The 124,461-nt window shown below is 47.2% G+C and overlaps 1 protein-coding gene and 5 non-coding genes across 8 annotated transcripts; all 6 read right to left on the bottom strand.

Moving 5' to 3' along the window:
* Positions 1–62,087: 62,087 nt before the first annotated feature.
* On the bottom strand, positions 62,088–97,549 carry LOC136456059 (nicotinamide adenine dinucleotide transporter 2, mitochondrial-like). Of its 3 annotated transcripts, none has more exons than XM_066455816.1 (9): positions 97,212–97,549; positions 97,014–97,112; positions 88,926–89,032; positions 85,711–85,759; positions 80,394–80,506; positions 65,430–65,524; positions 65,232–65,320; positions 65,058–65,152; positions 62,088–62,547 (listed from the first exon to the last, which is right to left on the bottom strand). In XM_066455816.1, exons 1-9 carry the CDS (start codon positions 97,288–97,290, stop codon positions 62,326–62,328), a joined length of 948 nt encoding a protein of 315 aa, XP_066311913.1. In that variant the 5' UTR covers positions 97,291–97,549; the 3' UTR covers positions 62,088–62,325. The 3 variants fall into 3 exon arrangements, with proteins under 3 accessions (XP_066311913.1, XP_066311914.1, XP_066311915.1); XM_066455817.1 differs by having other exon boundaries at positions 88,926–89,003; XM_066455818.1 differs by lacking the exons at positions 85,711–85,759; positions 88,926–89,032; positions 97,014–97,112; positions 97,212–97,549 and adding an exon at positions 83,738–85,231.
* Positions 97,550–98,401: 852 nt separating this feature from the next.
* LOC136462115 (small nucleolar RNA snoR60) lies at positions 98,402–98,475 on the bottom strand. Its single transcript, XR_010760634.1, has one exon. It is a non-coding gene; the product is annotated as a small nucleolar RNA snoR60 (small nucleolar RNA).
* A 5,719-nt stretch (positions 98,476–104,194) lies between these two features.
* LOC136462133 (small nucleolar RNA snoR97) lies at positions 104,195–104,296 on the bottom strand. The gene has a single exon (XR_010760652.1). It is a non-coding gene; the product is annotated as a small nucleolar RNA snoR97 (small nucleolar RNA).
* A 117-nt stretch (positions 104,297–104,413) lies between these two features.
* LOC136462072 (small nucleolar RNA Z278) lies at positions 104,414–104,531 on the bottom strand. The gene has a single exon (XR_010760594.1). It is a non-coding gene; the product is annotated as a small nucleolar RNA Z278 (small nucleolar RNA).
* An 80-nt stretch (positions 104,532–104,611) lies between these two features.
* LOC136462071 (small nucleolar RNA Z223) lies at positions 104,612–104,705 on the bottom strand. The gene has a single exon (XR_010760593.1). It is a non-coding gene; the product is annotated as a small nucleolar RNA Z223 (small nucleolar RNA).
* Positions 104,706–104,768: 63 nt separating this feature from the next.
* Positions 104,769–104,853, bottom strand: LOC136462140 (small nucleolar RNA U36a). The gene has a single exon (XR_010760659.1). It is a non-coding gene; the product is annotated as a small nucleolar RNA U36a (small nucleolar RNA).
* Between the last annotated feature and the right edge of the window lie 19,608 nt (positions 104,854–124,461).

Genomic DNA, 124,461 nt, shown 5'->3' with positions numbered 1-124,461 from the left:
CTCCAACCACTACACCAGCACCCATGACCAAGCTCAAAGCCTTCACTGCACCAACCAAAGCATCCAGCTTCACCTCCATTGAGTTCTTCTGCACACGCACCAGTCCCTTGAATCAACTTCTTTCTCTACTATGCCATGTTGTTCTAGATTCATCACAATCTTCCCCTAGTCCACCAATATGGCTAGGTACTCTCGCTGCCACTCAAAAAACCTACAAAATCCTGGAACCTAAACACATGGAAACATATTTGATGTGACAATCGATTCAAAACCCTAACAAATCGGAACCCAAAGAATGTGGCTTACCCCTTGTATGTTCCTGGGACATTTGAAGAAGACATGGCCCTTGTTGCCTTTCTCATCTGTCTAGGCCACGAGCTCGAGCACCCTCTGTAGCCCACACTCCTCGCACATGATGAGGGGGAGCCCTGTCAACCTCCCGAGTGGGTACTCCCCTATCCTATCCGGTAGCTGCGGACGCCTATTGTGCATTGATGAGCTCGCTCGATGGGACATGGTGGCTAGGGTTGGGGAGGGCAATGGAGGGGCGACGGCGACCAAGGACGGGGAGATGAAGGAAGAAGAAGTGCAGAGAGAACCATTGGGACTGAGCAGATGGGAGGAGACATCGCTTGTTAAGCAATACACGGCAGGGGCAGAATGGTCTTTTGCCTTCGGTCTTCGAGCGTCAACGGCCCGTTCCCAAGCTGGCTGACTGATCTGGCATGCCACGTCAGCAAAAATAGCAAAATATTAGACGAGTTACTATTTTTGGGACATTTTTGTAGTTGCCACCACAAAGTTGGCAATCAGAGAGGCGGCCTCCATAAGAGTGCAAATAATTAGATGTCCCGCCGATTTAAGGCGTGAACTGAACCTAGTGAAGCAAGTTGTGGACAGTTTTGCCACTGAAGTTTGGAACCAGAAAATGCGACAAGGTCAGATAATGCAAGATGGGGAACTAGGCAAGAGGAAGTGGCAGATTGTGATTGATTTTTCAGTTGTAGCATCAGTGTCTGTTGGTGTCTTGATTGGTGTCTTTGCTGCCCTAATGTGAAGTGATACTAGGTACTATGTAATGGTTGTAGCAGCAATGTAATGCAGGAACCTATAATGGGTAGTGTGTTCAGCTTGTATGACCAATTTCAGCAGCACTGAAATTATCTTATGAAAGAAACCTATAATGGGTAGTATGTTCAACTTGTATGACCAACTTTCATGTTTTTTGTTGTTATTGTAATATAAAAATAGGAGGCAGAAACTATCTTATAAAATTGTGACTCATATATACATAAATAGGTGATCATTCGGAAATTAGGATGAAAGAAATCTGGTGTTTGTTACTGGCATGCCTCGGATTCGATATCTTGATTTTAAAAAGGAGATGGATTGATAAAGTTCCTATCTGATGCAATAAGATCTGGACTTGACCAACAGCCCACACAAGTCCTTACTCGACATGCCAATCTGGAGCATGTTCTGCATGCCAATTTCACACACCTAGCTTCACAGTTCAGTTCAGAAAAAAAGAGCAAAGGCAAATCTGAAGTATGTTCACGGTTCAGAAAAAAAAGCACAAGCCAATCTGGAGCATGTTCAGCATGCCAATTTCTAACAGACAGAGATGACATTAACTTGGTTCTCACACAGCTGACAGAAGCATAGTTTTCACAAATGACATTACATAGTTCACACACCTAGCTTCAACATAGTTCACACACCTGGCTTCAACATAGTTCACACACCTAACTTAAGCAAAAGACATAAATTCATTTCACACAGCTAACTTAAACAAAAGACACCAATATAGGTGACATAGCTGCCATCAGCTTATTTCACATAGCTAGTCACATATTGGAATGACACAAGTTCATAGGCTGGCAATGAAGTCTTTGCTTCAGACAACACTAGGTTGTGTAACAGCAGCTGCCTTCATAAGCTTCTTTTTAATTGGAGTCTTCTTTTTCTTCGGCGTCTTCTTTTTCTTTGCTACAGTCTTCTTTTTCTTCACCTGAGATGGTCCAGCAATGTCTTCTTCTATTTGCTGCCTCTTCCTATGATGGTACAGGAACAATTTCAAGTTAGTGCACATAGCAATAATTTTAGAAAACTGAAAACAAGAAGAGGGTGAGAAGGAACCTCTTGTTTTGTCACTGATTGAAGACTATAATTACAACTATAGAAAGCATGTACTATAATTACAACTACAGAAAGTTGTTTAATTAATATAAGCTCTTGTTTTTCCTCAAAAAAAGCATGTACTCCCATACCTCTATTGTTTTGCCATAAAAAATTCTAGAAGCATGTATCCTCCATGGACAACCCTCTGTTCTACACTTAGCAAAGAATCTTGTCTTGTCAATCTTGATGTCAGCTAACTCAAAACCCCTTGTCACAGCATAATGCCTCACAGCCTTACTGAATGAAACTATCTTAGGAAATAAGGCTCCCTTCACTATGTTGGGATTTTCTGGATCATGCACGTCATGTATCTCCTGGGGATCTGCATCATTGACTTGTGCCTCTAGAGGAACTCCTCCTTTGGCATTAACATCATCAGCAACATCATCATCAACAGCTGCTACATTATCAACAAAGTTTGTTTGTGCACATGGGACTGAAGTGTAAATATGCTTGTCATCAACACCAACATATTCCTCCTCATTGTCAAATATATCTAGCTCCCTTTCACCCTCAATGTTTGCATCATTTTCTATGGGCTAGGTACTAGCACCATTGGGTGCTGTGCTTTGGTTGGCTGCAGTGGAGTTTTCATTACTAACATGATGACTAATCATAGGATCATCAGGTGGGATCACACACAGAGCCTCTAAATCATCAAATTCATGCTCATTACACACCTCTTTGTCAAACACTCCAACGACAAAATTGCAACACATCTCTTGCTCATACATGGCAAAGAGTTCTACCATCATGGAGTAGTCTGACATCTTGATGCAGATTTTTGTCAAAAAAACCACACGCACGTAGATTGGTTAGATGACCATTTCACTTCATTGCACAAGCTGGTCTCTAGTGTAAAAGAGCCTATCTCCACATCCCACTTAATAATTGCACCCTTTTTGCAAGATTTTCTACCAAAGGCATCTGTTGTACAGAAACCTTCCACTTTTAGCTCTAGCGCGAAGAAATTAGGCCTATCACCATACAAATGGAAAGGTAAAATCACAAGAGTAATATGGCACACCTACTGCATTCTAGGGTGGATGTACTCGTTCTTAGAGGTCTCCTCATGTTGGGCCAACTCGAGAGATATTCAGATGCATACCTACCGTTGTCGCCTTCCATCGTCGCCACGGCGCACCCTAGGGACCAGCGCCATGGAGCTCATCCAGCCACCATTGTCGCAGAGACAGAGCTAGGCCATGTCAAGCCTCCTCCACCAGTAGCTCTCCCTAGAACAGCTTCAGTTCTCCGCCGCCGCCACCGAATCGCCTATGCCGCTGCTGCCAAATCGTTGGTCTAGGGTTCATGGAGAAGGGGCGGGGAAGGAGATGGCATCCACATGCTAGGTCGCGGCCGCGTGAAAAGCCATCGATATGGCACTCCTGTACGTGAGTACAGCCTACAGATGGGCCCAGGCTGACGCCATACATAGAAACTAGCGAGAATTGGTAAGAGGTAGAATTACAATGGAAAAATCCAAAATAGTCGAATTGTAATGATAAATCTCAGAATCACCGTTTTTGTAATGGCATGAATCCAATTAACCCAAAAAAAGGGGAGGGGTGGCATTTCGTTCTCCAACCTCACTTTGCTTTGCTCTACCAAACAAATAGATTTTGCTCTCCTGTTGTGGCATGGTGAATCCTTGCCAGCACAGACCATAATCCAAACGAATTGTCATTGAAACTAAAAAGTGTCTCAACATGGTCATGGGTATCGCCAACAAGTTATAAACATCATAGGTGTGTTGGAAACCAAATGGCACAAGAAAACAACGAGCGAAACACATGAGGAAGACGACAAGTTGTGTGAGCCACCTCCAGCCAACTTAGGCGACCATGCCTGCCCAAGTTAGTTTAGCCCTCCTGGCTAGATGAAGCACCTACCCAGGCCCGCAAAAGTCGGCTTAGCCGATTTCCCCTATAGTACCAAACCAATTCATTTCTAGATCATTTTTTGGCATGTGTTTTGACATGAAAAACTTGGAGAACATATTTTGGACTTGATTCCTACTGAGATAAGACCACCTCCCTCTATATACAAGAATTATGGTCAATTGAGGATCCTAATTTTCAATCGTCAAAAAACCAATCTACTACACTCTTTACTTCTTGTCCAACCCTTCCTGCTATCCATCGTGTCTCCCAACAAGATTTGCACAGCATTCTAGGCGGCCTTGCTGGTCCTAGGACACCCTCCACGTGCTCCTCCCTGACAGGTATTCCTAGGAGAAGTTTGGGAGTCTATCAAGCAAAAAACGAGCTCAACATTGGCCTAACCGGTCTCTAGATTGGTTTTGTCGATCCTGCTGCATTCTTGCTACGTTGAGTGTTGATTGCAACCCACCGGGTGTGCTAGCCCTTGCTAGTGTGTGATCCGAACACTCTCCGGCATCAACCTCACTTTTTGGCGACAATGCTAGGGAAGAAGAAGCGAAGCAAGATCCAATCTACTAGCGACATGGGGAGCAACGGTTACAAGACCAATCCACACAATCAAGACAACATCATTCACCCTAACTTTGTTGATGAGCTTCCCAAAGAGCTGAAGCAACAAGTGGAAACCAAGTTCAACGCTGTTCTGAAGGCTTTTCTTGAAAGTTGCACTAAAGATTGATGGGACAAGGTTACTCAACACAAGGAGCCCGATTTTAGCGAGTTGATTGCTCTACATCATCGCGCCCACTAGACCCGAGGTAGAAGCTACAAAAAGGCAAATCACTAGTACAGAATGAGCGATCACCATCACCAGTTTCACTGCCATAGAAGATAGAAGCGATGGTGGGATACTTCCACCGTCGGTTGGATCAATAGCGAGGCCTGAAAAGGAATCAAACCGATAGATGAAACTTCTAGCACTGACGGTTCAACCATCGATGCGGCGGTGCTAGTGGGGTTGCATTCCTCTGTTGCATGGAATGCCGAGCCGACTGAGATACGTGTTATGGCCACCGGCCCTACATGATTGTTTGGTCTACCAGCGGTAAATTCAGTGCGAGTGTTGAATGTCCCAACATCCAACACCGTCTCACCACTTCCGCCAAGAACCGTCTTCTTCCCTGATGCCTATGCGTAGATCACGGATCTTAACTACTCGTTTCCGCTCCTCCATGTTCAATGTTGGCCTATTTAAGTCAGGTCTGGATGCAAGGGCAATCCACACACTCTTCCTCCTTCAACCCTTTAGAATACATACAGACAAAGCTCTTGAGCCAACCATCTTTATTCTTCATCGCCATGGCGCTCCTTATAGAATTCCTTCGGCGATAGTAGTGGCATTGAGAGAAGGCCTTCAAGATTGGGTACAACTAGCATCTAGGTGTAGCAGGGGTTGCTCGATTTAGGTGCTAGTGGAAGTTTTGTGATTAAGGGGGTCGCTGTTGGTACCAGTTCATCAATGTTCTAGTGCCCTAGCGTTCCTCGCTCCTTGCTCTAGAGCAGCAGTGATGACGGCGGCGATTCTCTTCCACTTTTCCTTTACTTGCCACTCGACACTGAGGGAGAGTCACCCTAGGTTGTGTCCCCCACTAGGGATAGTCCTAGTCTTTGTGCACCCAGAAAAATACACCCAACAAATTGTCTTCATTGAAATCAAGGGCTAAAACATCTCTCCTAGGCTTCAAACCAAACTTGTGGCCATGATCTATTCTAGGCTTCAATGCATGACACCACGCTTGAACACTCGTCCAACCATGATCAAAGCATGCAATCAAGGAATCATCGATCCAGCAATCAACGATTCACCAAATAAAAAAGGAACTCCCATGGAAAACCGTAGCGCCCATCGCGCCGCCACCACGACAATCGCACGCCACAGGAGCCTGAGGAACCTCGACATGCTAAGGAACCCTATGGATGCAGAAGCTTCGTGCAGCAGCGCAATCATAGCCCAAGAACCCTGGCATCACGAGCTACTGCCTGAACGGCCGGCCACAACCCCGGCGCCGCAGGCCACAGCATTAGCGTGTAACACTGGTTCCAACATCCTTCCTCTTCGGCGGCCGTGGAAGCTTTGTGCAGTAGCTGAAAGGTCCTAAATGGCTAGAGGGGGTGAATAGCCTATAAAAAATTTTACAACAACACTTAAGCAAAGTGGTTAGATAACTAAATGGCGTAAAGCGAGTTTTGGTACCTACTAAAAATGCAAGCCACCTATCCACAATTCTAGTTGTTATGATCTCTATGTATCACACAAAGGCTATGTCACTAATTGCTAAGTTAGTGAGCTCTCAAAGACTAGACTAAAGAGCCTCACTAACCAAACTACTCAACAAACAAGCTAGCTCTCAAAACTAATTATACTAAAGAGCTTAGCTACACTAGAATATAAATACACAAGAGACTGAGTGAGATATTTATACTGCCGTGGCAAGAGTGAAAGGTCCTAATATGGCTAAAGGGGGTGAATAGCCTATTTAAAAATCTACAAATGAACTAGAGCAATTTGATTAGTATGACAAATAGCGAAATGCAAACTTGCTCTAGCTCTACAAGGGTTGCAAGCCACCTATCCAACAATTCTAGTTGCAATGATAGCTAGACACACAACTTGCTATGATACTACTCACTAAGAGCTCTCAAACTTTCTACTCTAAAGAGCTCCACTAAGCAAACTTAAAAAGCAAAGCAAGCTCTCAAATCTAATTACACTAAAGAGCTTGCTACAACTAGTTTGCAAGAATATAAATGAGTGAGTAGGATGGTTATACCGCCGTGTAGAGGAATGAACCAATCACAAGATGAATATGAAACCAATCACCGGGAGAATATCAAATGGCAAGAGACAACTAATTTTTTCTCTGAGGTTCACGTGCTTGCCAACACGCTAATCCCCATTGTGTCGACCAACACTTGGTGGTTCGGCGGCTAAGAGGTGTTTCACAAACCTCGTCCACACGATTGGACACCGCAAGAACCTACCCACAAGTGAGGTAACTCAATGACATGAGCAATTTACTAGAGTTACCTTTTCGGCACTCCACCGGGGAAGGTACAACTCCCTTCACAATCACCGGAGACGGTCACGAACAATCACCGACTCATGCCGATCCTCCACCGCTGCACCGAGCCATCTAGGTGGTGGCAACCACCAAGAGTAACAAGCGAAATCCACAGCGCAACACGAATACCAAGTGCCTCTAGATGCAATCACTCAAGCAATGCACTTGGATTCTCTCCCAATCTCACAAAGATGATGGATCAATGATGGAGATGAGTGGGAGGACTTTGGCTAAGCTCATAAGGTTGCTATGTCAATGAAAATGTGCAAGAGAGTGAGCTTGAGCCGGCCATGAGGCTTAAATAGAAGCCTCCCACAAAATAGAGCCTGTTTTACCCCATTCACTGGGCATAATGTGGGGTGACCGGACGCTCCGGTCTAGTTGACCAGGATGCTGGATCTAGCATTCGGTTGCCCGATGTAAGCCACGTGTCATTCTGAGTTAAACCTGAGCCGCCAGATCTCAATGGCTATTAACTGACCGGACGCTCTGGCACAAGTGACCGAACGCTCAGACCCTAGTGTCCGGTCATTTCCAGTAAGCTCCCAAAACCGTCTTTTGCCGACCAGACGCGTCCGGTCATGCTTGACCAGGACATAGACCAACGTCCGGTGCTTAACCCTAGTCACTATGCCATCCGACAACTCGACCGGAACGCAGCCCTTCAGCGTCCGGTCAGTTGATCGACGCCAACAACCTTGTGACCAACTTCATTTCACTTCAAACTTCTTCACCCTTGCTCATGTGTGCCAACCACCGAGTGTATCACCTTGTGCACATGTGTTAGCACATTTTCACAGATATTTTCAAGGGTGTTAGCACTCCACTAGATCCTAAATGCATATACAATGAATTAGAGCATCTAGTGGCACTTTGATAACCACATTTCGATATGAGTTTCACTCCTCTTAATAGTACTGGATATCTATCCTAAATGTGATCACACTCACTAAGTGTCTTGATCACTAAAACAAAATGGCTCCTATAATTTTACCTTTGCCTTGAGCCTTTTGTTTTTCTCTTTCTTCTTTTCCAAGTTTAAGCATTTGATCATCACCATGCCATCACCATTGTCATGATCTTTGCCATTGCTTCATCACTTGGAGTAGTGCTACCTATCTCATAATTACTTTGATAAACTAGGTTAGCACTTAGGGTTTCATCAATTAACCAAAACTCAAACTAGAGCTTTCAATCTCCCCCTTTTTGGTAATTGATGACAACCCTTTTTCAAAGATATGAATTGAGATTTAATTGAGTTCACGTTGCTTGCCCAAGCATATCTACCATGTGTAAAAGAATATGGACAAGTTTCATGAACTCCAAATAGTAGTAATTGCTCCCCCTACATATGTGCTAAGAGTTTGGATTGTAGCTTGCACATATGCTTAGATAGGAAATATAGGAGTCAATTTCTACCTAAATGATGCTAAGGTATAAGAGATGGACCTTTGAAGCGTGATACCAACCAGGAGTGCACCAATATACCATCCTTAGCACCATTAGTAACTAGACATACACAAGAACTAGAATACCCCATGAGATCAACATTAAAAGTAAGAGTCTAGTTTTCATAATGTGAGCATGAGTCTAGTTACTTAGCCTATGCATGCTAGTTTGTCATTTTATCACTCAAACCTATAACTAGCATACACCACACAAGCATGGGTATTGAATTTAAAACTTGTGCTATGCAAGCAAACATATGAAATGCACATCAAAATGCAACATACAAGTTTATAAGCTTGCTCCCCCTACTTGTGTGCTCAAAATTTTAATTGATCTCTTTCCTTTATCATATCTCCTTCCCTTATGTCAAATACTCTCCTATCACTCATATCTTTGTTTCTCTCCCCCTTTGTCAACAATTAGCACAAAAGGTGAGCTCAAATTATAGATAGGTTGGAGTGAAATCATGTGAAATGAGGATCATTTTCCTAATTTGGTTCAATCTAGATTACTTGCAAAAGATATTTAACTCGGTTTGATCCAAGGACAAGCTTCTTCACACCTCCAAATAAGGGTTATCTTCTACCATGTTGAGTTAAACACTTATAGCTCATTTTCTAGATCAAATGCTAGGTTTACAAGCCCACAAATATGTCATATGCTACCACTAGATCATTTCAAGCATACAAGCAATAGTGGTACCATACAAGCATCAAATTCATTTGATTTTCATGAATGAGCCTATTCAAATGGGAAATATGTCTAGATGCACTAAACAAGTCCTTAGCAATGGATGTATGACATGTCAATCAACTTTACCTTGCTTGGCTCGAAGGATAGGCATGTCATATAGTGGGGGTGCATCAATACATATTGGAGAAGTCAAGTATGTTCAATTCATTCCTTAGCTTGCAAAACCTCTTCTCATCAAGTGGCTTGGTGAATATAGTCGACAAGTTGATCTTCGGTGCCCACACTCTCTGTGCAAATGTCCCCTTTTTGTTGGTGATCTCTTATGAAGTAATGACGGACATCTATATGCTTTGTTCTTGAGTAGTTGAACCGAGGTTGTTGGTGAGCTTTATGGCACTTTCATTGTCACATAGCAATGGCACTTGCTTGAACTTGATTCCAAAGTCACTCAAGGTAGCCTTCATCCAAAGTAATTGAGCACAACAACTACCAGCTGAAATGTACTCTGCTTCGGCGGTTGAAAGTGCTACACTATTTTGCTTCTTTGATGACCAAGATACAAGTGATCTTCCCAATAGTTGACATGTGCCTGATGTGCTCTTTCTCTCAACTTTGCATCCCGCATAATTAGGAATCCAAATATCCAATCAACTCAAATCTTGCTCCTTTGGGATACCATAATCCAACATATTGTGTATGCTTCAAGTACCTCAATATTCTCTTAGTTGCCTTCAAATGACTTTCTCTTGGTGAGGCTTGAAATCTAGCACACATGCATACACTAAACATCACATCCGGCCTTGATGCGGGCACATAGAGTAGACTTCTAATCATAGACCGATACATCTTTTGATCCACCATGTTGCCACTAGCATCACTATCCAAGCTTCCACTTGTCCCCATTGGTGTACTAATAGCTTTACTCTCCTCCATTTCAAACTTCTTGAGCATGTCCTTGATATACTTGCCTTGACTCACAAATGTGCCATTCTTCATTTGCTTGATTTGAAGATCAAGGAAGTAACTAAGTTCTCCAATCATGGACATTTCAAACTCATTAGCCATCATTTTCCCGAACTCCTCACAAAATTCTTGATTTGTTGATCCAAAGATGATATCATCAACATAGATTTGCATCATAAACAAGTCATTTCCAAGCTTCTTGGTGAAGAGAGTGGTGTCAACCTTTCCCATCTTGAATCCCTTAGAGAGTAGGAAATCCCTCAATCTCTCATACCATGCTCTTGGTGCTTGTTTCAATCCATACAAAGCCTTTCTCAACTTGTAAACATGGTTGGGTTTCTTCTCATCTTCAAAACTGGGAGGTTGCTCAACATACACAAGCTCATTGATGTACCCATTGAGAAATGCACTCTTCACATCCATTTGGTACAACTTGATGTTGTGGGCACAAGCATAGGCTAACAAGATCCTAATTGCTTCCAATCTTGCAACCGGGGCATATATTTCTCTAAAGTCAAGACCTTCAACTTGAGTGTAACCTTGAGCCACTAATCTTGCTTTGTTCCTTATTACTATCCCATCTTGATCTTGCTTGTTCCGAAAGACCCACTTGGTTCCAATCACATTATGATCCTTAGGCCCCTCAACTAAATCTCATACTTGGTTTCTTGTAAAGTTGTTTAGCTCTTCATGCATATCATTGATCCAATCAACATCCCTCAAAGCTTCATCTATCTTCTTAGGTTCAATGGATGACACAAAAGAGAAATGCTCACAAAATGAAGCCAATCTTGATCTTGTTTACACACCTCTTGAAATATCACCAATGATAGTGTCCAATGGATGATCTCTTGCAACATTGGTTGATTGAAGCACTTGCACTTGATTGTTAGCATTTGATTGATCACATGGTTGAGATGATGAACTAGCCATTTGTTGATCTTGCACATTGTCATCACTAGTGCTTGCTTGGATTTGATCATGAGAACCACTAGCTTGCACATTTGAGTTAGAGAGCACTTGATTCTTGTCATCTTCAACATCAATCACCTCTCTAGGCCTTATATCACCAATGTCCATGTTCTTCATTGCATTGACCAATTGAGTGCCTCTTACATCATCTAGATTCTCATCTTCCTTTTGGGAACCATTTGTTTCATCAAACTCCACATCATGAACCTCTTCAAGAGTACCACTAGTCAAATTCCAAACTCTATAAGCCTTGCTAGTAGTGGAGTAACCAAGCAAGAAACCTTCATCACATTTCTTTTCAAACTTGCTCAATCTAGTGCCTTTCTTCAATATGTAGCATTTACAACCAAAAACTCAGAAGTATGCTATGTTGGGTTTTCTTCCATTCAAAAGCTTATAAGGTGTCTTCTCCATCATGGGATGACAATAGAGTCGGTTGCTATAGTAGCAAGCCGTGTTGATTGCTTCGGCCCAAAAAGAATGACTCACATTGTACTGACTCAACATTGATCTTGCCATATCAATCAAGGTTCTATTCTTTCTTTCAACTAGCCCATTTGATTAAGGAGTATACTTGGCCGAGAATTGATGTCTAATTTCAAATTCATCACATAGCTCATCAATTCTAGTGTTCTTGAACTTACTTCCATTGTCACTTCTGACTTTCTTGATTGTTGTTTCAAACTCATTGTGAATCCCTTTGACAAATGATTTGAATGTTGCAAACACATCACTCTTGTCAACAAGAAAGAACACCCATGTATATCTAGTGAAATCATCAACAATCACAAATCCATATTTGTTTCCACCAATGCTAGTGTATGTGGTTGGTCCAAATAAGTCCATGTGCATTAACTCAAATGCCTTAGATGTGCTCATCATACTCTTCTTAGGATGTGTGTTACCAACTTGCTTTCCGGCTTGGCATGCACTACATATCTTATCCTTCTCAAATGTGACATCTTTTAAACCTCTAACCAAGTCATGCTTAATCAATTTGTTCAATTGTTTCATTCCAACATGACCAAGCCTTCTATGCCATAACCAACCCATGCTAGACTTAGTGATCAAACATGTTGACAATTGAGCTTCTCTAGCATTGAAATCAACCAAGTATAGATTCTCATATCTAAATCCTTTGAATATCAAGTTAGAGCCATCTACACTTATGATCTCTACATCATCCATACCAAATATGCACTTGAAACCAAGATCACATAATTGAGCTACCGACAATAGGTTGAAGTTCAAGCTCTCTACTAATAGCACATTGGAAATGCTCAAGTCATTGGATATTGCAATCTTACCAAGCCCTTTGACCTTGCCTTTGCCATTATCACCAAATGTGATACTATCAATCTCATTGCTCTTGTTTTCATTGATTGAATTGAATATTCTTGGATCACCGGTCATGTGTTGTGTGCACCCACTATCAAGCACCCAATACCTTTCTCTAGCTTTATAATTTACCTACAAAAGAAGATCAATTCTTTTTAGATATCCAAACTTGCTTGGGTCCTTGTAGGTTAGTTACTAAGGTCTTTGGTACCCTAAATGACCTTCTTCTTTGGGCCTACAATTGGTGTACCAATGAACTTAGCCTTCACACCATTGGCACCCTTAAAAAGCATGTAACAAGAATTCAAATTTGATTGAGGATATATTAGGTAGCTTGTTCTTGTTAGTCTTCCAATTTTGCTCTATATGCCCAACTTGCTTGCATCTATTGCAAAACCGACCATTGCCCTTCACAAAGCTAGCTTTGGGAGTGACAAAGGCCGCCTTGCCTTTCTTAGGGGTATAGCCTAATCTCTCTTTATTGAGAGAAAACCTTTGGCTATCTAAGCACTTTAGCAAGTGGGCATCTCCATCATAGGCATTGCCTAAGGCACGAGTGAGCTCATTCACCTCTTCTTGAGGGTCTCATTTTCCACTTTTAGTGAATTTTCACAAGTGAGACCATCACTCAAGGGTGAAGTGGAAGTGGTAGTGCTATAAGAAGTGTTAGTGGGAGCAACAAAAATAGATTCATCAATAAGATCACATGTTAGTCCCACATCACATGTTATGATCACTTGCTCCTTCTTGGCTTTCTCCACTTTGACTTGCTCAATAAAGAGGAGTGAGCCTTTTCAAGCTTAGAGTGAGCTTTGCCAAGCTTCTCATGGGCTTCCATTAGCCTCTCATGAGTGGCATTAAGCTCATCAAGGGATTGCTCAAGAAATTTGACTTTCTTGTTCAATTCCTTGCACTCCTTTCTCTTCATCTCAAAGCAAGTATGCACTTGCTCACACATGTCCATGAGCTCCTCCTTGGAGTACTTCTCCTCATCATTATCATCACTCCTACAAGCATCACTTTCACATTCATCATCATCACTCACATCATATTTTACCTTGGTAGGTTTTGCCATGAGGCACGTCGATGGAGTGTCAAAGATGGAGGGCTTGTTGTTGATGGCGAATGCTTGCTAGTGCTCTCTTGATAGATTTCTTGTCATCATCACTAGAGCTATCACTATCTGAAGAGCCATCACTATCCCATGTGACCACATAACCTCCACCCTTCTTCTTCTTTTGGAAGGTCATCCTCTTCTCCTTCTTTTCTTTCTTATTCTCCTTGTGCTTCTTCTTCTCATCCTCATCATTGTCACTATTATATGGACAATTTGCTACTACATGATCGGGGCTCTTGCAATTATAGCATCTTCTCACATACTCTTTCTTCTTGGTGTGATCTCTTCTCTTTCTTGCACCATAGCCCTTCTTCTTCATGAATTTTCCCATCTTGCGCACAAAGAGGGCCATAGCTTCATCATTAATATCACTAAGATCATCATCATCACTTGATTCTTTCTTGGACTTGCCCTTGTTCTTGGATGATGATGAGCTAGCCTTGAATGCTATACTCTTCTTCTTCTTGTCTTCTTCTTCCTTCTTTTCATCCCCCTCCCTTTCCACATGGTATGTCTCTTGGGTTATGACATCACCTAGTACTTGGTTGGGGGTAATCTCCTTTAATCCTCCTCTTATGATGAGCAATCTCAACATTTCAAATCTTGGAGGTAGGCACATCAAGAACCGATGAGAGACATCATCATCCTTGATCTTCTCTCCCAATGCCTTCAGATCATTGATAATTACTTACAAATGATGGAACATCTCTGTAATGCTCTCATCATCCTTCATCTTGAAACTTGTCAACTTGTCCTTGAGGATGTACAACTTGGCACTCTTCACCGCCGGTGTGCCCTCATATGTTTCCTCCAATCTTATCCACACCTCATTTGCTCTTTCACAATCCTTGATTTGCTCAAACACATTGGAATCAATGGCATTGTATATGGTGTTGAGGGCCATTGTGTTGCATTGCTTGTTGGTCTTATCTTGGTTGGTGGGATTGTCAGGATCAATGATAGCATAATCATTTTCGGTCACTTCTCATACTTGATCATTGATTGAACCAAGATACATCCTCATCTTTCTCTTCCAATAATCATAGCATGTGCCATCAAAGAACAGGTGGTTTGCCCCCCACATGGTTGAACACAACTTGAGCCATAATTTGACACCAAGGTTGTTAAGCCTTCAATCAAACTGGTGACCATGGCTCTAATACCACTTGAAAGGTCCTAATATGGCTAGAGGGGGGTGAATAGCCTATTTAAAAATCTATAAATGAACTAGAGCAATTTGATTAGTATGACAAATAGCGAAATGCAAACTTGCTCTAGCTCTACAAGGGTTGCAAGCCACCTATCCAACAATTCTAGTTGCAATGATAGCTAGACACACAACTTGCTATGATACTACTCACTAAGAGCTCTCAAACTTTCTACTCTAAAGAGCTCCACTAAGCAAACTTAAAAAGCAAAGCAAGCTCTCAAATCTAATTACACTAAAGAGCTTGCTACAACTAGTTTGCAAGAATATAAATGAGTGAGTAGGATGGTTATACCGCCGTGTAGAGGAATGAACCAATCATAAGATGAATATGAAACCAATCACCGAGGAGAATATCAAATGGCAAGAGACAACCTGATTTTTCTCACTGAGGTTCACAGTGCTTGCCAACACGCTAGTCCCCATTGTGTCGACCAACACTTGGTGGTTCGGTGCAGCTAAGAGGTGTTTCACAAACCTCGTCCACATGATTGGACACCAGCAAGAACCTACCCACAAGTGAGGTAACTCAATGACATGAGCAATTTACTAGAGTTACCTTTCGGCACTCCACCGAGGAAGGTACAACTCCCTTCACAATCACTAGAGACGGCCATGAACAATCACCGACTTGTGCTGATCCTCCACCGCTGCACCGAGCCATCTAGGTGGTGGCAACCACCAAGAGTAACAAGCGAAATCTACAGTGCAATACGAATACCAAGTGCCTCTAGATGCAATCACTCAAGTAATGCACTTGGATTCTCTCCCAATCTCACAAAGATGATGGATCAATGATGGAGATGAGTGGGAGGACTTTGGCTAAGCTCACAAGGTTGCTATGTTAATGAAAATGTGCAAGAGAGTGAGCTTGAGCCGGCCATGGGGCTTAAATAGAAGCCTCCCACAAAATAGAGTCATTTTACCCCTTCACTAGGCATAATGTGGGGTGACCGGATGCTCCGGTCTAGTTGACCGGATGCTGGATCCAGCATCCGGTTTCCCGATGTAAGCCACATGTCATTCTGAGTTAAACCTGAGTCGCCAGATCTCAATGGCTATTAACTAATCGGACGCTCCAGCACAAGTGACCAGACGCTCAGACCCTAGTGTCCGGTCATTTCCAGTAAGGTCCCAAAACCGTCTTTTGCTGACTAGACGCGTTCGGTCATGCTTGACCGGACACAGACCAGCGTCTGGTGCTTAACCCTAGTCACTATGCCATCCGATAACTCGACCGGACAATGAACCAATCACAATATATCAATGAAATCCAATGAATTCCTCAGAGACAAGGTGACATAATATTTTTCTTCCGAGGTTCACTTGCTTGCTAGCAAGCTAGCACCTGTTGTAGCGATTCACTCCACTTGGAGATTTATGCGCTAATAGGCATCACACGTTCTAACACCCCAAGTGTTAGCCACTTGCTAAGCAGTGGGTTTGAACTCAAACATGACATGTTAAATGGTAATCAGGAGCTTTAGTTCCTTATCTCGGAAGTGGTGATGAAGGTGTTAAGTCAAATCTATCAAAATGAGCCCCACTTGAACTTTTGGGAATGAACACAACACCTTTGTGTTTAATGGTAAACCCTTTTTCAGATATATACCTGAGTAATGTTGAAGGTGCCCCTTTTCATGTGCCTCACATCAATTTCCACCCACATTGATGATTGGAAAAGTTTCGTGAAGTTTAGAATCAAGAAGTCACATGAAATGACAAGTTATGCCCTTGATGGAGCGATTGCGTGGCAGCCATGCACGAGCTAGCACCCCCACCTTCACTACCACGTGCCTCTCTCCTAGCTCCACACCCCTGCCTCCTCCAAAGCACCCTCACTCGCTCTCCCTCTACCGCTCTCCCTCACTCGGTCCTCCTTCCTCGCCCTCTACACCGCACGCGTGCGCTAGAGCGCGCCAGCCATGGCCGACTCTTCGAGCTAAGCTCATGGTCCATTGCTGCACACCGCCTTTACACCTAGCCAGCCTCGCCATCCCCTTCCTTAGTGTCACGCTGCCTCCATTATGCTGCTTCGTAGGCTGTGCCATCGCCTACAAGCCCAGAGCTATTTCTATCGCCGCCATCTACTATCATGGTCCCACTGCCACGAGCTATCACCGGCTGCACTGAGACCTTCTACGGGTGTGCCCTGCAACTGCACTACCATAGCGCCCCTTTTGCTAGCCGCATTTGTCATCGTGGTCACCACCAACAGAGCCGCCTCTGCCGTGGGCTCCTGTGCTCGTGGCCAGGACACCAACACCCGCCTCACGACCATCCTTGGCCACCCACCGATGCACACAGGCCCCTAAGGCTTCTCCACCACTCCACCGTCATCGACGAGCCTCCTCTGGCCGGCATTGGCGAGCTCTCGCGCCTCCTCTACTCTGATTCACGGCAGGGACCTCACGCTCAAATAAGGAGAAAGGGAAGGGCCTATCTACGAAACATGTGACTCATGTGAATAGTGCCTAGAAGGCCCTTTTTGCTAGAATATGTTTAGAGGAAAGCTTAGGGGCCTCAGTGCAAAGGTGTTTTTCCTTTATAGCTAAAACTTTGGAAAATCATAATAAATCGTAGAAAAATCATAAAATAGCAAATGAAGATGTTTTGGAATCCTTGTGAGTAGATCTATGCAGTATAGTCATAATATGATATGTGTTATAGAAAGTTTCTGCTATTTTTATTTATTCTTATAAAGTGCTTTTAGAAATCCTTTTAAGTTTGTCAGATGCATATCTCGAGGTAGGAATGTACTAAAAATGTGATTCTAGTTTTGGGAGTCTTGTTTTAGGCATGTGTTGGCTAAGAAAAATATTAAACATCTTGTTTGATCACTGTTTTTATGATGTTTTGATTTAATTATGATTAATGATTAATTCTAGCTTGCTTTGCTTGCTATCATCATATCTACTATTGTACTACTCTAAATGACCGTAAAACTTTTATGCTAGTATACTTATGGCATGTGTGATCTCTGGTTAAAATTCCAAAATTTTTGGTGCTTTTATGGCTATGTTATGAATTTAACTTGATTAATGCTTGATAAATAGTTTTAAATAGTTTATAAATAATTTATATATGCAAAAATGTGAAGTGTGGTTCCTTTACCCTTGCATGGTGATATTGTGACCTAAAAACCCTAATATGGCTATACGTTTATAGAAAATGATGATCTCTAGATTTATCTTGCTTTTACATGTTTTCTTGCAATAGTAATTAAATTATAAAACCAGAGCATGTGAACTTTGTGCAGTAGCCATGTTTTGATAACATCTACCACTCATAAAAGTCTTAGCCCAAACTAGTTCTTCTCATATATCACTAAAATAATATATATGTTTATTAGGAGAAAGGATTAATAAAAGCATAACTGTAGATAAAGCTTGTAATTATATTTGGTGATGCTTTGAGTACTTGGTGTTCAATAAAGTGTTGCTAAGTTTGTTAGTGGTAGTTGAAGTTCTTGAATGACTCATGTGTGTATGCTCTTTGTTAGCAAAACAAGTGAAACATCAAATTGTTATATTCTAAAATGGCTGCATGTGCATTTTCTATTGTGATGATAACTTCGTGGATCAAATAATGTTTTCTATAAATATGGTGAATACCAAAGTTGTAGATAATTTCCTTATCTTTCTTGTCCTACAATTTAATGATTTTAGGCTTGCTAGTTTAGGGGTTATAGATTTTAGAAGTTTGCTAGTCAGGTTTTGCTGGTCCTCTAAACAGATCTAAATGATTATATTGTTTGGCTTATTTAGACATGGGATTATGTATTGGTGATAATAGAAGATTTGTAATGCTTTTGTTAAGCTTTCCAAAATATCTAAGAACACCATTTTTTGTCGTCTAGAACTCAAATTATAGCTGTTCAAAGTTGGAATGGCAGATTGTGTCCAAATCTGAACATAGATGCCTTCATTAGATTAAGTTGACCTTGTTGACTATTAAATCACCTTAATATGATCATAAGAAAGTTGTATATCACTTAATAAGCTTTCTAGAAAGTTAAGAATCATGTTTGTTGGATGATTAGAACTCCAGTTATGCATTTCTGAAGTTCATGTCAGTTTTCTATCCTAGTTGGTGTAGATCTGCTTGTTAGTGTTTTTCAACCATGTTAACCTTTGAATCAGCTCTAGGTGTAAATAACAAAGTTGTAGACAATTTCCTAAGTTTTCTAGAAAGTCTAGGATCACCTTTGTTTGATACCTATAACTCCAGTTATGATTGAGACAAGTAACTATTATGCTTGGTTGATGTTTAGTTAAATAACTCTAGGTGCCTATGTCTTGTATAATCTTGTGCTTGTCTTGAATGCTCTTATGTGATGCATCTCATATTACCATTCTTAGCATTCATGCACTTGCATTTTTCATCTCATCTAGGTACGCTAGATGCACCACATGAAGGACATGATGTTGGAGCCGAACCCGAAGATGGTGTTCGGTGGACCTATCCCGAATATGGAAGGACTACGTAAGTGCTAAGACTAGAGATGTCACCAAGGCGGTGCAAGCTAACTGAACTGACTTGTGTCGAATCTCAGGCAAGCCCCAAAGCATTCTAAGCCTCCTATGTTTTATAAATATCACCCGAGTTCTTTTATGTTTGATACATTTGGTTCTAAGAGTTGATTGGAAACACTTGATGCATAGAACTAGTCCTGATATATATCTTGAACCCTATATAGGTCTAGGATTGAATATATGCTTAGCAACGCTTAGATAGGTAGAAGTCGAGTGATTTTCTATCACCTGCGAGATATAGGTGGATACCGGAGTACGGTTGGCTATATTTGTTATCGTGGAAAATAACCATGGGATGTTACCAAGTGGAGACCGAGTGGGATCTTATATGCAATGGTGTTGGGTTGGCTATGTTGGTCCCGTCCGTGTTGATTAAGGATCGTACCATTGTTGGCACTTCTATCGAGATTGAACGCATGTCTCTCACTTAGCTGGCCGGATAACTCATTCCGACTGAGAAGCTGAGTAGCTCAACTCAGGTCCGGGCCTTGTTCTATAAGAGTGCGCATACTAGAGGTAGTAAGGATATGCGGAGAGCTAGACATGAGTCCAAGAGTAGGCTGGGCCTGAACGTCCTGGCAGCTGGTTGTCCCTGATTGTGCGGCATTGATTGAACCTACGAAATGTGGACCTGAGTTGTACCTAAAGGTGACCTAAGCCTACCGTGGCTGGTAGATCTGGGTTTGTGTTAGGAATACTGCCCAGCTGGTTGCAACTAATTTGAATCAGTCGTCTCTCCCGGATAGTGAGAAACTTGACTAGCTCCAATATCGTAGTAACTGGATTATGGAATATGATGGTTATGATGAACATAGAATTATTACACCGTCTATTGTTACTATTGTTCTACTACATAATGATAGATCACATGTTTGGCACAGATTGGTTGCTAATCTGGAGATAAATAGCTATAATTAACTTGGTGACCGAATTATAAAATGTATAGCTCAACTAGTGGCTTTTTATGCAAAATGTTGTCATGTACAGCTCCAATTATGAAGCCTTGCATGATCCTTGGTGTCACTTTATTTCTGGTTTATGACATGTAAGTCTAGCTAAGTATATTCGAGTACTCAGGGTTTATCCCACCATGTTGCAGGTGAAATTCTCGGCCCTGAGGAAGATGGTGGCTAACCGCCGATGGGCTCGGCGACTCTATATAGTGTTCTCATCTATATGCTTTTGTTAGAGGATGTCATTTATGCTAGCAATATATTTGGAACTTATATTATTGTAATCATATGAAAGTTATGTTGTTTTTACTAATCGGTTTTAAAAACCCAAACTTGTACTATCATTTGTGAACCTAGTTGTAATATTATTTCCGCTGCAACTCTGTGTATGTGATATGTGTTTGCTTAATCATGCGATGTTGGTTGTGATGTGGATTTACTGAGGTCCTTCGTGACACTCAGTGGACTACCTGGGTTTATATAAGTGAAAGTATGCGAGTGTCAATGTGTTAGCGGGGACAACCATACTTGATCTTATATAAATTGGGCGGTTCTGTCACACACGCCTAACCAGCAATCGGGTGCCGCACAACCAACACAAGATGGGGATCACATAAGTCATGCATAATCCACTAGAGTTGCCTTTTGTGATCTCCCATAGAGAAGGCACAAGAAACCCTCACAAGTACCTTGATTAGGGGCGGACACAATCACCAAATCCCCTCATCAATCAACAAATCACCAACCATCTAGGTGACGACAATCACCAAGAGTAATAAGAAATCCACAATCACAATCACCACCTAGTGCTACCAAATATGCAATCACAAATGCACACACTAGGGTTTCCCTCAATTCCTCTCAAGAATGAGCACCACGCTTGACGAAGGAGAGGAGAGGGAGGAGATGCTCTTTAAGCTCTCAAGATTGTAACACCCTAAAATTTACCTCTTTTAAAATAGAGCTAAAATGATTTATTTATGAATTTTTGTGCACACTGAAATATAGCAAAATAAAAATTTGCATTAAATTAAAATACATTATAAGGTAGCAATATGTTTGATGTATACATGCTATTGCATTTAATTTTATTGGTTGAGTGGTTTTAGTTTAAAAGTCAAAATGGTTAAAATGCTTTTGAAAAGAGTTTGAAAATGGCTTTGAAATAAAAGAAAAGAAAGAAAAGAAAATTAGAAAATAAAAGTATTTTTAAAGTTGTAAAGTTTATCTTGGAAAGCCTAATAGAATTGTCCATTTTTATTGAATGGGAAAGTATATTTGAAACCATACTCGAATTGGATTTGAATTTAGCTTAGAAATGGGAAGATTAGAAAAAGAAAAGGAATTGGAAAATGTAAGAACTTAAAAAGTTATTTTTGGAAACTTCCCAAGAATTGGTTCATCTATGTTGGAATTAGAAAGTATATTGAAATCATATTTATGCTTGATTTGGTTCATAATTGAAATGGTTTTAAATTAAGAAAAGAAATAGAATTTAGAAATAGAAAAGGATTTTTATTTGAAAAATATTCTATTCTTCATTTTTAAGCCCAGCCTAGGAATTGGCCGGCCCTCTTTCTCCCTCCTCTTCCCGGCCTCGGCCTAGCCGCACTCCCTCTTCCCTCCCTCACAGCGCCCGGCCTGCTTTTCCCGGCCTCAGCCCGCTGCTCGGCAGCCCAGCCGCTCCTCCCTTCCCCTCTTTCCCGTTTCCTACGCGCGGCCCATTCTGGCCTGCTCGGCGGCCCACTGCTCCGCGCGCACCTGTTGCGTCCCGCGCTGGCCCGCTCAGCTCGGTGCTGCAACCACTAGACCTGCCCTGCGCGCCCACGCTAGCCATCCGCAAACAAGCCGTCTTTCCCTCTCACAGCGCTGCTGGCTCTGGCCTGCTGTTTTCTTTCCCTGCTTCCTCCCTCGCACGCAAGTCACCGGCCCACCGCTTGGTGGCCCGCTCTGCTCAGCTTGCTCGGTGCCCTTCCTCCGCACCGCTCGCGCAAGGCTGTGGCCCGCTTGGCCTTCACCCGCACGCGCTCGGCCTTCAGCGCCCACGGCCGCATGCGTCCGCTCCCTCCCTTTCTCTGGCAACCTGGCCCTGCGTGTTAGCGCCTCCTCTTCCTTTCCTTTCTTCCCCGACGCATTCCTTCCTTCCTCACCGTCGATGGCGCGCCTCGAATGGCAAGCCGCCGCGCCCGTTCGGCAAGCGGCCAATCAACCCCGCTTCCTTTCCATCCACACAGCGCCTCTCCCCGCCTATAAAACCCAAGCTTGACCCCCCCTTCTTCACTCTTTTCTCCAACCGCCGCCCGCTCGCCACTGCGCGCCCCGTAGCCTGCTGTTCTGGTGCCTCACACCTCGTCACTGACGCACCTCAGAGCTCCACCACGACCCAACGCATCCATAGGTACCGACATCTCTCGATTTTGGCCTTATTTTGCCCGAATTTCCTTTCACCCGCACCCTTTTCTCTCTCTCCAGTCACCATCGCCGTCGACCAGCCCCTTCAGAGCCTTCCTGATCACTGCAACCGTCTCCGTTGGATTCGCGGTGAGCTTCTACACCTCCCTATGCTCTCCGTTCCTCAAATGGTGGCCTAGAATGTCGTATCCGCAAGCACCGGTTGCCACCGGCCATGGCGCCGCCGCCATGTGCATCTTCCCTAGCGACCCATGCCCCCATCGTGCCAGCACCGTCGGATCTGCTTTGATCGGTCGAGATTAGATCTACCGGTGGGATGTGTAACTGATCCACCGTGGGCCATGGACCCGACCCACCCCACCATATCAGCAGTGTCCACCGCCATGTGGTGCACCGCGCCAACCTAGCAGCCACCACGTGTTCGGATGAGTCAGCAGCCCTGGTCAACACGCGGTCAGCCGCAGCCTGTTTTACAAAACAGCCCCTCGGTTTTTAGTGAAATCAACCCGCAGTCCGATTTAGTTCAAAATAAATATAAATCAGCCCCTGTTTTTATTCGGTTAGGCCCCTATATTTGCCTAGAATTAGTGTGCCTAGTCCAAAATCCGATTAAATTCAGATTTTCAATTGTTTTAATTCAAAAATAAGTTCAAGTATTGACAGAAATGCCACTAAACCTTATTTCATGCGTAACTTTTACGTTTTAAGTCCGATTTGATCCGTTCGAATTGCGTTAGGACCGTATTTACGTTATCTACATGTTTATACAACTATTAGACATGTTTTCAACACTTGAAATTCATGAGTAGATTTAATCTATTATTTAACTTAAGTAAAACTTGTTTAAATCATAACTTATTATTTTAACTCCGAAATAGTCCGTTCAAGTTGCGTTAGATTCGTGGTGATGAGATCTATGCATTAGTAATAGTGTTTACTATATAGTTATTTCTGAAATATCATAGTTTAATCATATCTTGATTAATGATTATGCAACTAGATTTTATGAATGAAATATGAATTGTTTTACTTTTGCTTTATAAATCAAATCTAAGAATTGACTTAATTTAATCTACATTATTTATAAAATATCTTTTATATATATGAATTCATATGGGTAACATAAATGAAGCCTATAGTTTTCTTTTCCACGTATTAGGCAAATCTCTCAGTAGTTGTAACTTTTCAGCTGTATCTCTGATTAGCGTGCCTCTCGCGACTGCGTGTTCGTAGCGATGCGTAGAATCGTATTTCAATCTCTTTTACTTATTTTTCTATGATTGATGTACTGTTCTCATATATTCTTATTTGTATGCCATGTATAGATGTTTATGTGGTGATATATTGTTCAATCAACCAGTGAGGTTTATGTGGTGATTAAGAAGCAGTTCTCTGAAGACTAGAAGCTGAGAGTTGAAAGCAGAAGATTGGAAGTGGAATACTAAAGGCTTTTGAGCGTATTGCTTTGGGGGAAAAGCAAGTTAAGGCAAGTATAGCATGGGACTATCCTTGTTACCTATTCATATTTAATCACTTAATTCATATTGCATGTGTCTCCCTTGTTGCCAAATAGGATATCCCAGATATTTGATATCTTGTACCTTGAAAACCTTTGGGTTATTGCATGGGATAGTTTTTGCTAGTGCTTAATCAAAACCATGATCTTGTAACTTGACTAATGATATATGCAATAAACATTAAAACATGACTTTTTAGTAACATAGGAAATAGGGGGTTGAAGTGTTTATATGCTTCAGATTCCTCTCCCTAAGGACTTATTTGTAAGCGATTATCCGGGACTTACAGTACAACTATGAGGGCCATATGGCTCTGGCTTTAGCTCAGTATGAGGATCTTTTCTAGCTTGTTAGTGGTTACCTTTGAGGTGTAGGGTATGTTTCCTTTGCTGCTGGGAAGTGTGTACCGTGCTACGATGCCCACGCGTGCCACTCCTAGAGATGGGCCACATACGCCTGGCGGCCCTAACTTGTTAGACGAATCTTTTGAAAGGCTTCATAGTGAACCCTGCTGACCTTCCTTGGTAGTGGGTCAAGAGGCTGATCACCTCGGGTGAAAGGGTAAATCACGACTCGCAGTGAACGTGTACAACCTCTACAGAGTGTAAAACTATTATAACAGCCATGCTCGCGGACACGAGCGGCCTTAGACCCTTATGGAATAGAGATAATCACTAATGGATGATGGTATGAATGATCAACTGTTTATGCTATACATTATTCATGTTTACCTGATCATGTGTTTATGGGAATGATAAATTCTTTGCCACCCAACTGCTTAAAAAGATGAACTATTAAAGCTAATCGCAGTAAACCAGTGTCAGCCCTTTTGAGCCTCATGAACCCCATGATATAATTGTTAAGTACGACATGTACTTACGCTTGCTTTATTTTTCTATACATTAGATAAAAATCCCGGATGGGTACCAGATTGTTGGTTTGGAGAAGTTAGGCTTGTGGTCAACCTAGTCAGTCGTCCCTATGGATTTGGAGTCTTCGCCAGAAGATCAGACTCAGTCTTTCCGCTGTCTATACTCTGAGGTTATATTCTTTTTACTAATATGTTATGTAATAAGTATTGTCTCTTGATATTACCCCTATTTGTGGCTATATGTGAGATTTGACTTCCTAGACTCACATATAGTGTGTATCTGGTTTTGTCTTTAAAACCAGGGTGCTACAAAGATCAATCACTAGAGCTCAATCTCTCACTTAAATGGAGCACAAATGCTTGGGAGTGAGAGAGAAGGAAGAGAGAGCCGGTTCTTCTCTGTTTTTTGTTCTTAGATGTAGATGAAAGCCAGAGAGAAGAAAGGAAGGGGAGGACTCAGCCTTATCCTCCTAGCCAGCCAGACACCCCATGGCCAGACCCAGCGCACGGCGTGTGCCTAGCCCAGCCGAGCCCACAACTGGCTCTCTCTCTATCCAACGGTCGAGCGTCAAGTCTTCCATGTAAAGGAACTGGAGCAGCAGCACACGATGCCTCCCTCGCTTTCTCACGCCGACCAAAGGCGCGGGTCCCTAGGAACGGCCTCCACTCACTGAACCATGCGCTCCTTCAGACGATCAAAGCACACGGCGCTGCTCCTCCCAGACGCAGGCCCCATGCGGAACAGATGGCGACCCGCTCGCTCCCACACATAGTTACGTGGTGCCCCGGGCTCACTTCACCAGTGTGGCCACAGCGCCACTACGTGAGCGCATGCACGCACAGGCTACGCGTCCTAGCGGGCCTACCACCACCTTGGCCTAACCCATGACGGCTCCACCTCCCTTGGTGATGGGCCAGCCCAAAAGCAAGGCAGCCAGAGCAGTAGGCCACACTGCTCCCAGCACCCAGCAGCAGGCCGGCAGCGGCCCTAGCAGGGCATGGCCCACAAGCTACTCACCATATATAGCAGGCCAGCAGGCCGAACAGCTACACACCATCTTCCCTAGTCGACGGGCCAGCCTAGGGAACCATGCAGCCTAGCGGCGCCACAGCATGCTAGCAACAGCCCAAGCGCCAACAGCAGCTCAAGTGCCAACAACAGCACCTCCATTCCTTTCTTTTTCACCCTTCTCAAGTACTATCTCATCCCAAATATGCCAACCAAAATTAACACAAGAGATAGCTTTTCACAAATAATTTTTTGGGCTTTCTCATGCATCTCACCACGTCACTAAGCACAAAGAATATGCAAATGAGACTCACACTTAGTGGCACTAGATAACCATTGCAATTAAAGATTTCCTCTCTCTATAGTATGATTATCTATCCTAAACCCACTCACACCCTCTGTGGTGTCTTGAGTGGTAAAACAAAATGGCCCTTTCAAATATACGTTTGCCTTGAGCCCATTTTGTTTTTCTCTTTCTTCTTTTTCCAAGTTGAAGCACATATCATCATCTTTTGGTCACCTCCATCACTATGACTGTGGGGGGTATGACCCCGGATACCCATGACAAACCATATGGGCTGTGCCCCTAGGGGTGGCCCAGCCCACAAGACGAAGCCTTGTAGGGCACGACTCTGCTCGGCGCCTCCTGCAAGACACCGGGAAGATATCCTGAAGATACTATGAGATTTGTTAGGATACGTATGATCCCAAGATTCCTATAATCTATTATTACTTTCCAGTTATCTCTCAGATCTAACTGACTTGTAACCCTACCCCCGGACTATATAAGGCAGGTAGGGACCCCCTCTAAACTCACGCAATATCATACGATAGCCAATACAATCCAACAGAATATAGGAGTAGGGTATTACATCATACTGATAGCCTGAACCTGTCTAACTCGTGTGTCTCTGTTGCCTTCTTACTCTTGATTACACGCCTCTCTACCAATCAATCTACCTTCGTAGGATATCCCTCGGAGGACTGCCGATGATATTCTGTCGACAGTTGGCGCGCTAGGTAGGGGTGTGCGTGCTGTTTCCTTATTGAACAAGATGACTTTTTCCGTAGGCTCTTCATCCCACTCGCAGCCTGACCTAGATCTTCATGGTCGGATCCATCTCATGGGTCATCAACGCTGATGGAGTCGGAGAGCTCATCGAGCCAGTGCAGATCGATTCTACACCGATCACCTCAACACCTATGACTACAGATCCAATCTCGGAACCACCTCCGAGGTCACCTTCTTCAACAACTCACCACCTGCTTCCTCGCTACCAGAGGAGGTAGAACAACAATGATGATATGATCATATCCATCGATCAGGTTGGTCTAAGCTCGCCGATTGCCTCTCCATCGCCGAATTAGCTCTAGGACACTCTAGTTTAGTGCCGACCACCCTCCGATCTGGATCTATCCGAGGTTGCTCAGGAGACTCCAAGGGTTATGGCCCTACCCTTTGGGTTCTCCAATGCCGCCGCTGCTTTACCAAGATGCCCTAAGGGGCAGATTCACCAACCAAGTTGGAGATGTCCATCCTCCCACCGACCAGATCACCGACAAACCTACATCGGCCGTCAACATGCTGCACGTCGGCCGATGCCCCAGAGCATCCCTCCAAACCATCCTAGAGGAAAATCCGGACTCCGAGTACTAGGGCTCTATGGAGACCGCCGCCGAAACCACCACCAAGCTACTTCCTCTTCCTCCTTTCCACGGTGGCGCAATCTTCAATGTCAGCATTGATAGCTCCCCTTGGAACAGCGAAACCAAGGAGGAACACGCCGCTCGTGAGAACCAAAACATCAACTGTGCGCAGCATCGAGCAAACGAGGCTGCCCTTGTGAGGGCCGAGCAGCAGCTTGACTCGCAAGGAAGGCCACTCTAGCACAACCTCAATGACGAGTTTATCTAAGTTAACGGCCACAACGTCTACAAGACTCCAAGCGCCAATCTAGTAGTGGCCGCCAACGAGCTCGCCTGGCTCCCGTAGACACCAGAGGTCACCAATGTCGCCGCCATGCTTAAAGCGGCGCACTGTTAGGTCAATGAGATTTGCCAGGATTAGAGAACTTCATGCTCCACAACCTTGATTCACCGATCAGGCATGCAAAGATCCAATCGCCGCCCAAGTTGTTTCACCAACCAACACTGCGATGATTGGCAACCCCTCTAGGGTAGAGCCAGAGGCAATTGCATTGAACATCACTGCCAGCATGACTAGGAGGTCGACCAGGATGTTTGAGTGCACCTCAACAATCTCTGAGATGCACGACGACATATCGACAAATGCCGCTTTGGTCGCCATGAAGAAGAAGTATGTCGCCGTTAGGAGTACGAGCAAGAGTACGGTAACCCAGACTCAGCTCTCGAGCCGCTCAATGCCGCCAACCCCGAAGGGCCCCTAGCATTCAGAAGGGTGCTTCGAACACTTTAGTGGCCCCGTGGTTTTAAAATCACCAGGGTCAAGCCCTACGAAGGAAGGATGAACCCAACATAGTGGCTATAGGCTTATGCCACTGCTGTCCGCACCACCAGAGGAGACACCAGTGTCATGGCGAACTATCTTCCCATCATGCTCATGCCAACCACCATGAACTGGTTCACAAGCCTTGCCCCGAACTTCATTGGATCCTAGGAAGAGCTAAAAAAAGTCTTCACCAACAATTATATGGCTACTGTGTACTCGGTCGGACACCAATGCATGATCTCAACTTCATCAACCTAGAAGCCATCCGAGCTCCTCCGTAGCTACATCAGATGCTTGTCCTGAGATGAGGAATTCTATTCCTAACATCACGGAAGCAGAGGTCATCACCGCCTTCATCAGAGGACTCCATCACCACGAGCTTCGCTCCAAGTTCAACCACAAGCCAGCCCATAGGAATTGGTGAGATGATCACGACCGCCAACCAGTACGCCGATGCCGAGGAAGCCTGAGGTGCGCTTCAACGAGGATGCGGGCCCTCATCGCCCAGCATGCCGCATACGATGACCGCCTCGACGACTGATGCCACAACGACCGCCGCTACGATGACCGCAGTTACCATCGTGACAGCGGCCATGATTGGCTAGAAGGACCCAAGTATGGTTAAAATCACCGCTACCGGCCAGATCACATCGTCACAGCCATTAATGAACCTTGTGCCAAGCACAATGACGACGAGCAATTCAAGAAGATCCTCAATGGCCCATGCCCTCTCCACAAGAACGCTAGACATAAGATGAAGGACTACCTCAGCTTAGCCAAGGAGTTCCAGGACAAAAAGCTAGATGACAACACCAACGACGGAGACGGAGGCCGCCGACCACCTAGGGGCAATAACAATACCTTCTAGGATCACAACAAGGTGGTCGCCACCATCTTTGGGGGCCTCGCCTCCACTGAGAGCAAAAGAGAATGGAAGCTCGCTGCCCGGTGGGTGCTCGTTGTCACTACGAAAGACATCGCCGCCAACCCCAGCTATCGCCCATGGTCCGAGGTTCCCATCACCTTCAGTAGGGCTGACCAGTGGGTGGATATCCCCTACACTGGGCATTTCCCCCTCATCCTCGATGTGACCATCCAGAAAGTGCTTTTTAGAAAAGTGCTCGTCGACGGTGGGAGCGCTCTGAATCTCCTCTTCGCCAGAGCCCTAAAGGAGTTGGGCCTCAGGATAACAGATCTCACACCCTCAGATTCCTCCTTCTAGGTGTGGTACCTAGGCAAGGACATCCAAACCACTTGGAGAGATCACCCTACCAATACAGTTTGGCACGGCAAGCAACTACCGCATCGAGCACACTAACTTCTACGTTGTTGACTTCAACACCACCTTACCATGGCATACTTGGTCGGCCAACTCTGGCCAAGTTTATGGCCGTACCACACTATGCTTATCTAGTGCTAAAGATGCCTTTGCCTATAGGAGTCTTAGCCTTGCAGGCCAACCTCTCCATCGCCTATGCCTACAAGACAGAGAGTCTCGCTCTCATCGAAGCCATCGACCTCTCCATCCAGATGGCTAGTGTGGTCACCGACGCCAAGACGGTGCCTACCGACGACCTAGAGATCCCATCGCTGGAGCCTCCTCGCGCCTCCTGCCAAGTCCTAGGAAACCAAGGAGGTCGGCCTCGGCCTCGACGACCCCTCCAAGACCATGAAGATTGGGGCTCACCTCGACCCCAAATAGGAAAGCGCGCTCGTCTCCTTTCCATGTGCCAACACTGATGTGTTTGCTTGGAAACCTACAGACATGCCAGGGGTACTGTAGGAGAAGATCGAGCACTCCTTCAATGTCTCGCCGATCGCCAAACCGATCAAGCAGAAACTCCGCCGATTTACACCAAACAAGAAGGAGGCTATTAGGGTAGAAATAAAATGGCTCCTAGCTACTAGATTCATAAAAGAAGTGTATCACCCTGAGTGGTTAGCAAACCTTGTTCTCATTCGAAAAAAGAATAAAGAATGGAGAATGTGTGTTGATTACACTGATCTTAACAAACACTACCCTAAAGACCCCTTCGGTCTGCCTCGGATAGATGAGGTTGTAGACTCCACTACCGGCTGTGAAGTGCTCTCCTTCCTCAATTGTTACTCCAGCTATCACCAGATCTCCCTCAAGGAAGAAGACTAGATCAAGATGTCATTCATCACGTCCTTCAGTGCGTACTGCTACACCACCATGTCCTTCGGAGTCAAGAATGCCGAGGCGACTTATCAAAGGGCTATCTAGATGTGCCTTTATCAACAGATCGGCCTGTAACATCGAAGCTTACATCGACGATGTGGTCTTCAAGTCTAAGACCGCCGATGATCTTATCGTCGACCTTGAAGAAACGTTCGCCAGCCTAAAAAGGTACCGATGGAAGCTGAACCCTTCAAATTGCATCTTTGGAGTTCCATCCGGTATACTCCTAGGCTACATCATCAACGCACGTGGCATCAAACCCAACCCCAACAAGGTCTCCGCCATCACCAACATGAAATGACCAACATGCGTCAAGGATATACAGAAGCTTACAGGCTGCATGTCTGCTTTAAGCTGCTTCATATCGCGCCTCAGCGAAAAAGGGCTACCGTTCTTCAAACTCCTCAAGGCCTCCGAGCACTTTTCCTAGTCGGAGGAGGCAGACATAGCTTTTGAGCAGCTCAAGTTGTTCCTAACAAAGCCTCCGATCATGACGGTGCCATGGCCAGATGAAACTCTCTTGATCTACATCGCCGCTACTTCTCACGTCATTAGCATAGCCATTGTGGTCAAACGCGAGGAGGCCGAGCACGCCTATAAGGTGCAACATCTGGTATACTTCATCAGTGAGGTTCTTAATGAGCCCAAGACTCATTATCCTCAGGTTCAAAAGCTGCTATACGCCATCCTGATTATGTCGTGCAAGCTCCGCCACTACTTCGAGTATTACAAGATCGTCGTGGTCACCAAGTTCCCTCTAGGGGACATTCTTCACAACAAAGAGGCCAATGGCCGCATCATCAAGTGGGCCGTTGAGCTTGGCACTTACTCCATCGAATTTAGAAGTAGGCCTACCATCAAGTCCTAGGCGCTTGCTGATTTTGTCGCTGAGTGGATCGAGATTCAAGAGCCCATCGCTCCTACTTGCCCCAAGCACTGGGTGATGTACTTCGATGGTGCTCTCAACATCAACGGTGCTGGTGTAGGCATTCTGTTCATCACGCCAACCAAGGATAAGCTTTGATACTGTTCTCCAGATACATTTTCTGACCTCCAACAACACCGCCGAATAGGAAGCATGTCTCCACGGACTCTGTATAGCTGTTGAGCTCGGCGTTAAACACAACATGGTATACGGGGACTCCACGCTGGTCATCAACCAGCTCAACAAAGATTGGTCTTGCTCCAGTGAGAAGATGGATGCATATTGTGCTAAAATCAGGAAGCTTGAAGGGAAGTTCTATGGTATCGAGTACCACCACGTGGTATGTGATCAAAATCAGCTCGCCGATCACCTATCCAAGTTAGGCTCCTCTCGTGCCATGATTCCACTGGGGGTCTATGTTCAAGTTCTTCTAGCGCCATCCATTAAAGAAGATAAGGAAATTCAGTAAGTTCCCCCCGCTGAGCAGCTGGTACTTATGGTACCTTCGCCGGCCACCGATTGGAGGGAACAGTTCATCAAGTATCTCACCAGTGCCGAAGTACCTGCCGACAAGACTGAAACCAAACACCTAATTCATCGAAGCAAGCATTACGTGCTAGTGGACGGCAACTTGATGAGAAAAAGTGCCAAGGAAGGGATACTGCAGAAATGCATCACCCAAGAAGAGGGAGTGAAGCTACTTCTCAAAATTCACTCTGGTTCTTGCGACAACCACGCGGCCTTGAGAAACCTAGTCAACAAAGCTTTTCGAGCTAGTTTTTACTAGCCCACGGCCATCTCCGATGCAGAAGACCTCGTCCGACATTGTGAAGGATGCCAATTTTTCGCCAAGCAAATACATATGCCAGCACAAGAGCTACAGACCATCCTAGCTTCCTAGCCCATGGCATGCTGGGGACTAGATATGATTGGGCCTTTCAAGCCAGTGCCTAGGAGGTTTCTGGTACGTATACGTCACCATCGACAAGTTCTCCAAGTGGATCGAGTATAAACTGCTCGTCTCGGCTACTTCAAAGAAAGCAGTCGAGCTCTTCGAAGATATCATCCACAGATTTGGTCTCCCGAACAGCATTATCACCGACCTCGGCACTACGTTTACTGGCCATCACTTTTGGGAATTCTGCGAAGACCGATGCATCTTCATCAAATACGTCTCCGTTGCCCATCCTAGAGCCAACGGCCAGGTCAAACGGGCGAATGGCATGATCCTTGATGCCCTCAAAAAGAGGCTATATCAGAAAGAAGAAAAGCATCCGGGCAGATGGCTCAAAGAGCTACCAGCTAGTGGTCTAGGGACTGCGCACTCAAGTTAGTCGTAGCACCAGTGTGTCTCTATATTTCTTGGTCTATGGGTCAGAAGCCATACTACCAGTGGATATTGCCTTTCGAGCACATAGGGTGGAAAATTACGATGAAGTGCAAGCCACTAGCTGTTCGGATAGAGGACGTCGACAGGGCCGAGGAAGAATGCCTAATCACCTACGTCCACACAGCCAAATATCTAGAAGGCTTGCGGAGGTACTACAACCGCAACATCAAAGGTCGTTCATTTGCTTGTCGGTGACCTCGTTCTCCGCAGAAAACAAAAAACCAAAGGGATGCATAAGCTCTCCTCCCCTGGGAAGGGCCTTATGTCAGTCAAAGAGGTTACCCGACTAGGGTCTTATCGCCTATGTGACTTGGACTGGAATCAATGTCCCCTAATGCATGGCACTCGAGCACCTTATACAGTTTCTATCCTTGAAACGTTCCAGATATATAATCTCTGCTCCATGATGAATAAAGTTTTTGTCACCATAATTTGTCTCCATTATTTCTCCATTATGGTTTAATCTCCACTTACGGTCATCGAGCTCTAAGCTACTCCATAACGAACTCCAATATGAAATCGCCATAACTGCGCCGACCATGTTTCTCCAAATCTCCAACGTTTTCGCCGAACAAGTTTCTCCAAATTACCGACCACATTTTCTCCAAATCTCCAGCGTATTTTGCCTGATCGCCGACCATGTTTCTCTAAATCTCCAACATATTTTGCCGAACAGGTTTCTCCAAATCACCGAACACTTTTCTCCAAATCTCCAAGATATTTCACCGATCAACGAGCCGCATACATTCTGTTCTGTTCTCTATGGAGAAGACCTAGTCTCTGATCTCTCCCTACATGTGCCATGGGCTCCACGCTCTGCAGTTATGGGTTGTTGGCTGTGGTTCCTTGGTGATGCCTATTCCTCCTACATGTGCATGGGCTCCGCGCTCGATGTTATGGACTATGGGCTAGCCAAGGCCGAGAGCTTAGTAAAGAACTAACTGCTCAGACACCACTTATACTATGTTTATCTCCAAGTTATTTTGCCAACCACCGAGTAGCACACGTTCTGCTCTATGCTCTATGGAGAAGACCCAGTCTCTGATCTCTCCCTACACGTGCCACGGGCTTCGCGCTCTACGTTATGGGTGGTCGGTTGTGGTTCCTTGGTGATGCCTGTTCCTCCTACACGTGCATGGGCTCCGCGCTCGACGTTATGGACTATGGGCTAGCTAAGGCCAAAGAGTTCAGTAACAAACTAACTGCTCGGACGCTACTTATACTACGTATAATTGCATTAGGGTTATTACTACAACAATTTTTCACCACAAATATCAGCAAGCTGCATAAATATGCACTTTATAACATTTATACAAATACATAAATGTTTTCTGCGCTCTCGCGTGCTTTAACTACCCTCTCTAGATGTTACAGATAATACTCTCCGAGCAATCATCGAGCTCTGCCATCGCTGTCTGTCTCGCCGAACAGGTCTATGTCACCAGCCAGCTTCTTGCCATGTCCTCCACCCCATCCTCCCGCTGCTAGGGTCTCTGCCTTACCCATCCCTTCGGTGAATCCGGCCCCTATCGCCTGAAGGTCAATGGATTGATAGTGGGACCGAACCACCGCAAGGGCATGAGTAATGGTGGTGACAATGGCATCGCGGTTGAAGTTCTTGAAGTTCTCCCACGCCGCCTTGCACCTCTCGATGATGGTGTTCGAACATGGTGGCCTACCGTCGGGCTGGGGAGCCACCTCTAGGTCGACACAGTCGAGCACTAGTTTGACTTCGGCAACTACGACGTCGAGCTTCTCACTTTGGGTCCTGGTTTCCTGCACCAGCACATCAAATTGTGCCTTGACCCTCTGACGGTAGTCTGCAAGCATTACAAGGTTCCATCAAGTAAGGAAACTACTTCAGTAGTAACTCTAACCAGGAAGTACTCACCGTTCAGCTCCTTGACCAGTTTGTCTGCTCACCCTATCTCCTTCGCCTTCTCCTCTCAGAGTTGTTCGACGGCTTGGCGTAGCTGGCCGAGCTCCGCATCTTGCTCTACAAGCATAATAGTCATCACAAAAAATATAGCCATTCAGCAATACAAAGCACATTCGCCAATATACCATACTTGCTTTCTGCTCGGATACACTTTGTAGCTGCTCATACTTCTGCTCCAGTTGCATGGAAGCACTCGCTAGCCGCTCGAACTTGCCCCATACCTACTCAGACACAGCCGCTAGCTGCTCAGATAGGATGCCCTTCTGGTACTCCAGGTCCCACGCGTTGGACTCAGCAATGTCTCGCTCGTGCTGGGCCCTCTAGATGTTTTTCTCCATAAGGTTCGTTGCCTCCTTGAGTTTGTCATTATCATCGATGAGGGGCTCCATCCTTTTGATCAGCTGGTGGCGCTGCTCAAAAGTCCGAGTTATCCCCTGCAAATGCACAATGACAATGACGAACTCCGATCTCCAATGTCAAATACAAGGATTCCAGATGCAGTGCTGACCTTGATTTGTTTCATCACTCTGGCAAGGGCGGACTTCAGTCTCCTCATCTCCCTTGTGGTGTCCTCCTCCTCGACAACCACTACCTCGTCGCCATGTCTGTGGAGGATTCAGACGGCCAAGGGTCGAGACTCCTCACGTTCGATCTCTTCCACCTCGTCCTCCTCCTCCATGGCTGGAGGCACCACCGGGGGGTTTCATGGCCGGACAACGGGTCCGACCATGCCCTGTGATGCCTTGGGGGCGCCATTTGCTCCTCAGGCACAACCAGCTTCGCCGTCCCAGACTCAGGTGCGGCACCGGCATCTCCCGCATTTGCCGTTGAAGACCCAGCAGTTTCCACCGTTGCCCTAGGCACCGTCGCTGACCCATCCACTATTGGTGCCAACTGTTCACCATTGCCAAGTTCAATAGCAGCGGCGGCTGACTCCTCCACCGACTACCGAGAACTCGGGGACTCTGGGATTGGGTCCACCGGCATCTCCTCTACCCTGGGGCCAGCCTTCGGCTGCTCGTCATCTACCTAGGGCTAGCCTTTGGCTGTTCGTTAGTCTGGAAGGGCAAGGCTAGATCCTCCATACGCCTCGCTCTGCATTAGACCAGCTCATTAATCACCAAAAAAGGATAAGGAAATGACAACCAAATAAATCCAAGACAAGGGTACTTACGCAGCGGTCTTCCGATAGATCTTTCTGAACCGGTGCTGCCTACCCGAGCCCCCAACCATGGCCTTGGGGTCGACACACCTATGTCTTGTAGTGGAGGTCCCACGGTCTCCGCTGTTGGCCTCTTCTCCGCCCATCGCTCTGGGGATCCCCTCGCTTGCTGCTCGAGGACTCCCTCTGTCCGTCGCTCTAGGGATACCCTCGCCTGCTGCTCGGGGACTTCCTTCGCCTACTACTCAAGGGCTCCCATCACCCACTGTTGGGGAACTTGCTCCCCTCCCATCAACTATTCCTCCATGCGCGTGCTGCATAGAGGCGCCTTCGTGCTCGGTGGAGGAGCAACCAGAACTTTGTCGTCATCCGACCACTCGAACACCGTGGTCCTTTGTGTCTGAGTGGTCTGGTCACCGCCAAGAGAGATGTCGCTCGGCTTGAGGGGAGCGATGCCTGCCATCTTTCTCTTCTTTCGGTCTGGCTCGTCTGTCGCTGCCCTCTTCCCCCAAATTTTCTCCGACACCAGAGATGGACTCTCCGACGAGATGCTGATGGTTTCCTCCTTAGGCTACGTCGGTGGCTGGGCATCTACTCCCCGCGGCCAATCGCCCCTCGGTATGCCCAAGAAGTACACCGCTCTTTCATGTGAATGGATCTTTGCATAAGTGAATCAGCCCACTGCTTGGCAACGACAGAGGATAAAAAGCATCAGGAACACACAACTGAGATATTTACCTGAGGAGGCAGATTATTACAGTTAAAGGGCTTCGTATACCCTGACATGCTGAATGAGGCAAATGAAGCGAATAGCTTTGCAGCCCGCTCTTGCACTACGTCCCTCAACAGCATCTTCGACCTCTCTCGGGTACCGTCGGTCTCCCCCTTAAACTCAAAGGCTAGGTGGGCCCTCTCCTTATAGGGCTAGATGCAGCGAACTATGAAGCTCACCACCACCAGTCCACCATTGGTCTTCACGCCCTTTATTAAGCCAAGGAGCTCCCTTACTTGCTCCATATCAGCGCTGCTTGACATCTCCGACCAGCTCTTCTGGCTCTCCGAGATGTGGTCGACATCGCAGTAGACACCCGGGTGGATCTGCTTCATATAGAACCACCTGGCATTCCACCCCTTCAGCGACGTGCTTAGAGGCACAGTAAGGTACTCACCCACCATTCCATCGCACAGCTGAAGATACACTCTGCCGACCACCTTGGAACCACCACTGCCTCTCTTCTTCAGCCAGAACAGGTGGCAGAAGAGGTTGAAGTGGGGAAGGATTCCAAGAAATGCCCCACAGAGATGGATCAAGATAGATATGTGTAATATTGTGTTTGGGTGGAGGTTGCACAGACTGACTCTCTAGAATTCCAACAAATCGGTCAAGAATGGGTGTACAGGAAATCCCAACCCGCGCCAGAAATAATCTTCAAACACTACAACTTCGTCGATATGAGGCATAGGGAAGGGCTCACCAAGGGCCGGCCACCATTCGGTGGCGACGCGGTTAGGCAGAACACCCGCCTCCACCAATCTGTTTAGCTCCGCCTCTCCTGTTCACGATGGCACCCACTCTTCGTCACGCTGGATTTCGGTGCTCGCCTTCTAGGGGCTCGTCTTCTTTGGTTTCGCACCCTTCTTCGGCGCCATGTCTCATATCTGGTTAGGGTTTGGCGGCGGAAGCAAGTGTAGATGTGAATCTAGAAATGCAACGGCTGAGGAGGAAGATGAAATGGCAAAGGGGCAAAGGTATGAGCGCGGGGTGCGGCGATGCAGTTATAAAGCACTCCCCCACCTTTTTGCATTCAATGGTTTTTGGGAAACCATTCCTGTGAATTGCGCTTCTCTGCATTCTCCGCAACTGAAGGTGGGCCGTTACCTGGGCCTTAGTGCAACCCCAGCCCGTATCATTGATTTAACTCCACAATTTGTTACGGCTCGCCAAATATTCGCCAACATCTCTGCCAACCGCTATGGCTCAGTAATTACTACTATACAGCCATTACTCCAGTGTTTTCTCCGCGATTATGTTTTCTCCAAGTTGACTACTATTTCTGACCCTGGCACCACGTGACCATGTCACCTACTGTCAGGCTCGGGGACTAAGTGGGCACACTTCACCTTGTGGTGAATGTGCTTTTTGGGGCTATGCCCGGGGACTGGCTGCTTGCTCGGCTGGTCTCCTACTTTGGACCCTAGCACCACATGACTATGTCATCTACTCTCAGGCTCAAGGACTAAGTGGGCACACTTCACCTCGCGGTGAATGTGTTTGCTTTATTCTAGAATACTCCACGCCTCTTGAAGCTGAAGAAGACTATCTCCTTTTCTCGTGGTTGGACTCTAAGTGGGCATACTTGGTCCACTGTGAAGAAATTTTTGATTCTGAACTTGAGCTCCTTACACCCTTATGGTAAGCCGTACTTGGGTTATACTGCTCAACTATGATTCAAGCTGCTCGGCGATGGTTCACGCTGCTCGGCAACTGCTCACAACTGCTCGGCAACTCATCACGGTGGTCGGACCATGAGTTTGACTGCTCGGCTTTGTTTGCACCTACTCAGACAAGCTCAAGACAGCGTTGCACAACGGGTACAAGGTGCTCGGGGACTAGCTATGGGGGGTACGACCCTGGATACCCATGGCAGACCACATGGGCTGCGCCCCCAGGGGTGGCCCAGCCCACAAGACGAAGCCTTGTAGGGCACGACTCTGCTCAGCGCCTCCCGCAAGACACCGAAAAGATATCCTAGAGATACTATGAGATCTTATAGGATACGTATGATCCCAAGATTCCTGTAATCTGTTATTACTTTCCGGTTATGTCGGTACAGAAAGTGACCAACCCAAAGGCTACTGGTGTCTAAAGTGAGTGCTCTAGTCGGAGAGGTGGGCTGAAGAAGTTGATGAGCGGGTGACTGTTCTTTTGGGTAGTCCTTCCGGTCGGCGATCGGACTATCCTTTCGGCCCATTGTGTTTTAGACTCTCGGGCCAACCCATGAACTACATGCTGTTTTCTTGGGCCGAGCCCTGGTGTTGAAGCCAGTCCCTGAGGGACCCTGGGTTTATGAACCCAACAGGAGCCCCCGAGCCCCCAGGTGATTTTGAGTGAAATCATCCAGGGGATTTTTGTCTTGCTGGTGGGTGCGCGCGAGTGCACCCGTGGGTGTAGCTCCCAAGCCCCCTGGTGGTTCGGGCAGAACCGACTGGGGGGTTTTCTGTGTTGTCAGCGAGGGAGGTTTTTCTGTTGTGTCAGCGGGTGCACGCGAGCGCACCCATGGGTGTTGCCCCTAAGCCCCCAGGTGGTTTGGGCAAAACCATCTGGGGGTGTTGTTTCAGCAGGCGTGCGTGTTTTTAGTTTGAGATGGAATTTTGTTTAACCACGGCGTCGTTGTGCAGCCGAGGAGATTTTTAGGCGTAGAGATGAGACAGAACTTACTAATCCCGGTGTCGGTGCGAGCCGTGGACCGGGTGAGAAGGTTAGTTCGGGACAAACCCTAGCGTCGGTGCGCGCCACGGATGGAGATAGCTCAGTTTGGACGTGACAGAGCTCACTGATCTTTAGCATCGATGCGCGCCATGGGATCAGTCAAGGCGGAGTCGCGAGCAGACCCAGGCGTCGGTGCACGCCGTGGATCAAAAGTTAGTTTAGTTAGTTTAGGAATCGGTCGAGCCAGAGCTCCATAGCCGTATGACGCAGCCGTTACGCGAGTTCGGAGTCGCGGTCCTAGGATTATTGGAGCGTAGTCAGAAGTGAAGCCATTGCATGAGTTCGGAGTCATGGTCCCAGGATTTATTAGAGCGTAGTCAGAAGTGAAGCTGTTATGTGAGTTTGGAGTCACGGTCCCAAGCCATAGCCGGATGTCATAGATCATGTCGACGTGAGTTTGGAGTCGCGGTCCCAAGCCATAGCTGGATGTCATAGATCCTGTCGATGTGAGTTTGGAGTCGTGGTCCCAAGGCTTTTGGCTTGTGACCCCAAGCCCTGTCGGGCCTTTGTGGGGGTTGATGTGAGTTTGTGTGCATTACCCCATCCGATTCCTCACAACCGGAAGGGCTGAGTTTCATCGCTTGTCCCAATTGCTTGGGCTCAAAGACTAGCTTGGTGAGTTCGCTAACGGGTGTGATCGAGCGGAATCTGGGTCCGTTGTTCATGACGGGGTCGACATAGCCCTCTTATGACATTACACTACTCCTTTACCTGCAACCCAGTAGATGCCTAGGTCATTCCTGGAGACTGACCTAGGTGGCCTAACGACCTCCCCTCGATTGAGATTTATGGGCCTGGCGGAGAGGTTCAGGATCGAACGAGAAGGTTGAGATGACCCGGTTTGTTAGATCGGCGAAGGCCACACGGTGCTCATCTATGGTTTTCTCCCCTAGCTTTGCTGTTTGCTCATGTCGAATGAGGCAACCATTCCTCTTCCTCCTTTCCACGGTGGCGCAATCTTCAATGTCAGCATTGATAGCTCCCCTTGGAACAGCGAAACCAAGGAGGAACACGCCGCTCGTGAGAACCAAAACATCAACTGTGCGCAGCATCGAGCAAACGAGGCTGCCCTTGTGAGGGCCGAGCAGCAGCTTGACTCGCAAGGAAGGCCACTCTAGCACAACCTCAATGACGAGTTTATCTAAGTTAATGACCACAATGTCTACAAGACTCCAAGCGCCAATCTAGCAGTGGCCGCCAACGAGCTCGCCTGGCTCCCGTAGACACCAGAGGTCACCAATGTCGCCGCCATGCTTAAAGCGGCGCACTGTTAGGTCAATGAGATTTGCCAGGATTAGAGAACTTCATGCTCCACAACCTTGATTCACCGATCAGGCATGCAAAGATCCAATCGCCGCCCAAGTTGTTTCACCGACCAACACCGCGATGATTGGCAACCCCTCTAGGGTAGAGCCAGAGGCAATTGCATTGAACATCACTGCCAGCATGACTAGGAGGTCGACCAGGATGTTTGAGTGCACCTCAACAATCTCTGAGATGCACGACGACATATCGACGAATGCCGCTTTGGTCGCCATGAAGAAGAAGTATGTCGCCGTTAGGAGTACGAGCAAGAGTACGGTAACCCAGACTCAGCTCTCGAGCCGCTCAATGCCGCCAACCCCGAAGGGCCCCTAGCATTCAGAAGGGTGCTTCGAACTACTTTAGTGGCCCCGTGGTTTTAAAATCACCAGGGTCAAGCCCTACGAAGGAAGGATGAACCCAACATAGTGGCTATAGGCTTATGCCACTGCTGTCCGCACCACCAGAGGAGACACCAGTGTCATGGCGAACTATCTTCCCATCATGCTCATGCCAACCACCATGAACTGGTTCACAAGCCTTGCCCCGAACTTCATTGGATCCTAGGAAGAGCTGAAAAAAGTCTTCACCAACAATTATATGGCTATGTGTACTCAGTCGGACACCATGCATGATCTCAACTTCATCAACTAGAAGCCATCTGAGCTCCTCCGTAGCTACATCAGATGCTTGTCCGAGATGAGGAATTCTATTCCTAACATCACGGAAGCAGAGGTCATCACCGCCTTCATCAGAGGACTCCATCACCACGAGCTTCGCTCCAAGTTCAACCACAAGCCGCCCATAGGAATTGGTGAGATGATCACGACCGCCAACCAGTACGCCGAATGCCGAGGAAGCCTGAGGTGCGCTTCAACGAGGATGCGGGCCCTCATCGCCCAGCATGCCGCATACGATGACCGCCTCGACGACCTGATGCCACAACTGACCACCGCTACGATGACCGCAGTTACCATCGTGACAGTGGCCATGATTGGCTAGAAGGACCCAAGTATGGTCAAAATCACCGCTACCGGCCAGATCACATCATCATAGCCATTAATGAACCTTGTGCCAAGCATAATGACGACGAGCAATTCAAGAAGATCCTCGATGGCCCATGCCCTCTCCACAAGAACGCTAGACATAAGATGAAGGACTACCTCAGCTTAGCCAAGGAGTTCCTAGGACAAAAAGCTAGATGACGACACCAACGACGGAGACGGAGGCCGCCGACCACCTAGGGGGCAATAACAATACCTTCTAGGATCACAACAAGGTGGTCGCCACCATCTTTGGGGGCCTCGCCTCCACTGAGAGCAAAAGAGAATGGAAGCTCGCTACCCGGTGGGTGCTCGTTGTCACTACTGAAAGACATCGCCGCCAACCCCAGCTATCGCCCATGGTCCGAGGTTCCCATCACCTTCAGTAGGGCTGACCTAGTGGGTGGATATCCCCTACACTGGGCATTTCCCCCTCATCCTCGATGTGACCATCCAGAAAGTGCCTTTTAGAAAAGTGCTCGTCGACGATGGGAGCGCTCTGAATCTCCTCTTCGCCAGAGCCCTAAAGGAGTTGGGCCTCAGGATAACAGATCTCACACCCTCAGATTCCTCCTTCTAGGTGTGGTACCTAGGCAGGACATCCAAACCACTTGGAGAGATCACCCTACCAATACAGTTTGGCATGGCAAGCAACTACCGCATCGAGCACACTAACTTCTACGTCGTTGACTTCAACACCACCTTACCATGGCATACTTGGTCGGTCAAGCTCTAGCCAAGTTTATGGCCGTACCACACTATGCTTATCTAGTGCTAAAGATGCCTTCGCCTATAGGAGTCTTAGCCTTGCTAGGCCAACCTCTCCATCGCCTATGCCTACGAGACAGAGAGTCTCGCTCTCATCGAAGCCATCGACCTCTCCATCCAGATGGCTAGTGTGGTCACCGACGCCAAGACTGGTGCCTACCGACGACCTAGAGATCCCATCGCTGGAGCCTCCTCGCGCCTCCTGCCAAGTCCTAGGAAACCAAGGAGGTCGGCCTCGGCCTCGACGACCCCTCCAAGACCATGAAGATTGGGGCTCACCTCGACCCCAAATAGGAAAGCGCGCTCGTCTCCTTTCCATGTGCCAACACTGATGTGTTTGCTTGGAAACCTACAGACATGCTAGGGGTACTGTAGGAGAAGATCGAGCACTCCTTCAATGTCTCGCCGATCGCCAAACCGATCAAGCAGAAACTCCAGCCGATTTACACCAAACAAGAAGGAGGCTATTAGGGTAGAAATAAAATGGCTCCTAGCTACTAGATTCATAAAAGAAGTGTATCACCCTGAGTGGTTAGCAAACCTTGTTCTCATTCGAAAAAAGAATAAAGAATGGAGAATGTGTGTTGATTACACTGATCTTAACAAACACTACCCTAAAGACCCCTTCGGTCTGCCTCGGATAGATGAGGTTGTAGACTCCACTACCGGCTGTGAAGTGCTCTCCTTCCTCAATTGTTACTCCAGCTATCACCTAGATCTCCCTCAAGGAAGAAGACTAGATCAAGATGTCATTCATCACGTCCTTCAGTGCGTACTGCTACACCACCATGTCCTTCGGAGTCAAGAACACCGAGGCGAACTTATCAAAGGGCTATCTAGATGTGCCTTTATCAATAGATCGGCTGTAACATCGAAGCTTACATCGACGATGTGGTCGTCAAGTCTAAGACCGCCGATGATCTTATCGTCGACCTTGAAGAAACGTTCGCCAGCCTAAAAAGGTACCGATGGAAGCTGAACCCTTCAAATTGCATCTTTGGAGTTCCATCCGGTATACTCCTAGGCTACATCATCAACGCACGTGGCATCAAACCCAACCCCAACAAGGTCTCCACCATCACCAACATGAAATGACCAACATGCGTCAAGGATATACAGAAGCTTACAGGCTACATGGCTGCTTTAAGCTGCTTCATATCGCACCTCAGCGAAAAAGGGCTACCGTTCTTCAAACTCCTCAAGGCCTCCGAGCACTTTTCCTGGTCGGAGGAGGCAGACATAGCTTTTGAGCAGCTCAAGTTGTTCCTAACAAAGTTCCAATCATGACGGTGCCATGGCCAGATGAAACTCTCTTGATCTACATCGCCGCTACTTCTCACGTCGTTAGCATAGCCATTGTGGTCAAACGCGAGGAGGCCGGGCATGCCTATAAGGTGCAACGTCTGGTATACTTCATCAGCAAGGTTCTTAACGAGCCCAAGACTCATTATCCTCAGGTTCAAAAGCTGCTATATGCCATCCTAATTATGTCGTGCAAGCTCTGCCACTACTTCGAGTATTACAAGATCGCCGTGGTCACCAAGTTCCCTCTAGGGGACATTCTTTGCAACAAAGAGGCCAATGGCTGCATCATCAAGTGGGCCGTTGAGCTTGGCACTTACTCCATCGAATTTAGAAGTAGGCCTACCATCAAGTCCTAGGCGCTTGCTGATTTTGTCGCTGAGTGGATCGAGATTCAAGAGCCCATCGCTCCTACTTGCCCCAAGCACTGGGTGATGTACTTCGATGGTGCTCTCAACATCAACGGTGCTGGTGTAGGCATTCTATTCATCACGTGCAACCAAGGATAAGCTTTGATACGTTCTCCAGATACATTTTCTGACCTCCAACAACGCCGCCGAATAGGAAGCATGTCTCCACGGACTCTGTATAGCTGTTGAGCTCGGTGTTAAACACAACATGGTATACGGGGACTCCACGCTGGTCATCAACCAGCTCAACAAAGATTGGTCTTGCTCTAGTGAGAAGATGGATGCATATTGTGCTAAAATCAGGAAGCTTGAAGGGAAGTTCTATGGTATCGAGTACCACCACGTGGTATGTGATCAAAATCAGCTCGCCGATCACCTATCCAAGTTAGGCTCCTCTTGTGCCATGATTCCGCTGGGGGTCTATGTTCAAGTTCTTCTGGCGCCATCCATTAAAGAAGATAAGGAAATTCAGTAAGTTCCCCCCGCTGAGCAGCTGGTACTTATGGTACCTTCGCCGGCCACCGATTGGAGGGAACAGTTCATCAAGTATCTCACCAGTGCCGAAGTACCTGCCGACAAGACTGAAACCAAACACCTAATTCATCGAAGCAAGCATTACGTGCTAGTGGACGGCAACTTGATGAGGAAAAGTGCCAAGGAAGGGATACTGCAGAAATGCATCACCCAAGAAGAGGGAGTGAAGCTACTTCTCAAAATTCACTTTGGTTCCTGCGACAACCACGCGGCCTCGAGAAACCTAGTCGACAAAGCTTTTCGAGCTAGTTTTTACTGGTCCACGGCCATCTCTGATGCAGAAGACCTCGTCCGACATTGTGAAGGATGCCAATTTTTCGCCAAGCAAATACATATGCCAGCACAAGAGCTACAGACCATCCTAGCTTCCTAGCCCATGGCATGCTGGGGACTAGATATGATTGGGCCTTTCAAGCCAGTGCCAGGAGGTTTCCGGTATGTATACGTCGCCATCGACAAGTTCTCCAAGTGGATCGAGTATAAACCGCTCATCTTGGCTACTTCAAAGAAAGCAGTCGAGCTCTTCGAAGATATCATCCACAGATTTGGTCTCCCGAATAGCATTATCACCGACCTCGGCACTACGTTTACTGACCATCACTTTTGGGAATTCTGCGAAGACCGATGCATCTTCATCAAATACGTCTCCGTTGCCCATCCTAGAGCCAACGGCCAGGTCAAACGGGCGAATGGCATGATCCTTGATGCCCTCAAAAAGAGGCTATATCAGAAAGAAGAAAAGCATCCGGGCAGATGGCTCAAAGAGCTACTAGCTATGGTCTAGGGACTGCGCACTCAAGTTAGTCGTAGCACTAGTGTGTCTCTATATTTCTTGGTCTATGGGTCAGAAGCCATACTACCAGTGGATATTGCCTTTCGAGCACATAGGGTGGAAAATTACGATGAAGTGCAAGCCACTAGCTATTCGGACTAGAGGACGTCGACAGGGCCGAGGAAGAATGCCTAATCACCTACGTCCACACAGCCAAATATCTAGAAGGCTTGCGGAGGTACTACAACCGCAACATCAAAGGTCGTTCATTTGTTGTCTGTGACCTCGTTCTCCGCAGAAAACAAAAAACCAAAGGGATGCATAAGCTCTCCTCCCTCTGGGAAGGGCCTTATGTCGTCAAAGAGGTTACCCGACTAGGGTCTTATCGCCTATGTGACTTGGATGGAATCAATGTCCCCTAATGCATGGCACTCGAGCACCTTATACAGTTTCTATCCTTGAAACGTTCCAGATATATAATCTCTGCTCCATGATGAATAAAGTTTTTGTCACCATAATTTGTCTCCATTATTTCTCCATTATGGTTTAATCTCCACTTACGGTCATCGAGCTCTAAGCTACTCCATAACGAACTCCAATATGAAATTGCCATAACTGCGCCGACCATGTTTCTCCAAATCTCCAACGTTTTCGCCGAACAAGTTTCTCCAAATTACCGACCACATTTCTCCAAATCTCCAGCGTATTTTGCCTGATCGCCGACCATGTTTCTCTAAATCTCCAACATATTTTGCCGAACAGGTTTCTCCAAATCACCGAACACTTTTCTCCAAATCTCCAAGATATTTCACCGATCAACGAGCCGCATACATTCTGTTCTGTTCTCTATGGAGAAGACCTAGTCTCTGATCTCTCCCTACATGTGCCATGGGCTCCACGCTCTGCGTTATGGGTTGTTGGCTGTGGTTCCTTGGTGATGCCTATTCCTCCTACATGTGCATGGGCTCCGCGCTCGATGTTATGGACTATGGGCTAGCCAAAGGCCGAGAGCTTAGTAAAGAACTAACTGCTCAGACACCACTTATACTATGTTTATCTCCAAGTTATTTTGCCAACCACCGAGTAGCACACGTTCTGCTCTATGCTCTATGGAGAAGACCCAGTCTCTGATCTCTCCCTACACGTGCCACAGGGCTTCCGCGCTCTACGTTATGGGTGGTCGGTTGTGGTTCCTTGGTGATGCCTATTCCTCCTACACGTGCATGGGCTCCGCGCTCGACGTTATGGACTATGGGCTAGCTAAGGCCAAAGAGTTCAGTAACGAACTAACTGCTCAGACGCTACTTATACTACGTATAATTGCATTAGGGTTATTACTACAACAATTTTTCACCACAAATATCAGCAAGCTGCATAAATATGCACTTTATAACATTTATACGAATACATAAATGTTTTCTGCGCTCTCGCATGCTTTAACTACCCTCTCTAGATGTTACAGATAATACTCTCCGAGCAATCATCGAGCTCCGCCATCGCCGTCTGTCTTGCCGAACAGGTCTATGTCACCAGCCAGCTTCTTCGCCATGTCCTCCACCCCATCCTCCCGCTGCTGGGTCTCCGCCTTGCCCATCCCTTCAGCGAATCTGGCCCCTATCGCCTGAAGGTCAATGGATTGATAGTGGGACCGAACCACCGCAAGGGCATGAGTAATGGTGGTGACAATGGCATCGCGGTTGAAGTTCTTGAAGTTCTCCCACGCCGCCTTGCACCTCTCGATGATGGTGTTCGAACATGGTGGCCTACCGTCGGGCTGGGGAGCCACCTCTAGGTCGACACAGTCGAGCACTAGTTTGACTTCGGCAACTACGACGTCGAGCTTCTCACTTTGGGTCCTGGTTTCCTGCACCAGCACATCAAATTGTGCCTTGACCCTCTGACGGTAGTCTGCAAGCATTACAAGGTTCCATCAAGTAAGGAAACTACTTCAGTAGTAACTCTAACCAGGAAGTACTCACCAGTTCAGCTCCTTGACCAGTTTGTCTGCTCACCCTATCTCCTTCGCCTTCTCCTCTTAGAGTTGTTCGACGGCTTGGCAGTAGCTGGCCGAGCTCCGCATCTTGCTCTACAAGCACTAATAGTCATCACAAAAAATATAGCCATTCAGTAATACAAAGCACATTCGCCAATATACCATACTTGCTTTCTGCTCGGATACACTTTGTAGCTGCTCATACTTCTGCTCCAGTTGCATGGAAGCACTCGCTAGCTGCTCGGACTTGCCCCATACCTACTCAGACACAGCCGCTAGCTGCTCAGATAGGATGCCCTTCTGGTACTCCAGGTCCCACGCGTTGGACTCAGCAATGTCTCGCTCGTGCTGGGCCCTCTAGATGTTTTTCTCCATAAGGTTCATCGCCTCCTTGAGTTTGTCATTATCATCGATGAGGGGCTCCATCCTTTTGATCAGCTGGTGGCGCTGCTCAAAAGTCCGAGTTATCCCCTGCAAATGCACAATGACAATGACGAACTCCGATCTCCAATGTCAAATACAAGGATTCCAGATGCAGTGCTGACCTTGATTTGTTTCATCACTTGGCAAGGGCGGACTTCAGTCTCCTCATCTCCCTTGTGGTGTCCTCCTCCTCGACAACCACTACCTCGTCGCCATGTCTGTGGAGGATTCAGACGGCCAAGGGTCGAGACTCCTCACGTTCGATCTCTTCCACCTCGTCCTCCTCCTCCATGGCTGGAGGCACCACCGGGGGGTTTCATGGCCGGACAACGGGTCCGACCATGCCCTGTGATGCCTTGGGGGCGCCATTTGTTCCTCAGGCACAATCGGCTTCGCCGTCCCAGACTCAGGTGCGGCACCGGCATCTCCCGCATTCGCCGTTGAAGACCCAACAGTTTCCGCCATTGCCCTAGGCACCATCGCCAACCCATCCACTATTGGTGCCAACTGTTCACCATTGCCAAGTTCAATAGCAGCGGTGGCTGACTCCTCCACCGACTACCGAGAACCCGGGGACTCCGGGATTGGGTCCACCGGCATCTCCTCTACCCCAGGGCCAGCCTTCGGCTGCTCGTCATCTACCTAGGGCTAGCCTTTGGCTGTTCGTTATTCTGGAAGGGCGAGGCTAGATCCTCCATACACCTCGCTCTGCATCAGACCAGCTCGTTAATCACCAAAAAAGGATAAGGAAATGACAACCAAATAAATCCAAGACAAGGGTACTTACGCAGCGGTCTTCCGATAGATCTTTCTGAACCGGTGCTGCCTACCCGAGCCCCCAACCATGGCCTTGGGGTCGACACACCTATGTCTTGTAGTGGAGGTCCCACGGTCTCCGCTGTTGGCCTCTTCTCCGCCCATCGCTCTGGGGATCCCCTCGCTTGCTGCTCGAGGACTCCCTCTGTCCGTCGCTCTAGGGATACCCTCGCCTGCTGCTCGGGGACTTCCTTCGCCTACTACTCAAGGGCTCCCATCACCCACTGTTGGGGAACTTGCTCCCCTCCCATCAACTATTCCTCCATGCGCGTGCTGCATAGAGGCGCCTTCGTGCTCGGTGGAGGAGCAACCAGAACTTTGTCGTCATCCGACCACTCGAACACCGTGGTCCTTTGTGTCTGAGTGGTCTGGTCACCGCCAAGAGAGATGTCGCTCGGCTTGAGGGGAGCGATGCCTGCCATCTTTCTCTTCTTTCGGTCTGGCTCGTCTGTCGCTGCCCTCTTCCCCCAAATTTTCTCCGACACCAGAGATGGACTCTCCGACGAGATGCTGATGGTTTCCTCCTTAGGCTACGTCGGTGGCTGGGCATCTACTCCCCAGCGGCCAATCGCCCCTCGGTATGCCCAAGAAGTACACCGCTCTTTCATGTGAATGGATCTTTGCATAAGTGAATCAGCCCACTGCTTGGCAACGACAGAGGATAAAAAGCATCAGGAACACACAACTGAGATATTTACCTGAGGAGGCAGATTATTACAGTTAAAGGGCTTCGTATACCCTGACATGCTGAATGAGGCAAATGAAGCGAATAGCTTTGCAGCCCGCTCTTGCACTACGTCCCTCAACAGCATCTTCGACCTCTCTCGGGTACCGTCGGTCTCCCCCTTAAACTCAAAGGCTAGGTGGGCCCTCTCCTTATAGGGCTAGATGCAGCGAACTATGAAGCTCACCACCACCAGTCCACCATTGGTCTTCACGCCCTTTATTAAGCCAAGGAGCTCCCTTACTTGCTCCATATCAGCGCTGCTTGACATCTCCGACCAGCTCTTCTGGCTCTCCGAGATGTGGTCGACATCGCAGTAGACACCCGGGTGGATCTGCTTCATATAGAACCACCTGGCATTCCACCCCTTCAGCGACGTGCTTAGAGGCACAGTAAGGTACTCACCCACCATTCCATCGCACAGCTGAAGATACACTCTGCCGACCACCTTGGAACCACCACTGCCTCTCTTCTTCAGCCAGAACAGGTGGCAGAAGAGGTTGAAGTGGGGAAGGATTCCAAGAAATGCCCCACAGAGATGGATCAAGATAGATATGTGTAATATTGTGTTTGGGTGGAGGTTGCACAGACTGACTCTCTAGAATTCCAACAAATCGGTCAAGAATGGGTGTACAGGAAATCCCAACCCGCGCCAGAAATAATCTTCAAACACTACAACTTCGTCGATATGAGGCATAGGGAAGGGCTCACCAAGGGCCGGCCACCATTCGGTGGCGACGCGGTTAGGCAGAACACCCGCCTCCACCAATCTGTTTAGCTCCGCCTCTCCTGTTCACGATGGCACCCACTCTTCGTCACGCTGGATTTCGGTGCTCGCCTTCTAGGGGCTCGTCTTCTTTGGTTTCGCACCCTTCTTCGGCGCCATGTCTCATATCTGGTTAGGGTTTGGCGGCGGAAGCAAGTGTAGATGTGAATCTAGAAATGCAACGGCTGAGGAGGAAGATGAAATGGCAAAGGGGCAAAGGTATGAGCGCGGGGTGCGGCGATGCAGTTATAAAGCACTCCCCCACCTTTTTGCATTCAATGGTTTTTGGGAAACCATTCCTGTGAATTGCGCTTCTCTGCATTCTCCGCAACTGAAGGTGGGCCGTTACCTGGGCCTTAGTGCAACCCCAGCCCGTATCATTGATTTAACTCCACAATTTGTTACGGCTCGCCAAATATTCGCCAACATCTCTGCCAACCGCTATGGCTCAGTAATTACTACTATACAGCCATTACTCCAGTGTTTTCTCCGCGATTATGTTTTCTCCAAGTTGACTACTATTTCTGACCCTGGCACCACGTGACCATGTCACCTACTGTCAGGCTCGGGGACTAAGTGGGCACACTTCACCTTGTGGTGAATGTGCTTTTTGGGGCTATGCCCGGGGACTGGCTGCTTGCTCGGCTGGTCTCCTACTTTGGACCCTAGCACCACATGACTATGTCATCTACTCTCAGGCTCAAGGACTAAGTGGGCACACTTCACCTCGCGGTGAATGTGTTTGCTTTATTCTAGAATACTCCACGCCTCTTGAAGCTGAAGAAGACTATCTCCTTTTCTCGTGGTTGGACTCTAAGTGGGCATACTTGGTCCACTGTGAAGAAATTTTTGATTCTGAACTTGAGCTCCTTACACCCTTATGGTAAGCCGTACTTGGGTTATACTGCTCAACTATGATTCAAGCTGCTCGGCGATGGTTCACGCTGCTCGGCAACTGCTCACAACTGCTCGGCAACTCATCACGGTGGTCGGACCATGAGTTTGACTGCTCGGCTTTGTTTGCACCTACTCAGACAAGCTCAAGACAGCGTTGCACAACGGGTACAAGGTGCTCGGGGACTAGCTATGGGGGGTACGACCCTGGATACCCATGGCAGACCACATGGGCTGCGCCCCCAGGGGTGGCCCAGCCCACAAGACGAAGCCTTGTAGGGCACGACTCTGCTCAGCGCCTCCCGCAAGATACCGAAAAGATATCCTAGAGATACTATGAGATCTTATAGGATACGTATGATCCCAAGATTCCTGTAATCTGTTATTACTTTCCGGTTATGTCGGTACAGAAAGTGACCAACCCAAAGGCTACTGGTGTCTAAAGTGAGTGCTCTAGTCGGAGAGGTGGGCTGAAGAAGTTGATGAGCGGGTGACTGTTCTTTTGGGTAGTCCTTCCGGTCGGCGATCAGGACTATCCTTTCGGCCCATTGTGTTTTAGACTCTCGGGCCAACCCATGAACTACATGCTGTTTTCTTGGGCCGAGCCCTGGTGTTGAAGCCAGTCCCTGAGGGACCCTGGGTTTATGAACCCAACAGGAGCCCCCGAGCCCCCAGGTGATTTTGAGTGAAATCATCCAGGGGATTTTTGTCTTGCTGGTGGGTAGCGCGCGAGTGCACCCGTGGGTGTAGCTCCCAAGCCCCCTGGTGGTTCGGGCAGAACCGACTGGGGGGTTTTCTGTGTTGTCAGCGAGGGAGGTTTTTCTGTTGTGTCAGCGGGTGCACGCGAGCGCACCCATGGGTGTTGCCCCTAAGCCCCCAGGTGGTTTGGGCAAAACCATCTGGGGGTGTTGTTTCAGCAGGCGTGCGTGTTTTTAGTTTGAGATGGAATTTTGTTTAACCACGGCGTCGTTGTGCAGCCGAGGAGATTTTTAGGCGTAGAGATGAGACAGAACTTACTAATCCCGGTGTCGGTGCGAGCCGTGGACCGGGTGAGAAGGTTAGTTCGGGACAAACCCTAGCGTCGGTGCGCGCCACGGATGGAGATAGCTCAGTTTGGACGTGACAGAGCTCACTGATCTTTAGCATCGATGCGCGCCATGGGATCAGTCAAGGCGGAGTCGCGAGCAGACCCAGGCGTCGGTGCACGCCGTGGATCAAAAGTTAGTTTAGTTAGTTTAGGAATCGGTCGAGCCAGAGCTCCATAGCCGTATGACGCAGCCGTTACGCGAGTTCGGAGTCGCGGTCCTAGGATTATTGGAGCGTAGTCAGAAGTGAAGCCATTGCATGAGTTCGGAGTCATGGTCCCTAGGATTTATTAGAGCGTAGTCAGAAGTGAAGCTGTTATGTGAGTTTGGAGTCACGGTCCCAAGCCATAGCCGGATGTCATAGATCATGTCGACGTGAGTTTGGAGTCGCGGTCCCAAGCCATAGCTGGATGTCATAGATCCTGTCGATGTGAGTTTGGAGTCGTGGTCCCAAGGCTTTTGGCTTGTGACCCCAAGCCCTATCGGGCCTTTGTGGGGGTTGATGTGAGTTTGTGTGCATTACCCCATCCGATTCCTCACAACCGGAAGGGCTGAGTTTCATCGCTTGTCCCAATTGCTTGGGCTCAAAGACTAGCTTGGTGAGTTCGCTAACGGGTGTGATCGAGCGGAATCTGGGTCCGTTGTTCATGACGGGGTCGACATAGCCCTCTTATGACATTACACTACTCCTTTACCTGCAACCCAGTAGATGCCTAGGTCATTCCTGGAGACTGACCTAGGTGGCCTAACGACCTCCCCTCGATTGAGATTTTATGGGCCTGGCGAGAGGTTCAGGATCGAACTGAGAAGGTTGAGATGACCCGGTTTGTTAGATCGGGCGAAGGCCACACGGTGCTCATCTATGGTTTTGCTCCCCTAGCTCTGCTGTTTGCTCATGTCGAATGAGGCAACCACCGCTTCATGATGCAACACGGAGCGTTCTGGTGCATTTCGCTGCACGTGCGATGCTTAGTTCCTAAGCCCCCGGGCGATTCAGGGCCCGAATCATCTGGGAGGCGTGGGCGTATGGAATGAATGCGCATATGGATGTATGAAATGATCGTAATGAAATAGAGGGGATTTGATAGTGTTTACCTTGATGACTAGAGTGACGGGGCTTGGAGAACTTCAGTCAAAAATGTCCGACCGGGACCCGTGCTCATCGTTCGTGATGGAGTTGGCATGGCCCACATGGGGCATCCCTTTGCTTCCTACCTGGGTAGCTGCCTCGACTGCATGAGAAGGTCAGGAGCTCCATGTTCCTCTACTGAGCATCTATGGGTGCAACGCCCTTGAGGTACCCGTTGCGCTTGCCGAAGCTGAGGGAGCGGAACCGAGCGGATCCTTGGCGGTCGCAGTGGTATTTGCAGTAGTAGAAAATGTAAAAGTTTTGTGGGTGAGTCCCCATGTGAATAGTTTTTTGTATTAAGGAATACATCAGTATTGTCCTTGTGACAGAACCACGATATCGTTTCTCTTTTTATATCCTAGCATAATCTTCATTCTTATCCTTTCTCCCTCTTGCACCTACCCGTTTGTCCCATAGGGTGCGACCTTGGGAGTCCGTGGCGTGGCCCATGGGGCTCGACTGCTCGTATCCATAGGGAAAGGCGGGGTGCGTTTGGTTGGGAGCAAGAACATAGTTACGTAGGGTAATCAAAGACATGGAATGTGTTTCCGCTTGGGGACAAAGTTGTTTATTATGTGATGGTAAAAAGAAAAGGTGGTTAGACCAAATTTAGGAGAAAAACGACGTAGCTGTTTAATGTTCCAAGTGTTGGTGAGAGTATTGCCGTTGTTGTCCTCTAGTCAGGTAGGTGCCCGGTCGGATTACTTTGATCATCGTATAGGGCCCTTCCCATGGTGGAGAGAGCTTGTGTTTTCGTCGGTCGTGCCACCAGCTGATGCGGCTAGGCCGGTTCAATAGCTTGTAGGATATAAGTAGTTTAGTGAATGTAAAAAAAAGTTTAAGTTTGTGAGGGAGCCCCCGTGTAAGTGTTTCTGTGCGCTTAATGGTTATAATGGTATTTTTGTTTTCTGTGATGGAGTCACTCCAGTTCAGGGACGCTCGTACCCTTTCATTCCTTTGCTTTTCCTTAGCATAACTTTGTTTTTTATTTCTTTCTTTCTCGTACCTGCTTGTTTGTCCCATAGGCTGCAACCTAGGGAGCCCGAGGCATGGCCCGCAAGGCCTAGCTACCTGTAACCGTAGAAAAAGGCAGGGTGCGATCGGTTGGAATTTTTAAAGCAAAGCTATGTAAGGTAAATTAAAGGAATGAACCACCCCTTTGCTAGGGTAGGAAGGAGTTTCTCCACACGATAGTAAACAAAACAGAGAGGTAGTAGTTAAGAATAATGATAGTAGTGTACTCTAGTGGAGCCCCCGAGCGCCCCGGGCCGAAAAGTGTTCGGGTCGGGGTGCTTTTGTAGGAGCATATACTAAGTAAGTAATGGTAAGACTGAAACTTAGGGGAAGAAAAAATGACATAGCTGTTCCAAGGTGTTCGGAGAGAGCATCATTGTTGTTGTCCTTCAGTCGGTAGGCGTCCGATCGGATCACTTCATCCTTCAGTCATCTAGATCCTTGCCCGCTGCTGCCCCCTTCTTTGGTTGTTGCCACTTCGCCTATGGCCCTGTGCCTCTCATCATCGAAACTGACGCAGGCATTGCTTGGCGGGCTTTGAGCCCTAGGATAAGGCGTAGTGCGTGCTCGGCGACCTCCCATGGTATCCTCGGCATGTCAGAAGGCTGCCATGCGAAGACATCACGATTGTCGCACAGGAAGTCAATGAGCTCGCATTCCTATTTGGCCGGGAGCTGGGTCCTGATTCGCACCGTTTTGGCTGGGTTGGTGGGGTCGACACCCACCGCCATGGTTTCCTCAAGCAGGCGGAAGGCCATCAAGGAGGTCGGTTTGTTGCAGTCTAGGACTACTGGGGTTGATGACTCCCCATGCTATAGGAGCTCGAATGAGTTGACGACCGCGGTGGTGAGCTCGTAGTGCTCGCGGTCGCACGTGAAGGCGTGCGAGAAGGTGCTACTCACGGTGATGACACCGTTTGGTCCTGGCATCTTTAGCTTGAGGTAGGTGTAGTTGGGGATTGCCATGAATCTTGCGTAGCATGGCCATCCCAAGATGGCGTGGTAGGACCCTGGAAAGTCCACCACTTCGAAGGTGAGGACCTCCGAGCGGAAGTTGGCCCGGCTGCCAAACATGATAGGCAGATCAATCTGTCCGAGCGGGTATGCATGTGCTCTCGGGATTACCCCATGGAAGGGGGAGCTCGCTAGGCGGAGCTTCGATCAGGGGATGCACATGGCTTCGAAGGTGTCGATGTATAGGATGTTGAGGGCGTTGCCCCCATCCATCAGCACCTTGGTGAGGTGCTTCTTGCGGACGATGGGGTCGACGATGAGCGGGTAGCATCCTGGTCTCATGACGTGGGAGGGATGGTCCCTTTGATCAAAGGTGATCGGCGATTCCGACCAGCTGAGGAAGGAGGGGACGACCGTCTTGGCGACGCATGCCTCTCGATAGCAGATTTTGTGCTGGCGCTTGGACTAGACGGCGTTAGATCCACCGAAGATCATGATGCACTCCTCGGGCTCAGGGAAGCCATCTCCGTCCTTACCTGCCGTGCCCCCCTTCTTGGTGGCCGCCTCTTTGCCATCTCCCTCCTTTGGCCCGCTGGCCTGTCAGAGGAAGCGCTTGAGGAGCTCGCATTCCTTGTAGAGGTGCTTGACCAGGTAGGCGTGGTTGGTACATGGACCATCCATGAGTTTGTTGAAGTGGTCAGGCAGTCCCTGTTGGGGCTGTTTGGCCATGCGATCGGTTACGGTGACCAGCGCGCAGCTGTCCGACCGGCGTTGATCTTTTTTGTTTTTCTTGCCCCTCTGCGTGGAGGGGCCTTCGTTGGGTCCGTGCACTTGGCTTTGACCTCATGTCGACCCCTGCTGAAGACCGCTCCTGACCGCCTCCTTGCCAGAGGCATGGTTGGTGGTGACGTCGAGTAGGTTGCGAGTGGTACGGGGTTTTAAGCAGCCAAGCTTATGGATCAGGGACTCATAGTTCATCCCGGAGAGGAACGCGCTGATGACGTCTGCATCGACGACATCGGGGAGGGAGTTGCATCGCTGGGAGAACCTATGGATGTAATCCCGCAGGGACTCATTGGGCTCTTGTTGACAGCTCTTGAGGTCCTAGGAGTTTCCCGGGCGGACGTACGTCTCCTAGAAATTCCCGATGAAGACCCTCTTGAGGTCCGCCTAGTTGTGGATGCTGTCATGCGAAAGGAATTCAAGCCATGCCCGAACATATTCCCCCACGCAAATGGGAAGGTATTGAATGATGAAATAGTCATCATCCACTCCTCCGGCCCGACAGACGAGCCAAAAGTCTTCAAGCCAAATACCTAGGTTGGTCTCCCTAGTGTATTTGGTGATGTTGGTGGGCGGCCAGAAATGCTGCAGGAACGGTGCTCTTCGGATACGCCGGCTGAAGGCTCGTGGCCCCGGGCCCTCAGGGCTAGGGCTCTGGTCGTCTGGCCGGTGACCGTGCCTGGGGCGCGTTTCACCAGTTCCCTTGATGGTTTGGCCGGGGTCCATGTCACCTGCTGCCGTACGGTGGACATCATTATCGTGTCGAGCCTGACGCCGGTTGCCGATGATGCTACGAGCGTCCTGGTGCGGATCAGTCCGCTCGTGTACCGGCGGTTGGTGTGGAGCAGGCACCAGGTTGGACCGTGGCGCGACTGCCACACCCCGAGCCGGGCCTGATGGCTGTGGCGGCGAGCAAATGGAGCGATCCGTCTGGTATGTCCTCGTCCCCCCCGATGGGGAGAGAGGGCGTGGGTCGGAGTCACGACGTGGAGCTTTCCGCCTGTTGGACGGTGGCGGCTTCTACTAGAACCCAGAGGTTCTGGTAGACTGCCTGCTCCTAGGGGGTCGGCGAGCTCGGGAACGCCGCGCAGAAGCATTGTCGTAGCGGCGATGTTTTGGCCAGCCCAGGCGAATTGAGGGAGATCGTTCCCCTCGTTCATGATATCGTGTTGGACCTGATGGGCGCGACCCCGGGCGCCGCCTATCAGGCCAGGCGCATGGGACGCAACGGGCTGTACTGACGGCGCCGGCGCAGGCGATGGCTGGTTCTGCTATCATTGTCGTAATTCCTTAGCATGTGCTTGCGTAGACGCGAGGGCCCCCGCATGCGGGTCCAGAGGGGTATGAGTTTGAGTAGACTCCGCAACCACCAGCAGCTATCCCAGAGCGTCTGCCATAGCGCACTCCTGGGATGGACGGTGGTGGGGCGCCATGTCACCGATGCTGGAACCGTCGCTCTCGCCCTCACCATCTAGGAGTTCATGGGAAATGGCAGGAACACAGCCTGCCATTCCCATAAACTTAGACGTGAGGGGGGATGGTGCCAGCATCCTTCGGAGCCCCCGAGCGTATGCGTCCGCGGAGGACGCGAGGCCGTAGGGGAACCAATCGTACGGTGTTTGTGGCGTGGGCGGTACATTCCCTCTGGGTGATTGGTGGGAGATAGTAAATAAAGAGCGAATAGTAGTACACATATTACTTACAGTGAGGTTTGAGCAGAGAGTTTGCTCGGAATGAAGTGCAGATGCCGTGTCGTCGAAGTCGTGTGTCCCGGAGTCGATGGAGGACGTCCCTCTGACGGGTGCCGGGTTGCGCGCCTCATCGTGGAGGTGTAGTACGCCGAGCCGGTCGGCGATGAAGTCCAGGCTTCCGAAGAGGAAGGCCTGGGATGGCTCGAAGACTGGGGGAGCCTGCATCCCAGCAGGTGAGAGTGCGGGAAACTCCAGCGAGCCAAAGCGAATCGTATCGCCCGAGCCCGCCACGGTGGGGGTGGCGGAAAAATGGGCCATCCGATGACCAAAAAGTGTTGAACGTACAGCGTCTTCCTCACGAACGGCGCCAACTGTCGGTACAAAAAGTGACCAACTAGTGAATATTTGTAGTTTTGCTGTACGTTGTGATCGGAGGTGGCCTAGCACTCAATGACACAAGATTTATACTAGTTCAGGCAACGTGCCCTACGTCCAGTTTGGGTCGGTTGGTGACTTTATTTCTGAGCCCAGGTGCTCGAAGTCTGTAGTGGGGTTACAAACGGGAAGGAGAAAGATGGGGTGTACGAGAGGCCCGGTCGGGTCCGACCGGAAGGGCCGAGGGCGACCGGAACTCCGCTATGAGCTAGGTGTTTAAGCGTGTGCTTGAAGGGTTGTGAGCTATCGATCTAGTTAATCTCAACTTGAAGAAGTCGACCTCCTTCGTTGGAGGGAGCGCATCCCCTTTTATAGATGAAGGGGATGGCTTTACAGGCGAGAGGAAGAGAGTACGGATGTTACTAAGCCTTGTTGCCCACGCCGATGAGGACAGTGATGATGGTAGGCGCCCACAATGCTGTTGATGTCACTGTAGAATGTCAGGTGCACATGGAAGGTTGCGTTGACTTCTTCAGGAAGGGTGGATGTCGGTACCTACAAAATACTGTTGGTGTATGTGAGGAGCCCTACCATGTGTACCTGGTATGGTGGATCCTGGTGCCCACAGTGCTATCGATGCCCAGAGGCATGTGGGGGGCTTTTTGCCGTACGGGAGTCCAACGACGCCTACAATACTGTAGACACAAATGTCGGTACCTACAATACTGTTTGTGTTAGGGCGGTTGTGGAGCACGGTTCCCGCAGGCATACAGGGTATGGTCCCGGTATCGTGGTTTGACTTTGTGCGCTGCCTTCTCCGTTTGCCCCTGGTCCCTTCCGAGCGGGCGTCCCCGGTCGGCCCTGGCCGCGACAGTCGGAGAAGAGCGGTAAGCAGGCTTCCTACGGGGTCCCTGGTCGGAGACGCGGGGTCGGAGTAGGAAGCAGCATTTTGGGCCAGGCCTTTCCGATCGGAGAGACCGCCCGGAGGCGGCTGGTGTCTGAAGCGAGTGCTCCGGTCGGAGAGGTGGGCCGAAGAAGTTGACGAGCGGGTGCCTGTTCTTTTGGGTAGTCCTTCCGGTCGGCGACCGGACTGTCCTTCCGGACCGTTGTGTTTTAGACTCTTGGGCCGGCCCATGAACTACATGCTGTTTTCTTGGGCCGAGCCCTAGTGTTGAAGTCGGTCCCTGAGGGACCCCTGGGTTTATGAACCCGACAAGTTATCTCTCAGATCTAACCGACTTGTAACCCTGCCCTCCGGACTATATAAGGTGGGCAGGGACCCCCTCCAAACTCACGCAATATCATACGATAGTCAATACAATCCAACAGAACACAGGAGTAAGGTATTATGTCATACTGACGGCCTGAACCTGTCTAACTCATGTGTCTTTGTTGCCTTCTTGTTCTTGATTACACGCCTCTTTGCCGATCAATCTACCTTCGTGAGATACCCCTCGGAGGACTGTCGACGATATTCTGTCGACAATGACCATCTTCTAACTCCATCACTTGGTATGTACTAACCTATCTTTGTATTTCACTCATGATAAAGATTAGTATACTTAGGTTTCATCAATTATCCAAAACGCTTTCAGCAGCGTGACTGCAGCCCAAGAACCCTAGCGGCCACGATCTGCTCCAGCTCGGTGCCCACGGGCGACGCCATCCATACTAGGATCGGAGGCCATGCCGCCGTCCTCTTGGTACGTCTCACGATTGTGCTCCTGCAGATCGCACCGTGCCGCCGCCGCTGGACGGCTCCTTGTGCACTCAAGCTTCCAGATCGTGCAGCACGCCGCCGGCAGCCAGGGCTGTGACATCCTCCAATGTAGGACGGCGAGAGTCAAGCGTCCACTGGAGACAACGACACTAGCACTCCTGCACCGAAGCTACCGATGTTGGTCCACCTCCACACAGTGGCTGCATCGTTTGAACTCTGAAGAAGCAAATGGGGTTTGTTGAACTGGAAGAGCATGATGTTTGACTTTGTTTTGTTTGCATCTATTATTTATAGCTTTCAAGAGCATCTAGCAGCACAAAGGAAGGAGAGAGAGATGGCAACTGCAGAACTGGGATTTAAAAAGCAATTAACTAAGGAGGAGAAGTTTGAAAAGAAGAAGCAGAGACCTGCTTCAATGGGTAACGTTGTGTAACCTACCAACAAACTTGATTGATGGAAATATATGTCATGGTTTATTCTGTTGACTCGAATTAAATTTTGTAGGAGAGGATCTTTTGGAGATTGCTGCTGACCAACAATTTCGCTTCCCTGCCACCTGTTGCAGCTGGTGGTAGCCAGGAGGGGAATAGTTTTTGGTCCAAGCTGTGGAAGCTGGATTGCCCTCCGAAAATCAAACACTTTCTGTGGAGATTAAGCCATAATACCCTGGCAGTTAAGCACGTTCTTCAAAGGAGGGGGATGGATATTGATACTCGATGCTATATGTGCAATCGCCTTGATGAGGATGGTGCCCATCATCTACTGAAGTGTAAAGAGGCACGCAAGGTTTGGCAAGAACTGAATCTAGAAACAGTCAAATGTAAACTGACAGAAGGGACCTCCACTAGACACATGATGGAGATGATTCTTGAGCTTGAGTCAAGAGCAAAGCTGAAGGTGATCACTCTGCTATGGTTGTGGTGGAGTGAGAGAAATACGCAAAGGGAAGAAGGGCACAGGCGCTCGGCTATTGAAGTAGCGTATGTTGCAGCTTCGTTGTCTGATCATTTTCCGACAACAGAGAAAACGCTGAGTGCAACTGCTGTTGTTCAGAGAAGGAGATGGCGAAAACCACCTGAGGGGATACTTAAACTGAACTCTGATGGTGCGTTCTTCAATCAGAAGTCAGGAGGATGGGGCTTTGTCATCAGAAACGACAGCGGCCATGTTGTGCTAGCGGGTGCAGGCAGTGAGGATTTCATCCAAGATGCTTTCCATGCAGAGATTTTGGGCGTGCTAGCAGGAGTCAGAGCAGCGGCTAATCTGGGCACCTCTCGCCTGCAGGTTGAAACGGACACTACCATGGTCAGAGATGCACTGGAAACTGAGTATCGACTGTCCACGATGGGGGGCATCATCACGGAAGTAAAGCTTTTGCTCTACTCAGAGTTCAGTTCTTTTCCATTTGTCTGTCCTCGAGTCTGTAATCAAGTAGCGCATGCGCTTGCTGCTTTGGGTTGTAAAAATCCTAGTGAGTCTGTAATCACTTGGGAAGTGGTGCCTCAGGATGTTGGGGTCCTGGTGACCAGCGATTTAGCTGGCGTTGATGAGTAATGAAAACCCTATGATTAAAAAAAAACATTCCTTTCCTCCCAGCTCGGTTCCATGTGCTAATGATTAAAGTATGGCAAGATCCCCTTAGTCGAAACAAGTGACAAGTGTGGCAAAGAATTTGGTAAACTATCTTTACCCAAGTTTGGCAATTTTTTGTGGCTACATGAACCAAACAAAATAGGTACAAACTCGCAATCGCAGTCAGCATTTTTTGTATACTTCGATTGGCTCGGAGCAATAGTTTAACAAACAGATCAGAGAAAAAGTTTGTATATCATGACAAAACAAGATTTTCGGTTAGTCTCTTTTCACCAAAATCTTTGTTCAAAAACCTCCACTTCGACAGTAATTGGAAAGCGGCAATGCAACCACGATAACCAACTATTACACCTGCAGCTAGGTTGGAGTTGATCTCATGCCAGAACTTCAATCTCATAAAAAAAAACTTTGCTAGCTTCAAGCGTCTGATTAGGGATTTAGGGAGCCAGAAGCTGGTGCATGAGCCGACTGATCATTTCATAGCTGGTAAAAGTAATGACAGCATTTGGGGTAGTTCTCAGCAAGTTGGTTGCACAGCCTCGGTAAAAGCCAGGAAAACCCTCCTTCTGGTACACTTGCTTTATACAGTCAGCGACACCACTATACCGTGTAGCACCATGATGATCACGGCCTTGTTCTTGCAGTTTGGATCGTACAACCTGCCAATGCAAGTCAACATATCATCAGTGTTTAAAACTGGAGAGAAAAACAGAGTGCCAAGTGCCTATTGCATATCACGGAAGCTACAACAAAAGTCAACCGGCAGGAAGAGAACCAGCAGTAAAACCAAGCCAACCTAACAAAGGCACCATTTCACGGTTTGGTTTGAATGGTTTCCACAGGTTAAACAAATAGTGGCAGGTGGTAGAGTTCTGGACCATCACAGCTGGCTGAAGATGTTGATTCGGTCCACAAACTGTGTGGCAGGCTCAGAGATGCCTCCAAACCAAATGGCTGGCAGATCCGACCAAGCTATTGGTGGCCTTGAGTACCGCTGTGTAGATGTAGAGCACGCACGTGGGCACTGTGTAATCTAGCAATGCACAAAAACCCTCTCCTGGCTGTCCCACCAGAGCATGAGGACAACTGTCACGGTAGCCACCTATTGTGGCGTTGGCGCAACCTGCAGCTGCAACATCTTGACAACTTCAGCCGAGGCACCACGAAGGCATGCCCTAGTAGGAGGCCAGGAGGGCACTGTGTCAAGGATGGAGAACCATAACATGTCAGAGCACCACTCTCCTCCATGGTTCATGTCCACAACACTAAATCATCGATTCCTCCATTGCTTCCTAGGCAAGCCTAGCACAGTGACGCAGGTTAGTAGCAAGTGCCCTAGGCCAATGACATCGCTTCTACATCCACCAGCGAGGGACAGTTAGCTGGGGCAGCAACCTTCTTGATCCAACCCGACGCAGGTTAGTAGCAATGCCGTGTTCGTTTCGCTGAAATTTGGCTTATGCTGACGTTTATGCTGATTTGTTGTGAGAGGAAAACACTGTTCGTTCGCTGAAAAGTACTGCTGAAGTAGTGCCGAAGAGCTGGGTATCACGGTTGAGGAACTCAAATCACTCTTATGGCAGCATTTCCTTCAAATCGCCCTCGTCACATGCTCCCCACACTGGCATCATATCTGCTGCCTACCCACGTGTGTTTGCTACCTAGATTACAGAGATTTAGCTTGTTTAAACTGTTGACCAGCCCACCCCGTTTATAAACTGTATATGGAGTTATACAGGGCTGGTTTCGCGGGTTCCCTGGGTCATAGTGTTGACAGCCAGAATCGGACCACCGCGGTGGCAGGGTCGGTTTGATGCCTTCAACACAATAGTGAGCTGACGAACAATGGACTGGCTGAACGAAGGATGAAGATGCCGGTGGGATAAGTGGATTGTGGGTGGGTTAAAAAATTCAATTTTAGCGCTAACCCTAGCCCTAAACCATGGTTGTGATACCGTCTTTCTAATAACCTCAAAGATTTCAGAAGGCAATGACTCCATTAGTGGAGATGACATTATATAGAGACCTAAATAGCCCCTAAGTTCATCCAGGAAATTTAGGGCTGCATTTGGTTTGGAGACGGGGGGGATGGGACGGGTGTAGCATCCAGCCCATTAGTAGCTTGTAGTAGTTGGCTCATGTGTGGTTGTAGTTGGTAGTTGGCCCATGTATAGCCGTAGTTGGTGTGTTTAGTACCAACTTGGAACTTTAGGAGGATGGAGGCCAGCTTATAATGCTTTGGTTTATCCCTTTTACATGAAACGAGAACAAAAGTGTAAGAGAGGTGCTACGCGTACGCAGGCCCGTTCCACACGAGGAGTAGGGTCGTGAATAGATTTTGGACGCGGGGTGTTACAACAGCTCCATTCCAATTTTCTGTCTCTATTTGATTAGGGGGACAGGGACATGGTAGGAGGGAAAAGACTCTCTACGTTAGCCTAGACCTCCAACGCCACCTGCCTCCCTTATCTCCTCTCCTCCACCACAGCATCCATCTCGTCAATCGCCATCTCCTCCTCAATTGTTGCCAGCTGGGCCTTGCTAAACCTCCCCCACGCACACGCCATGCCCACACAACCCGCACTCCAAGCACGCCCGCCCGCTTGCCTCCATCCTCCTCAATCGCCGGGGCTAGGGCTATAGGAGCGTGCAGTGGAGGTGGCCTGCACAGCCGTGTTAGGACCGAGGCGCGCGTGAGACGATGGGGCGAAGCAGAGTTGGCAACGCAAACATAGATTTTTCGGGGACAGGGTGAACCCACATTTAGGAGGGAACATTCCCTAGTGGGGATGAATCTGTTCCACTCACACCCCAACCAAACACCAGTAGATTTGGGATCGCCCCAGCCTGTCCCCTCTCGTCCCCCCCCCCCCCCCCCCCCCCAACCAAACAGAACCTAGTGGAATGACTCTATTCTTAATGCTCAAACTATTAGCTTCGTGGGGGATGAGGTGGTGGTAGATCGACCAATTCCATCCCACAAACAAAAGAAAAGTAAGAAAATGATGAACTACCTTTCCAAACAAACACCCCTTAAACCACCTCACCAGAATTATAATGCACACAGAGCAGCTTGAGAAGAGGATAGTATGGTATTCAGGTACTCCAAATAGAGGAAAACTATGTTCATAGAAAGGTAATATGAGATGCATTGTATCAATAAACATACCTCATGTGGGTAAGTTATTATCGAGGCTGCTACTTTGGATCCAGACGAACAAATAGCAACTTGTGTAGGGCTGAGATTATAAACGGTAGTATTGTCTGGAAAAAGAACTGCTCAGTCAATCTTTTTACATTTAGATCAAGTTTCATCCATATTTTTTGTAGTAAATATTGTTACCTCTTCTAGCGAAGTATAGCTTCACCTTTTCATAGACTGGGAGCTGGATAGCTACATGAGCAACGCCAACTAGAGAAGGCAGGAGACCACTATCATCAGGGAGAAAAGAATCAGGGGCACTCTGGGTCAACAGATGATTAAATGGAAACTGAACAGAACCAATCAGCACAACACGCATTGCAGTTAGGTGCAATCTACCTGTACAATCCACGGATTCCTTCTTCTTTTGCAATCCGTTGCAAAGCAGATAAGATGCTTTGGTAAGGCACTACTCCAGGTCTCATCCCTTGTGTCTTCAACAGAAAATACAGAATACTAAAATGGTTAGATATCATCTAAAGTGGCCTCAAAATGCAAGTGCCAGAGGTAACAGTCCCTCAAATAAGTAACACTACCTCCATCCCACAAAGAGTGACCCTCAAGGAAAAGTAAGAGAGATTAGCTGAGCTGAAATGACATTCTGTGCCCCTATTTATTAGATGCAGTTGCCATCTCCAAGGGCCATAATTTTGATGGGATTAATTGTCACAAGCAACCTGTGTCTTTGCTAGACAATTTTGGCATAGGTTGTTCAATGCACTTAACTTGCAGCAGTTGGTGCCTAGCATTACTAAACGTAATTTCGCCACTTGGTGGCGGAGAGCTAGCAAAAGAGTTAGGCCCTCTTTGGCAGGGCTCCGGTTCCGGCTTCTTGCGGCTCCTCGCAAGGAGCCCTGCCAAACGGGCACCTAAAAAACGGCTCCTTGCAAGGAGTCCGGAGGAGCCAGAGCCGTTTTTGTATAGAGGAGCTGGAGCCGAAAAAAGTGGCTTCTCGTGGCTCCTCCTCACAAACCTAATACAAATTATTACAAAACTGCCACTGGAGCTGTTTTCGCCAAATGTTTTCTAAAACGGCTCTAGCTCCTCTAGAGAAGCTGCTCCACATGAGGAGCTGAAGCCCTTTTAGGAGGAGCCAGAGCCCTACCAAACGGGCCTTGGCAATGATCAAAGAAAAGGGGTTAACACCCTCACCATCTTGGGTGCCTGGATGCTCTCGAAGCAGCAGAATGCATGTGTTTTTGAGGTAGATTCTCCAAGTGTACTACTACACTAAGGAACCCGAAGTTAGAGGCTCATCTCTGGACGCTTGCTAGGGATCCAAGCTACAGGGTATTGGGCTAAGCCTGTTGGAAATCTAGGCTACTTTTGTGGTTTAGTCGGATCGTTTTTTTTGCTTCCTTCCAAAAAAAAAGCTTGTCATTGCTGTAACCCACCACCTTACCTTGGTCCTAGTAAAAGGGTGCTTGTATGGACCATTTCTTTCCCTTATAATACAAAGATACGCAACTCTCCTGTGTGTTCAAGAAAAAAACAAGCAAGCATGCCGATAATTGGCACTATGCAATTTGGATGGTCCACAAGCTGGAATGACACTTCTTTGTGGGACATTTTTCTAATGCTAGAGTTCAGTCTTTGTGGGATGGAAGTAGTAGCTACTAACTACTAACCCATGACAAGAGCATCAGATTTAAATGATCAATTATAAATTTACTGCAAACCGTACTCTCAATCATTGCTAAAGAAAGAATTCAACTTCAGTTGGACTAGTACAATCATTGCTAAAAAGCATTCAACTTCAGTTGGACTATTAATATGGATGGTATGCCGTGTTTCTGTTACGCAGATAACTTATGAACATTTTCAGCCAGTCACTACCTGTAGCATCATCCTCAACAAGGCTGAGATTACCTCAACTAAATGTTTTGTTCATTCAATGAAAAATCCTTCACTCAAATAAAGTGACTCATAATATCCTAAGCAAACCATTGGTTCAATCAAGAAAAGCACAATTCAAGCCAGGTGTCATGTGGGGGAAGACCTACACCAGGAGACGACGAGCCAGATACGTGCGCCGGGCAGCAGAACGTGCGGGCGCGCGCATGGACGCAGAACGCGCGGTGGTCGCGGGCACGGTGCATGCAACCGAGGAGGAAGCGATCAGCGCAAGTGGCTGAAGTTGGAAAGCTATTTTTAGTTGTTAAGATATTATTTGCTATCTTTGATTAGTTCCTTGAATTGAGGAGTTTGTTTCCTCCGTTGGTTAGGGCCGATGGCTATATATTCCCTGTAAACCGAAAGATTGGATTAAGCAAGATCAATTACCTGCTCTCCTACCTCTCGCTCTCAAGCCCGATCGGCAGTGAGGGGAATAACCTCCGCATCGGAAGATCACGGCCGGAGATTACGAACTTCGTAGTCGAGGGCCGCCTACCCTAGATCATAAGGCCCTTGACAACCTGGTATCGCGATCCACTCGATCCTCAGCCCCAGCAGCCGCCGCACCTTCATCTTCCACACCAGCCGCCGCCCCTAGCCCACCACCAGCGCCGTCATCCCCAGCCCCATCACCCGCCTCCGCAGCCAACCCAGCCGCCGACATGGCCGAGCCCACCATCGCCGACCTCTTGCAGGCGATCAAGCACATGTCCGCCAAACTCACCTCCCTGAAGGCCGATATGGCGACCATGAAGGACAAGGCCTCGATGGCCGACAGCAGCGAGACTCGCCACCCTGATGGGCCGCGCGACCTCGACCTGCCCCCTCGGCCCAAGAAGTGGGATTTTCCCCGCTACGACGGCACCACGGATCCGCTGCTCTTCCTCAACAAATTCGAGGCGTACTTCCGTCACCACCGTACCATGGCCGAAGAGCGCGTCGGCATGGCGTCCTACCACCTGGACGACGTCGCGCAGACTTGGTACACCCAGCTGCTCGAGGATGAGGGAGCCCCGACGTGGGGGCGCTTCAAGGAACTCGTGAACCTGCGTTTCGGGCCACCCCTGCGTTCGGCCCCGCTCTTCGAACTCTCCGAGTGCCGGCGCACGGGAACAGTGGAGGAATACTCCAACCGCTTCCAGGCGTTCCTGCCGCGCGCGGGTCGGCTCGACGAGTCCCAGCGCGTCCAGCTCTTCACCGGCGGTCTTCTGCCGCCTCTCAGCCACGCCGTCCGCATCCACCATCCGGAGACGCTCGCCGCCGCCATGAGCCTGGCACGCCAGGTGGAGTTGATGGAGCACGATCGGCCGGCGCCACCTCCACCACGAGCCCCGCCGCGTGGGCTGCTACCTGCGCCTGCGCCACGGTTCGCGCTACTCGCGCCCGCGCAGCAGTTGGCGCTGCCTGCCCCACCAGCGGCCGCCCCACAGGGTCGCGACGCGGCCAACCCACGGCGCCTGACGCCAGAAGCGATGGCCGAACGCCGCCGCCAAGGTCTGTGCTTCAATTGCGACGAGAAATTCACCCGTGGCCACAACAGGTTCTGCCGTCGCCTCTTCTTCGTCGACGGGGTGGAGATCGACGACGTCACGGTTGAGGGTGACGCGGCCGCCGCCGCCGGGGATACGGAGGCGCCTGTGTTCTCCCTGCATGCCGTCGCCGGCGTGCCCATCGCGGACACGATCCAGCTCCAGGTGACCGTCGGTGACGCCTCCCTCCTCGCCTTGCTGGATGGAGGCTCGACGCACAGCTTCATCGGTGAGGAGGCGGCGAGGCGCGCCGGCCTCCCGATCCAGTCCAGCCCGCGCATGACGGCCATCGTCGCCAACGGCGAACGCGTGGCCTGCCCTGGTGTCATCCGGGACGCGGCGTTCACCATCAACGGCTCCACATTCCACACCGATCTCTTTGTGATGCCCCTCGCAGGTTTCGACGTGGTGCTTGGCACTCGGTGGCTCGGCACGTTGGGTCCCATCGTGTGGGATTTCGCCTCCCGGTCGATGGCGTTCCAGCGAGACGGGCAACGCTTCGCCTGGAAGGGCGTGGCCTCAACCGCGACAGCGCAACTGCGCACCCTCGCCGCGGCCAGTGGGACGCTCCTGGATGAGCTCCTGGTCGCATATGAGGACGTCTTCGGCGAACCGACGGGCCTCCCACCTCCACGTGGCCGCGACCACGCCATCGTCCTCAAGCCTGGCTCCACTCCCGTGGCGGTCCGTCCGTACCGCTACCCAGCGGCGCACAAGGACGAGCTGGAACGCCAGTGCGCCGCAATGATCGAGCAGGGCGTCGTCCGCCGCAGCGACTCGCCTTTTTCCTCGCCGGTCCTACTCGTCAAGAAGGCCGACGGCTCGTGGCGTTTCTGCGTCGATTACCGCGCCCTCAACGCCCTCACCGTCAAGGACGCGTTCCCGATTCCCGTCGTCGACGAGCTCCTCGACGAGCTCCACGGCGCCCGCTTCTTCACCAAACTCGATCTGCGGTCGGGGTATCACCAAGTGCGGATGCGGCCCGAGGACGTCCACAAGACCGCCTTCCGTACACACGACGGCCTCTACGAGTTCCTCGTCATGCCGTTCGGGCTGTGCAACGCCCCGGCAACGTTCCAGGCGCTGATGAACGACGTGCTCCGACCGTTTCTGCGACGCTTCGTGCTTGTCTTCTTTGATGACATTTTGATTTACAGTGCGACTTGGACCGACCACCTGCGGCACCTGCGTACCGTCCTCTCCGTGCTCCGTCAGCACCGGCTCTTCGTCAAGCGCAGCAAGTGCACCTTCGGCTCCCCCTCGGTGTCCTACCTCGGCCACGTCATATCCGAGGCGGGCGTCGCCATGGATCCGGCCAAGGTTCAGGCTATCCACGAGTGGCCGGTTCCCCGTTCGGCACAGGCGGTGCGCAGCTTCCTCGGCCTCGCCGGTTACTACCGGAAGTTCGTCCACAACTACGGCATCATTGCCGCCCCGCTGACGGCCCTCACCAAGAAAGACGGGTTCTCCTGGACAGAGGACACCGCCGCTGCCTTCGACGCCCTTAAGGCAGCAGTGACATCGGCGCCCGTCCTCGCCATGCCGGACTTCACCAAGCCGTTCACCGTCGAGTGCGACGCGTCCACCCACGGGTTCGGCGCTGTGCTGGTCCAGGATGGCCACCCCGTGGCGTTCTTCAGCCGGCCCGTCGCGCCGCGTCATCGTGCCCTCGCTGCCTACGAAAGAGAGCTGATCGGCCTGGTGCACGCCGTCCGTCACTGGCGGCCGTACCTCTGGGACCGGCGCTTCGTCGTCAAGACCGACCACTACTCCCTCAAATACCTGCTGGACCAGCGCCTCGCCACCATCCCTCAGCATCATTGGGTGGGCAAGCTGTTGGGGTTCGACTTCGCCGTGGAATACAAGCCGAGCGCTGCGAACGCTGTTGCGGACGCCCTGTCACGGCGCGACACGGAGGAGGCCGCCATCTTGGCACTGTCTGCGCCTCGCTTTGACTTCATCGGCAAGCTGCTTGACGCGCAGCGCCAGGACCCGGCGCTCACTGCCCTCCGCGCCGAGGTCACCGCCGGCACGCGCACGGGCCCCTGGGCGCTCGTCGATGACCTGCTGCAGTACAACAGCCGGCTGTACATTCCCCCGACATCGCCCTTAGCTCGGGAGATCATCGAGGCTACACATGGGGACGGCCACGAGGGTGTCCAGCGTACCCTGCACCGCCTCCGGCGCGACTTCCACATCCCCAACATGAAGCAGCTCGTCCAGGATTGGGTACGCTCCTGCGTAGTGTGCCAACGTTACAAGTCCGAGCACTTGAGCCCGGCCGGCCTCCTGCTGCCCCTGCCAGTGCCCCAGGGCGTCTGGACCGACATCGCTCTAGATTTCGTCGAGGCGCTGCCACGTGTGAGCGGCAAGTCCGTCATCCTGACGGTGGTGGACAGGTTCAGCAAATACTGCCACTTCATCCCGCTGGCGCACCCGTACTCCGCCGAGTCCGTCGCGCAAGCCTTCTTCGCCGAGATCGTTCGTCTCCATGGCGTTCCGCAGTCCATGGTGTCGGACCGCGACCCCATCTTCACCTCGACATTTTGGCGCGAACTCATGCGGCTGATGGGCACCAAGCTGCACATGACGACGGCATTCCACCCGCAGTCGGATGGGCAGTCCGAGGCGGTTAACCGGGTGATTATTATGTACTTGCGTTGCTTGACAGGGGACCGTCCACGGCAATGGCTGCGCTGGCTCCCATGGGCGGAGTTCATCTTCAACACGGCGTACCAGTCCTCACTTCGGGACACCCCGTTCCGGGTCGTCTATGGCAGGGATCCACCCTCCATCCGCTCCTACGAACCGGGGGATACGCGGGTCGCCGCCGTCGCCAAGAGCATGGAGGAGCGGGCTGAGTTCCTCTCCGACATCCGCTACCGGCTCGAGCAAGCTCAGGCGGTCCAGAAGCTGCACTATGACAGGCACCACCGCCACGTTGCATACCAGGTGGGCGATTGGGCGCTCCTCCGTCTGCGCCAGCGGCCCGCCGCGTCGCTCCCTCAGTCCGGCGGGCCGTACCGCGTCACCGAGCTCATCAACGACGTGGCCGTCCGCCTGGAGCTACCGGCCGGTGCTCGTCTCCATGACGTGTTCCACATTGGCCTGCTCAAGATGTTCCACGGGCCGCCACCAGGTGCACCACCGGCGCTGCCTCCTCTCCATCACGGCGCCATCGCCCCGGAACCGGAACGTGCTGTTCGGTTTCGTTTGGCACGAGGCGTGCGCCAGGCCCTTGTTCAGTGGAAGGGCGAGTCTCCAGCTTCGGCAACTTGGGAGGACATCGACGTTCTCCGTGCCATGTACCCTGCCCTTCAGCTCGAGGACGAGCTGAGTCTCGAGGGGGGGGGGGGAGATGTCATATGGGGGAAGACCTACACCAGGAGACGACGAGCCAGAGACGTGCGCCGGGCAGCAGAACGTGCGGGCGCACGCATGGACGCAGAACGCGCGGTGGTCGCGGGCACGGTGCATGCAACCGAGGAAGCGATCAGCGCAAGTGGCTGAAGTTGGAAAGCTATTTTTAGTTGTTAAGATATTATTTGCTATCTTTGATTAGTTCCTTGAATTGAGGAGTTTGTTTCCTCCGTTGGTTAGGGCCGATGGCTATATATTCCCTGTAAACCGAAAGATTGGATTAAGCAAGATCAATTACCTGCTCTCCTACCTCTCGCTCTCAAGCCCGATCGGCAGTGAGGGGAATAACCTCCGCATCGGAAGATCACGGCCGGAGATTACGAACTTCGTAGTCGAGGGCCGCCTACCCTAGATCATAAGGCCCTTGACACCAGGTCTGGTTTGATCTTGCTAAAGGATCCCTACTTGTACAAACAATAAAGAGGCATGATGCTATTCCAATCCCATGTAGTACGCAGGTTTCAAACTGCAAATCTACTAGCTTTGCCCCCATATACACTAACTCAAGATGTCCAAACGTCAAAGCTGAGTTTCCATTGAGTGAATGCAGACTATAGGTTGTAGATGTAAAGGGAAAACTAGTACATGTAGATCAATGCAAATTAAACATTACTCAAAAGTAAGAGAACACCAGCTTTTTATTCATTTAAACAGATAAACCAGTGAGGCGTCAAAACTGATCAGTTCAGATTATCTCAATAATCACGGGCTGAGTGACAGCATGAATTGGAATGCAAGCAGCCAAGCATACTAATGAGCTGATGCATTTTTATGTATGATATGCTGCATGTTAGTCGCTGAATTCTCACTTTTGGTAGTAGGAGAATTCTTACTCTCATCGAGAGAGGATGACACTAGGAGTTGGGGCAATTTTCTTGTCTATTTCTCACACAAGCTCACACAAATGTCATACCAACCTGAGGGGTTGGGGTTACATATTTATAGGCTGCTAGCCAGCCAAGGTGACCGGAGGAAGGGGGAGCCTTCTTCCGCGACAGGCGGCCGCAAGCGTGGCAAGCCACGCAAGGCGCGCAGAGACGCCCAGGCCGGGGCGCGAGGACGTGCCGAGGGTGATGCCCGCGGAGGCGCCCAGGGCGGCGCCGCCGGCAGGCACAAGCCGGCACGAGACGACGCCTGCCGCAACTGCGGCCAGCTTGGCCATTGGGCCAAGGACTGTCGACAGCCACGACGCGGCCAGGCCCACGTCGCACAGGCGGAGGAGGAGGAGCCGGCTCTGTTCATGGCACATGCCAGCATCGAGCTACCTCCAGCGGCACCGGCCGCAGCGGCTCTCCTCCACCTTGACGAGCCAAAAGCACACGCCCTCCTCGGCGACAGCTCCGGCAACGACAAGACTGACGGGTGGTGCCTCGACACCGGCGCCACCCATCACATGACCGGTCGACGGGAGTTCTTCACCGAGCTTGACTCTAGCGTCCGAGGCTCCGTCAAGTTTGGGGATGCCTCCGGCGTGGAGATCAAGGGCGTCGGCTCCATCATCTTCACCGCCGTGTCTGGTGAGCACAGGCTGCTCACCGGAGTCTACTACATCCCCGCGTTGAGGAACTCCATCATCAGCTTGGGACAGCTGGATGAGAACGGTTCGCGCGTGGTGGTTGAGGACGGAGTCATGAGGATTTGGGATCGTCGTCATCGCCTTCTTGCCAAGGTATCCAGAAGCGCAAATCGATTCTACGTCCTTAACGTGCAGGTGGCACAACCCCTCTGTCTCGTTGCTCGTCGGGACGACGAGGCGTGGCAGTGGCACGAGCGTTTCGGGCACCTTCACTTTGAGGCCCTGAAGCGGCTCAGTGCCACGGAGATGGTGCGAGGCCTGCCGTGCCTCGACCATGTGGAGCAGCTCTGCGACGTCTGCGTGTTGACGAAGCAGAGGCGACTCCCTTTTCCCCAGCGGGCGAGCTTTCGAGCCAAGGAGAGGCTCGAGCTCGTGCACGGGGACTTGTGTGGCCCGGTGACACCGGCCACACCGGGAGGACGACGCTACTTCCTGCTGCTCGTCGACGACCTCTCCCGTTACATGTGGGTGATGGTCCTCGGCAGCAAGGGAGAGGCTGCGGACGCCATCAGACGCGCGCAGGCTGCTGCGGAGGCGGAGTGCGGCCGCAAGCTGCGCGTGCTGCGCACCGACAACGGCGGCGAATTCACGGCGGCTGAATTCGCGTCGTACTGCGCTGACGAGGGCATTCAGCGCCACTACTCCGCGCCGTACAGCCCGCAGCAGAACGGCGTCGTCGAGCGGCGCAACCAGACGGTTGTGGGGATGGCTCGGGCCCTCCTCAAGCAGAGGGGGATGCCGGCTGTCTTCTGGGGAGAGGCGATGGTGACGGCCGTCTACATCCTCAACCGCTCGCCTACCAAGGCGCTCGACGGCAGGACGCCGTACGAAGCTTGGCATGGGCGCAAGCCGGCGGTCTCCCACTTGCGGGTCTTCGGCTGCCTCGCGTTCGCCAAGGAGCTTGGCCACATCAGCAAGCTCGACAACAGGAGCACTCCGGGAGTGTTCATCGGCTACGCGGAGGGCTCGAAGGCCTACCGCATCCTCGACCCGAAGACACAGCGTGTGCGCACGGCGCGCGACGTTGTGTTCGACGAAGGGCGAGGATGGGCGTGGGACAAGGCAGTGGACGACGGCTCGGCTCCGACGTACGACAACTTCACTGTCGAGTACGTCCACTTCGAGGAAGCTGGGGGAGTAGGCAGTTCTTCTTCGGCGAGCGCGTCTACCCCAGTCTCCGAGCCTCCACCGACCCCGGCACCTACTACTCCGACAGCACCACGCTCTCCAGCCAGGACCTCGGCTGCGATGAGCTCCTCGTCGGCTCCACCACAGCCGGCAACGCCACGCACTCCAGCACCGACAGGCACCACTCCGGGCACGTCTACTCCACCACTAGCTCGTGTCGAGCACGGCCCGGTTGAGCTCGCTACTCCGCTCTCTCACGACGAGGAGCGCGTCGACGCGTACCACGACGGCGAGCCGTTGCGGTACCGTACGGTGGAGAACCTTCTCGGCGACCAGCCGGTGCCGGGACCGGTGCCTCACGACCTGGAGGCGCAGTTGCACCTTGCGTGTGACGACGGCGAGCCTCGGTCGTTTGCAGAGGCCGAGAGACACGCGGCATGGCGCGCCGCGATGCAGTTGGAGATGGATGCGGTTGAGAAGAACCACACCTGGGAGCTTGCTGACCTTCCTCGTGGTCACCGCGCGATCACCCTTAAGTGGGTGTACAAGTTGAAGAGGGATGAAGCCGGCGCCATCGTCAAGCACAAGGCTCGCTTGGTGGCACGAGGTTTCGTGCAGCAGGAGGGGGTCGACTTCGACGACGCCTTTGCTCCCGTGGCACGGATGGAGTCTGTGCGACTCCTCCTTGCGCTAGCTGCCCAGGAGGGCTGGCGTGTTCATCACATGGACGTCAAGTCGGCGTTCCTTAACGGCGACTTGAAGGAGGAGGTCTACGTGCACCAGCCGCCGGGATTTGCGATCCCCGGCAAGGAGGGCAAGGTGCTCCGCCTGCGCAAGGCCCTCTATGGCTTGCGGCAGGCACCGAGGGCGTGGAATGCCAAGCTGGATTCCACGCTAAAGGGGATGGGCTTCGAGCAAAGCCCGCACGAGGCGGCCATCTACCGACGGGGCAATGGAGGTAATGCCCTGCTGGTGGGTGTCTACGTCGACGACTTGGTGATCACCGGCACCAAGGATGCGGAGGTGGCGGCATTCAAGGAAGAGATGAAGGCCACCTTCCAGATGAGTGACCTGGGGCCTCTCTCCTTCTACCTGGGAATCGAGGTACACCAGGATGACTCTGGGATCACGCTTCGACAGACCGCCTATGCCAAGCGCGTCGTTGAGCTAGCTGGGCTCACCGACTGCAACCCAGCTCTCACTCCGATGGAGGAGAGGCTGAAGCTGAGCCGCGACAGCACGACGGAGGAGGTGGACGCTACGCAGTACCGGCGTCTTGTGGGGAGCCTTCGCTACCTCGCCCACACACGGCCGGACTTGGCATTCTCCGTCGGCTACGTTAGTCGGTTCATGCAGCGACCGACGACGGAGCACCAGCAGGCTGTGAAGAGGATCATCCGCTACGTTGCGGGGACTCTCGACCACGGCCTCTACTACCCGAGGTGCCCTGGGGCGGCACACTTCGTCGGGTACAGCGACAGCGACCACGCCGGCGACATCGACACCAGCAAGAGCACGAGCGGGATCCTCTTCTTCCTCGGCAAGTGCCTCGTTAGCTGGCAGTCGGTCAAGCAGCAGGTGGTGGCCCTGTCCAGCTGCGAGGCCGAGTACATAGCGGCCTCCACCGCTTCGACTCAGGCGCTCTGGCTCGCTCGACTACTTGGTGATCTCCTCGGCAGAGACACCAGAGCGGTGGAGCTCAGGGTGGACTGCAAGTCCGCTCTGGCCCTGGCAAAGAACCCCGTGTTCCACGAACGCAGCAAGCACATCCGGGTGAGGTACCACTTCATCCGAGGCTGTTTGGAGGAAGGGAGCATCAAGGCGAGCTACATCAACACCAAGGACCAGCTTGCGGACCTGCTCACCAAGCCCCTTGGGAGGATCAAGTTCCTTGAGCTCTGCTCCAGGACCGGGATGGTTCAACTCTCCCACAAGACGACGCACAAGACTTAGGGGGAGAATGATGGATAAGTCTCATGTGTGACTGGTCTTTGTGGGGCTATGATGCTCACATGGTCATGGTCCTTGTGGCTGTTTTTCTGTTTTTAGGACAGCATCTTAGACTAGAGGACAGCATCTTAGAGGACAGCATCTTAGCTAGGACCGCATATTAGCATCTTAGACTAGCATCTTAGCATATGCTTGGCTGGCTAGCAGCCTATAAATATGTAACTCCAACCCCTCAGGTTGGTATGGCATTTGTGTGAGCTTGTGTGAGAAATAGACAAGAAAATTGCCCCAACTCCTAGTGTCATCCTCTCTCGATGAGAGTAAGAATTCTCCTACTACCAAGAGTGAGAATTCAGCGACTAACACTGCATTCATGCTTAAAACATCAGAGGCTCCTAGTTCAGTTTTTAACAGAAATAATCCTACATCCAGAACTTCAGTTCATGATATAACCTGTTTCAGACTAGACCCAATCGGTGCACAGAAAAATAATAAAAAACAAGAGTTCCTTTGTTCAGAGTTTTGTTTCGTTGACTGAGAAACTAGAAACTTTGGCTCAACATGCATATTAAGTTGCCTCATGCAAGGTAATCACATATCTTGAAGTTCCATGAATTGGGAACACTTCATGTGAAATAGTCTGGAGGTACCGCCACATCAACTGGAAATTAAAAAAATGAACAATTTACTGTTGCAAATGTGTCCAGCGCACAGATTCAAATCCAGAAATCAAATTATTTGCAGTTTATGTTATGATCAAACATGTGTGGGGCCCACAAGACACATGCAAAAAAAGGAGGGGCACCTGGTACAAATTTAAAAATGGAAAGTGCAAGATTTTGGAGCTAATTATTACAGTTAAGTATGATTAGTATTCTGTCCTTATATGCCAGGTCTCCATCTACTTTATGAGGTGGCTTCCTCCCTACATTGAAAAACCATAAAACCATTACGTGCCACCAGAAAGTTTCAAAACTCCTGAAATACCACTAAAAATGAATGCTCCCTGACATGCCACTGGTTTTAGAGGAGTTTTAAAACTGCACTCACATCCATATTGCCCAAACCACACAAATCCCGCCTCCGAACCCCCCCCCCCCCCCCCCCCCCCCCTACCACCACCCAAAAAAAGGACCAAATTGTGCACCTCCACACCTATTACCATGCTTGATTACCAAACACCTCTTCTCCACCCAAGGTTTTACTCTACTCCGCTTTGTTGCATCTTGCTGTGATATTACGCATCATCAAAGCAGATTGTTTCCAAAATGTAATATCACTTGAGATAATGTCCATTATTCAGGGGTACAAGAGCTTTCATGTTTCCAGTGGCATCTAAAAAAACCACTGTATAAAGGATTAACTATGAGATTCAAGGGCAAGTAAAAAAAACTCGACCTGCAGAGGGTAGGACAGCCCCCGGGGATTACATTAAGAAGACCTCACGCAGGTCGAGAAAACCCCTGAACCCCTGCCCCATCCATAATTCAAGGGCAAGTAAAATCAAAGAGTTTTCATCCTTATCACACCATCCCTCCCTCCTCTAGGGTTGGTCAGCTTGATCATCACAGCAAGACAGATGATGAGCTGGAGCAACTACCAGTTCCTCACAATCACAAACTGAACTAAAGCCAATATAACAAGTTATAATTGTAACTACTATCCCTTAAGTCAAAACTCAAAACAAGTGTCATTTTAGGCTGCATCCAGTCAAGCACTTCAAACTACAGTTACACTTTTTATGTATTTAGTTCAAATATTTGAAAATGGTATAAGTAGATTTGTCTCAAAAGGTAGTTCCACAATTAGCATTTTTTCTTGAATTTAACAATATATTATAATAAAAAAATAGTAGTCAATGTTGTCTATTGAGGACCATGTCGATATCCAAAACAACACTTATTTGTGACTGGACCAAGTATTTGTGAAACACAAAAGTAAAAAAAAAAAAAAGAGACTATGAACAGTTCACATGATAGAAACTAACAATGCTAATCATTCCATTGAAACATAGGCCACTTAGAAGACTTTGAGCAACAATACTATAGTCTACAGTCATCTGGTGTTAACTATTAACGTTCTACTAGCAGCAGACTTATTCAATAGGAATAATAGTGCAGAAAACAGATACCTTTGGGTGCAGCTCACATACCAAGTGAAAAAAGTTGGATTACCAGAAGGGGAGAATGGAAACTAAGACACAATAAATCCTTGCACATACATTCACTCAGGCATCTTCTGAAACTGTGTGCATGACTCAACCCAACATGTAAATGGAATTCATGTTGTAAAAAACACATGAAGAACAACAGAAATGAATCCTAAAAGAAGAATCCAAAGTTTCATTGGCACAGTTAACCTAAGATATTAGTTTCATTTGAGGAATAAAATGTGGCTACTAAGCTATTCATTGCCTCAGAGAGGCTGGACATCAAATGATCAGGCAGTGTCTGATGAAGTCAGTCAGAATGATGAGATTTTTCTTTGTATTGTAAAGCATGGACATAGGAAATTTTTAAGTTAGATATGGGTAAGTCCTTGCCCAATTAACTAGCAATGTTAAGCACGCAAGCAGGACACCAAATGATCAGGCTGCATTCAATGAAGTCAGTCAGAACGATAAGATTGTTCTTTGTATACTAACACGTGGATGTAGGAAATAGCCCACAGGAGTTCTATAAATCAGATATGGGTGAGTCCCTTCCATTTAGCTAGCAATGTTAAGCACCCACACTATGTGCCTCGTGTATTCATGTGAATAAGTAATTGCTTTTTTCTTCGAACACGCAGGAGAACTGTGTAACATATCCTGGTTTCCTGTGTATTCACTAGACAGGTCTGGAGTCTGATCTTGCATAGGCTAGGCCTCCTGTCCATTGTTCCTCGGCCTGATGTAACTCGTTTTTTCCAAATGGTGGTGCCAAGCAATCAAGGGGTTTGATAAAAAGATGAGGAAAGGGCTGAATTCTTTAATTATCTTGGTCGCTTGGGAATTATGGAAGCATCGCAATGCTTGTGTGTTTAAAGGAGCTCTTCCAGATGTCCAGTTGGTGCTTCAAGCTGTAACTAATGAGGATGTTCTTTGGTGCAAGGCGGGAGCCTCTGCTCTAAAGCAGATGCTTCTTCAGCTAAGCACAGAGATAGGAGTGGTGTTTTAGTGTACTGAGGTGTGTGGGTTTGGGATTTTCTCTCCCCTTGTTGTAGTAGACTCTTGTCTCTCCAAACTTTTATTTCTTCTTAATGAAATGACACGTACCTCTCCTGTGTTGTTCGAGAAAAAAAAAAGTATAAAAGGGATGGGGGGGGGGGGGGGGGGGGGGGGGGGGGGGGCGGGGGAAGAAACCCCATAAAACCTCGTGTATTCATGTGAATAAGTAATTGTTACTCAAGAAACCATGACTCATGCTACCCAGGCAAGTGTACAACAGAAATTGTGTCCTCTTTCGCCAAATGACTATGCACCTCAACCAACTTGAATGTGCAAACCATATTTATTATTACAAACGCTATCATCCCCTGCAATCTCGTGGAAGCTTATCTCAGTGCTATCACACAAAGGTTTAAAATGGAAAATTCATCCAACAATCAAAGATTAACAGGGCTAGGAGGCACATGCCAGTGACACATGGTATGGTATTTGACAACTTGGCAATCATTTCAATGGCACTTAACGATTTTCTGTAAGAGAGTTGGATGTCAATAATCAAATGCAAAACATAATATCTAAAGAAGTGACATGCCTTTCCTTTGGAGATAAATACCACATATAGAAAGAGACAGAGAAAAAGCTTTACAATACAGTACTTGTAGCCTAGTCTTCACAACCCATAGTGGATTTGTTGCAGTAGCAGTTGCAATTCCAGCACATGAAGCAGCGAGAACATTTGCTTGGACAGATAGTTCACCATTATTACTATCTGCATAATGAAAAATCTGTTAAAAGTATATAAAGAGTCCTTGTAGTGATTCTGCATTACAAAAAGAACTGTTTATACTGGCAGCAGTAGATAAAACATGAGCATGAACCATTTATACTGGCAACAGTAGATAAAACATAGAGAGCTAGAGAGGCTGGCTAATGGCAAGAGTTTTCTTTGGGAATGCTCACACTCAAGTGGTCATTCCAGAGGGCTGCTCATAGGGGTGAATACAGATTTGTTTCTTGTACAGAGTGTAGAGAGGGGGGAGTTTTACATCAGCCCACCCTAGACGTTGGTCTACACCTCGGCACTGGTGGTGTGTCCTCTACTGAAATGGGCCGACTGCCCAAACTCCCGGTGTTCTACCTCCAGCTATTCAATCTTCCTCAGTGACAACTTGGTCTCTTGGTCTTCAAAGTGGCAAAGAGTGTATCCCATTCCAGTGCAGAGATGGAGTATTGGGCTGTTGTACATGCAGTTTGTTATTCCTGGCGTCCACAGCAACGCCGGGCCCGGCCCAGTGGCTAGACCACGTCGCCGGCTATGGCCTAGGCGCCCCCAATAGATGGTTTTGTTCACTTCCATATTATAGGATCTTGATTGATTGGCTTGTTAGGAGAGGGATAAATATCCCAAAACACTTTTGGAATGAATTAAGCAAGGCAAATATCTTTTGCCTGGCCTCAAGGGCCACCCTCTCGACTCCCTCTCCCTTGCTCTTTCCCTGCCGCGCCGCCGCCGCTCCTTGCGCCCACCGCCACGGCTCCCGTTCGTTGCCGGGGTTATCGTCCGCGGCCACCCGTCTCCTACCCCTATGCCCTACACAATCGTGGTAGGATTGTCGATCCTATCAATCTGGTACCGGAGATGCCAGGTTTCGATGATGGCAAGGAGACGGCCCAACCGATGGTGCAACCGGTGGTGCCACCGCCTGCCCTGACGCCATTGCCAAGGCTCTCGCCGACCTCGCCCAGCAGCTGGCCAATCTCAACACGCGGGTGGCGACCGTGGAGAGTAACTAGGCGTCCACTTCGGCGAGCGCCATGCCCCAAGGTTTTACCTACGGGATGCCAGGGTACGGCACGACAGCGTTCCTAGCCATACCAACCACCGCCCCCGCCGCCACTGTATTGCACACCGGGCCGCCCACCACCACCACCACCATGCCCACCGCACCAGCCACCGCTGCTTCACCCGCCCCTATCCCCATCCACCTCAATTTTCCCCCCTCGCTGTCCCCATTGCCCAACTTCTCAGCGCCGCCAGGGCATGTGTTTCCTCACTACACCGCCCTAGCACCACCACCAGCGCCCGCCCCCTGACGCGTCCGCGGGGTTAGGCGTCCCCCGTTTCATCAAGCTCGATGTTACTTCCTATGATGGAACAGAGGACCACCTGAATTGGCTCACCCATTGTGAGCAGTTCTTCCGGGGGCAGCACACACCTGCTTTGGATCAAGTTTGGCTCGCTTCGTACCACCTCCGGGGTGCCGCCCAGACGTGGTATGTACTATGCCCTGGAACAGGATGAGGGCATGACTTCGTGGGAGCACTTCAAGGATCTCTGCACCTGCGTTTCGGGCCGGCCATCCACACCGACCGCCTGGCTGAACTAGTGCGGCTGCCTTCACCTCCACGGTGAGTGTTTCAACACGCTGGTGTGTCACCTGCCGTAGCTGCTACCCGCCTAGAAGGCCGACCTGTTCGTGGTGTGCTTCCGGAGCACATCCGCGTTGACGTCGAGCCTCGGGAGCCCCAGGACCTGCAAACGGCCATGCACCTGGCCCAGCCGCGGCCACCATGCAGACCCCAGTACAGCGGGCCACGCACCTTCTCCAGCGCCAGCAGTTGGCGCTGCCTGCACCGGCTGCACCAGCGCGCGTCCCTGGACCAGGCGTGGCCGTGCCGGCGCTCCCTGACCCGTAGCAGGCTCCGGCGCTGCCTCCACCTCCACGGCCGTTCCGCCGCCCGACGCCGACCGATATGCTGGAGCACCGTCGTGAGGGGTTGTGCTTTAACTGTGATGAGCCGTACGTGCGGGGCCATCAATGCCAGCAACTCTTCTACCTCGAGGCCGATGACTACCTCGTCAACGAGGTGGCAGACAATGCTGGCGCCGAGGTGGCCATCGAGGAGGACCGCCTGACGCCCCAGTCGTCTCTCTTTACAATCGCTGCCATCCGCACGAGGAATACCATGCTGCTACACGTCGACGTCCAGGGGCACCGCCTGCTCGCCCTCCTTGATACGGGCTCGACCCACAATTTTATCCATGTAGGGACCATGCGACGCATTGGGTTGGTGACGGCGGACAGCGCCAACCTGCGTCACGGTAGCCAATGGGGATCGCCTTCCCTGTGAGGGCATGGCTCGCAACGTCCCCATATGCATCAACCTGGAGGATTTCTCCATCACCTGCTTTGACTTCATCCTCGGCGTCGACTACCTCCGGACCTTGGGCCCCATCCTGCTGGGACTTTGAGGCCCACACCTTGTCATTCTGGGGGGCGACCGCCGCGTCCTCTGGTGGAGCGTGGGCTGACGCCGTATCATCCCCGACCACTAGGTCTCCTACCCCTATGCCCTACGCAGTCGTGGTAGGATTGTCGATCCTATCACAATTGCTGGCCGACAGTTGCTTTATGAGCTTCATGTCTTTGGTTCCTTGGGTGACCATTGATTATTGCGACAATGCCGGTGCCATCTAAGTGACAGCCAATCCGGTTCATCAATCGTCGAACAAAGCACAACGAGATTGACATCCACTTCGTCCACGAGAAGGTTGCTTTGGGGCAGGTCTGCGTCCTCCATGTCCCCTCCGCACAAGAGTTCGCAGACATCATGACTAAGGGACTGCTTGCCGTCTCTGCATCCAGTTCCCTACCGATGTGACTGCAGGCGAGTATTAGAGATATGTAAACACATGTAGATCATGTGACTTGTACTCCAAGTTGTACCATGACTATATATGAAAGCCACCCCCGATAATGGGTGTGAGGTGTCCCCTAATGCTCTACACTCACCACTAAAAATGGAGTTGTTCCAACCCATGAGAATACCACCAGAAGCCTCTTCAGAGGGGAGAAAGCAAATTTATTGAATTGTTTAGGAGCAAGTTTCTTGATGTAGGAATCATCAAATTGTTCTTAGTTTCTTGAGTACAAAAAATGGCACACAAACTCTCATCAATTTTCTCTGACAGCATTGCATTTGTCCTCTGAATTAATACCTATGATATTCCAGTTTAGGATGCTCCAACTTCTGTTTACACTAGCGAAATTACTGTCAATTGAACTGATATCCATAGAAACAATATTGGAGGAAGTATCTAGTTCTTCGCCCAAAGGGAGACAAAGAGAAACTTCATACGCCATTCCTGCTCGGATCTGCAGTCTGCTTCATCTTCAGACCTTGAGGCAAGGAACAGCTCCGCCGTCACCTCCAAAGGAGAAATGCAGCAGGTTTCAGTTGCCAGCTTCTGAATTTGAACAATGGGAATTTCATGAAAAGTGACACCCTTGTCATTATATTTAATAATAGTAGAAAGACCAGCGAATTCGGTCGCTTGGCTAGTGGGGAAGAGTGGAATATTATCAGCAGATCAGCTTGGGGTTTGATCTTCTTGCCTATAGCCTTGTTTCTGGTGGTTGTTTTCGTAGAAGAAATAACAAGTTTATGCCCATCAAGTTTGTCGATGAGTCTTGGACTCCTCTGTTAAGGTATAATAGCCAAGGGAGAGACTGAAGTGCATGATACTATTGAGGCCCAATGGGGACTATATATAGAGTACATGAGGGACGCAGGAGGGAAACCCTAGACCATACGAATAAAGAGAGACTGAACTGGATGATAATATTGAGGCCCAATGGGGACTATATATAGAGTACATGAGGGACACAGGGCCACACGAGGGAAACCCTAGACCAGAAGATTACACTAATGCCCTTGACTATTATGCTTGAACACCCCCTCTCAAATGCAACGTGAATGCAATGTCGTTGCATTTGGAGAGTTGACACAATGCACTAGACTTGAAAAATAAAAGAGACGAATTAATCCAAAATAGAAGATGTCGTCGAAGCGTGCAACTCTTGAACAATGTTGATGTAGAAAAGGACCTCAGCCACAAGAGCGTACTGCCTTCACAACCCATACTTCAGCAAATACCTCAAGTCTTCACAAAACAGTACTTCAACTATGAACCACGCTTTGGAGATTTTGAACTCGACGATAATAGAGAGATGTGTCAAATCAAGCCAAAGGAAGAATAGAGAGATCACTGCTGCAAGACGGCAAACAGTAGGATAGAATGGTGATGACGACAAATAGAAGGCCATTGATCATGAAGTGTAGCAAAATGGCTGCGAAAAAGACCGAGGGCATAGTCACATCAATGATGATGATGATGACTAGCTAAATCAACAGGACTCAGCTAATCAAAGAAAAGGAAAAAAAGTTGGCTGATCTGACAAAATGTGGACACACACAGCTTCGATGAACTTTAGGTGTGGAATTGGACTTGGATGGACTCAAATGCAACATATGCAATGGAACTTCGGAAATAGGCCTCAATATACTAGCATAGCAGCATACCGCAACAGAAGAACATCACCACAACTGCAGCACGAACATAAAGTACCAGTAAAACAGCCTTGCAAAAAAAAGTACCAGTAAAACAGAGAAGACAAAGAAGAACAGAGAAGACTGAGAAGAACAGAGCATGTAGCAGAGTCAGCCATAGATGACACACGAACAGCAGGACAATGGGACTCTGCTGCACGGACTTGAACAAGAATCCATGGGATGAATTGTGCGGATTGGGCTGTGAAGAATTGATGAGCTGTGCGCGGTGAACGAGTCCGCAAGGATGGGCGGTGTGCAGCAACAAGTGGGCGACGGGCTCGCGGACAGGATCGAGCGAGCCACAAATGGTGGTGGATGAGGGTGGTACAGATGGTGGGCACAAGCCGCAGATGTCGCGGAGACGAGTAGGGACGCGCACGCGCACTGTATTGTCCAGAGTGTTCTTTGAAATGCTTGAGTAACTGAAAATAAAATTCAAATATGGATAAAAAGACAAAATTATTCAAGTGCATTCACCACAGTAAGGGTCCAATGTCTCTTCCCATTGCTTGTCAGCATTTCAAACATAAATGAAAATTGACAAATCTAACAGTCTGGTAAAGCACAGTTGTATTTAACCTTTCGAATGAAGAACTCCCTTCATGTGATTGTAAACTGAAAAGGTTACCTGGAGATGCAAGCAAAAGTATGATTACCTGTTTAGGTAAATAGTATGTACCACATATAAATTTGAGAATTAACAAAAGAAATTCAATAATAGAAGCGTATAGACAAATTCAACTACTATACGATCAATTATTTTAGAAAAAATAAGGAATACCTAAACAGGCATCAGCTTTATGCACGCAATCATAGGTTTTGAAAATGGAATCGAGAACTAAATAATCCAAACTAGGCAACAGAGAGAATTCTACAAAGAAGAGAAAAGACCATCACATTCCTTCCAGCCAGCTTACGAAATACAAGGAAATGTTCTCTCCTGCTTATGAAATACAAGGATATGTTCTCTCCTACTCAAGGCAATCTCTGTTATATTCTGAAACGAAAATTATGATTACTCCATTTCTATTCATAAGGCGTGCATGCATTTTAAGATTCGAACATCTTATTTTCATCTAACAATTAGCCTTACAAAGATGTAAATTTCAGTATACAAAAGTGGTATCCTCGAGTTCAAAATCGAAAGTACTATGTTGGGTCATAATTTCACTGCTACAAACATTATAATATTGGAGAAATTATGAGCCATAGTCTAATTTGGAAAACCATGCCAGCACGAACCATGCCTTATATTTAGAGTATTAGAAGAAACACTCCAAACTTCTGCTCACTCCATAAGGCATAGGCATACTCATCCATGAAGTTGGGAGTCAAAAATTTTCTTCTCTCAAAGAAGTGCCTATTCCATATGTCGACTCCAAACTCCCATGGACAATCATAAAACATCAGCCCAACAAAAGACGATGTAGAAGCCGTCAAAATCATCCTACAGGCTTTTGGCACATTCTCGGGACTCCATATTAATCTACAAAAGAGCTCAGTGCATCTAATCAGTTGTGCAAATGTCGACCTAGACCAAGTCCTATCACCTTTCACCGGTACTAGAGGGGGCTTCCCATGCAAATATTTGGGGCTGCAACTCCACATCAGATCACTGCAAAAGGTCCATGTGCAACCTCTCATAGACCGTATTGGACAAAGGTTACCCAAATGGAAAGGTAGATGGCTAAACAAACCGGGACGCCTCACTCTAGTAACCTCTGTCCTCTCCTCCATGCCAACCTACCACCTAACTGTGTTTCCTTTGGCGGCATGGGCTAAGAAAAAGATCGACAAAATCAGGAGATCTTTCTTGTGGAAGGGGGAGGAGAATGCCGCCTGGTTAACTGGCCAACAGTTACCAGACCAAAAGACCTTGGTGGTTTAGGCGTTCTGGACCTCGATAGATTTGGGAGAGCCCTCCGGTTGCGCTAGCTTTGGCAAGAATGGGTGGACGACTTCAAGTCTTGGAGCGGCTCAGAGCTTCCATGTTCTGATGATGATCGTCTCCTCTTCAACTCCTCAATCATTATAACTTTGGGGGATGGTGCAAAGACTAAGTTTTGGCACCATAATTGGCTTGATGGATAAGCTCCTAGGTACCTAGCCCCGAACTTGTTTCGCCTTGTTTCGAGGAGAAACCGAACGGTGCAACAAGAGCTCCGGAACAACAATTGGATGCACAAGCTAGGAAGGAAAATCACCTCGGCTGTCCACATAGAGGAGTTTGTGTCCCTTTGGATACGAATACAGGATGTGCACCTACAACAGGGCGTCCAGGACACCATCATCTGGCGATGGACCAAGGATGGGATTTACTCCACCCGCACAGCCTACAGAATTCAATTCAAAGGCTCCCTCGTCCCCTTCCGTACGGAATTGATTTGGAAAGCGCATGTGGACAACAAATGCAAGATCTTCGCCTGGATTTTAGTGCAAGATAAAATTCTAACGACGCAAAACCTACAAAAGAGAGGGTGGCCACACCAACAACAATGCGTGCTGTGCAACGGTCCCTTAGAAACCGGCCTTCACCTATGCCTATGTTGCCCTTTTGCTAAGGCGGTTTGGGATCAGATCCTCTCATGGGAAAACTTCACTCAACTTCAACAGCAACCCCAGGTAGACCCCATCCATATCAGGTCATGGTGGGAAGAGGCGGCAAGAAAAGTGCCAAGATCTGAGCATAGACGGCTTAACGGGATAGTAATCTACACCTTTTGGAATATTTGGAAAGAGAGAAATAGGAGAATTTTCAACAACAAGATAAAAACGGTGCCGCAAGTAGCCGCAAGGATAAAGGAAGACATAGAGCAAAGGAAGAGAGCACTCGCTTATGTTTAGCTGTTGTCCCCCCTTTGGGCCGTGCGTTTCCCTCCTTTACTTGCTTGTGGGGGTTTGAAACCCTCATCTCGAGTGTCCTTGCTTGTACATAAACTATCTTTCCCTATCTTAATTGAAAGGCAGATCTCCTGCCATTGCGTTCAAAAAAATCATAAAACATCACAAAAGAGTCCTGTGTTCCCCTGAAAAAAATCATAGCTAAATGGGCTCTCCCAGCTCATCCTACAAACGCCCACAAACCACTACATAAACATGCCCCACAAAACTATCAATGGTTTCATTCTTTGCAGAATGGTGAGGCAAGAAGCATGGCCAGTGCTGCCACCTTCAACTCGCTGATCAGTCTTGCCACATGGATTATCTGGAAGTGGAGGAATGATGCCGTCTTCAACTACAGTTCCGCCTCAGTACAATGCCTGCTGCAGGCTGTAGATGTGGAGATTCACCTCTGTGTCACCTCTGGTGCACAGCCGGTGCCAAGGGTCTGACATCCCGGGAGGCCAGTACAGGCTAGAATCTTAGACAGTGGTTGTGTCTAGTATCTACATCAAGCATGGCCGTGAGCGTGAACATAATCTGGAAATTTAATCCAATGACACACAGTTGTCCTGCGTTTTCGATGAAAAAGCAGATCTTATCTCCACATCATATATCACTTGATTCGTTTTGTTAAGGTACATTAAATATGAAGTAACAACAGGGTCCCTTGCTAGCAAGCAACAAATGCAATAAGACGTCTATACATGCTCCCCAAAACTACACGCATTTGATTTTAGCCTTAATCCAGAATATGTAAGAACTCTAGCTGTCAACACATCAAATCAGGATAAAGTGAGTATATAGCTCATTAATTGTTCAACTAAACCACACTTGGATAACAAGACTAACGAAGTATGTTAAACAGTTCTGCAATAGTGCTGGTAGAAGATGTAAGATTAACAATTCCTTACAGCCCAAGTCGGAAACAGTGCTACAATTGTTGGAGAAAGGCCACGATACAGCCCAGGCAAGCCTTCATTTTTTAATATCTGCTGAAAACCAGAAATAATCACCCTACCTAATAAAGATAGAGACTGGAATCAGAAAACAAGGGAAAATTGAAAAGACAGATGATAAGTAAATAAAAATACCAAAGACTGGTTGGTAGCATTTAAAATTTGGATTCCTAAGCATCCAAAATTTTCTAACATGGCTTTATGTTAATCATCAAACTACAGCAAGAGACATAAAAATTGTACCTCATGTCTCTCAAGCTAATATAACTACGTAGATTTTATCTTCTAAACTCATGGTTTTAGATAACATCTCCACATGTCATAATGGTTTCTCTCCAAGTTACTTTGCATAATTGAAAGACAAACTTGGCAAGAAAGAATAAATATTTTGTCATAGTCTCCAAATTAAGCATTAGAATATCCAACATAGCACTCAAGTCTTTCATAGCTTAACAGAAATGGTAATATCAATCCCTCATACAAACAGTTAGGTTCAATTTAAATTTAATATTCAACCAGATGAAGCTGAGAGTATCATGCTTATTGAAGTACCATTGTGATATCAAAAAGGATATCAATATGAGATGGTGCATGGTTCAGCCTTGAAGTTGCATCTATGCTATATAACCAAGTGCAAGAGACAAGCAGCAGCCGCTAGGCTCCACGAAAAATGGATAGGATAAGGTACATGGACCTTCAAGATGTATGTTATCTCCTTGAGTTACACTGGTTCAACCACTGAAGTCTGGAGGTCGGAGGGGAGGGGGGTACTCTCCCCCTGACCGAGTTTTGATTTATCCCATGACCAAAGTCGAAAAAAAACAACATTAAATTAAAACAACTGTTGGCTGTTTATCAGTCTGCATGCTTTATGTGCCTAATCTAGCACTACTGAACCTATAATAGGCTATATCTCAGTTAGATACCTATTTCCGAGTTTTGACATTCTTTCTTTCCATTTTGTCTCAAGGATTTTGGAAGCATGCTCTGAACAAGTGACATCACCCCACAGGTCTAAACAAAAACATCCAATAAAGACTCCTTCCACATACAGGAAGAATCTATATTCAAAACGTAAAGCTCCCTGAAATCACGAAACCATCCACCTGCAGATCCCTAATGAACCCAGACATGAACTCCAACATCAAAGATCCTGTCATGTGGGCCGACAGGACAGCCGCCGGCTGCGGGCACGAGACGCAGCCAGGGCTGCCCCTGAGGGCGCGCATGGACAGCAGGAGCCCGAGGAGGCCTTGGGTGGCTGAAGGGGCCTTAGTAATTATGAAGGGGCCAGGTAAAACGTCTTTCGCAGACTGCAATGGAGGAGCGGCGCCGCCTTGGCCTCTGCTTCAACTGCAACGAGAAGTTTGGCAGAGGTCACAACCGCGTCTGCCAGCGCATCTTCCTCCTCGACTTGGCCGAAGATGATGAGGCCGATGACGCCCAAGCAGCAGAACCAGTGGAGGCCACCGAAGCGGTCAATCCACATATCTCGCTTAACGTGATCGCGGGCATCCGCACCAGCGAGACCATGCAGGTGCACCTACTGTTGGGCGGTGCATCCCTCACGCTACTCGACTCCGGCTCCACCCACAATTTCATCTCCGAAGAAGCCGCAGCCTGTACCTCCCTTCAACACATGTCCAAGGGCAACATCAAGGTGACAGTGGCCAATGGCGAACGCGTGCCGTGCCCGGGAGTGTACCACGCCACGGCGTTCTCCATCAGCGGCGAGGGCTTCACCACCGACTTCTTCGCGCTGCCGCTGGCCGGCTACAACATCGTCCTCGGGACCCACTGGCTGGCCTCGCTGGGGCCGATTCTGTGGGACTTCGGTGCGCTCTCCATGTCCTTCTGGCGCCGCGACCATCAAGTCTGCTGGCAGGGGGTCGCTGGTCCAGCCAGCCCCTCCCTGCGGGCGTGCGGGGGCAATGACCTTATGGGCGCCCTGCTGGACGCTTTGTGCTGCTGTCTTCACTGAGCCAACATAACTGCCTCCACCACGTTCCAGGGACCACAGCATCAACCTTGTCCCTGGATCGGCACCGGCCACCGTTCGGCCCTATCGGTACCCCGCCGCCCACAAGGACGAGCTGGAACGGCAGTGCGCCACCATACACGAGCAAGGGCTGATCCGGCGCAGCTCCTCAGCCTTTTCGTCGCCCGTACTCCTCGTCAAGAAGGCGGATGCCTCATGGTGCTTTTGCGTCGACTATCACGCCCTCAACGCCATCACCATCAAGGACGCTTACCCCATTCCGGTGGTTGACGAGCTCCTCGACGAGCTGCACGGCGCCCACTTCTTCTCCAAGCTGGACCTCCGCTCTGGCTACCATCAAGTTCGCATGAACATTGCTGATGTCGAGAAGACGGCGTTCAGGACTCACGATGGCCTCTACGAGTTCCTCGTCATGCCTTTTGGGCTCAGCAACGCCCTAGCCACATTTCAGGCGTTGATGAACGATGTGCTTCGCCCATTCCTATGCCGATTCATCCTCGTCTTCTTCGACGACATCCTCATCTACAACAGCTCGTGGGCGGAACATCTTCAGCACATACGCACTGTCCTCACCGTCCTTCACCAGCACCGCTCTTCATCAAGCGCTCCAAATGCGCGTTCGGCATCACCTCCATCGCCTACTTGGGGCATGTCATCTCCGCTGCTGGGGTGGCCATGAATCCCGACAAGGTCCGGGCAGTGGCGGACTGGCCTCAACCTCGCTCAGCAGGGCGGTCCGCGGATTCCTCGGCTTGGCCGGGTACTACCGCAAGTTCGTCAAGGAGTTCGGCACCATCGCAGCGCCGCTGACCGCCCTGCTCAAGGAGGGTTTCGTCTGGACAGAGGCAGCCAGCACTGCCTTCTCCGCCCTCAAGACAGCAGTCACCACAGCGCCGGTCCTCGCGCTGCCCGACTTCGCCGAGCCCTTCGTCGTGGAATGTGACGCCTCCACCTACGGGTTCGGGGCAGTCCTTCTCTAGGGCCAGCATCCGGTGGCATTCTTCAGCCGACCAGTAGCGCCACGCCACTAGTCCTTGGCGGCCTATGAGAGGGAGCTCATCGACCTCGTCCTCGTCATCCGACATTGGCGTCCATACCTCTGGGGCGGCGATTTCTGGTAAGGACTGATCATTACAGTCTGAAATTTTTGCTAGATCAACGCTTGGCCACCATACCACAATACCATTGGGTGGGCAAGCTCCTAGGCTTCGACTTCACTATTGAATACAAGGCTGGCAGCACCAACACAGTGGCAGACGCCTTGTCACGCCGGGACACTGAGGAGCTGGCGATCCTTGCCATCTATGGACCGCGCTTCGACTTCGTCGACCGCCTCCGCCACGCCAACGACACGGATGCGGCGCTATTAAAGCCGAGATTACGGCTGGCCAGCGCACGGCTCCCTGGTCCCTCATCGTCAACATGGTGGCTTTCAAGGGCCACCTCTACCTCCCTCTAGCATCACCCTTGCTGGCCGAAGTCCTCACGGCCGTGCAGGACGACGGCCACGAAGGGGTCCAGTGCACCCTACACCGCCTGCGCCGCGATTTTCATTCGCCTCACCTGCGCACGGTGGTCCAAGACTACATCCGTGCCTGCACCACAGTGCCAGCGCTACAAGTCTGAACATCTCCACCCCACCGGCCTACTGCTGCAACTGCCGTGCCCACCTCGATCTGGACAGGCCTGGGGCTGGACTTCATTGAAGCTCTTCCCCGCGTCGGCGGCAAATCAGTCATACTGTCGTCGATCGTTTCATTAAGTATTGCCACTTCATTCCGCTTCCGCTGGCTCACCCATACTCGGCGGAGTCTGTGGCATAGGCGTTCTTCACCGAGATAGTGCGCCTTCATGGCATGCCTCAGTCCCTAGTCTCTGATCGAGACTCGGTGTTCACCTCATCTTCTGGAAGGAGCTCATGCGCCTCACTGGAACCAAGCTGCACATGACTTCAGCGTTCCATCCCCAAGCTGATGGCCAAACCGAGGCAGCCAATAAGGTCATCACCATGTACCTTCGCTGCCTCACCGGCGATCGCCCCCGCCAGTGGATGCGCTGGCTAGCATGGGCAGAATACTGTCTACAACACCGCCTTTCAAGCCTCCCTCAAGGACACGCCATTCAAGATCGTCTACGGCCGCGACCCACCCTCCATCCGCTCTTACAAGCCCAGCGAAACGAGGGTGGCTGCGGTGGCCAAGAGCATGGCTGAGTGGGATGAGCTCCTGGCCGATGCTCATTGCCGCCTGGAGCAAGCCTAGGTAGTCTACAAGCGCCACTACGACAAGAATCATCGTGAAGCTCGCTATGCAGTGTGCGATTGGGTTTGGCTGCGGCTTCGCCACCGCGCCCCAACCTCCCTGCACGTGGCCACCAAGGGGAAGCTCCAGCCACGCTTCTACGGGTCGTACCGCGTCACAACCATCATCAATGACGTCGCCTACCACCTCGAGCTCCCGCCTCGCGCCCGCCTCCACGTCTTCCACGTTGACTTACTGAAGAAGTTCGCAGGCACTCCACCGGCTGCACCTCCAACCCTGCCGCCCACTCATCACGGCGCCACACAACCTGTGTCGGAACGCGCCACCCGTACCCGCCTGGCCAGAGGTGTCCACAAGGTGTTGGTGCATTGGCAGGGAGAACCGGCGACATCAACAACCGGGGAAGACGTCGAGAGCTTCATCGACCGCTATCCCTCCTTCAAGCTCGAGGATGAACTGCTCGTCGAGGGGGGGAGAGATGTCATGTGGGGCCGACAGTACAGCCGCAGGCTGCGGGCACGAGACGCAGCCAGGGGTGCCCCCGAGGGCGTGCATGGCCACCAGGAGCCCGAGGAGGCCTTGGGTGGCTGAAGGGGCCTTAGTAATTATGAGTTGGTTGAGTAATTAGAAGTTAAGGCAGGGCTACAATCAAGGAGCCAGCCTCCTATATGTACCCAGGACTACGTGAGAATGAATCAAGAAAGAACAATTACTTCCATAATCTACCTCTTCTCTCTCAATCTCACCCCCTTCTTCTCTGATCGACCAGGTAACAGCCCTGGCACCATTACCGGCCCCTGGCTATGAACTAAGGAGCCAAGGACCTCCAACCTTGGGTGCCAACGCCCTTGACAGATCCCAAGGTGGCGGAAACCCAATGAAGAATCAGGGTGGAGGGATGCAGGGAGGCTAGCAACAAGGGCACAATCAGCAGCAGCACAAGCTTGCACCATGACTGTCATCCCCATGTGGAAGAAGCCTCAACTTTTTCCAACCTAGGAGGAACTAGGTGGCATTTTATTATTAAATTAAAATAGGCACCCAAATTCACTTCAACAAGGACTTGGACCTGGGTGGTCTGGGCAGACATCCACACCATCGACCAACTTGGCTGAATATGAGTAACTGTGATATTGTGAGAAGTTCTTCAGGGGGGGATGCTGGACCTGGCAGATAACAGCTGGATGTGGGGAAATTCCTTGTCAAGTTCCCTCCTCACAAGAGACATAAAGACATCAACAACTATACATCTTTCAATCTGAGAAAGGATGTTACGTTCAACAAAAATCTGAGAAAGGATGGAGGTCCTGGAATGGGTAGGAGAAATTGAACCATATGGACAGCTACTAGAAACCTTGGTCAGGATAAGAGGAATACCACCTAAGTGGTGCGTGTGGAAGGTTTTTGCACAGATGACATCTGGTTTTGGTATGATGTTGGCATTCCACTTTGGCTTTCTGGGTTAAATCGAAGTTGATGACGTGATCCCAAGAAATCTCAACAAAATTCCAACATCTAGTGCTGAAGGGGCATTCAAAAAACAGATGATATGTGGTGTCTTCTAGATTTAGGTTGCATAGCACGCAATTGTAATTATCCCCTTCAATCTTGTAGTTTCTTCTTAGGAAGTTTGTGTGATCCTAAAATTAGACAATGAAAAAGCTTAGCACCAAATTAGTTGGCATTTCCTTGAGTATATGCTCACTGAGGTTTTGGAGATAAGTGGGTTTCCTGGAATGGTAAAATTGTGAGAGATGGCTCCCATTTGTGTCAAGATTATTAACGATGAGAATAGTTCTTATTTTACACAAGGAAAAGGCCTAAGGCAGGGGGAAGCCTTAGCCCCTCTCCTTTTTAATCTAGTAGCTGATGTTTTTACTAGGATCCTTAAAAAAGCTGCCAACTACGGTTTAATCAATGGCTTACTCCCTAATGTTTGACCAGGTGGTATTATATCCCTGCAATATGCAGTTGGTACCATCATGTTTCTTGAGAATAAGTTAACAAAGGCTAGGCATTTGAAGTGGCTTTTAGCATGCTTTGAAAACCTTTCTGGCATAAGGACTAATTATGACAAATGCGATCTGATGACTATTGGCATCTCTGATAGTGAGGGAAATGATTTCTTTAGTCTCTTTTGCTCTAAAAGAGCAAAGTTACCTTTTAACTTTTTAAGTATTTTGGGTGTTCCTTTGCATTTCTCTAAGCTTAGAAGGCAGGATATACAATCTATAGTAGATAAAATCATTAAGAGGGTGGGTGGTTGGAGGGGAAGACTCCTCTTATGGGGGAAGTTAACCCTTCTTAGATCCTGCCTGGCCAGCATTACCATCTACCTCATGTCTATCATTAAGTTTACCAAATGGGCTGTGGAAGCAATCGACTCACATATGGGGCATTTCTTCTAGAACAATCAGGAGAATGGATATCACTTAGCTAACAGGACATTAATGGCCCGAAGGGTGGGGGTTTGGGCATTCCAGATCTTGGCTGCCTTAACGTGTCTGCTTTGAGTGGAAATGTTTTGTGGAAAAAAAAGATTGTGGATGAGAAGTACGAAAATAACACTCCTAACCTTTTCCGTTGCCCTGAGTGCTTTGGGCAGCTAAATCTGCCAAATTTGGTTTTAAATGGAAAGTGAGGGATGGAACAAAGATTAGATTCTGGGAGGACCATTGGTTTGGTAACTCAAGTTTGGCCATTCAATCGTGTCCAATTTACATCCTAATCAATGAGAAAAATGTAACTATTTTTGAAGCCTGGGATGAGGAGAACCTGAAACTTACTTTATGAAGAAACCTACTTCCAAAGGGATGGAAGATTAGGTTCTGGGATGGAAGAAACTTAGTTTCAGAGAACGTTTTCCCGTTAAATGATGAACCTGTGGTTTGAGCTTGAAGCTATTGAAGAAGTTTATCTCCCTCTCTGATGGCTGTATGCTGTGATCTGGGGCTAGGAATCCAAGAGTCTTTACTCTGTCCAATTTATACACCTGCCATTTGGAAAGTTTGCATTTCCCAAAGAGTTCAGCTCTTTATGTGGCAATTAATTAAAAACAAGCTTCTTACTAGAGATAACTTGGCTAAAAGAAGTCATGTAGATGACATGTCTTGCTTGTTTTGCAGTAAAAATGAATCCATTCACCACTTATTTTTTTATTGTTGTGTTGCTGCCAATATCTTGAGCATTGAAGTTTATATCTTGTAGTGTAATGTTGATTCTGATTTTGAATCAGTAGCTCAATTTTAGTATGAGGCAAAAGTGCTCTCACAAAGAATGTGTGCATGTTTGAAATTCTTTGGAGCTTATAGAAATTACAAAATGCAATTTGTTTTCATGGAGAATGCTGGAAGGATGTGAGGGTGGTGACAAAGGTCACTGCAAAGATGATATGATGGCACCCACTTTACATGCAACAAGATGGGGGAACTTCTAGAGAACGCAGTCAGAGAATTGGAAGGAAAGGCAAGTGAACCACTAAGGAATGGCAATAGCCCTGAACTCCAGTTCGATAGATGCAACAGTGCTTGAGAGCAGAAGACTTAGATCCCGATCATATTGCATTCCAAGAAGTGCAGACCTGAACAACTTTGGCAGGCGCGCCTTGAATTCACTGTAATGAAACTCATGTGCGCTTTGTTGTGGGGGTGAGGGGTTGGGGGACGTATTCTTCTATGTACAAATAAACATAAAATGAACCCAAACACGATCTGGAGTTCATAGCAAACCAAACATAGAGGTAGCAGACAGGCAGGCAGGCAATCGTGAGCAGAGGCAACTTACCAGGAGGAGGTGCGCCAGAGAAGTTGGAAGGGAGGCCATAGACCTGCAGCCGCGTCTTGATCACGTCCAGTGGGCACAACACCGTCGCGGAGATCACCCCTGCCACAAATAGAAAGGAAGCAAAACACAGGACCACCGTCACAATCACACAAGCAAACCCGAATCCCGGAAGCCAACGCGAGAGGGGAGCAGAATTACCTGCCAAGCCGCCGGCGACGGCGTTGCAGGCCGCCTCCCGGAGCTTCTCCCGCGCTCCGCGGCGGCCGGCCTCCGACATGGCCGACACAGGCGCCTCAGGAACCGAAAGGAAGATACGAACCGGGCCGTCCTTCCGAGTCCACCTTCGCACACGGCCGCTAGAAGAGGCTGAATACCGATGTCCCACTCCGGCCCTGTGGCGGAGCAGCCGGATCGGAGTGGTGGTAACGCGTGGGGCAGCAGGCGAGAGTAGGATGCTTAGCTTGCTGCTGGTCGTGGGTCGAGAAGGAGGCCCGGGGCGGCGCGTCTAGGGCTGGGGCTCTGCGGTGGCAGCTCGGATTCTCTGACGTACAGAAGGTAAGTCACGGCTAACTTAGCCCTTGCCCGATGCCCTCCATTCGTCATCCAATGGCTGATAGAAGAACACCTTTCCCACCTCTCAATTCACAGCCCAAGTGCACTTCGTGGCCCAAATAAGACCCAGGTCAGGTTGTGGTTTTTTTATTTAATCATTTTATTCAATATTTTAATAATAATCATTTTTAATTTTTTTTGGAGTTGCTATATTTCAGTCGTCTGAAATATAGCATTTTTTCAGGCAACGTCTTAGGGCCATCAGATCTGGATCCAACGATCACATTCAAAGCTGGTTGTTTCTGTACACAGGCAATATTAACGGGTCCGCGAATCAAACCCGCCAAACCTTACCGGGTCCGCCAAACCTTAACAGACGCATGATCCAATACCCGCTAACTGAAGTTGGTGCTCGGCTGGGCTAGAATTGAACTATTGGCCCAGTAAACACACTCTTTTGAAGGGTTGCCTAGTAAACACACTTAACATATCTATCCCACTGTAGAACGAATCTCTACCACAAATTAAAATTGATAGAGTACAAATTTTATTCCACTATTGCAAAAATAGACAATGAATATGGTCTTCAAAAGTTACAACACAAGAATATGAAAATTGCACGTTTCAAATAGTGCAAATACTATATATTGTTACTACAATTATATTGTATATGTATTATAATAACTAGTATTATAAACTAATAACTAGTATTATAAATCCATCAAGCAATAAACTGTTCAAAATTACAATGGTCCAAACAGGCAATGGCAGGTTATTTATAGATATCACATACACAGTTGGAACCATATATAAACGAGGAAACAGAGGGCATAACAGGCATCAGAAACTCGAATCTGCATCATCCAATTGATGTCCTGAAGGGGAATCCGAGTATGCTCATCATGTGCTAAGACCAATATTGCCAAATTAAAAATGAAAAGAACATAAAGGAAGAGAATACGGGTAAACAACTCTCAATTCAACAATATGACAGACAAGTGAATCAAACACCAGGTTGCAAGGAAATGATAGGAATACCTGGTCAGGCTGTGCTACATCAGAGAAGATAGCATCAACCATGCCAACCAATATCCAGTACCTTGCCGGGTACCTGACATCCTCAGTAATGGAGATCAAATTTGTCCTCTTCTTTGCCATGTTGACAAGGTCTCTTCCACTCCTGTGGGAGAACTCAATTGCATACACCGGCCAATTCTGCAAGACTGCAAGAGTGTCCAAACTCTTAAGACAACATACTACCATTAAACTAATACACAATCTGACAATAGTAAGGACCATGCTACAGCAACTCCTAGAGACATGTAAGCCATATTTTCTAATGGACCAAACCTGCTCACTTGCAGCAGCATTAGCAGTAGCTGCTATAGCTTTTTGCCTCTATTTGACTGTAGCACTAAACTAGCAGCAGCTACCTGATACAAACACCTGAAATCTGCAGCCCGCACAGAATAGAAGCAGTAGGTAGAAGATTGTAGCAGAGAAGGCTTGCTTGAGATCCATAGGATTCCACATTTCCACTTGTGGTAACCACTAATGAAATGAGTGCACCTGTTGGAGAAACAGAGTATAATTGGCAGATCAGTTGAGTTAGATGGAAACAGAAGCTACTACAGCATGGCATCTCCACTTTAGATAGAACTGGAGAGGCATCAAATAAGAACAATAAAAGACAAACGCATAGTACTGGTGCATATGGTGCAAAACATAGACCGATACTTATACTTGAGCTGAATGTCACAATTATCCTCTCTATGATATAAACAAAAAATTCCTCCATCTTCTTCCCCCTGGCTCAGTAGCAACCCACAAATTTTATAACAGCTATACTAGGCATACGCTTGGTGCCTTGCTGCAAAAGGCAAGGATGTCAAATGAAACTATGCAATTGCCCAAATAGCATTGGGCCACATGTGTGTTGACACAAATAGTAAAGCAACGCACTAATAAGTAGATTGCAGGTGGAAGACATTCTGTGGCAGAAATCTGCAGTTAGATTCACAGTCAAAGTGCAGACCAAATTATTGCTACCTATTTGACAAAAGCAATAAGGAGAGAACATAATTCATACAACCATACATGCTTTGAACTGAACAAACAAGGAATGAAAAGAACCTAAAGTCTACAAAATCACAAAAGCTGAATGTGTAGAATGCCATGTTCAGCTCCCCTAGTCCAATGTTTTTCAAGATAAACTAAAAAATGTCTACAGAAAATGACTATGAAGGCAATCAAATATCTGAGTTTGACTATTACTTTGCCTTGAAATACTACTCTGAATTTTTTTACATATACTTCTTAAAGCCGATTACGCAGATTTACTAAACAAGTAGAGTTTTCCCTTGATAATTTGATTGACAAAATTTGTTTGCGTGAAAAATTTGTTTCCCATACTGGACAATTAAAGATCACAAGTAAAAATAGGCCACTATGAGAGGACGAACAAAGCTTTTACGGTCCCAAATGCAAGATCTTTGCCAACGCTAAAAGTGTACAATGACAAGTGGTTCCATGCAATTCTAAAACTGAAAATATGGTACAATAGTTATCAGTAACTTGCTACTCAAAGTTTCAAGAACTAGATGTTCAAAGTGGACCATAATCACTCTACAAGACATTTGAGAGCTTCCTAGACTTGCGCAGAGGCATAAACTTGACTCTCTAATCACTACCACTTGTCAGAAACAATCAGACAGTGACAAGCTACAAAAACTACAAATCTGATCTATACAAGAAGATCCTGCTGACCATTCTTGCATGATCCTATTTGTATCAACATGCATGAGCTGCTAGAAGCACATCCTTCCAATTAGAGATCAAACTGACACACAACACTTCGCACACACAAAAACTAAGGCCTACATTCAGTTGCAACACCAGATATATGTGTGTAACTAAGACTGAAAGTTCTTCCACCAGTTGCATAATCAATTATTCTACTATTTATACCATGACAATAATTTCATACAATACAAAAGAAAATTGCACGTTTCAGTTACTATAACTATTACTTTTTGAAAATGCAATTTCTACTTTATGTTCACCACTTACCAGTGAGATGATCACAAGGCCAGGCTGTAGCGTGTTGCTCCTGCATTGCTGGGAGCCTGGGACATCTCATAGCTCTCTAGCTGCAGTTTTCTCGGGTTCAGGAAGCTCTCGCTCGCCTTCGGGTCTACCTCAAGTGTCGTCTCGGGGTCACTGTCCCTCATCTCAAGACTTGCTGCATTAAAATGAGCAGTTCAGTTTCTTGACAGATGTTGTATTACATCAACAAAGGAGTTAGTGGTGAATGAATGGAGTCCTACTTCCCAAGTTATCAAGAAATTTCACAGAGATGACAAAAAAATGACAACACCCTGAAACAATCACATAACACTATAGTGCTATGTTTTTACGGGATGATACCATATTTTTTCATATTTTATGACACAATGTTCTTTTCGTACGAGGATAGTCATAAAATGCGTTTAATTCATTGAAACTTATACAATCTTATTACCCGTGTATGCAAGTTAATTGGTATACCATCTGTTTTTGATGGGGTCAGTGTTCACACAAATCATAATTAACAGACTTCAAGATGTGTTAGCACAAATCACAGAGGCAATTTTTTTCCTATGAAAGGACAAGGACAAATAAGAGATGTGTGTTGACACAACTAACAATTAATAGATTTCAAGATGTGTTAGCACAAATCATAAGAGACAATTTTTTTCTATGAAAGAACAAGAACAAATAAGAGGTGTGTGTTGGCACAATCATAATTAACAAAGTTCAAGATGTGTTACCACAAATCACAAGATAATTTTTTCTATGAAAGAACAAGGACAAATAAGAGGTGTGTGTTGGCACAATCACAATTAACAAAGTTCAGGATGTGTTAGCATAAATCACAAGAGACAATTTTTTCTATGAAATAACAAGGACAAATAAGAGGTGTGTGTTACCACAATCACAATAAACAAAGTTCAAGATGTGTTAGCACAAATCACAACAGATAATTTGTTTCAAGGACATAAATAGTGTGCTTTAGCCACCCACAGATTGGTCCTACGCACGATCCTGCAAATGATTAATTTGTAGGTCGTAAATCTAGGTTAACCCAATATGATTACCTCCCTAATACTAATCCAATCATAGCTAGGGCTACCCGACTAGATATGGACACATGGACACAGCACAAGCCCAATAATTGCATGCCTATAATACATATGTCCAACAATAAACAAGGTACAATGAATATATATGATCTTAAAAAATTATAGAATATATATATGAAAATTGCACATTTAAGGTAGTGCAAGTAGTGCTTGTTCATAATGTAATAATATTGTATATGTATATAATTAGAAAATCTGACTCATACATGTGAAGCCTGCTATGAGTACTGAGTACAGTTAACTTGTCCTGGTAGAAAGCAAATACACAGAAAAGCACAAATGAAAAAACTCTAGACTGTTAGCACAAAGACAAATCTGATTCTATAAACAATAATCAGGTTTGTGCTGAGACCTCTCAAGGAAGAGTTGTAACCACCTAAGCACGGAGCCGGAGTCATTTTTTAGTAAATGCACATATATTCTGCAACAAACTTTGTAAACAAACAAGGTGGTGTCATGCACCTATGCACAAAGACAACTCTAAACTATAATCAGGCATCACAATTGGATTCTATTTCGGCCACCAACCTAACATTATGACCTAACTGTAGTAGCTCTAGTTCACAAGGCGAACAAACAAAGGAGAAAAATTGAAATTAAATCAAGCATCCAGATCTGGACTATGTTTCTATCTAGTTTCAGCTGTAGAGATCCATCATATCATATTTTATAGCTCTTTTTTTCATCCAAATTCATTAAACTTGCAATACAAAGAAGCAAGGAAGGAACGACATCCTTAATAGTATTTGGATTAGTTGCTTGCTTTAGATGTCCGTGATGGCTTCCATGACCTTATGCTTTGTTCTGTCATTGGTCATGGTAGGGATCCAGAGCACCACCTTTTTCTAGCACCGACGAGATTATTCTCTTTTCAGCCATGAAAAAAGAGGAGGAACCGAAGAAATGCATGCATGGAGTCACGAAACCTGAACCAAGTCCATCTCCATCTCAGTTATATGCCTATATATGAGGCCTTCTTCTTAGCTTCTTGGATTTGGATGAATGGATGGCAGCTGGCAGTGGAGGCGGGAGAGCGAGGCTCAGCCTTTAGACCCCAGAGAGCAGCTGCTACTCACTATTTGTACTTACTCTTAAGTGATTATTTGTGATGTATTATTATCTTGTCTTGTAGGTTTACTGGTATGATAGTTGGTTGTGACTGGACCCACTATGGCCTGATTCCAGTTGGAGATACTTGAAGGTAACTGCTTATTTCCACTATGGTTTGTACTTTGTGATTTTGCTGCCTTGTCTTTAAAGTGCCATGCTATTATTTAGGATGCACAGATTGAATATTATTTTTGAAACATTGTAGCTCTTTAAAAGCATGTCAAAGCATTAATTTTGGTGTGCCAAGATTAGGGAAGACTTATTGTCAAATTATACACCCTTTAGCAATGCATAAGTATAGTTTTGATAGGTTCTAGTCCAGATAAGCTCCTCTGTATTATAGTTATTTAAATGGAAAATATGAACAAACGCAAAGGTTATTGATAGGGTTGTATCATGACTTGAGAGGATCCAAGTGAATGATACATTGATACTAGGGAATCTAGACGGACAATGCAGATTAGATAGTAATACTATGGAATCTAGAAATGCCTGCAAGGCTGCAACAATGTATTTGTAACAAGTTTCTTGGAGAAACATTAAGTGCTTAGAATTTTCCATTGTGACAACTTTAAAGATTGACAACTTTAGTAACCCAAAAAGTGTTTCAGGCATGTACTGAAAGTTCTAAACAAAACTACAGATCTCTAAAGAAAATTACTGCATTGTAGGTATGCTTCATATGATCTAGCCCAATTAAAATTCTTTAACAGGTTGTAAGTGCTAAACACATCACTATGGAATAAAGTAGTATTACCAAGCATGCTTCTAGCTACAACCTTTTGATGAATCCTCCAAAAAAAGGTGTAATTATGTTTTCTCTGAACCATCAGGACAATACTACTCGATTAAGTCTAAACACCAGATGCAGCAACCCAACTAAACAATGATGACATAAACTAGACAAAAGAGTTTTGCTCTTAGATCCTATTGAACTTCTATATGGTAGAATTTTTTTTGAACCTAGAAATAAAAAAGGTTTGTTGATCTTACTAATCTTCAATTTCAAGTAAACAAAAGAAGCAAAATGCTGCCTAAAGACAGAGCATCCCCTGTTACACTTGAGAGGACATCCATACAAGAACTAAAGAGGTTCTAGCTAGTATGGTAAAAGACTAGATGAAAAAAGAAGGTTCTGCACTTGCACCAAGCTATTGTAAACCAGTTGCAAGCATTCATGATGTCAAAATAATATAGGTCGTAATACAAGAGGTACCAGGATGGCCTCTATAATTAATATGTTAGACATAAGTAGCTAACTCATTGTTCTAAAGCCTGAAAAAATAATTATATTGAAAGGAAAAGGCAAAATGTCTGGTTTAAACTCACAGAAGTAAACAATCTTGTGTTGTTATTTAACTCCCAACTCATAGGACAGAGTCGAAGCTGATGACAGCACATACTCTCCGAGTTTTTTAGCCTCAGCATAGATCAAAGAGTACTAGTGCAAGGATAGTTAAACTCAGCAAAAATTTACCCAGTATAATTATTTAGGGAGAAAAAAACTAATCTACCATATATATCTATACTACAGACGCATTTGGACACTACATAGAAGCCTTAGGATTACCTAGTCTTGTCATGTGAGTACAACAGCTCCAAGTAGGTTCTACTTGACAAGCATGAACTTGGAGCCGAATGCAGCATCCAAACATTGGGCAACTTCATCAGAGGCCAATGAGATGTAAGATTTGGACAAAGAAAAAAAAATGCATGATCCTAAGTGAGTGAGTATTTATCAAAACATGATATAGATCAAGGCTCCGATATGAATCAGGCCTACCAGTCATGAGTTATCAGAAGCAGAACTGGCTTTGTAAGTTGAATGGTTATATCATCACTGCCAAATAAATGACATGAATGAAATAAGCTGATGCAGAAAATAACAAGAGACAATTGAATGATTATTAAATGGCTCATATAAAAAATTCAACCATTAATTTTCCCTTTGCTTCACAGGTTAGATCAGAAGCACGGGTAATGTCGAATCACCGCCACCAATCAATCAAACGAAACAACAAACCAAACATAATAGCAAATGATGTATTGTGAATATCTGTATCCATTGCCTTGACACGGACCAATCACAACATTCATCAGGGCCTACAACACTGAATGGAAATCTTAAGTACCATTTCCTCATCAAAAATTCTGACCAGATAATCAGTCAATCATCACGAAATCTAGACTGCCCAAACATGTCAATCGCTCCGTGCCTCAGCATAACCGCAAATTTAAAAAAAACTACCACTGACCGAAATCATAACCTCACAAAAATCTAGTTTCATCTCTTCTGAATAAGAAAATCAGATAATGCATTACGCTGCTGCTATAGGATCACTGACACAGCACTCATTTACAATGAAGACAAAAGCGAAGTAGAGTCGCGCTAACAATCAATCACTCACCCACTAGATCTTCCTAATGATGTGCCTTGGGCCTGCTCGCCCACTTATTGGCGTACTAGTATGCAAAGCCTCACAACTGCAAAAATCCCACAAAAGTATCAATACAACCAAGAACACAACACATATGATAAAATTGCTAACTCCTAGATCAGGCAGGGATGAACAGATTGGACCTAGGGCCTAAGAATTGTCCATGTCAAGGTCCCGATTGGCCAATGGCTCATGCCGTGTGCTAGTCTCCTAAGCTCTGAGGGACAGATCTGCTAAGGTTCCGATTAGCTGTCTGTTTGTGTTGAATCAATAAATTCTTATGATAAGGCAAAAGCCATCGGGTGAAAATCCTTGGATATGCACATGAGGGATATTGACCAAATAGATTTGCAACTAGCTAGAGCATACATCAACCTAGCAAACCAAACCCTAACTAATTCGAGTAGTAGTAAGAACAAACACAATACAACCCTCATTTCCACAAGGATTCCAACCTTACTAGCAAAAATCTACATCCCCATGCCCTCCTCAATATATGATTTTAACCAATTGATGACCAAATCAACACCCAATCACGAAATGAGATCCAGTACACACGCAAACAACAAGTGATGAAACAACGGGGACAAGGAGGAAGAAGATACAGCGGGTAGCGCGAATGGAAATGCAAGACGACCATTGCTGCTGGGGGATGGGCCGCCGTGGGCACTACTCCACCGCCGCTGCCCCCGCGCGCGTTGGTCCCCATTGACGCTGTCGCGCGTGCTGCTCCTTCGCTGCTCGTCCACCGAGGGCCACTTTGTGCTGAAGGGAGGGGGGATGCGCCACTGCCCACCACAGTCGGTGCTCCACGTGAGGTGAGGGTGCCATGGAGCCAGAGGAGACAGAGGAGCAGGATCTGGGAGACTGGAACTGGGAGAGGAGAGAGTGGGAGGGAGAGACAGAGAGGAGCAGGTGGTTGGTCAAGCACTTGGGTAGGGCGGCGGCCTTTGCGGATGCATTCTCAAATCCAATAAGGAACAATGGACCCAATAGTAGCTGAACACAGCGCACTGATGCTGATGTCCATCATCCCACGGATAGAAACGTCACTTGAACACAACCACAAATTTCAGGCAACTGAGGAATAGGAAAAGTGATTTTTTTAGATCCGACACTTTTGGTTGCGCCAATATCATTGTTGCACCACAAAATAACCTTGTCACGCCACTCCTGTTGGTGCGTGACAGTATTGTTGTGTATTAGTGCTCATCGTATTAGAAAAATAATATTTTTCTATATGTTATCAAATGAAGATAGCTTTTACATCAAAGTTGTAGCACTCAATGAGATGAGTTTTTACATTTGGGGTCGTTAAGATGCTCGAAAAAATAATACAAAATTTCAGCAACGTAATAATCGTGAACTAGCGCTTGTCGCATTATAAAAATAATATCGTTTTTATATCATGTCAAATGAAGATACCTTTTACATCAAAGTTGTAGCCATGTCTTAGCCGCCACCTACCCAGCTCCGCTGTGGTAGAACCTCCTAAATTATAGGACCCACATGCACTTGTCACTGTCCAACGACCTTTGACAAACTATGCATATGTTCCTGGTAATTTAAGAAGTTTGTCGGGTGTCCTCGGGGAATCCCGAATCATCCACGATTTCCGAGCAAGATCACATTACAGAGTCATTGCAGTATTACAACATTTATTCAAATATATACATCAGAGTAAAATAGCGGAAGTCTTACGATAACTTAGTTTACAAACCAGTTGTTTCAAACCTTACAAACTGAGTATGATTATTATTACAAACCATAGTAGTAGTGGTGTGACATAATTAACATAAACATAACACACAAAATAAGCATCCTGCCCAAGGATCACACATTCACTTATCGTCATCGACAAGAACAACAGTCATGCAGCAAGGTCCAAAACAGACCTGCTCATGAGGCTCACCTGCAACAAGGGTCAACGAACCCTGAGTACAAAAGTACTCAACAAGACTTAACCAAAATAAAAACTGAGAAGACTCAGGAATGCAGGCTCAGGGATTCAAGGTATGGCTTTAGCAATACTCAAAGTTCTTTTGCGTAAAAGCTCTTTACAAAATTTTAGTATTTCAATATTTAAACTTCATAAGAACAATATATGAATCTGCCATGATCCGTAATGAGATCATGAACTTCGTATCAAACTCTTTCTCAAATCCAGCTCAAGTTTCAGTTATTAACTACGATGATGAATAGAGAGTTGAGTCTCCATAACCGAGGAGCTACGACGATTCGAACCGATTATTAACCCAGCTAGGAATTCCAGACCACACGACATATGCAGGTCCCTGACCAACATATACCAACCTACCCTTAGGTCCTCTAAAATAAGAATGAGTCCGCACCACCCAAGAACATAGTACTCCACCAATCCAGTCCATTGCCACGTGGGTACATGCTATTCTCGCCATCTCTCCACTCCTAGTGCGCGAGTAGCCATTCTCGTAATAGGATCGCCAAGTTAAGGCTTACCGAAGTATGTGGTTAGTACTACAAAGTCTCATCTCACATAGTTCAACAACGGACGGACCTTAATCGACACAGGCGGAAAGAAGTCGCTCACAAGACCTCCATATCTTGTGGCTCTCACACACCGAGTCCGCCCGGTCTAGATTTATTACTTCACATGCTCATATTTCATGATAACATAAGTAACCAAAGATCCATTTAAAACTCGTAGGTGACAGGTAATCACCCGACTAAGCATAACTAGGTATTTACGAATTAAAACTAATAACAAGGTAGATATGGAAAAACAAGGTTGGTAATGCACCAATTAGGTTTCCACTTGACTCCTAATCACTTAATGCAGTATATAAAAGCAAAAGTGATAAAATTTGTAAAACACAAGGTAGGATTAAATGCATCTGGGGCTTGCCTTCGTTGACGGAAAAGTTAGGTTCCTGCGACGTTCCACAAGTATCAGATCTGACCTCAACAAACAGATTAACTTCCTCCACAACTTGATTAACTACCATGTGTTCACCTTCGTTCACTACACATAGTAACAATGCCATGTTTAACATGATGTGAGATATGAAACATAATGCTTGATGATGGATGCAAAATTAACAATTCGAATACAACTTTCCTTCGCGGTACAGTTGCAAGTCAAACTAACTAAATCTTTTTTATAACACATACATCAATTGCCAAGGATCATTACCAACTAATGATTCAAGGTCATCACTCAATCCAAAATTTCAAACAAAACCTAAATCATTAAAGATTACTATTTGCTTTTATGAATTAATTATTTAATTCAAAATTATGAAATAAATCAACTTATTCCAATTGAGCTCAAAATTTTTGTAAATGTTCATCACATGATAACTAAGTGGCAAAACAATTTTCATAATTTTTGGATAATTAATTAAGCCTAGAAAAATCATGGAAACCCATTTATTAATTAATTGAGCAATTTTTATCACATTCAAAAAGTGCTGAAAAACAACATTTCATATTTTTCTTAAATAATATACCTCACAGAGAGGTCACACAAAAATTGTCAAAATTTTTGGAGCTCTAAATAAATCTACACAAAAATAACAAAAGCTATCACTATTCATTCAAATATGAAAAACAGAAAATTCATTTTTCAACTACACAATTGCTGATAGGGTGACCCCACATGTCATCCCCGACCTCTAGTTTTGACCGTGATGGCGACAGCGCTGACCGACAAAAACTCACCGACGGTGAGTCCAACGACGACGGCCAAAGTACCAAAACACTCTCCACACTACCCCGCATCGCTTGAAGGCACTAGCTTGAGCAATTTTAGCGAGTTGTGAGCTTGACGTCGGCCATGGCGGATGCGACGGCTCGACGATGCCACACCAGCGAAACAAGGTCGGTAGAGTGTAAACAAAAGGCATGGGAAGGTTCAGCAGCTCACCACGAACATGTTGGAGCAGAGAGTGAGACCGGAGAAGCAACGGTGACGCTGGTCGACGTTGACAGCGGCCACGGCGAAGCAAGCGACGACAACGGTGGTGCTCAAGTGACTGTGATGGACAAAATGAGCAAGCAACAAGGTAATAAGCACCACGACATCGAGACGGAGCTATAGGTACACAAAGCAAGGGCAATGGCTCATCGGAGAGCGCTGGCCACGACGGCGCAGCCACGACGGAGAGGTTACGGGCCGCGAGGAAGAAGGGTTCGCACCGCGGGTTCCCACCAAAATTAGGTGACCATAGTTGGATGGCTAGGCATGCAAGGAGGAGGCAAAGCTATTGAGCACTTTGCTACGACGGTGGAGGCACTACAGCGACGATGCGAACTCGCCGGAGTTGAGCAAGGGCGACGGGAAAAGCAGAGCAACGAAAGGAAGGTCGGCGACGGCGTCTGAGCTTTATTGAGCGGCTGAGAGAGCAAGGAGACGACATGCAGTGGCCTTCCTCGCACCAGCGTGAAGCCAAGGGTGGCCACAGGCGCGTCTAGAATCGAGCAGAAGGTCACCGGCGGTGGGGCGGTGGTCGTGACACTGTTCACTATAATTACAGAATTGCCATTCGTTTTAAAATCCAAATACTCCCAAATTTGCAGAACAACTCAAAAATCTCCAAAAATAAAAGTTACTCAAAATCCAAAGTTCTACAACTTTTCTTTTATAACCACCCCCTAATTCGGTCAACATTTTGAAATGACATTTTGAATTCAAATAGGGGACATTTAACGAATTTCGCCTTTTCAAATTACTTCAAAATTTTCATAACAACTTTGAAAACTCCAAAAACAAACTTTGTATAACTTGACAAGCTCTACACTTTTGCTTTTAGGCTCAACCCCAAAATGTGCTTAGATTTTGAAATGAGTTTTTAGGGTAGGATTTAAACACTGAAAATCAGGGTTTTTTTTTAAAATTCAAATCCAAACCAAATTTTGAACTTGATTCAAACAATACAATTCAACATATACCACATAAAGGTAAACTTGTTTTAGTGTATGGATATCAAAGTTTTCACTAAATGCCAAATGCTTTGCAATGCATATGATGACATGGTAGGTTTTAGTATTTAAACACCCGAGGTGTTACAATCCTTCCCCCTAAAAGAAATCTCGTCCCGAGATTCAAAGCCATAGGGTAAGTAATAGAAAAAGAAATGTGTCGCGCGACACATACAAAATATGTCCATAAAATAGCTGAGGTCCCTTTATAAAACACAACTTGTATCAACCGAGCTCAACTAACATTACTCTATATTGACGCAAGAAACTCTGGAAATTTCTCTAGCAAGTAATCTTCGGATTCCCAAGTAGCTTCTTCTTCGGAATGTTGATTCCTTTGTATCTTGTAGAGCTTGATTGTCCTCCTTCATGTGACACGATCTTTCTGATCTAGGACTCGAATAGGATATTCGGAATAGGTCAAATCAGGTTCAAGTTCCACTCCTTCAACCTCAACATTCTGCTCAGGCACTCGGAGACACTTCTTCAATTGAGAAACATAGAACACATCATGCACAGCTAAAAGATGTTCGGGTAGCTTCAAGCGATATGCCACTTTTCTATACCTCTCTAAAATTTAAAATGGCCCAATATATCGTGGTGCCAACTTGCCTTTAACACCAAAACGGGTAACTCCCTTCATTGGTGATACCTTCAGATATACAAAATCTCCCTTGTTAAATACCAATGGTCTACGTCGTTTATCTGCATAACTCTTTTGTTGGGATTGAGCTATCTTCAAATTACTTTGTATTTGCCTAACCTTGTCTTCTGTTTCTTTCACAAGGTCATCTCCAAAGAACCTTATTTCTCCAGGCTCAAACCAACTCAGTGATGTTCTACATCTACGACCATAGAGTGCTTCAAATGGAGCCATTCTAATGCTCTCCTGATAACTATTGTTGTATGAAAACTCAGCCAAAGGCAGACATTCATCCCACTTCTTGGAATAGTTAAGGACACAACACCTTAACATATCTTCAAGTACTTGATTGACCCTTTCAGTCTGACCATCAGTCTGGGGATGATAAGCTATACTATACAGGAGTTTGGTACCTAACAAAGTATGCAAGTGTTTCCAAAAGCTAGAGACAAACTACGTACCCCGATCTGACACTATGGTCTTTGATACTCCATGTAAACTCACAATTCTGTCTAGATACATCTTGGCATATCAGATAGTGGGATATGTACTCTGGACTGAAAGAAAATGTGCTGACTTGGTTAGTCAATCTACAATAACCCATATTGAGTCAAAACCTTTTGATGTCTTGGGTAGACCAACAATAAAGTCCATACTAATATCCTCCCACTTCCAAGCTGGAATAGATAATGGCTGTAACTCTCCAGCAGACCTCAAATGTATAGATTTCACCTTTTGACAAGTATCACACTTGGCTATATACTAGGCAATTTCTATCTTCATTTTGGTCCACCAAAACCTTTGTTTCAAGTCATGGTACATCTTATTACTTCCTGGATGAATAGATAGCCTAGTAGCATGCGCTTCTTCAAGAATTGACTGTCGCAACTCCGGAACCTTTGGTACCACTAAGCGATCCTTGAACCATAACACACCTTCATCATCTACTTTGAAGCATTCTGCTTTCCCATTCTTGATTCTTTCTTTGATATGGGCTATACCCTTGTTTTCTTTCTGAGCAGTAATAATCTAGTCTCGAATAGTGGCTTCAACAGTTATATTGGTCAAACTACCTTGTTGAATTACCTCTATACTCAACTTTTCCATCTTTTGGTATAAAGTCAAACCCATTGTTCTTATTATCAGACAATTGCAATGGCTCTTTCGACTGAGGGCATCTGCAACTACATTTGCTTTACCAAGATGGTAATATACTTCCAAGTCATAATCCTTAATCAATTCTAACCACCTTCTCTGTCGCATGTTCAAATCTGATTGAGTAAAGATATACTTTAAACTCTTGTGATCTGTGTAAATATGGCACGTATTACCAAGCAGGTAATGCCGCCAAATCTTCAGAGCATGGACAACTGCTGCTAACTCTAGATCATGAGTGGGATAGTGCTCTTCATGTTGCTTAAGTTGTCTGGAAGCATAGGCAATGACTCAGCCTTCTTGCATCAATACACATCCAATGCCAATACCCTGAAGCATCATAATAAACGTCAAATGACTTCTCGATATCAGGTTGGGCTAATACTGGTGCAGTGGTTAACAACCTCTTCAAAGTCTAGAAAGCTTCTTCACATTCAGATGACTAGACAAACTTGGCTTGGTTCTTCAACAACCCAGTGATGGACTTGGATACTCTAGAGAAATCTGGAATAAAACGATAGTAATACCCCACCATTCCTAGAAAACTCTGAACCTAATGAACAGTAGTTGGTGGTTTCCGATCAAGCACATCCTTAACTTTGCTTGGATCAACAACAACTCCTTCAGCTGATAAGACATGTCTAAGAAACTATACTTCCTTAAGCTAGAAGTCACACTTACTGAATTTGGCATATAGTTGATGTTCTCTCAAGCGGGTTAGGACAATTCTGAGATGTTCCACGTGTTCCTTCTTGTTCTTGGAATAAACTAGGATGTCGTCAATAAGCACCACCACAAACTTGTCTAACTCAGGCATGAACACTGAATTCATCAGATACATGAAATAAGCTAGGGCATTTGTCAAACCAAATGATATTACCAAGTATTCATATAATCCATATCTTGTGGTAAATGCCGTTTTGGGAATATCTTCAGGCTTAATCTTGATTTGGTGATAGCCTGACCTTAAATCAATCTTGGAGAAAACTTTGGCTCAGCCAGTTGATCAAAAAGCAAGTCTATCCGAGGTAAGGGATACTTATTCTTAATGGTCACTTTATTCAATGGACTATAGTCAACACATAACCTTAGGTTCTCATCTTTCTTCTTCACAAAAATTGCAGGGCATCCCCAAGGTGATGAACTAGGTTGAATAAATCCTTTCTCAATCAACTCTTGCAACTGAGTCTTCAACTCGGCTAATTCCTTAGGAGGCATCCTATAAGCTCTCCGAGAGATCGGAGCTATTCCAGGCTTTATCTCTATGTTAAACTGAACATCCCTATTTGGTGGTAGACTGGGTAAATCCTCAGGAAAAACATCAGGGAATTCACAAACTACCGGGATATCCCTAATCTCCTTGGCAAAAGTTGCACAAACTCTGCCCACTGATCTTCTTAAGGTAGGAAGTTGGATAAGGAGCTGAGAATTACTATCAGGCAAACTCACCCTTATTGTCCTATTCAAAGCATCTATAACAACCTTATGCTGATACATCCAATTCATTCCCAAGATCACATCTATATCTTGATCCTTGAGAATAATCATGGTAGTGGGAAAAATATGCCCACCTAGGTTTATGGGTACCTGGTATATCATTTCCTTAGTACATAGATGTCCCCTGGGCGACTATATAAAGAAACTTTCCTTTATTTCCCCAATTGGAATTGCATGCTTTATGACAAAGGTCCTATTGATGAATGAATGAGATGCACCAGAATCAAAAAGCATAACAGCAGGGTGATTGGTGACAGGAAACATACCCATCATCACTGGCTCCCCTTCCAGAATTTCTCTAGCTTGAATATGTGGTAGAACCTCCTAAGAAATCAGGCCCACATGCACCTATCATTGTCTTGATATACCTCAGATAGCGTATATGAGTTCCCAACAACTTAACAGGTCTGTTGGGTGTCCTCGGGAAACTCGAATCATCCACAATTCTCTTTTCAAATAGGATCCCAATCATAGACATTGCAGATTACAATAGTTTATTCAAATATATATACATCAGAGTAAAAGATAGCGGAAGTCTTAAGATAACATAGTTTACAAACTAGTTGTTTTCAAACTTACAATACCATAAGTGTCATACAACCATAGTAGCGGGATAATATTACATTAACTTTATTTATCATGCAAACTTGTGCCTTGTCCAAAGGCCATTCATCATTCCTCATTGTCATTGACTTCAAACATAGACATGCAGCAGGGACCAAAACAAGCTTGCGCATGTGACTCACCTGCAACAAGGGTTAACAAACCCTGAGTACAAAAGTACTCAATAAGACTAACCCGACGTAACAGGGGATGAAAGACTTTAAAGATGTAGGTGTTGGGACAAGGTAAGGATGTAGCAAGATTCAAAAGTTCTTTGCCAAAAGCTTACTATTCTTCATCCTATTTTCAAGTTTTACCCCAAGTCCTTTTTGTTCATTATCTCAAACTAAGTGTACCTTTCCCATATCCCAATCATCTCATTCCATTCTTTTTCTCATGTTTTAGTAATTCACCAGTTCTGCATTGCTTCTATAATGAATCGAGTCTCCATATCCGCGGAGCATCGGCAATTCGAATTGATTCAAGTCCCAGCTGGGGATTCCTTATCACACGACATATGTAGAACTTAATCTTGCATATATCAACCTAGCTACTGGATCCTCCTATGCTAAGTCATCTCCACGCCACCCGAGAGCATAGCACACCTCAAATCCGGCCACATTCCAGCCACGAGGGTACACGCTACTCCCGCCATCTCTCCACTCCCTAGTGCGTGGGCATTCAGTCTTAGTATCAGGATTAGCCAAAGTAGGCTTACCGGAGTATGTGACCAGTACTACAAAGTGTCTCGTTCAGAAGATCCACAATGAGTGGCCTTTAAGCGACATAGTCGACAACATTACCCAACATTCAAGATAAGTCACCCGACTAGTCTCTAGTTCATTCTATCTTCTTTCTTTCTTTGGCCAGAATGCCATCTTTGATTGTATCGAAACTTTTACTTTGAAAGCCTACCATAAAGCATACTAAGCATTCTACGCCTTTGTAAATGAAATCATCTTCAAGGATGGTAAACAATTAACAAGGTAGGCAATGCATCAAGTAGATAACATTTGAATTAATCAACTTAATGCAATAAGTAACATAGGTGATAAACTTTTCAAAGTAACAAGATAAGGGTTTAATGCATAAACCGGGGCTTGCCTTCGTTGATGATCTTAGGTTCCGGATCAGTACCACAATTATTGAATCCCGTGACAACCAAGGATTCTTCCAGAACTTATTCAACTAGAATTGTTTCACTCTCAGATTCTACATGAAATTATAACATATGCTTTAACATGATGATAATGTAAACATGATGCCGTCATGGTACATAAAATATAACAACACTTCGAATACAACTATTTTTCATGGTACAGTTGCAAGCCTAACAAACCAACTTGCAAATCTACCAGTCAAGGATCACACATGTGACTAGATCAAACTAATCTTGAAACTACTAGTCACAAAACATGACCAAAACAAGATCAAACACTAATCAAACACTTAGGGTTTGCTTTTATTTATTTTTGAATTAATTTGGAAATAAGCCCAAAAATGAACTTGTTCCAAATGACCTCAAAATTTTATGTAAGCTTCCTCATGACAAATTAGTATACCAAAACAAATTTCATAATTTTTGGAATTATATAGTGGCCTACAAAAATCATGGAAATTGCATTTATCAATTAATGGATTGAATATTTGAACATTAAAAATTTATTCAAATTTCAAGTTTCATATGTTTAAACCATACTAGAACATATACAGAAGCTACACACAAATTTTCAGAATTTTTGGAGCTATGATTATTTTCCTACAAATTTCCAAAGATTCAACACTATTCAAAATTAGAAAATATCAAAATACACTATTCTCTCTCTCACTGACAGCCGGCCCCCACATGTCATCCCCAACCTCTGGCATTGACCGTGGCATCGACGGCACTGATCGGCGCTAACTCACCGACGGTGAGCCCAACAGCGACTGCCAAAGTACCAACATGTTCACAAGAGCTAGGCGCATCGATCTGTGGTACTTTGGAGGTTGATTACGATATGGAACAAGGCTGACACCGGCCATGGCAGACGCGGTGGCATGGCAGTGTTACGCCAGTGAAACAAGGCATGTAACGGTGAAACAGAGAGTTTATGAAGCATCAGTGGCTCACCCCAAATGTGTTGAAGCAACAAGCGAGACCGGAGAAGCTATGGTGACTGCGTTTCGACGGTGACCGGGATCACGATGGAGCGAACCTCATCGACGACGGCGTTCCGTCGACTGTAGTGGGCAAAACGAGCAGGCAAGAGTAGAATAAGCACTACAGCATCGAGATGAAGCCGTAGAGTCAACAAGCAAGGGCAACAGCTCACCGGATGATGCTGGCCACGGTGAATCGGAGTTTCCATTGAGGTCGCCAGCCGTGAGGAAGATGAATGTGGAAAGCGAGCTCTCGGCGAAATCAAGCGGTAGCAACAGCTCGGTCGAATGCGCAAGGAGCAGGCGGAACTAGAACATGGCTTTTCTGGGGCTAACTTGCGTAGAGGAGACAAGAGAAGCTCACCAGAGTCGAGACAACGGCGTCGAGAAAATAGAGGGAAGGAAAGAAAAGCCAACGACGATGTCTGGGTCTTATAGCTCGGCCAGGAGCGCGCGGAATCGACACGCAGCGTGCTCCCCATGCCAGCGCAAAGCCGAGGGTGTCCACGGGTGCACCTGGAAGGTCGGAGAAAGGACACCGGCGGTGGGGTGATGATGCCATGCTGCCAACTTGATTTTTGAAGTATTTACAGATTTGCCACTGAGTTTATTTTACAAATTACTCACAAATTTTCTAAAGAAGTTGAAAATCTCCAAAAATGAAAGTTGCTCAACTTTTCAAACTCTACAACTTTGCTTCAAGGAACATTTTCAAATTCTACCTCCATTTTGAAATTTGAATTTGGGGTGCATATGTGCATTTGAACCATTTCAAAATTACTCCAAATTTTATATGTAAACTTGAAAAACTTTGAATACCAAAGTTGATCCTTATAAAATATACTTCAACTTTGCTTTTTGTCACAACCCCTAAATTCCAAATGGATTTTGAATTAGACAAAAGGGGCAAAAATGACTTTTATGATTTGAATTTGAATTCAAATTTGATTTGTTTTCCTTTTCCTTTAACTTTGATTTTTGACCAGTAACATGGCCCATTAGGGTTATTTGAGTCAAATGACACATGGCCTCACATGATCACATGAAATTTGACCCTTGTGGTCATGATCTTTATTTAGGGTTTTGAATCACATCTCATAAAATAACAACATTATGAAATAAAGCTTATTTAGTGAATGCATTCAAAATTTTCTACTTTATGAATGCTTTGTAATGCATATGATGACATGTCAAGTTTTAGTGCTAGGTCAAAACACCAGAGGTGTTACAACCCTTCCCCCTTAAAGAAATCTCGTCCCGAGATTTAAAACCTAGAGCTAAGTAAAGGAAAAGGAAAATGTGTCAAGCTAACACATTATAACTTTATTCAAAAGGCTAGTGAAGGGGTTTTTCCATCCTATTGACAAACTGAGACAAGTTACAATATAGACAAGGTATTGCAACTAGATAGAAGTGAAGAAGTCAAGGAAAGTTTTCTTCTAAGTAATCCTCAGGACTCCCAAGTAGCTTCATCCTCAGTGTGTTGATTCCATTGTACTTTGTAGAACTTGATTGTACATCTTCGAGTGACTCGATCTTTCTGATCTAAGACTTTAATGGGGTACTCGGCATAAGTCAAGTCAGGTTCTAGTTCTACATCACCAAAGTCGATCACTTGGTTAGGTACGTGAAGACACTTCTTTAACTGAGATACATGGAAGATATCATGCACAACTGACATGTGATCTGGTAGCTTGACGCGATAGGCGACCGGTCCACATCGTTGTTGGATTTGAAAAGGACCTACTTAACGGGGCGCCAACTTTCCCCGAATCCCAAAACGATGAACTCCTTTCATTGGTGATACCTTGACGTAGACATAATCTCCCACTTTGAATTCTAGCGGTCGTCTCCTCTTATCAGCATAGCTTTTCTGTTGGGATTGAGCTACCTTCATATTGGTTTGTACGAGTTTAACTTTCTCTTCAGCTTCCTTGACCACATCCGGTCCAAAGAACCAACGTTCTCTAGCTTCTGACCAATTTAAAGGTGTCTGGCATCTACGGCCATACAATGCTTCGAATGGTGACATTTTAATACTCCCTTGATGGCTATTATTATATGAGAATTCAGCTAAGGGAAGGCATTCATCCCATTTAGCACCATAGGAAAGGACACATGCTCTTAACATATCTTCAAGAATTTGATTTACCCTTTCAGTCTATCCACCTATTTGTGGATGATAAGCAGAACTATGGATAAGTTTAGTTCCCAAAGACTCATGTAGACTTTTCCAAAACTTGGATATGAACAATGACCCTCTATCAGAGACAATGGTCTTAGGTGCCCCATGCAGACTGAAGATTCTATCAAGATAAAGCTTTGCATATTGTTTCGCTTGATATTTATCTCTGACTAGTAAGAAATGAGCTATCTTGGTTAGGTGATCAACAATAACCCATATTGAATTGTAGCCTACAGATGTCCTGGGCAATCCCATGATGAAGTCCATACAGATATCTTCCCACTTCCAAGATGGAATTGGCAATGAATGTAATGGACCTATAGTCTTCATATGAACCGCTTTGACTCTCTGACAAATATCACACTTGGCCACATATTGAGCTATTTCTATTTTCATTTTGGTCCACCAATATCTCTTTCTCAGATCATGATACATTTTGTTGCTACCTAGATGAATGGAGTATCTTGTAGAATGAGCTTCATCAAGAATTTGCTTTCGCAGCTCCAGATTTTTGGGTACTACCAATCTATCCTTGAACCATACGACATCTGATTCATCAATCTTGAAACATGTTGGTTTTCTAGATCTGACTTTGTCCTTGATATGGGCTATGCCCTTACTTTTCCATTGAGCATCAATGATCTGATCTTTGATAGTGGACTCAATTGCAATATTGGACAGGGAATCCTTGTTCTATGATTTGTAAATTCAGATGCTCCATCTCTTGACACAATGTTCGTTGCATAGGTTCTACAATCAGACAATGACAATGACTCTTGCGACTCAGGGCATCGGCAACCACATTAGCCTTGCCCAGATGATAATGCACTTCTAAGTCATAATCTTTGATAAGTTCTAACCATCTTCTTTGCCTCATATTCAACTCTGACTAAGTGAAGATGTATTTCAAACTTTTGTGATCTGTATAGATATGATAGATATTGCCTAATAAATAATGTCGCCAAATCTTGAGTGCATGAACAACAGGCGGCTAATTCAAGATCATGGGTGGGATAATGTTCTTCATGCTTCTTGAGTTGTCTGGAAGCATATGCTATGACTCTGCCTTCTTGCATCAGAACACAGCCAATACCAATTCCAGATGCTAATAATAGATATCAAATGGCCTCTTGATATCAGGTTGTGCTAATACTGGTGCAGTTGTTAGCAATTTCTTCAATGTCTAAAAGGCCTTCTCACATTCTGTTGACCATACAAACTTAGTTTGATTTTTCAGTAGTCTAGTAATTGGCTTTGTAATTCTGGAGAAGTCAGGGATGAACCGACGATAATACCCTACCAACCCTAGAAAACTACGAACTTGATGAACAGTGGTAGGTGCTTTCTAGTTAAGGACTTCTTCTACCTTGCTCGGATCAATAGCTATACCACCAGCAGATAGCACATGACCTAGAAATTGCACTTCCTCCAACCAAAATGCACATTTACTGAATTTGGCATATAGTTGGTGATCTCTTAATCTTTGTAGAACAACACGGAGATGTTCCGCATGTTCCTCTTTGCTCTTAGAATAGATAAGAATGTCATCAATGAACACCACGACAAACTTATCCAACTTGGGCTTGAAAACTGAGTTCATCAGGTACATGAAATGAGCCGGGGCATTGGTCAGCCCAAAAGACATGACTAGATACTCATATAGACCATATCGGGTAGTAAACGCTGTCTTCGGCACATCCTCTTGTCTGATCTTAATCTGGTGATAGCCTGATCTCAAGTCTATCTTCGAGAACACCTTAGCTCCCGCAAGTTTATCAAAAAGCAAATCAATTCAGGGTAAGGGGTATTTGTTCTTTATGGTGACTTCATTTAATGGCCGATAGTCAACACATAACCTTAAGGTTTGGTTGTCCTTCTTCACGAAGATAGTAGGGCATCCCCAAGGTGATGAACTGGGTTGAATGAAACCCTTGTCTAACAACTCTTGTAGTTGCATTTTTAATTCTGCTAGTTCTTTCGATGGCATCCTATATGCTCTTCTGGATACAGGTGTTGTTCCTGGTTTCAGATCAATTCTAAACTCTACATCTTGGTCTGGTGGCAGACCAGGTAGATCATCGGGAAAGACATCCATAAATTCACATACCCCTAGAATTTTCTCGGCTTCTTCAACAATAGTTGCACAGACTGTTTCCACTGTACTCTTAGGAAAGGGAAGTTAGATGAGAAGTTGGGTTTTGCTGTTAGGTGCATTTACCCTTATGGTTCTACACAGGACATCTATGATAGCCCTCGTGTTGGGTTAACCTAGTTCATACCAAGGATCACATCTATATCTTGATCCTTTAATATCAGCATATTGGTAGGGAACTCATATCCTCCCAAATCAATAGGTACATGCTGAACTACCTCCCTTATACAGATTCGTCCCTCGGGCGACTGTATATGATAGGGTTCTTTTGTTTCCCCAATAGCTATCCCATGCTTCACAACAAATGTACGATTGATGAATGTATGGGATGCACCAGAATCAAATAAGGTAATTGCAGGATGCTTAGCAATGGGAAACATACCCATCATTACTGGTTCTCCTTCTAGAATAGATTCCACCTGAGTATAGAAGACCCTTCCAGTTTTCTTCTTAGCCTGACCCTTCTGACTATTCTAAGCATTGCCCTTGTACGGATTCTGAGCTTGAGTAACAGGGGCTTTGGGTGCATCAGGATTGTTCTTCCTAGGATACGGACATTCTCGGGAAAAGTGTCCGGGTTTACCACAATTATAGCATGGATAATTGTGATTCTGGGGAGTAGCATTGCGGTTTGCATTATTTGTATTATTTTGCTGCTGTGGTGCTTGACGAGGATAAGGCGTATTAGTTGTAGGGCGAATAAAGATTTGCTGCCTGCCTTGGCCTTGTTGTGGGCTGGAATGGTGCACGACCATGATTCTGAGGATGATAGACTATCTTTTGACACTTTCCACCCGACGATCTGGAAGTAGATATTTTCTTTTTCTTCGCCTCCTTGTGTCGGCGGTAATTCTCCTCCGAAGCGATAGCAATGTTGATTGTCTCATGATAAGTTGCGTTACCACAAGTTGCCATCATGGTTTGAAGTTTAGTGTTCAGGCCTCTAAGAAAATGATTCTTCTTCTTCCTATCAGTATTCACATACTCTGTAGCATACCGCGACAGGTGATTGAAGCGCCCAACATAGTGCATCACCGGGTGCTTCCCCTTGCTTAAGAGCCAAAAACTCTTCTAACTTCATGGTCATCACACCATCTAGAATATAATGTGCCCTGAAGGCATCCTTAAACTCCCTCTAGGTGATTTGGTGACCAGCGGGCTATACTGCTACTAAATTTGCCCACCAGGCACCAGCAGCTCCTCGAAGTTGTTGTGCTGCAAACCTAGGGTTTCTGAATCTCGGTACAGTGAATCAGCTCAAACTTTTGCTCTATTGTCCTAAGCCAATCATTAGCTTCTAAAGGCTCTTCTGCCTTAGAGAACATAGGCGGATGGGTGTTAGTAAAATCAACATAGGTTGACTCATCATTTCCATTATTACGACGGCCACGATTAGGGTATGGTGCCTGTTGGTTCTACGCCAATTCCCTTAACAACCTAGCATTCTCTGCTGTTGCATTGATGAGTGTGACTATGGCATTTGCCATAGTCGAAGGTATTGGTGGAGGATTTGGGTACTCATCATTATCATGTGAGCCACTAGCACTAGCTCGGGTGATAGGATGAGGCATCTGTTAGAGAAACACGTTTACTTACATTATTCTTTAATGAAAGCATTTAAAAGGTTTCATGCTACAAAGGGTTACTTATTTAAATTACATGTCTTGTATCCCACCAGACAACCCTAGTTTACTAGGAAAGTAGTAAAGGAACTATTCTACTCCGAGCTCTCAGTCTTTGGTGTCCATGCCCATACCGGATGAAACCTCATCTTCATCTGAGAAGTACACTAACTCCTCAGGATCCTCCTCCACTTCTTCATTCTTGACTTCTCCTAGATCTACAATCATTTCTTCATCTGTAACTTCACCATCCCCATGAGGTGGATGAAGTTAAGCGTACAGCATGTGGACATTCTCATGAAGAATGGCATTGTCCATCTCCAGGTCTTCTATGTAGAACTCCAACTCATGGACATGTTCATTGGCCGCATCCTCTCGTGTCCAGGCTTCATTCTATAGCTCCATGGTCATGGGGATGCCCCTTTGCATTTCTACTAGCTCTTCTTGATCTTTGGCATGAGCTCGATGAAGAGTGTTGAGCTCCTTGGTAAGGTTCTCGATGTTGGTGGGGTTGCTTGAAGATCCTTCATCTCCTAGTTTCTTGGAACTTCCTTCACCTAAGTTCATGGTTTCGTGGTGCCAACTGGTGATGAGGGACTCCGTGAGGTCCCGTGGACTTGTGTGCGGTTACCTTGGTCTTTGCCATAGCCTGTAGGATTTAAGGTAGGACTATAAGAATAGCTTAAGGATAATGGAGGTTAGCAAGAATGGGATTGACATTACTTACCCAACCATTTCTTAAGGGGAATTATTATGCAAGGTGTTCAAGCATGATGCATGAATCGATCTTATGAATCTAGGTACAAAAGATTTATATAATCATAAGTACTAGATTTTTAATACATAGGACAAACCTAATCATATTATCCGCCACGAACTTTCAAATAAGATAGGATTGAGTCTAGATCAAAGGTAAGAAGAAAGAAATTTGAACTTTAAAATATCAAGTTTACTTTCTTTGATCCAAACCAATTTGAAGGTTTTCCAAAGTAACCTACAATGATCTTAGATGGGAACTGCTCCGATACTAGCTGTGGCAGAATCTCCTAAGAAATCAGGCCCATGTGCACCTATCGTTGTCTTGACAGACCTCAGATAGTGTACATGAGTTCCCAACAACTCAATAGGTCTATCGGGTGTCCTTGGGAAACCCGAATCATCCATGATTCTCTTTTCAAACAGGATCCTAATCACAGACATTGCAGATTACAATAGTTTATTCAAATATATATACATCAGAGTAAAAGATAGCGGAAGTCTTAAGATAACATAGTTTACAAACCAGTTGTTTTCAAACTTACAATACCATAAGTGTCATACAACCATAGTAGCGGGATAATATTACATTAACTTTATTTATCATACAAACTAGTGCCTTGTCCAAAGGCCATTCATCATTCCTCATTGTCATTGACTTCAAACACAGACATGCAGCAGGGACCAAAATAAGCCTGCGCATGCGACTCACCTGCAACAAGGGTTAACAAACCCTGAGTACAAAAGTACTCAACAAGACTAACCCAACGTAACAGGGGGTGAAAGACTTTAAAGATGCAGGTGTTGGGACAAGGTAAGGATGTAGCAAGATTCAAAAGTTCTTTGCCAAAAGCTTACTATTCTTCATCCTATTTTCAAGTTTTACCCCAAGTCCTTTTTGTTCATTATCTCAAACTAAGTGTACCTTTCCCATATCCCAATTATCTCATTCCATTCTTTTTCTCATGTTTTAGTAATTCACCAGTCCTGCATTGCTTCTATAATGAATTGAGTCTCCATATCCATGGAGCACCAGCAATTCGAATTGATTCAAGTCCCAGCTGGGGATTCCTTATCACACGACATATGTAGAACTTAATCTTGCATATATCAACCTTGCTACCGGATCCTCCTATACTAAGCCGTCTCCATGCCACCCGAGAGCACCACACACCTCAAATCCGGCCACATTCTAGCCATGAGGGTACACGCTACTCCCACCATCTCTCCACTCCCAGTGCGTGGGCATTCATCTTAGTATCGGATTAGCCAAAGTAGGCTTACCAGAGTATGTGACCAGTACTACAAAGTGTCTCGTTCAGAAGATCCACAATGAGTGGCCTTTAAGCGACATAGTCGGTAACATTACCCAACATTCAAGATAAGTCACCCGACTAGTCTCTAGTTCATTCTATCTTCTTTCTTTCTTTGGCCAGAATGCCATCTTTGATTG

This window comes from Miscanthus floridulus, chromosome 6 (assembly GCF_019320115.1).
Source record: "Miscanthus floridulus cultivar M001 chromosome 6, ASM1932011v1, whole genome shotgun sequence".
Lineage (NCBI taxonomy): Eukaryota > Viridiplantae > Streptophyta > Magnoliopsida > Poales > Poaceae > Miscanthus > Miscanthus floridulus.
Note: the sequence above shows the minus strand (reverse complement) of the source record. Positions and strands in the feature narration are given on the sequence as shown.

What these genes read in the sequence shown, in the direction of transcription:
- LOC136456059 (XM_066455816.1), bottom strand. Translation starts at nt 97,290, where the DNA reads ATGTCGGAGGCCGGCCGCCGCGGAGCGCGGGAGAAGCTCCGGGAGGCG. An exon ending in CTCTGGCGCACCTCCTCCTG is followed by an intron (nt 89,033 to 97,013) that starts GTAAGTTGCCTC and finishes TATCTTTATTAG; the next exon opens with GTAGGGTGATTATTTCTGGT. An exon ending in GCTATACTTCGCTAGAAGAG is followed by an intron (nt 65,153 to 65,231) that starts GTAACAATATTT and finishes TTCTTTTTCCAG; the next exon opens with ACAATACTACCGTTTATAAT.